At 37.3% G+C, this 144,179-nt stretch overlaps 3 protein-coding genes across 3 annotated transcripts; 1 reads left to right on the plus strand and 2 right to left on the minus strand.

The window, feature by feature from the left end:
- The first annotated feature begins 18,621 nt into the window (after positions 1–18,621).
- LOC140139022 (uncharacterized) lies at positions 18,622–60,128 on the plus strand. The gene is made up of 4 exons (XM_072160804.1): positions 18,622–18,848; positions 19,628–19,707; positions 40,341–41,378; positions 57,930–60,128. The coding sequence occupies exons 1-4, from the start codon at positions 18,840–18,842 to the stop codon at positions 59,341–59,343; spliced, it is 2,541 nt and encodes an 846-aa protein (XP_072016905.1). The 5' UTR covers positions 18,622–18,839; the 3' UTR covers positions 59,344–60,128.
- Positions 59,378–59,992, minus strand: LOC140139023 (uncharacterized). The gene has a single exon (XM_072160805.1). The coding sequence runs from the start codon at positions 59,990–59,992 to the stop codon at positions 59,378–59,380; it is 615 nt and encodes a 204-aa protein (XP_072016906.1).
- Positions 60,129–77,635: 17,507 nt separating the features above from the next.
- On the minus strand, positions 77,636–82,987 carry LOC140139404 (protein bark beetle-like). The gene is made up of 3 exons (XM_072161166.1): positions 82,091–82,987; positions 81,320–81,569; positions 77,636–80,426 (listed from the first exon to the last, which is right to left on the minus strand). The coding sequence occupies exons 1-3, from the start codon at positions 82,163–82,165 to the stop codon at positions 78,451–78,453; spliced, it is 2,301 nt and encodes a 766-aa protein (XP_072017267.1). The 5' UTR covers positions 82,166–82,987; the 3' UTR covers positions 77,636–78,450.
- Between the last annotated feature and the right edge of the window lie 61,192 nt (positions 82,988–144,179).

Genomic DNA, 144,179 nt, shown 5'->3' on the forward strand with positions numbered 1-144,179 from the left:
TTGACCCCAAATCTGTGAGGACCCCATAAACACTGGCTAATAACAATGCATGTGTGCAAGTGGTGTCACTCTCCTACGTAATCTGTGAGAGAAGAAGCATTTTGAGTTGAAATCACGTTTTTGACCCCTATGACCCCTGTTTGACCTTTGACCCCACGAGTTTCATGTGACATGTAGGGGCATGGTCAATGATCATTGTGACAAAGTTAGGCCAAAATCGGTGCAAGCATGTAAGTGCTAGAGCAAATGTAGTGGTCGGCAGAAGAAAGAAGAAGAAGAAGAAGAAACTAGACTTAGCTGTGGTCTAAGACCACGAACACAGCCGTGTTGTGGTGACCCCTTAATGACCTTTGACCCCAGAATATATGAAAACGCCCATAGACATTGGCTAATGTCAATGCATGGTGCACGTGGCACCACTTTGCTATGTTATTTGTGGCAGAAAGGGGCATTTTGAAGGTTTTTCGTCTCAGACCGGAAGTGACCCCTTAATGACCTTTGACCCCAATTGAAAAAATACCACATGTACAATAAGTAAACACAATTCACGTGTGAATATACCATCACTCTCCAATGTTTTTCTTAGCAAATAACAAATTTTGAAGGTTTTTCGTTTTATACCGGAAGTGACCCCTTAATGACCTTTGATTCCAAATTTGTGAGGACCCCATAGACACTGGGTAATAACAATGCATGTGTGCAAGTAGCGTCACTGTCATACGTAATTTGTGGGAGAAGAAGCATTTTAAAGGAATTTCGTTTTATACCTGAAGTAGGCCCCTTAATGACCTTTGACCCTAAATAAAAAAATACCACATATGCACAGAGTAACTACAATTTATTTGTAAATATACCGTTACTGTCCTATGTTTTTCTTAGCAAATAAAATTTTTGAAGGTTTTCGTTTTATACCGGAAGTGACTCCTTATTGACCTTTGACCCCAAATCTGTGAGGACCCCATAGACACTGGATAATAACAATGCATGTGTGCAAGTGGTGTCACTCTTCTACGTAATCTGTGAGAGAAGAAGCATTTTGAGTTGAAATCACGTTTTTAACCCCTATGACCCCTGCTTGACCTTTGACCCCACGAATTTCATATGACATATAGGGGCATGGTCAATGATGGTTGTGACCAAGTTAGGTCAAAATCGGTACAAGCATGTAAGTGCTAGAGCAAATGTAGTGGTCGGCAGAAGAAAGAAGAAAGAAAGAAAGAAGAAAGAACCTGTAAGAAAAAAGACACAGCCGTGACTAACGTCACGGCTGTGTAAGAACCTGTAAGAAAAAAGACACAGTCACGGCTGTGGTAAAGAACCTGTAAGAAAAAAGACACAGCCGTGACTAACGTCACGGCTGTGTAAGAAGAAGAAGAAGAACGCGGTAAAAAGAATGCACAGCGCTGATAGCGGCTGTGCAACGAGATCTGATTGCGTTCGCCTGCGACCGCGAGGATGCACAGCCAGCAGTGACAAATGAATCTGTGAGAACCGGAAGTGATCCCTTCATTACCTTTGACCCCGCAAAAATATTACATAGTGCTTAGGATGTCATAAGGAATATTCCTGGTGAATTTCAGCTTAATCGGAACATATACATGGATTTTGATTTTAAAAAAAAATTTATGATTGACCTTTTGACCCCCTTAATGACCTTTGACCTCAATGAAAAAAAAACCCTTATGTACACCGACAAAATGCATTGTTCCAAATTTAATTAAAAAATTCTACCATGTTTAGTTGTCGAGATAAAAATTCTTGAAGTTATTTAGCTAAAAACAAGAAGTGACCCCTTAATGACCTTTGACCCCCAAAATAAAAATACCATGCATACATCAGGTAACACTGATTCATGTATGATGAATATATTACTCTGGTCTGTTTACATTTTGATATAAAAATTTTAAAACATTTTTGATAATTTTGGTTTTTGACCGGAAGTAACCTCTTAATGACCTTTGACCCCAAAACTGTAGGCATCCTAAAGACCCTAGATAGTAGCGATGCATGTGTGCTAATGGCGACTCTCTGCTATGTAATTTGTAAAGACAGTGATTTTTTGAATATTTTTTACAAATTTTTCAGACTTTTACTGGAAGTGACCCCTTAATGACCTTTGATCCTAATTCTGTTAACAACTTTTAGACACTGGCTATAGGAGATGCATGTGTGTAAGTGACGTCACGGTGCTATGTAATATGTGGGAGGAGTAGCATTTTTGGTGAAAATTCAAGTTTTGGCCATTGACCGGAAGTGGATGACATTTGACCGGAAGTTGATCATGTGACATCTGTGGCACCACCAAACGGTTCTACTGACCAAGTATGGTCAACATGCCTGAAAGCATGTGGCTACGATGGCTGATTATGATGTTGACAGAAGAAGAAGAAGAAGAAGAAGAAGAAGAAAGAAAGAAAGAAAGAAGAACGCGGTAAAAACAATGCACAGCATCGATGGCGGCTGTGCAAGAAGAAGAAGAAGAAAGAAATCGCTGAGAAACAGGAGTCTAGCCGTCGCTCGGCTAGACTAAAGAAAGAAGAAGAAAGAAACCACTGAGAAACAGGAGTCTAGCCGCCGCTCGGCTAGACTAAGAAGATCCTGTAAGAAAAAAGACACAGCCGTATGTCACGGCTGTGTAAAGAACCTGTAAAAAAAAGACACAGCCGTGACTAACGCCACGGCTGTGTAAAGAAGATCCTGTAAGAAAAAAAAACACAGTGTAACTAGATATACGATCTGTTGCGGTCACCTGCGACCGCGAGCACTGACTGCCACCACGTATTTTGTTGAAAACCAGAAGTGATCCCTTAATTAACTTTGACCCCGCAAAAATATTACATAAACTGGGTAACCACAATTCTTGTGTGAACATACCGTTACTGTCCTGTGTTTTCTTTAGCGAATAAAAATGTTTGTAGGGATTTTGTTTTATACCGGAAGTGGCCCCTTAATGACCTTTGACCTCAAATAAAAAAATATCATATATTTACTATGTATGGGAGGGCGAGTTAGCGCAGCGGTAGTTCCCTCGCTTTGCACCACTGAGGTCCCGGGCTCAAGCCCCGGCGCGGCCCAAGGACTCATGTGCACTTGGTTTATCCCGATTCCATGCTCGCTCTCGCAGGTTTTCTCCGGGATCTCCGGTTTCCTCCTGTATCGCAAAAATCGGTGATTAGTTGTTTGGTTATCAAAACTTCCTTCACCCAATGGAATTTGGGGAGCTGCACAGATAATTGGTGGATGTTACAATCTAAATGCGGATAGGTGTGCGCCGTTCGGCAGCAACCTAGTTGGTGCGATCTGATTGTGATGATTCACCATTGCAGCGAAATTACAGCGCTTTGAGTCCTCTAAGATCTGGAGAAAGGCGCTTTATAAATCCAAAATGTATTTATTATTTCATGTAATAACAAGTCATGTGTGAACAAACCGTGACTCTGCTATGTTTTTTCTGGCTAATAAAAAATGTTGAACATTTTTGATTTTTGACCGGAAGTGACCCTTAATGACCTTTGATCCCCATTCTGTGAAGAACTTTTAGACACTGGCCATAGATGATGCATTTGCGCAAGTGACGTCACAGTGCTATGTAATATGTGGAAGAAGAAGCATTTTTAGTGAAAATCTAAATTTTTTGTTTCTAACCGGAAGTGGCCCCTTAATGACCTTTGAGCTCAAATGAAAAAATACCATATATTTAGTATGTAATAACAATTCATGTGTGTGTGTGTAACTCTGCTATGTTTTTTCTTGCTAATAAAAAATGTTGAACAAAGTTCTGGTTTTTGACCGGAAGTGACCCCTTAATGACCTTTGATCCCAATTCTGTGAAGAACTTTTAGACACTGGTCATAGGTGCTATGTAATATGTGGAAGGAGAAGCATTTTTAGTGAAAATCACGTTTTTGGCCACTGACCGGAAATGACAATGTGACATTTGTGGCACCACTCAGGGGTTCTACTATGATCAACATGGCTGAAAGCATGTGGCTACGATGGCTGATTATAATGTTGACAGAAGAAGAAAGAAAGAACTAGACTTAGCTGTGGTCTAACCCACGAACACAGCCATGTTGTGACCCCTAATGACCTTTGACCCCAAAATATATAAAACGCCCATAGACATTGGCTAATGTCAATGCATGGGTGCACGTGGCACCACTTTGCTATGTTACTTGTGACAGAAGGGGCATTTTGAAGGTTTTTCGTCTCAGACCGGAAGTGACCCCTTAATGACATTTGACAGAAAATAAAAAAAAATACCACATATGAATTGGGTAACCACAATTCATGTGTGAACATACCGTTACTGTCCTATGTTTTTCTTAGCAAATAAAACAAATTGAAGGTTTTTCGTTTTATGGGACCGTTCATTATTTCTACGGGGGGGGGGGAGCAGACAGAAAGTCACTGCCGAAAACTATATGACCCCCCTTCTTCGATAATAAAAACCATATGACCCCCCTCCGAACTACATGAAAATCATATGACCCCCCCCCATCAACCAAAAAAGAAAGGGTATTGCTGTGGAGTAGTGGGGTCTTTGTAATTTTGGTTTACAGGGATGTGCCACGCAGACCTTTGAATGCTGACTTTCTCTGTACCATTTTTCACCATGTAGCAGTGATTTCAGTGTGCATTTCATTAGGCACAGTAGCTAGTGGACGCTTAAAAATGCTGCCGTATACACACAAAGTCATGTAATTGCGCATGTCGGATCAGCTGTCTCAACGCATTACGTCACTGCCACATACCAGGCTGAAAAATTATGCCTTTACTTCTTGCTGTTTTGCTATCCGGCTATCAATTTTTCACAAAAAGCACCTAAATTTACCTTGCAGTAATTGGGAACTTTTCCCCAAATATTGGTCTCTACTGAATAGCCACCCATCAATATACCATTATCACTGAAAAGGACCCCAAAATCATGGCACATCCTCATATACCTTCAGTTAAAACTCTTCTATGGAGTATTCAGGAGGAAGCACTACCAAGTACCAAGTACCTTCAACCAGGTAGACAGGGGCGTAGCCAGCTTTTTTGGTCAGGGGAGGGCAAAATAAAAAAATTGGGGGGGCACAGACAAAAAAATTACAGTTGCATCATACAATACTTACAGACTGTATGTCTTCGAGCTTCAAAACAGGCTTTATTGGGACGATGTGCGCACGTAGCGCGCAGAAAATTTGGTATTTTACACTATTTTCGGCCGTTATCAGGATAGAAATGGTTTTATCTTTACACTATTTTGGCCCATGATTGGGCTGAATTTTGGTAGAAAAGGGGCTCCTTGCCCCTTTTCTTTTCCTTTGCCCTCCTGATTATCTCTTTCATTTTTTGTCAGAGGGACACTTTTTTCTATTTTTTTTTGTCACGATGGGGGGCATTCTGCACCCCCCTTCTGGCTACGCTACTGTAGGTAGAACCCCACAGGGTATTTTAACTTCAAAACTTTTTTTTTTTTTACAATATTATTATTTTATCTCACATGCATGTACACACAGTTTTTGGTTCAAACTGCCACCCTGTGCTCCAGCTAGTACATACATATACTTCAATACTACAGGTCCTGAACAAACCACAGTGATATTATCCATTAGACTGAGTGATTAAAGTTACAATTTTTCTGCCTCCGCAGGAGGTAGTTTGCTTTGAAATTGACACCTAAAATGCCGCACATTGCGCGACATGTAGGCCGATTGTACAAATTTATATTCCGACAAGTACTCTAATTTCCGCCCAATATCGAGAGCCCAATATATATCCCCCACCTCTCTGCGCCATACATAAATTCGCCTATCGCCATTTCCGAATGTTCAAAAAGGTAATCACGCTTCCTCAGCATGTGCAATAAATTAGCATTAAAATTAATCTTATTCTATAGGGATTCTAGAAACACCTAGCACGTGGCGCCAATGGCGCGGGTCTATCAAGTTAATGAATTATGCATTATAATTTTTCAAGCTCATATGTTGTATAATTGAAGACCGAATTAAAAAGACTAGCTTGCGTATGCCGTCCTGTCAACCAGACCAAAATGCCATACTGCGCAGGTCAGCAACCAATCACGGCGTGCCTTTGTCATGACGTCAGACGCAGCTTTATCGTAGAAGACAAATTGGAAAACCGTTATGCTGCCAATGGGAATACATGGGAAATTAATTAGGGCCACTTATTAGAAAAGTTGATTAGGGCCTAAATTAATTATGCAAATGGAAATTTGCCAAAGGCATCCATGTGTTTTATATCTTATTTTGTAGCCGATCTGAACATTTTACTTTTTATAATTCTTGCATATATAATTAGAAAATAAGGCCTACCTGACAACATTGCATAACAAAAATAAAAGAAATTTGTTGCCAACTTTTGGTTTCGCGCCATTTTCACAGGCCATATTTTGGTAACCGAATATCCGATTAAAATAAAATTGTCAGTCTTGTAATCAGGAGAGAATGGACTCACTTATGTCAATCAGACAAAGATCTATATCCGATAGCGTTACCTTAAAGCTAGCATTATAAGTATCTCCTTAACTAATAACAAAAGGTGCCCACTGGTATCTTGGAGGCATTATCTTTTTTAAAGACATTTCTTGTTTTGCACCAAGAACAATCTTTCAAGTGGCAGGTTTGGAAACTTGGGGTCAAAATTATTTATATAATTCATTAGTTTTATGTAATTAGGCTAAAATGGCTGTAAATTGATTGACAACTTAGAGTTGGATGAAATCATACAGAATTTATAAAAAAATATCAAATATTAAGTTAAATTTCTTCATTTATCAAACTATCAAGCTGATTTATTAATTTTCAGTCTCTTAAATTGTAAATATGCATCAACTTCTACGTATACATGTACAGGGTGCAGTATACATTGCCCCCTTTGGTGTATAATGAATGAGTTGCGAAAACATGCACACAGACATGTACACACCCTCCTCCTAAGGCTAGGGTGTCTGCGGACCGCGTGTGTGCACTACTCACTGGCAGTCACTGCACATTTGTCCCGAACATTTGTCTAATTTTAAAAGATGTTTTAGAATTAATATTATTATTATTATGACTATGATTATGATGATGATATTTTTCTATGCTGTATTTGAATACATTGCTCTTTGTGTACACTTTTCTAGTCCCTGGCCCTGGGCACAACTGTGAGTTAGGCCTACATGTAGTGTGTCACACACACACCCCCACACACCACCCACAAATACCCCACATGACTGCTGACATGTGATACATGTAGTTTTTACCTTCAGAGTTACCTGTTCAAGTTACTGTCATATCATGGTGGTTTGGGGGAGTCTTTATAGTGTAACTAGGGTATGGAAATGACACCTACTGTGGGGTTTGATAATGGATGTGTATAGGGGGAGCGGTGTGGGGTGGTGTAGCTGTCTCTTTTCATTGTAAAAGAACAGAGTCTGACCACAGCATTACTGTGCAGCAGCTTGATTATTCCTAATTCTCTATAACGAAAATGGCAGTATGTATATTTATGAAATATAGTTCAAAATTCTCTTATTTCAGCCAATTTGTATTGTAGATATGAAACTTGAATGACCCCCAACACCTCTCCTGGCATGGATCCCGGGCATGAACTCTGGTCTTATTTTTGTTGGACTCGGACTCTCTTATCATTTGCCATTTGCCATGTAATTATATAACTGCATGTAGGCCTAGTATTGAAATGTAATACAGCTTGGTCACATTTTGCAATTAAATTACAATAGGACCTACATTGTAGGCCTACATGTGTTGACAAAAATTGACATTTTATAATAGCTTACAATATTATGCCAAGTGGGTGTAACTGTGAACTTAACACAGAAATACATGCAAATCATGTAGTTTTGGTTTTTGGTGCAAATTTATGTGAATTCACACTGTGGCAGGTGAAAAGAAAGCAGATTCCTCCGAGGCCAGACTTAAGTCCGCACTAGGACCAAAGTGTCGGCCGACACGCAAAGCGCAAATCTAATGGTCAGGGATCCAGGGGCAATGTTCCAGTTGGGGGTCCAGGGGACGAAACCCCCGGAAGCTCCAGGATTTTTGAGGTGCAAAACCATCTGACCCCCCTTTCAATAACTAAAAAACCACCTGACCCCCCTTTTTGCCTGACCAAAACAAAGTCATGTAATTGCGCATGTCGGATCAGCTGTCTCAACGCATTACGTCACTGCCACATACCAGGCTGAAAAATTATGCCTTTACTTCTTGCTGTTTTGCTATCCGGCTATCAATTTTTCACAAAAAGCACCTAAATTTACCTTGCAGTAATTGGGAACTTTTCCCCAAATATTGGTCTCTACTGAATAGCCACCCATCAATATACCATTATCACTGAAAAGGACCCCAAAATCATGGCACATCCTCATATACCTTCAGTTAAAACTCTTCTATGGAGTATTCAGGAGGAAGCACTACCAAGTACCAAGTACCTTCAACCAGGTAGACAGGGGCGTAGCCAGCTTTTTTGGTCAGGGGAGGGCAAAATAAAAAAAAATTTCGGGGGGCACAGACAAAAAAATTACAGTTGCATCATACAATACTTACAGACTGTATGTCTTCGAGCTTCAAAACAGGCTTTATTGGGACGATGTGCGCACGTAGCGCGCAGAAAATTTGGTATTTTACACTATTTTCGGCCGTTATCAGGATAGAAATGGTTTTATCTTTACACTATTTTGGCCCATGATTGGGCTGAATTTTGGTAGAAAAGGGGCTCCTTGCCCCTTTTCTTTTCCTTTGCCCTCCTGATTATCTCTTTCATTTTTTTGTCAGAGGGACACTTTTTCTATCATTTTTTGTCACGATGGGGGGCATTCTGCACCCCCCTTCTGGCTACGCTACTGTAGGTAGAACCCCACAGGGTATTTTAACTTCAAAACTTTTTTTTTTTTACAATATTATTATTTTATCTCACATGCATGTACACACAGTTTTTGGTTCAAACTGCCACCCTGTGCTCCAGCTAGTACATACATATACTTCAATACTACAGGTCCTGAACAAACCACAGTGATATTATCCATTAGACTGAGTGATTAAAGTTACAATTTTTCTGCCTCCGCAGGAGGTAGTTTGCTTTGAAATTGACACCTAAAATGCCGCACATTGCGCGACATGTAGGCCGATTGTACAAATTTATATTCCGACAAGTACTCTAATTTCCGCCCAATATCGAGAGCCCAATATATATCCCCACCTCTCTGCGCCATACATAAATTCGCCTATCGCCATTTCCGAATGTTCAAAAAGGTAATCACGCTTCCTCAGCATGTGCAATAAATTAGCATTAAAATTAATCTTATTCTATAGGGATTCTAGAAACACCTAGCACGTGGCGCCAATGGCGCGGGTCTATCAAGTTAATGAATTATGCATTATAATTTTTCAAGCTCATATGTTGTATAATTGAAGACCGAATTAAAAAGACTAGCTTGCGTATGCCGTCCTGTCAACCAGACCAAAATGCCATACTGCGCAGGTCAGCAACCAATCACGGCGTGCCTTTGTCATGACGTCAGACGCAGCTTTATCGTAGAAGACAAATTGGAAAACCGTTATGCTGCCAATGGGAATACATGGGAAATTAATTAGGGCCACTTATTAGAAAAGTTGATTAGGGCCTAAATTAATTATGCAAATGGAAATTTGCCAAAGGCATCCATGTGTTTTATATCTTATTTTGTAGCCGATCTGAACATTTTACTTTTTATAATTCTTGCATATATAATTAGAAAATAAGGCCTACCTGACAACATTGCATAACAAAAATAAAAGAAAGTTGTTGCCAACTTTTTGGTTTCGCGCCATTTTCACAGGCCATATTTTGGTAACCGAATATCCGATTAAAATAAAATTGTCAGTCTTGTAATCAGGAGAGAATGGACTCACTTATTTCAATCAGACAAAAATCTATATCCAATAGCGTTACCTTAAAGCTAGCATTATAAGTATCTCCTTAACTAATAACAAAAGGTGCCCACTGGTATCTTGGAGGCATTATCTTTTTTAAAGACATTTCTTGTTTTGCACCAAGAACAATCTTTCAAGTGGCAGGTTTGGAAACTTGGGGTCAAAATTATTTATATAATTCATTAGTTTTATGTAATTAGGCTAAAATGGCTGTAAATTGATTGACAACTTAGAGTTGGATGAAATCATACAGAATTTATAAAAAAATATCAAATATTAAGTTAAATTTCTTCATTTATCAAACTATCAAGCTGATTTATTAATTTTCAGTCTCTTAAATTGTAAATATGCATCAACTTCTACGTATACATGTACAGGGTGCAGTATACATTGCCCCCTTTGGTGTATAATGAATGAGTTGCGAAAACATGCACACAGACATGTACACACCCCTCCTAAGGCTAGGGTGTCTGCGGTTCGTGTGTGTTCACTACTCACTGGCAGTCACTGCACATTTGTCCCGAACATTTGTCTAATTTTAAAAAGATGTTTTAGAATTAATATTATTATTATTATGACTATGATTATGATGATGATATTTTTCTATGCTGTATTTGAATACATTGCTCTTTGTGTACACTTTTCTAGTCCCTGGCCCTGGGCACAACTGTGAGTTAGGCCTACATGTAGTGTGTCACACACACACCCCCACACACCACCCACAAATACCCCCACATGACTGCTGACATGTGATACATGTAGTTTTTACCTTCAGAGTTACCTGTTCAAGTTACTGTCATATCATGGTGGTTTGGGGGAGTCTTTATAGTGTAACTAGGGTATGGAAATGACACCTACTGTGGGGTTTGATAATGGATGTGTATAGGGGAGCGGTGTGGGGTGGTGTAGCTGTCTCTTTTCATTGTAAAAGAACAGAGTCTGACCACAGCATTACTGTGCAGCAGCTTGATTATTCCTAATTCTCTATAACGAAAATGGCAGTATGTATATTTATGAAATATAGTTCAAAATTCTCTTATTTCAGCCAATTTGTATTGTAGATATGAAACTTGAATGACCCCCAACACCCTCCCCTGGCATGGATCCCGGGCATGAACTCTGGTCTTATTTTTGTTGGACTCGGACTCTCTTATCATTTGCCATTTGCCATGTAATTATATAACTGCATGTAGGCCTAGTATTGAAATGTAATACAGCTTGGTCACATTTTGCAATTAAATTACAATAGGACCTACATTGTAGGCCTACATGTGTTGACAAAAATTGACATTTTATAATAGCTTACAATATTATGCCAAGTGGGTGTAACTGTGAACTTAACACAGAAATACATGCAAATCATGTGGTTTTTGGTGCAAATTTATGTGAATTCACACTGTGGCAGGTGAAAAGAAAGCAGATTCCTCCGAGGCCAGACTTAAGTCCGCACTAGGACCAAAGTGTCGGCCGACACGCAAAGCGCAAATCTAATGGTCAGGGATCCAGGGGCAATGTTCCAGTTGGGGGTCCAGGGGACGAAGCCCCCGGAAGCTCCAGGATTTTTGAGGTGCAAAACCATCTGACCCCCCCTTTCAATAACTAAAAAACCATCTGCCCCCCCCCCCCCTTTTTGCCTGACCAAAACCATCTGACCCCCATGTATTCTCCCGGCCCCCTCCGGTGGAAATAATCAACGGTCCCTATACCGGAAGTGACCCCTTAATGACCTTTGACCCCAAATCTGTGAGGACCCCATAGACACTGGGTAATAACAATGCATGTGTGCAAGTGGTGTCACCGTCATACGTAATCTGTAGAAGAAGCGTTTTGAGTTGAAATCACGTTTTTGACCCCTTTGACCCCTGCTGCGTGACCTATGACCCCTCGAGTTTCATATGACATGTAGGGGCATGGTCAATGATGGTTGTGACCGAGTTAGGTCAAAATCGGTGTAAGCATGTAAGTGCTAGAGCAAATGTAGTGGTCGGCAGAAAGAAGAAGAAGAAGAAGAAGAAGAAGAAGAAGAAGAAAGAAAGAACCTGTAAGAAAAAGACGTCACGGCTGTGTAAAGAAAGAAAGCACTGCGCCTTGAAGGCGGCAGTGCACTAATAATGTACTATTTTAACAGGTGCATGTAAGTGTAATCAGTCATTCACACAATTCCGTGTTCGCATAGTATCCATCGTCGCAACCGGTGCGGCAGGTGCTGCACGATTTATGAACAAAACACAGCAACAATATAATGAACATGATGAACGGCCTCCAATTCATCATTCATGGCATACACCATGGATTTTTTAATTCTATGTTTTCTATTACAGTGCTGTGTTCTAAAAAATACAGCATGGATTTTTTCATTCTCATGTTTTCTAATATAGTGCTATGTTTTTGTGCTGTTTTGAAAATTAATACGACATAGATGTTTAATTCTTATGATTTATATCATAGTGTTGTATTTAATTCTTATGTCTTTATTCTAGTGCTGTGTTTATGTGCTGTGTTTTGCAAACGCACCATGATTTTTTCATTCTTATGTGTTCTACTATAGTGCCATGATCGAGGCACTGGACACATAAGATACATAAAAGTAGATATAACTAAATTCCTCCCTCCAATAAATGTATCGCAAGGTGATTATGATAAATATCCAAATCAGTTCGACATGTCCACAATACACTTCAAGTACAATCGTACATTTTTAATACTGTAATGAAAAATGACACTAAGTATATTACTGTGTTACGCGATCCAGTGAAACAGTTCGAATCCGCGTTTGTGTTTTTTGGATACGCTAAGAAAGGAAATGTATCTACGGAGGCGGGGATAAACAAATGGTTCAATGGATCGAAACGCTGATGTGCTGGAGTTTTGATGATATCTTATACATAAAACAAAACGCTAGAACAAATGCATCTCATTCACAGTCCCTATCACAACAAGTAAAAGACAAGATAAGACAGTGGAATGTTGCAGATAAAAATCTTTATGAACATTTTAATCAAACATTGTGGAAGTAAATTGCTGCATATGGACCATCTTTTCGTCGTGATTTACAGTACTTCAAAGAGAGACAAACTGCACTTTATAACCTCTGCGTGGGGGACACTACATCGCAAAAACTTAAGCACAGGCATGTAGTGCGAACAATGTATAGTTTGAAACCTAATGCTACGGATTACTGTACTTTATTGGTCAATAATCAGAGAGATGTTTTTGAACGTCTCTGGATAAAGCAAAAAACAGAAAACAAACAAACAAACAAAAAACAAAAACAACAAAACAAAACAAGAACAAAAAACAACAACAACAACAAAAAAAGCAAAAGAAAAATAATATACCACGGTAACAAAATGTACACATAATCTAACACCTTTGCTGCGTAACCTTGGTTTGGTCAAGATTTAGGAAACTGTTATTATTATTATTATTATTATTGCATGACGATATGCATGCGCGTATTTTTTTTGGGGGGGGGGGCTTTGGGGGCGCCAGCCCCCGGGGTAAAAGCAGGGGGCGGCAAAAAGACGAAGGGGCGGCAAACGAAGGGGCGGCAAAAGAAGAAGGGACGGCAAAAAGAATTAGTAAAGTAAAAAGGGCGGAAAATTAAAAAAAATATTTGCCCTTATATACTGCATACCAAATGGTCTGAACCCTATTGAATAGTTCAAGTGGTGGGCTACAAAGCATTGTATTTTGTCTAGGTATGTGTAACCAACAATTAACAATGAGAGGAAGAAGAAGGGACGGAAAAAAGAATTAGTAAAGTAAAAAGGGCGGAAAATTAAAAAAAATATTTGCCCTTATATACTGCATACCAAATGGTCTGAACCCTATTGAATAGTTCAAGTGGTGGGCTACAAAGCATTGTATTTTGTCTAGGTATGTGTAACCAACAATTAACAATGAGAGGAAATTCCTGAACCTCGTTGACGTGGGGATGATTTGAATTGACTTCCAATAAAAAAAATTGGAAAAAATTGCGCTGATAATCCTTTTTTTTTTGCTCTTCACTTTTTCAAACCACCGACAATTTTTTTGGGTCAACCTTTTCGGGCTGTTGAGGAAGGGGCGGCAAAATTGAGTTTTCTTCAGCCCCTCGGGGTAGGGGCGGCCACGGTACGCCACTGATATGTATTTAAGCGAAACTGAAGCACTTTTTACTATCTAGACCCAGTAAAATTCGAACACACAAAGGAAATTTCAGAGGTTTGTGCCATTTAAGGGTGCACGCCAGTAAATAGCCCCATTGACTTTTTGTACAAACAGGCTCCGGGAAAACGTCTATTCCAGAGCGACTCAGTTCTTCAAAGCTTACCCTTTCTGCAAGTCGAAGGTCAGATGAGACATCCATTGTAGAAATTATATATATAAAAAAAAGGAAGGTTTTTTTTTTATTACAAACTATTAAAATGAACATTTTAATCAAACATTGTGGAAGAAAATTGCTGCATATGGACCATCTTTTCGTCGTGATTTACAGTACTTCAAAGAGAGACAAACTGCACTTTATAACCTCTGCGTGGGGGACACTACATCGCAAAAACTTAAGCACAGGCATGTAGTGCGAACAATGTATAGTTTGAAACCTAATGCTACGGATTACTGTACTTTATTGGTCAATAATCAGAGAGATGTTTTTGAACGTCTCTGGATAAAGCAAAAAACAGAAAACAAACAAACAAACAAAAAACAAAAACAACAAAACAAAACAAGAACAAAAAACAACAACAACAACAAAAAAGCAAAAGAAAAATAATATACCACGGTAACAAAATGTACACATAATCTAACACCTTTGCTGCGTAACCTTGGTTTGGTCAAGATTTAGGAAACTGTTATTATTATTATTATTATTATTGCATGACGATATGCATGCGCGTATTTTTTGGGGGGGCTGTGGGGGCGCCCGCCCCCGGGGTAAAAGCAGGGGGCGGCAAAAAGACGAAGGGGCGGCAAACGAAGGGGCGGCAAAAGAAGAAGGGACGGCAAAAAGAATTAGTAAAGTAAAAAGGGCGGAAAATTAAAAAAAATATTTGCCCTTATATACTGCATACCAAATGGTCTGAACCCTATTGAATAGTTCAAGTGGTGGGCTACAAAGCATTGTATTTTGTCTAGGTATGTGTAACCAACAATTAACAATGAGAGGAAGAAGAAGGGACGGCAAAAAGAATTAGTAAAGTAAAAAGGGCGGAAAATTAAAAAAAATATTTGCCCTTATATACTGCATACCAAATGGTCTGAACCCTATTGAATAGTTCAAGTGGTGGGCTACAAAGCATTGTATTTTGTCTAGGTATGTGTAACCAACAATTAACAATGAGAGGAAATTCCTGAACCTCGTTGACGTGGGGATGATTTGAATTGACTTCCAATAAAAAAAATTGGAAAAAATTGCGCTGATAATCCTTTTTTTTTGCTCTTCACTTTTTCAAACCACCGACAATTTTTTTTTGTTAACCTTTTTTGTCTGTTGAGGAAGGGGCGGCAAAATTGAGTTTTCTTCAGCCCCTCGGGGTAGGGGCGGCCACGGTACGCCACTGATATGTATTTAAGCGAAACTGAAGCACTTTTTACTATCTAGACCCAGTAAAATTCGAACACACAAAGGAAATTTCAGAGGTTTGTGCCATTTAAGGGTGCACGCCAGTAAATAGCCCCATTGACTTTTTGTACAAACAGGCTCCGGGAAAACGTCTATTCCAGAGCGACTCAGTTCTTCAAAGCTTACCCTTTCTGCAAGTCGAAGGTCAGATGAGACATCCATTGTAGAAATTATATATATAAAAAAAAGGAAGGTTTTTTTTTTATTACAAACTCTAATGGTGACCCGCAGGTCAAATTGCAAGAATTGTACATTAAACACACCTAAACAGACACAATGCAATTTACAGGCAGCTAGCAGCTTAATCAGCGCCAATATTGCAACATTGAAACAAACAACTATACAAACAATCCAACCCAACCCCATCCCCCAGTTGGGTTGGAGTCCAGCATTTTTCCAGAAAAATGCCGACTAGATCACCCTATAGCCTATACAGCTTACGCCAGCTCACAGCTTGGTGTTACTGACATGTAACACATTTTGAAAGTTGAGGCAAATCGTCATAAAAAGTCTGATCCAGCTCATTTTACACAGACAATATATTTCCCAGGGATAAATGAGGATTAAATATGAATCAGGGCCTAATAGTTGGGTTTTAAGCCTTTTCTAATGTATCAAATTAAATCGTGTTGCACGTTTCCTCGTTTGAAACACTGTTTTTCCCTCCCAGGGTGTAGGAGACTTGTATTTACTGGTGTGCACTCTTAAAGGTCATTGTGTGAGCTTAAAACATATTTAAGATGTTTAAGATAAAGATTGTATCCTGAAAATTTCGCAAAAAAAAAAATGAAATTCCTGAAAAAATCGCACTAAGTACTGTACTATGTTGCTGCTGCTCTGAGCAGCTGTCATCGGTATGGTCAACGGGAAGAAGGAAATGACCGTAAGTTTGACCATTATAAATGCCATCGATTTTTATAAACAAAGTAAAAGAGACGGATGTTGGTGATTGCAATAAAGGTGGAAGATTAAGTGACCAGCGAAATACGTCTGAATAAAATTAACGATAAACTATATGTGACCGTACAGCACGAATGAGCCGTAAATGTCCTAAATTGTATTCTGAGTTACAGTGTAAAATGTGCATAAAGGCCGTAGTCGTCGGTACCTCAAGTTGGCGCAACATGTATCTCATTTTAAACGAATCAATAATCCTATTGAGGGTAATAAGCTTCCACCTTTAATGTCTATAGAATTCTTAATAGCTCTGATCTATGTTTGCTTTGGCTAAATCCTGTTCAAGTGGTGGGCTACAAAGCATTTTATTTTTGTCTAGGTATGTGTAACCAACAATTAACAATGAGAGGAAATTCCTGAACCTCGTTGACGTGGGGATGATTTGAATTGACCTCCAATTATGACGGTTTGATATTTATTACCAGTAATGTGGAAAAAGAGACACACGTAGAAACGAAAAAAGCTACCATTTTGTTGAAGGAGCAAAATTCAACAAACCATAACCCCGCTTCTGGATATCGTTTGAAGTCAAATGATATACCATTTTAAAGCTTATGATATATATATATATTTTCTAAACACGAAATAAAACAAAATTGACCAGGGGAGGAATTTACGTCTAGATGCTGAGAAGGCTTTGACGAGTAACCAAGTAGAAGTAGAAGTACGGCTCATTCGTCGTGTACGGTCACATATAGTGAATTTTAGTGACATGTGTAAAAATATTCAAATTTGCACCATAAGATTTTTTAAACTGTTTTCAGGTTTTGAAAGAGTATTATTTCATCACCTGTTCACATATCGGCAAGGTTTGTTGTTTATTTACAAAAACTGAAATTTGGATACTGATATAACACTGAAAACCATTTTCAGCCTTATCCTTTTTTTTATTATATTTTCAGTGTGACAGTGTGACTATTGTCTGCTCGTATTTAGCAATGGTTATAATAATTTCCATAAAAAATAGCATGATCCAAAAATGTCAGTGTGATTAGCACCAATTCAGTTGGATTAATAAATGTCCACTCATTTTCAGAAGTGTTTCGGTCCATTTGCAGTGCGATTGGACAGTTGCCAAAATAGTAAAAGAACTCTTTTTAGTAAAATGATGAATATTCAGATATTAAAAACACTAAGATCAGAATTGAGGTTAGCAACTATTTTTAAACTGTTGCGATTTGGTAGTTCACCGCATCTTGCGAATGGTAGTGAGCTTTGGCAAGTATTGAATTCATCATTTCATAGCGAGCGTGTAGACGAATCAACTATCACAGATACTTTTGTAGGTTCCGTGGTTATGTTGAAAAGATGGCTGAAACAACATTACTTTGGCAAAACGTACATAATTCATTAACAACAATAAATCAAGCACGTTTTCAAAGTATATACTTTGTTGAATCAACTTTTGCAAAACATCAAAGTGTTATTCTTCAATAATATATTGATTTAGTTAATAAAAATCGAGTTTTGGGCTGCTTCGACCAACAACTTACCGTGTACCCTTAAATCTATGTAATGCTAAATTATATACCTCAATCAAATATCCCAAATAATGAGAGGAAAGCTGTCGGAATTAAATAAGGATGAAAACACCGCCATAGTTCCAGCAGGCAAAGGCACATGTTTAGTGGTTGTGAACATGTGTACATGTTGCTATGATGACAAGTACACTGCTAAAGGATGAGAAAACATACAAACGCGGAGGTTATTATCTATATAAAAATTGTTACAGAAAAAAGCTAACTGTGTTTACTACAAAGATCTTTAACATCGATGATAAGTGACCTAGGCGGTCAAATCACCTATTTTCACCATATCCGAAGAGTCTTTCTATGTAAAATGCGCTTGCACGTCACTCTCTCTTCCCCCTTTTAAAGGAGGAGGACCGAGACCCCTAGCTCTGTCCGTGTACTTGGTCATTCTCTCTTTACCTAAATAGATACATCACGATGAGGAAAGCAAAATTTATTCCAGATTTTAATGAATATCATCAATGCGTGATTCGTTTCCCCTTCCATGCCTGCTAAAAGCTAGCTAACTGGCGAATCACTTGTTCACGCCCACTGCTTATTATGCATGTCATTCTTGGGAGCGCCTAGTATCACATCAAAACTCAGAGAAGTTCAGTAAGGCTTTCATTTGACAAGCATTTTCATCAAACCGAAAACAGATACAGATGTATACAGTATGACGAATAAGTTAATATAAACAAACGGCGAATTTTAAATAATGAAATGTTATAATTTCATGAACACAATTAAAGACGATTTCGTGACTTACATATGGAAAGCTAGATAAGAGGATTTAATTACATATTTCGTTTCTGAGGGTACAGGTCGTTGATCCCGTTTCCGAACATGGACAAGGTATGTGTCTTGTTTCAGTGTTTTTTGTTTGAAATTAAAATGTTACCAAGCGCCAATCTGAAGATGATAATGATGGACATGATAATGATGATGGTGATGATGATGATGATGATGATAATGATAATGATGATGATGATGATGATGATGATGATGATGGTTATAATGTTGATGATGATGATGATGATGATGATGATGATGGTGATGATGATGATGATGATGATGATGATGACGACAACGTTGTTGTTAATTTTAATATAAAATTAAATTCTTTAAACCAGTCAACTGGTTAGTCTGTCGGCAATTGGTCACTGATGGCGAGATGGTGTTACCAGAGGTCGTATATTTAGAGCCTAAATTCTTCGGAATTGTAGGCCCCGCCAAATTGTGACGCAGGCCGCCTCCCTGTTAAGTGTTGGCTTTCTTTCGCGAAACGACGACACGCCGGTTCAGCGTAAGAACGTTAACATCCCATACGTGTCAGACCTATCTGAAAAACTTCGTAGGATTTTCAACCAACATCAGATCACCGTCTCTTTCAAACATACCAACACTCAGACAAAAGCTGGTTCACCAAAAGACAAGCCACCCAAAGACAAGCAGAGCAATACTGTCTATATTATTGAATGCAAGGTCAACAGTTGCCAGGACTTGCAGACCTTGGCAAAGCGTATGTATCAGCACAGGCGTGCCAGGACCAGTTGATTGGTTTAAAGAATTTTCTATGTTAATATCTGGATGAAACGTGTTGTTAATTTTAGTTTAATTTCTTTCAATTTCAGCGATTTACAATTTTATTTGGTTTAATGGCGATATACTTTCTTTTTGCTACACTGTATCAATTATCACCATTACTACAAGTGTAAGTAAACAACAAATTAAATATTATTAAATGTTATTATCTGCTGCATGGGGGCCAAAAGACCTTTTCTTTAAAAAAAATCAGTTGCTACAATTATTACCTTATACAAACATTAGGCTACCATAAACTGAAAGCACCACAGGTCTAGCATACGTAGCTCTAAAGATTTGTATTGTCTATTTTCTTTTGTTGTATTTTATTGTTTTGTCTTTATACCAATTACAAAATAATTTGCCTCCTGTGGCCCCCATGAAGCAGATCGTGTCACATAATAAATAAAATAAATAAATAAATTTAGAGCAGCAGTGACTATTAATATTTTAATATATATATAGTTAACATTGGCTTAGAATCCATATTTTGTTTTGTTTAAAATCTATATTTTGTTCAAAATCTATATTTTGTTCAAAATCTATATTTTGTTCAAAATCTATATTTTGTTCAAAATCTATATTTTGTTCAAAATCTATATTTTGTTCAAAATCTATATTTTGTTCAAAATCTATATTTTGTTCAAAATCTATATTTTGTTTAAAATCTATATTTTGTTCAAAATCTATATTTTGTTCAAAATCTATATTTTGTTTAAAATCTATATTTTGTTTAAAATCTATATTTTGTTTAAAATCTATATTCTGTTATAGTTCAGTTCAGTTCATTTATTGTCATGTAATTCAAGGCCACTGGCCCACAATACAATATACATTGTATTTAGTACATAATACAAACAAAACATCAATAACATAATTTAATTAAATCGAATCTCTAATTTTCATTGCATAAAAACATATTTAGATAAACATTGTAAATCATGAGCACTTTCGGTGCTCATTAGTGAAATAAATTTGGCTTCATTTGGTGCATTTATAGAAGTATAGTCAAAAACCTTAATTCCGTGACCATTCTCTGGCTAGTAAGGTTTGACGATTGGATTGATTTGACTTCTATGGACTATTTAGAAAAAAAATTAGCTCCCATGTCCCTCGCGAAAATCCCGGCATTTTTCGCAAGAGGCCAAAATCCAAAATGGCCGCCGCCACCATTTTGAAAAATTAAGTTTTGAACCAGGGCACCTATAATCATGTAGAAAGACACTTTTTCGGGTATGTCGACCACAAGGATTCCGATTCTGACATTAGTTTGACATTACGGCATCATTTTCACCCTAGAAATCCACGATGGTGGCCAGCACCATCTTGAAAATTTTAGTTTTAGGACCTAAAATCATGTACAAAGACACTTTTTTGGATAAGTCGACCACAAGGATTTCAAATCTGACATTACGACCACATTACGACCACATTTGTACCCAGAAATCCAATATATATGGCGGCCGCCGGCGCCATCTTGAAGAAATAAGTTTAGAACCAGAGTACCTAAAATCGTGTACATAGACACTTTTTCGGGTAAGTCGACCCAAGAAATCCGGATCTGACATTAATTTGACGTTATAACATAATTTTTGCCCAGAAATTCAAGATGGCCCCATTTGGTAGAGCGTAAATGCAATTTTTGAGTGGGAGCACCTAGGATCATTAATTAACTCCCTTTTTTGGCTAATTATGAAATAGTAATGGATATGGAAGCATATGTATATCATTTCAGCTTTATCTGGGGTTAACGTCCCTTATCTGGGGTTTAGATTGCTCTATCTGCGGTTTACGTCCCTTATCTATGGATAACGCACCTTATCTGGGATTTAGATGCCTTATCTGGGGTTTACGCTCCTTATCTGATGGAAGGCGCCTTATCTGGGGGTTAGACTGCTTTATCTGGGGTTAAGGCGCCTTATATGGGGTTCAGATGCCTTATCTGGGGTTTAGACTGTGTTATCCTAGGTTTACGTCCCTTATCTGAAGTTAAGGCGCCTTATCTTGGGTTTAGATGCCTTATCTGGGGTTTACGTTCCTTGTCTGGGTTAAGGTAAAGCTTGCAAGGTGAAAACAGGAAATAGGGGTAAAAATAGCATTTTGAGGCTTTTTGATAATTTAAAAATGTACAATCTTAGCTATCGAATGCTTTTTATTTCATTTGAATCCGACGGTTTTGAAATGCTGCTTGATTAAAATGAAATACACGCAGACGAAATTGTTATTTTCCTATCCTTTTACATGCGTTGAATTTCATATGTATTTTATTGTTTTCAGGAGTTAATTTTGAACACTTTTCTAGAATTAAGCTAATTTAAGGTACAAATGACCTGATTTTTTCAGTTTTTAGTGATTAACAATTATTTAAAAAAAATGACAATTTTAAATTGATAAGTTAAAAATTTAACCCAATTTTCAAAATTCAGTGTTTCTAGACTTTAAACATCATTTTCAGCCATTTTGTCGTTTCGCGTTGTTTTAACCTTGCTCGTAGCTTTTTTTCAACTTCCGTATATCACAGCTCAATGAAATTTGGCATGTATGTAGAGGTTACATACCTTCAAACTCAAATGGAGAGCTTTTTTTAAATTTTGCTCATTTTTTGAAAAAAAAAGTGATTTTTTCTGAAATTTGGGCGCAAAAATGCGTAATTTTAATTTTAACGTCCTCGTTACCCTAATTAATTTTGATTTTTCAAAAAAAGCTTTCCATTTGAGTTTAAAGGTATACATACCCTGTAATTATACCAAATTTCATGAATTTCTGATAATTGGAAGTGAAGAAAAACTGCGCGCAATCTGATATCCTTAAAATCCAAGATGGCCGCCGTTTCCATGGCAACCGTATGCGCAGAATTTTTCTTTCACCCATTTTTCAAATTGGTTTCACCTGAGCATCATTGTGACCAAATATGAACTTAATAGGACTAATATTTCAAAAAATCACTTTCACCTTGCAAGCTTTACCTTAAAGCGCCTTATCTAGGGTTTAGACTGCCTTATTTGGCGTTTACTTCTCTTATCTTAGGTTTATGTTACTTATTTAGGGTTAAGGCGCCTTATTTGGGGTTGGGACTGCTTTATCTGAGGTCTACGTCCCTTATCTGAGGTTACGGCGCCTTATCTGGGGTTTAGACTGCCATATCTGAGTTTACGTCTCTTATCTGGGGTTAAGGCGCCTTACCTTGGGTTTAGATGCCTTATCTGAGGTTTACGACCCATATCTGGGGTTTACGACCCTTATCTGGGGTTTACGACCCTTTTCTAGAGTTAAGGCACCTTATGTGGGGTTTAGATGCCTTAGCTGGGGTTTATGTTCCTTATTTAGGGTTAAGGCGTCTTATTTGGGGTTTGGACTGCTTTATCTGGGGTCTATGTCCCATATCTGGGGTTACGGCGCATTATCTGGAGTTTAGATGCCTTATCTGGGTTTAGACTGCGATATGCCAGAGATAAGGCATCTTAGCCACAGGTAAGGAACGTAAACCCCGGATAAGGCTGTCTAAACCACAGATAAGGCGTCTTATCCCTAGATAAGGGATGTATACCCAAGATAAGGCAGTTTAACCCCCAGATAAGGAACATAAACACCAGATATGGCGGAAATGACACACTTATGCTTCTGCTCCCATTCAAAAGTTCTACCGAATGGGGGTCATATTGGATTTCTGGGCAAAAATAACGTCAAAATAACGTCAGAATCCTTGGGGTGGACTTGCCCAAAAATGTCTTTGTACTTTAGGTGCTCTGGCTCAAAACTTATTTCTTCAATATGGCGCCAGTAGCCGCCATCTTGGATTTCTGGCTAATATTGGTGTGGTAATGTCAAAGTAATGTCAGATTTGAAATCCTTGTTGTTGACTTATCCGAAAAAGTGTCTTTGTACACGATTGTAGGTGCTCTGGTTCAAAACTAAATTTTTCAAGATGTCGCCGGCGGCCATCTTAAATTTCTGGGTAATAATGATGCCGTAATGTCAAACTAATGTCAAAATCGGAATCCTTGTGCTCGATATACCTGAAAAAGTGTCTTTGTACATGATTATAGGTGCTCTGGCTCAAAACTTAATTTAACTGGCGGCGGCGGCCATTTTGGATTTTGACCTCTAGCGAAAAATGCCAGGATTTATGCGAGGGACATAGGGGCTAATTTTGTTCTAATCGTCAATCGTCAGAGAATGGTCACGGAATTCAGGTTTTGGGCTATACTATAGACCATGATGGTAACATTTCAGATCTTATATCTACAAAAAACGGGCATGGCATAATATAATGATACTCATTTCCAATGCGTAATAATCAATATTTTCCCTTCTAGTCCAGAAAGAGACTTACGATAACAATAATCACAAATTTCAAGCAAATATTTTTCTGGTGTCAACAATGTTTTAAAATTTCTATATGTTCTTAACTTGGGAGTGTTACACTCATCAGCAAAATATAGATTTAAAAAAAAAATATAGATTTTAAACAAAATATAGATTTTAAACAAAATATAGATTTTAAACAAAATATAGATTTTAAACAAAATATAGATTTTAAACAAAATATAGATTTTAAATAAAATATAGATTTTAAATAAATATTTTGTTTCAATTCTGTGGGTACAACGAAGTCTTGTGCGTGCAATATCTTGTGAGGGGTTTGGTGCTAGGGGACCTTAGTTATGCATTGTTTGGTGTAGCAGGATTTGACAAATTCAACGGCTGCAATTTTTCATCTCAGCAGTTTCTTATATCAGGCGGATTTATCCGCACTGATATACCATCGTCTTGTTTTCTTTAGTATTTTCTCTTGTATTTGGGCAGTCTTTGCTTTTTTCTTCTGTCAACCTTGACATAATTGGCTCTAGCTCCTTCATTTTTTGACCGATTATAACCATTATTATGCTTTGATGGATCCAAGTTGTGATAATATTGGATCCAAAACATAATAATGATAAAATTGGATGCTCGCTATGAGTTGTAAAATATTGGACTCGACTACGTCTCGTCCAATATTTTAAAACTCATAGCTCGTCCAATAAATATGGGCTCAACCGATCCAATTTTATATCAAACATGAGCAAAAGCTCCACTACCCCAGCCTTTACATTTGACATGATCCATTTGGGGTCAAACGTCACGCATGAGTAATTTGGGCTAAAAATGAGATTTTTACTATAGTTGGGGTCTATGGGGTCATCAAGGTTTTTTTGTCATAACCAAATACCTTCAAAATGCGTCCTTTCCTACAGATTACATGGTACACAGATACGACTGACACATATGCATTGTCACAAGCTAATGGATTTCAAGGTAATGCAGGGGTCAAATAGGGTTGATTACTGAAAATCACCTTAAACTTCACTATTTGGTGCTTGATCATCAGAATAATGCCAAAATGACTAGAGCATTGGGTGCATATTCAGATTTGGCTTGGCTGGAACATGGGGAGGGGTCTGTTTTGGGGTCAAAAGCGTTAAAATTCTAAAATGTGTCAAATTCAAATGTAATTTAGTATATGTGACCACGATATGATTCAAAATATGATGGAGGTTATTTCAAGGTCACCAGAGGTCAACCAAAGGTCAAAAATGGTAAAATTCTAAAATTTAAATCTAAATTAGAATATATAATATTGATATGATTTAAAACAAAATGGAGGTCATTTCAAGGTCACCAGAGGTCAAATTATTTTATTAGCTAGATTGTTATCAAATGTAATGCCTACATTTGTCAAAAAAAGCAATTGTGTTCCAAAGTGGAAGTATGTTTGCGTAATATACGCATTTTAACACAATACTTACATATTTTAGGCTGTGAATATGTTGCAATAATAATAATAATAATAATAATAATAATAATAATAATAATAATAATAATAATAATAATAATAATAATAATAATAATTAGACATGTACATAGCTGTGGTCTAAGACCACGAACACAGCCGTTGTGTGACCCTTAATGACATTTGACCCCAAAATCTCTGAACATCCCATTGACCTTTTCGGTAAATCCCATAACCCATTGCGAGTACACTTGAGAACTCGTCATTTTACGTAAAATGACGAGTTCTTAGGTGTACTCGCAAAGGGTTATGGGATTTACCGAAAAGGTCAATTGACATTGGCTAATGTCAATGCATGTGTGCACATGGCATCACTCTGCTATATGTTATTTGTGCCAGAAGAGGCATTTTGCAGGAATTTCGTTTTAGACAGGAAGTGACCCCTTAATAACCTTTGACCCCAAATAAAAGAATACCACGCATACACTGGGTAATATCAATGTATAAACACACCGTTACTGTACTATGTTTTTCTTGGTTAATAAAAATGTTTGAAGGTATTTTTAATCTTTAACCGCAAATCTATGTACATCCCATAGACACTGGGTAATAACAATGCATATGTGCAAGTGGCGTTACTGGCCTGCGTACTTTTTGGGAGAAGAAGCATTTTAAAGGTATTTCGTTTTATACTGGAAGTGACCCCTTAATGACCTTTGACCCAAAATCTGTGAGGAGCCTATAGACACTAAGTACTAACAATGCATGTATGCAAGTGGTATCACTCTCCTATGTAATTTGTGGGAGAAGAAGCATTTTAAAAGTTTTTCGTTTTATACCGGAAATGACCCCTTAATGACCTTTGACCCCAAATCTGTGAGGACCCCATAGACATTGGGTAATAGCAATGTATGTGTGCAAGTGGCGTCACTGTCCTACGTAATCTGCGGGAGAAGAAGCATTTTAGTTAAAATTAACTGGCCCATGTTTTTCTGAAGGTTTTTCGTTTTATACCGGTAATGACCCCTTAATGACCTTTGACCCCAAATCTGTGAGGATTCCATAGACACTGGGTAATACCAATGCATGTGTGCAAGTGGCGTCACTGTCCTACGTAATCTGTGAGAGAAGAAGCATTTTGAGTTGAAATCACGTTTTGACCCCTATGACCCCTACGTGACCTTTGACCTCACAAGTTTCATGTGACATGTAGGGTCATGGTCAATAATAGTTGTGACCAAGTTAGGTCAAAATCGGTGTAAGCATGTTAGTGCTAGAGCAAATATAAAGGTCGACAGAAGAAAGAAGAATAACTAGACTTAGCTGTGGTCTAACCCACGAACACAGCCGTGTTATGACCCCTAATGACCTTTGACCCCAAATAAAAAATACCACATATGAATTGGGTAACCACAATTCATGTGTGAACATAACGTTACTGCTCTACGTTTTTCTTAGCTAATAAATTTTTTTGAATGTATTTCGTTTTATACCGGAAGTGACCCCTTAATGACCTTTGACCCCGTAGACAATGGGTAATAACAATGCATGTGTGCAAGTGGCGTCACTGGCCTACGTAATTTGTGGGAGAAGAAGCATTTTAAAGGTATTTCGTTTTATACCGGAAGTGGCCCCTTAATGACCTTTCACCCTAAATAAAAAAATACCACATATGAACAGGGAAACTACAATTTATGTGTGAACATACTGGTACTGTCCTATGTTTTTCTTAGCAAATAAAAAAAAATAAAGGTTTTTCGTTTTATACCGGAAGTGACAGCTTAATGACCTTTGACCCCAAATCTGTGAGGCCCCATAAACACTGGATAATAGCAATGCATGTGTGCAAGTGGCGTCACTGTCCTACGTAATCTGTGAGAGAAGAAACATTTTGAGTTTGACTCCTGCGTGACCTTTGACCCCACGAGTTTCATATGACATGTAGGGGCTTGGTAACTGATGGTTGTGACCAAGTTAGGTCAAAACCGGTGTAAGCATGTAAGTGCTAGAGCTAATGTAGTGGTCGGTAGAAAGAGGAACTAGACTTAGCTGTGGTCTAAGACCACGAACACAGCCGTGTTGTGACCCCTTAATGACCTTTGACCCCAAATATATAAAACGCCCATAGACATTGGCTAATGTCAATATATGGGTGCACGTGGCACCACTTTGCTATGTTATTTGTGGCAGAAGGGGCATTTTGAAGGTTTTTCGTTTTATACCGGAAGTGACCCCTTAATGACCTTTGACCCCAAATCTGTGAGGACCCCATAGACACTGAGTAATAACAATGCATGTGTGAAAGTGCTGTCACTGTCCTGCGTAATTTGTGGGAGAAGAAGCATTTTAAAGGTATTTCGTTTTATACCGGAAGTGGCCCCTTAATGACCTTTGACCCTAAATAACAAAAAATACCACATATACACAGGGTAACTACAATTTATGTGTGAACATACCGTTACTGTCCTATGTTTTTCTTAGCAAATAAAAAAAATTGAAGGTTTTTCGTTTTATACCGGAAGTGACCCCTTAATGACCTTTGACCCCAAATCTGTGAGGACCCCATATACACTGGGTAATAGCAATGCATGTGTGCAAGTGGGATCACCGTCATACGTAATCTGTAGGAGAAGAAGCATTTTGAGTTGAAATCTCGTTTTTGACCCCTATGACCCCAACGTGACCTTTGACCCCACGAGTTTCATGTGACATATAGGAGCATGGTCAATGATGGTTTTGACCAAGTTAGGTCCAAATCGGTGTAAGCATGTGAGTGCCAAAGCAAATGTAATGGTCGGCAGAAAGAAAGAAGAAAGAAAGAAAGAAGATCCTGTAAGAAAAAAAGTGTGTAAGAAGAACTAGACTTAGCTGTGGTCTAACCCACGAACACAGCCGTGTTGTGACCCCTAATGACCTTTGACCCCCAAAAGGACATTGGCTAATGCATGGGTGCACGTTGCACCACTTTGCTATGTTACTTGTGGCAGAAGGGGCATTTTGACGGTTTTTCGTCTCAGACCGGAAGTGACCCCTTAATGACATTTGTCCCCAAATAAAAAAATACCATATATGAATTGGTGTGTGAACATACCGTTACTGTCCTATGTTTTTCTCAGCAAATAAGAAATTTTGAAGGTTTTTCGTTTTATACCGGAAGTGACCCCTTAATGACCTTTGACCCCAAATCTGCGATAACCCCATAGACACGTTGACACATTGGCTAATGTCAATGTATGGGTGCACGTGGCACAACTTTGCTATGTTATTTGTGGCAGAAGGGGTATTTTGAAGGTTTTTCGTCTCCAGAAGTGACCCCTTAATGACCTTTGACCCCAAATAAAACAATACCACATATGAATTGGGTAACCACAATTCATGTGTGAATATACCGTTACTGTCCCATGTTTTTCTTAGCAAATAAAATTTTTTGAAGGTTTTTAGTTTTATACCGGAAATGACCCCTTAATTACCATTGACCCCAAATCTGTGAGCACCCCATAGACACTGGGTAATAACAACGCATGTGTGCAATTGGTGTCACTGTCCCACGTAATTTGTGGGAGAAGATTTTAAAGGTATTTCGTTTTATACCGGAAGTGGACTCTTAATGACCTTTGACCCTGAATAAAAAATACCACATATACACAAGGTAACTACAATTTATGTGTGAACATACCGTTACTGTCCTATGTTTTTCTTAGCAAATAAATTTTTTGAAAGTAATCTGTGAGAGAAGAAGCATTTTGAGTTGAAATCACGTTTTTGACCCCTATGACCCATGCGTGACCTTTGACCCCACGAGTTTCATATGACATGTAGGGGCATGGTCAATGATAGTTGTGACCAAGTTAGGTCAAAATCGGTGTAAGCATGTAAGTGCTAGAGCAAATGTAGTGGTCGGCAGAAAGAAGAAACTAGATATATTGCATCCTTAAAAGGCTGGGAAGTCTAGCCGTGACCTTGAAATGACCTCTGATGACCTTAAAAACCATCACCACGTGTTGCATCATATCCACATGACATATACTAATTTTCATTCAAATTAAACAAACTTTGCAATTTGAGCACTTTTGACCTGGTTGACCTCTGGTGACCTTAAAATAACCTCCATTATATTTTGAATCATATCAAGATCACATATACTAATTTTCATTTAAATTGGACAATCTTTAGAATTAGACCCCTTTTGACCTTTGGTTGACCTCTGGTGACCTTGAAATGACCTCCACTATATTTTGAATCATATCAAGATCACATATACTAATTTTCATTTAAATTGGACAAACTTTAGAATTTTACCCTTTTTGACCCCAAAACAGACCCCTCCTCGTTGTTTAAGCCAAATCTTATTACAATCGTATATGTACATAATGCTAGAGCCCTTTTGGTATTATTCTTATGATCACAGCACTTAATATGCCGAAAATATTGAATTTTAAAATGATTTTCAGTAATCAACCATTTTGCCCCTGTATGACCTTGAACTCAAAATCTGTGAGGACCCCATAGACCCCTTTTGACCTTTGGTCCACCTCTGATGACCTTGAAATGACCTCCACAATATTTTGAATTATATCAAGATCACATATACTAATTTTCATTTAAATTGGACAAACTTTAGAATGTTACCCCTTTTGACCCCAAAACAGCCCCCTCCTCCATGTTAAAGCCAAATCTGATTACAATCGTATATGAACATAATGCTAGAGCCCTTTTGGCATTATTCTTATGATCACGACACTTAATATGCAGAAAATATTGAATTTTAAAGTGATTTTCAGTAATCAACCATTTTTGCCCTCTGTATGACCTTGAACTCAAAATCTGTGAGGACCCCATAGACACCAGCTAATGTCAATGAATATGTGTCAGTCGCATCTCCGTACCATATAATCTGTAGGAAAAGAAGCATTTTGAAGTTATTTGGTTATGTACCGGAAATACCCACTTAATGACCTTTGACCCCAAATCTTTGATGACCCCATAGGCCCCGGCTATAGCCAATGTCAATGTATAAATCTCATTACTGTACCACGTAATCTGTAGGAGAAGAAGCATTTTTGGTAAAAATCACATTTTTAGCCAAAATTACTCAGGCGTGACGTTTGACCCCAAATGGGTCATGTCATATGTAAAGGCTGGGCTAGTGGAGCTTGTGCCCAAGTTTGGTCATAATCGGTCAAATAATGAAGGAGCTAGAGCAAATTATGTTAAATGTTGACAGAAAGAAAGAACTAGATATATTGCATCCTTAGTAAGGCTGCGAAGTCTAGCCGTGACCTTGAAATGACATCTGATGACCTTGAAATGACCTTCACCACATTTTGCATCATATCCACATAACATATACTAATTTTCATTCAAATTGAATAAACTTTGTAATTTGACCCCTTTTGACCTTTAGTTGACTTCTGGTGACCTTGAAATGACCTCCAATATAATTTGAATCATATCAAGATCACATATACTAATTTTCATCTAAATTGGACAAATATTAGAATTTGACCCCTTTTGACCTTTCGTTGACCTCTGGTGACCTTGAAATGACCTCCAATATATTTTGAATCATATCAATTTTCATTTAAATTGGACAAACTTTAGAATGTTACCCCTTTTGACCCCAAAACAGACCCCTCCTCCATGTTTAAGCCAAATCTGATTACAATCGTATATGAACATAATGCTAGAGCCCTTTTGGCATTATTCTGATGATCACAGCACGTAATATGCAGAAAATATTGAATTTTAAAGTGATTTTCAGTAATCAACCATTTTTGTTTTTTTTTTGACCTTGAACTTAAAATCTGTGAGGACCCCATAGACACCAACTAATGTCAATGCATATGTGTCAGTCGCATCTCTGTACCATAGAATCTGTAGGAAAAGAAGCATTTTGAAGGTATTTGGTTATGTGCCGGAAATACCCCCTTAATGACCTTTGACCCCAAATCTGTGAGGACCAAATAGGTCAATGTATAAATCTCATTACTGTACCATGTAATCTGTAGGAGAAGAAGCATTTTTGGTAAAAATCACATTTTTAGCCAACATTACTCATGCATGACGTTTGACCCCAAATGGGTCATGTCAAATGTAAAGGCTGGGGTAGTGGAGCTTGTGCCCAAGTTTGGTCATAATCGGTCAAATAATAAAGGAGCTAGAGCAAATTATGTTAAATGTTGACAGAAGAAGAAGAAGAAAGAAATCGCCCAGAAACAGGAGTCTAGCCGCCGCTCGGCTAGACTAATGATTGCGTTCGCCTGCGACCGAGAGCATGCACAGCCAGCAGTGACAAATGAATCTGTGAGAACCGGAAGTGATCCCTTAATTACCTTTGACCCCGCAAAAATATTACATAGTGCTTAGGATGTCATAAGGAATATTCCTGGTGAATTTCAGCTTAATCGGAACTTATACATGGATTTTGATTTTTTTTAAATTTATGATTTTAAAACTTAATGACCTTTGACCTCAATGTAAAAAAACACCATTAACCCCAAATCTGTGAGCACCCCATAGACACTGGGTAATAACAACGCATGTGTGCAAGTGGTGTCACTGTCCCACGTAATTTGTGGGAGAAGAAGCATTTTAAAGGTATTTCGTTTTATACCGGAAGTGGCCCCTTAATGACCTTTGACCCTAAATAAAAAAAAACACATATACACAGGGTAACTACAATTTATGTGTGAACATACCGTTACTGTCCTATGTTTTTCTTAGCAAATAAAATTTTTGAAGTTTTTTCGTTTTATACCGGAAGTGACCCCTTAATGAACTTGCAAATATAGTGGTCGGCAGAAAAAAGAAGAAAAAAGAAAGAAGAACTAGACTTAGCTGTGGTCTAAGACCACGAACACAGCCGTGTTGTAACCCCCAATGACCTTTGACCCCAAAATATATGAAAACCCCTTAGACATTGGCTAATGTCAATGCATGGGTGCACGTGGCATCACTTTGCTATGTTATTTGTGGCAGAAGGGGCATTTTGAAGGTTTTTCGTCTCAGGCCGCAAGTGACCCCATAATGACCTTTAACCCGAAATAAACAAAAAATACCACATATGAATTGGGTAACCACAATTCATGTGTGAACATACCGTTACTGTCCTATGTTTTTCTAAGCAAATAAGAAATTTTGGAAGTGACCCCTTAATGACCTTTGACCCCAAATCTGTGAGGACCCCATAGACACTGGGTAATAACAATGCATGTGTGCAAGTGGTGTCACTGTCCTACGTAATTTGTGGGAGAAGAAGCATTTTAAAGGTATTTCGTTTTATACCGGAAGTGGCCCCTTAATGACCTTTGACCCTAAATAAAAAATTACCACATATACAAAGGGTAACTATAATTTATGTGTGAACATACCGTTACTCTCCTATGTTTTTCTTAGCAAATAAAACATTTTTGACGGTTTTTCGTTTTATACCGGAAGTGATCCCTTTATGACCTTTGACCCCAAATCTGTGAGGACCCCATAGACACTGGATAATAACAATGTATGTGTGCAAGTGGTGTCACTGTCCTACGTAATCTGTGAGAGAAGAAGCATTTTGAGTTGAAATCACGTTTTTGACCCCCTGCGTGACCTTTGACCCCACGGGTTTCATATGACATGTAGGGGCATGGTCAATGATGGTTGTGACCAAGTTAGGTCAAAATCGGTGTAAGCATGTAAGTGCTAGAGCAAATGTAGTGGTCGGCAGAAAGAAGAAGAAGAAAGAAGAAAGAAAGAAGAAAGAACCTGTAAGAAAAAAGACACAGCCGTGACGGCTGTGTAAAGAAGAAGAAGAAAGAAATCGCTGAGAAACAGGAGTCTAGCCGCCGCTCGGCTAGACTAAGAAGATCCTGTAAGAAAAAAGACACAGCCGTGACTAACGCCACGGCTGTGTAAAAGAAGATCCTGTAAGAAAAAAAACACAGTGTAACTAGATATACGATCTGTTGCGGTTACCTGCGACCGCTAGCACTGACTGCCACCACGTATTTTGTTGAAAACCGGAAGTGATTCCTTAATTACCTTTGACCCCGCAAAAATATTACATAAACTGGGTAACCACAATTCTTGTGTGAACATACCGTTACTATCCTGTGTTTTCCTTAGCTAATAACAATGTTTGTAGGGATTTTGTTTTATACCGGAAGTGGCCCCTTAATGACCTTTGACCTCAAATAAAAAATATCATATATTTACTATGTATGGGAGGGCGAGTTAGCGCAGCGGTAGTTCCCTCGCTTTGCACCACTGAGGTCCCTGGCTCAAGCCCCGGCGCGGCCCAAGGACTCATGTGCACTTGGTTTATCCCGATTCCATGCTCGCTCTCGCAGGTTTTCTCCGGGATCTCCTGTTTCCTCCTGTATCGCAAAAATCGGTGATTAGTTGTTTGGTTATCAAAAACTTCCTTCACCCAATGGAATTTGGGGAGCTGCACAGATAATTGGTGGATGTTACAATCTAAATGCGGATAGGTGTGCGCCGTTCGGCAGCAACCTAGTTGGTGCGATCTGATTGTGATGATTCACCATTGCAGCGAAATTACAGCGCTTTGAGTCCTCTAAGATCTGGAGAAAGGCGCTTTATAAATCCAAAATTTATTTATTATTTTATGTAATAACAAGTCATGTGTGAACATGACTCTGCTATGTTTTTTCTGGCTAATAAAAAATGTTGAACATTTTTGATTTTTGACCGGAAGTGACCCTTAATGACCTTTGATCCCCATTCTGTGAAGAACTTTTAGACACTGGCCATAGATGATGCATGTGTGCAAGTGACGTCACAGTGCTATGTAATATGTGGAAGAAGAAGCATTTTTAATGAAAATCTAATTTTTTTGTTTCTAACCGGAAGTGGCCCCTTAATGACCTTTGAGCTCAAATGAAAAAATACCATATTTAGTATGTAATAACAATTCATGTGTGTGTGTAACTCTGCTATGTTTTTTCTTGCTAATAAAAAATGTTGAACAAAGTTTTGGTTTTTGACCGGAAGTGACCCATTAATGACCTTTGATCCCAATTATGTGAAGAACTTTTAGACACTGATCATAGGTGCTATGTAATATGTGGAAGGAGAAGCATTTTTAGTGAAAATCACGTTTTTGGCCACTGACCGGAAATGACAATGTGACATTTGTGGCACCACTCAGGGGTTCTACTATGATCAACATGGCTGAAAGCATGTGGCTACGATGGCTGATTATAATGTTGACAGAAGAAGAAAGAAAGAACTAGACTTAGCTGTGGTCTAACCCACGAACACAGCCATGTTGTGACCCCTAATGACCTTTGACCCCAAAATATATAAAACGCCCACATACTTGTGGCAGAAGGGCATTTTGAAGGTTTTTCGTCTCAGACCGGAAGTGACCCCTTAATGACATTTGACCCAAAATAAAAAAATACCACATATGAATTGGGTAACCAAAAAACATGTGTGAACGTACCGTTACTGTCCTATTCTTAGCAAAAAAAAAAAAAAAAAATTGAAGGTTTTTCGTTTTATGAGACCGTTCATTATTTCTACGGGGGGGAGGGGGGCGGGAGCAGACAGAAAGTCACTGCCGAAAACTATATGACCCCCCTTCTTCGATAATAAAAACCATATGACCCCCCTCCGAGCTACATGAAAATCATATGACCCCCCCCCCCAACCAAAAAAGAAAGGGTATTGCTGTGGAGTAGTGGGGTCTTTGTAATTTTGGTTTAATGCTGACTTTCTCTGTACCATTTTTCACCATGTAGCAGTGATTTCAGTGTGCATTTCATTAGGCACAGTAGCTAGTGGACGCTTAAAAATGCTGCCGTATGCACACAAAGTCATGTAATTGCGCATGTCGGATCAGCTGTCTCAACGCATTACGTCACTGCCACATACCAGGCTGAAAAATTATGCTTTACTTCTTGCTGTTTTGCTATCCGGCTATCAATTTTTCACAAAAAGCACCTAAATTTACCTTGCACTTTTCCCCAAATATTGGTCTCTACTGAATAGCCATGCACCCATCAATATACCATTATCACTGAAAAGGACCCCAAAATCATGGCACATCCTCATATACCTTCAGTTAAAACTCTTCTATGGAGTATTCAGGAGGAAGCACTACCAAGTACCAAGTACCTTCAACCAGGTAGACAGGGGCGTAGCCAACTTTTTTGGTCAGGGGAGGGCAAAATAAAAAAAATCGGGGGGGGGGGCATAGACAAAAAAATTACAGTTGCATCATACAATACTTACACACTGTATGTCTTCGAGCTTCAAAACAGGCTTTACGATGTGCGCACGTAGCGCGCAGAAAATTTGGTATTTTACACTATTTTCGGCCATTATCAGGTTAGAAATGGTTTTATCTTTATAATGTGCGCGAATAGCACGCAAGAATTTTGTATTTTACACTATTTTGGCCCATGATTGGGCTGAATTTTCTTTTCCTTTGCCCTTCTGATTATCTCTTTCATTTTTGGTCAGAGGGACACTTTTTTCTATCATTTTTTGTCATGATGGGGGCATTCTGCACCCCCCTTCTGGCTACGCTACTGTAGGTAGAACCCCACAGGGTATTTTAACTTCAAAACTTTTTTTTATTTTTTACAATATTATTATTTTGTCTCACATGCATGTACACACAGTTTTTGGTTCAAACTGCCACCCTGTGCTCTAGCTAGTACATACATATACTTTAATACTACAGGTCCTGAACAAACCACAGTGATATTATCCATTAGACTGAGTGATTAAAGTTACAATTTGTCTGCCTCCGCAGGAGGTAGTTTGCTTTGAAGTTGACACCTAAAATCCCGCACATTGCGCGACATGTAGGCCGATTGTACAAATTTATATTCCGACAAGTACTCTAATTTCCGCCCAATATCGAGAGCCCAATATATATCCCCCACCTCTCTGCGCCATACATAAATTCGCCTATCGCCATTTCCGAATGTTCAAAAAGGTAATCACGCTTCCTCAGCATGTGCAATAAATTAGCATTAAAATTAGTCTTATTCTATAGGGATTCTAGAAACACCTAGCACGTGGCGCCAATGGCGCGGGTCTATCAAGTTAATGAATTATGCATTATAATTTTTCAAGCTCATATGTTGTATAATTGAAGACCGAATTAAAAAGACTAGCTTGCGTATGCCGTCCTGTCAACCAGACCAAAATGCCATACTGCGCAGGTCAGCAACCAATCACGGCGCGCCTTTGTCATGACGTCAGACGCAAACTAGTCTTTTTTAATTCGGTCTTTAATTATTATAGGTTGTAGCCTCAGCGCTCATCAGCAGCTTTATCGTAGAAGACAAGTTGGCAAACCGTTATGCTGCCAATGGGAATACATGGGAAATTAATTAGGGCCACTTATTAGAAAAGTTGATTAGGGCCTAAATTAATTATGCAAATGGAAATTTGCCAAAGGCATCCATGGGTTTTATATCTTATTTTGTAGCCGATCTGAACATTTTACTTTTTATAATTCTTGCATATATAATTAGAAAATAAGGCCTACCTGACAACATTGCATAACAAAATAAAAGAAAGTTGTTGCCAACTTTTTGGTTTCGCGCCATTTTCACAGGCCATATTTTGGTAACCGAATATCCGATTAAAATAAAATTTTCAGTCTTGTAATCAGGAGAGAATGGACTCACATATTTCAATCAGACAAAAATCTATATCCAATAGCGTTACCTTAAAGCTAGCATTATAAGTATCTCCTTAACTAATAACAAAAGGTGCCCACTGGTATCTTGGAGGCATTGTCTTTTTTAAAGACATTTCTTGTTTTGCACCAAGAACAATCTTTCAAGTGGCAGGTTTGGAAACTTGGGGTCAAAATCATTTATATAATTCATTAGTTTTATGTAATTAGGCTAAAATGGCTGTAAATTGATTGACAACTTAGAGTTGGATGAAATCATACAGAATTTATAAAAAATATCAAATATTAAGTTTAATTTCTTCATTTATCAAACTATCAAGCTGATTTATTAATTTTCAGTCTCTTAAATTGTAAATATGCATCAACTTCTACGTATACATGTACAGGGTGCAGTATACATTGCCCCCTTTGGTGTATAATGAATGAGTTGCGAAAACATGCACATAGACATGTACACACCCCTCCTAAGGCTATAGTGTCTGCGGTTTGTGTGTGTTCACTACTCACTGGCAGTCACTGCACATTTGTCCCGAACATTTGTCTAATTTTAAAAAGATGTTTTAGAATTAATATTATTATTATTATGATTATGATTATGATGATGATGATGATGATATTTTTCTATACTGTATTTGAATACATTGCTCTTTGTGTACACTTTTCTAGTCCCTGGCCCTGGGCACAACTGTGAGTTAGGCCTACATGTAGTGTGTCACACACCCACAAATACCCCCCACATGACTGCTGACATGTGATACATGTAGTTTTTACCTTCAGAGTTACCTGTTCAAGTTACTGTCATGTCATGGTGGTTTGGGGGAGTCTTTATAGTGTAACTAGGGTATGGAAATGACACCTACTGTGGGGTTTGATAGTGGATGTGTATAGGGGAGCGGTGTGGGGTGGTGTAGCTGTCTCTTTTCATTGTAAAAGAACAGAGTCTGACCACAGCATTACTGTGCAGCAGCTTGATTATTCCTAATTCTCTATAACGAAAATGGCAGTATGTATGTATGAAATATAGTTCAAAATTCTCTTATTTCAGCCAATTTGTATTGTAGATATGAAATTACTGCGGGCCCGATGATACGCTGATACGCAGGGCCCGTCATATTTTATCACCAACATCAGTATTACGACGGACTCAATGCTGACTTCAACACCAATCCGTGCATGAAGTGTCAGTCGGGACTAGTCCCGGGACAAGTGTACTATTTAAAATTTTGCAAATTGAGTTTGGGGCCTTTTTTGTTTTAGTTTTAAGCAATGATAAAAGTGTAAAAATCATGCACCATGTTTAAACAATATAATTAGGCCTACGAGTGGCTTCAATTCGTCGGTCGCAACACATAGTGGCGTAGAGCGAGTTTCCAAATTTTCCGTTTCACATAGTGGCGTATAGGTTTAGAGCTAGCTATTATCCAATAATAGTTCTTCCTTGTTAACTAGTAAAGATACAGCTTAATAGTTTGAACCTTAAACTTCAATTTCAAATGGAATCCGGCCACTGAGAGATAACAGTGGAGGAGTATTGACTCCTTTACTAGTAGCATATCCTTCAAAAATGTTTTGCTCGGAGCCGTATTTTGTCCTTCACGTACGCCACTATGTGTTGCGGCCGACGAATTGTGCCTTCATTTTCACACATTTTCTAACTTCTCGGAGCCCCCTTGCGTATGCATAAAGAAGTTACCATTTTTCACTTCTGCTTTGGACACCAGGCCCTTTATGTTTAAAGCAATAATTGACACAATAGTGACAATTTGTCGACGAATGACTTCAAATAACAGCGTTAAAATTTTCCACCAAATGGTTTCAATGACACAAGTTTCCAACTTCTCAGGAGGGAACACCCCTCTGCCTATGCATAATGAAGTTGCCATTTTCTATTCTGCTTTGGACACCAGACCCTTTCTCATGTTTATGTTTAAAGCAAACATTCATCGACGAATGACTTCAATTGGGCCGTCATTTCACAAATTTTCGGCTTTTTCAAATTAAAACTTTACACAATAATAGTGCCAAAATGGTCCACCAAATGGCTTCAATAGGTCTTCATTTTGCAAAAGTTTATTACTTCTCAGGGGGCACATCCCCCTCAGACACCCCCTGCGTATGCATAAAGAAGTTAACCTTTTCGCTTCTGTTTTGGACACCCGACCCTTTATGTTTAAAGCAATAATTTACACAATAATAGTGAAAGCTTGTCCACAAAATGGCTTCAATTGGGCCGTCATTTCCCAAAATTTCGGCTTTTTCAAATTAAAATTGTACACAATAATAGTGCCAAATTCATACACTCTTCGATAGCGAGAACCAATCAGAGCAAGCGTTAGAAAAATCCAAACCATGCATTGATTGTGTCTAATTGCACTCCGCGTACTACGCGCAGTGTTTCGTGCGCGTTCGCGTCGCGTAGGATCGATTCATTTTTCGGGCGGGTTGATGCATTTATATTTGGTTCTATTTTCCACTATTTTTAGTGATAATTTTGTTATAAAAAAAAGTAAAAATCACGTGTTGATGCATTTATATTTGGTTCTATTTTTTGGTTCTATTTTTTGGTTCTATGCGGCTAATGCACTCCCCCTTTCGGGGCTCGTGCATTAGACGCATCAACATCAGCGCGCGTGCATTATTTTGTCTAATTTCTCTCCCAACAAGTAATACGCGTTCATTAACCTATAAATGGTCCACCAAATGGCTTCAACTAGGTCTTCATTTTGCAAAAGTTCTCACTTCTGAGGTGGGCATATCCCCCTCAGACACACCCCCCTGCGTCGCGCAAGCGCGACGTACGCCGCTGCCGCGCCGATGATTCTAAGTTTGTGCCCCCCCTTCAAAAATCCTGGATCCGCCACTGGTTTTGGTGCAAATTTATGTGAATTCACACTGTGGCAGGTGAAAAACAAGCAGATTCCTCCGAGGCCAGACTTAAGTCCGCACTAGGACCAAAGTGTCGGCCGACACGCAAAGCGCAAATCTAATGGTCAGGGATCCAGGGACAATGTTCCAGTTGGGGGTCCAGGGGACGAAGCCCCAGAAGCTCCAGGATTTTGAGGTGCAAAACCATCTGACCCCCCCTTTCAATAACTAAAAAGCCATCTGACCCCCCCCCTTTTGCCTGACCAAAACCATCTGACCCCCCATGTATTCTCCCGGCCCCCGTTCTTTTGTTTTCTGTGATAGTGCTGTGTTTTCGTGTTATATTTTGGAAATACAGTATCTTTTAATTCATATGTTATAATATAGTGATTATCTTAAACATCTGCGTGTAGTTGCCGTTCATTACCCTTAATTGATCCTAAACAAAATGTTTTCATCATTTCAGAAATCAAGTGTTTATTCCACCACCACGCCAGGATTCCACGAATCGGACTATTGATCATCATTATCATAGAGACCAATGTAAACCACATGATCAACTGGTCTTCATAAAGACACATAAGACAGGGAGTACCACTTTGCAACTCATAGCTCAAATGTACGGGTATTACCGCAATTCTTCCTTCCTGTTCAACGCGAATGATCGAGGCACTGGACACATAAGATACATAAAAGTAGATATAACTAAAATCCTCCCTCCATTAAATGTATCGCAAGGTGATTATGATAAATATGCAAATCAGTTCGACATGTCCACAATACACTTCAAGTACAATCGTACATTTTTTAATACTGTAATGAAAAATGACACTAAGTATATTACTGTGTTACGCGATCCAGTGAAACAGTTCGAATCCGCGTTTGTGTTTTTTGGATACGCTAAGAAAGGAAATGTATCTACGGAGGCGTGGATAAACAAATGGTTCAATGGATCGAAACGCGGTAGATTCCTCAATAATAATCAAATGCTTGATTTAGGATTGCCAGTAAAAAGTTTTAGGAATAAATCTGCAGTGATGTTATATATTAAGAAGCTTTCTCGTGAATTTGATCTAATGCTTATAACCGAATATTTTGACGAATCTTTGCTGTTGCTCCGGAAGCTAATGTGCTGGAGTTTTGATGATATCTTATACATAAAACAAAACGCTAGAACAAATGCATCTCACTCACAGTCGCTATCACAACAAGTGAAAGACAAGATAAGAAAACGGAATTTTGCAGATACAGATCTTTATGAATATTTTAATCAAACATTGTGGAAGAAAATTGCTGCATATGGACCATCTTTTCGCCGCGATTTACAGTACTTCAAAAAGAGACAAAGTGCACTTTATAACCTCTGCGTGGGGAACACTGCATCCCAACAAATTAAGCAGAAGAATGTAGCGCGAACAACGTATAGTTTGACCCCTAATGCTACGGATTACTGTACTTTATTGGTCAATAAGCACAGAGATGTTTTTAAACGTCTCTGGAAAAAGCAAACAAAAAAAGTAAATAATAATAATAATAAAATAATAATAAAAAAAAAAAAAAAAAAAAAACAATAAATAAATAAATACTTGAAGAAAGACGACTATCTTCGTGCAGAGTGCCCTATGCATTAAGGGATCTGGAATGAGCGTTTTGACAGTATTTTTGTGGGACATGAAAGCACATCAGATCAGTCTTTCTGATATCAAATACTTTTCATTTTTTGAAATTCACGATATAATACAAATTTTATGACAAATTATTAAAATTTGATATTTTTCACATTTTTGATATATAACAATCCTCGAAGTAAATTTTATAAATATAATGATATATTCTTAACATGTATGTAGCTGGGAGGAAAAGCCAACGATCAATTCAAAATTTTGACCTTTCATATTGAAGATATGGATTCCCCCCCAGCCCCAAAGACCGAATTTATGTTGGCGTTTTGGGAAAAAATCCATATCTTCAATACTAAATTTCAAAATGTTCAATTGATCGTCGGCTTTTCATCCCACCTACATACACTTTAAAGCGCCAGGTAAAAATCTGGAAAATATCAAGTTTAGACTGCGCTTGCAGCTATCATGATGACAAGTGATATGTGTTTGAGTACATTTTGTGGTCACCTTGAGATAAATACTACCCATAGAAATGATTAATGTATTTCCATTAGCCAGTGTCAAGGGTTAGTAACTTTGTGGTGGATATGTGTCATCAGCTAGTTATAGAGGGTATCCGTGTTCTATAAGCTGCATATCCTATCAACGACTGCTATACCTTGTTTAGGACTTTCAAAAGAAGTACCTGCATGTGCAACCATGACTGTTTCAAACTAACCCACTAAAGTCATGCAGGTAACTCCGTCGTGCATTGAATTAGTTTTAATGAGGAATACTACGGGAACCAGCGCCTTTTGTTAGAAGTCACACATGAGTGAAGTGGATAAACTCTATTGTAACTGCATAAACCAGGCACACATTCCATTTGGGGCGCACAACGATCTAGCTCTTTTTGTATAAATCATCAGATTTGTAAAGTTTACTTCGAGTACTGTTAAATATCAAAAATATAAATTTTTAATCATTTGCCATAAAATGTGTATTACATTGCGAATTTCAAAAAAATCAAAATTATTTGATATCAGATTTGATATGTCTGATGTGTGATGTGCTCTAATGTCATACCCCATCCCTTAAAGCAGAGCTAAAACAAAAGTTGTAACTCTGAGTTTCACGCTAATGCGATCATCAGACAACTGAGCTGAGAGCTACAACTTTCGTGCCACAAGTTCTACTCTTAAATAAATAAATAAATAAATAAATAAATAAATAAATAAATAAATAAATAAATAAATAAACAAATAAACTAATAAAAATAGTGTTACATAGATTCCAATTACCATGGTAACAAAATGTACACATGACCTAAAACCTTTGCAGCGCAACCAATTTTCTATTATATGGGAAAAATATACGGGGTTAGAAACAGGGCTGTTAAAGAAAATCAATATAGGGAAAAATAATTTATTCCCGCTTAAATTTTAACGACATATCGTCCTCCAATTCTTGCGTTTTAAAATAGTGGGGTACACACCCTCATCTATACAGTCGTAATGAGGTAAAGTGAGGTCTGTAAAGGAAAATAATGATAATTGTTTTTTTTTTGGGGGGGGGGTCTATATATTTTATATTTTTCCAAAATGGTGCAAACATTTGGGCGAAATGGGGATTAAAAAAAATCGATACGGGAAATGTATATTATTCACTTGTAAGAGTTCTAAAACTCTTTTAAATTAAATTAAAATAAAATCAGGCAATAAGAACAATAATCATTAGATTGATCAGTAAATCGACCTAGAGGGCATTTTACCACTTCTCTCCTTTTAATGGAGTAGTATCATTATGTTATATAAAGCGTATTAAACGTTTTCGTAACATTCAAAAAACATTTTTTAGAAAACTTATTGCAAAAACATTGCGTTTGGCGCCAAACTGTTTGCAAGCAATATTTTACAATCACATTTTTAAAATGTTGTTATAGTGTGTTTTCATATAAAACGTTTACATGACATTTATATAACCGACATTTTACCAATTATACCTAAACCAAAACCTAAACCAAAACAAAAGGTATATTATGGTCTGGCGCTGAATTGTCGATCAACGAAAAGGTTAGAATGACGACATGGGAGAGTCGTTGACGGCTGAGTCGTAGGTCTTGTAAAGATTGTAGCATATATAGTCTCCCTCCTCCATTTAGAGAAGGTTCTTCCCACCGGATATGCATGGATAGCCTTTTTTGCACTCTGAAAAACAAATTGTGTTCTCTGTCGAGCACTAAGTACATGTATTTTCATGATTTGATTGCTCTCTGTATTCTGGTAGTAATGCCTGTCTTGGCTCAGGTGTGGAATAACATTTTAATGCTATTACTGTTAACATGATGATGACGATAATGATGATGATAATGATGATGATAATATTGATGGTGATGGTAGTGATGATGTGATGGCGATGGGGTTGACGATGATTACGATGATGATGGTGATGATGATAAAGATGATGATGATGAGGAGGAGGAAGATCATTGTTATCAATAACAACAACAAGAAGACAATAAGAATAGCGACGTAGTTTAATAGGCCAATCAAATTAAGGAAAATCAGGACTTAATCCACCACTAATTGCAACAGAAACCATTTGATCACCATTCTTTTCAGAAGAGTACAATAAGCAGTTATGTTTATCCCTGTATATCCTAAACATAGACAGATATATCATAGTTGGAACCAGCAGCCAATAGCTGCATTTTTAGCTCGAATTTAAGACCTTATTAGTTGAAATTGTTCAAGAAATAAAGACACACAGATACAAAAAGCCCAGGAAGATGCCAATAAAAAATTTACAGTTTGCACCATTGCATACCCTATTGATTTGTACACAAAGCGTTCGCGAACAGAGAACAAGCGCTGCGCTTCCATTGATTAGCACATTAAAGGTCGAATCCAACGAAAAGTGTACACGGCATGTTCAGGGCCATAACTTAAAAGTATTAATCAATTGGCATTTATTTTTGTATTGTGTTTATTCGCCTTGATCATACGCTTCGAGCCATATATAATAAGACCCCCTTCTGTGAAAAACTTAGACACAGAGACCCCAAAAGATGCTATTTTTACCCATTTTTTCAAAATATTTCTTAAAGTATTTTTAAAAACATCTAAATCAGTTATGAAAAGAAGTCATTGGATTGAATCTAAATTGATTTCCTGAAAGGCGTGTATTCAACGATATTTGTACATAATTATGAGTTTTTTGTGATCATTTTTTGAGTGGTATTTTTTTACATTACCTACGAATACAATTTTCATAGCACTAGATATATCTTTAAAAATGGAAATCACTAATAAATGCGCAATTGATACAAGCTTTGATATGTCCAATACTGAAATGCATTGCATTCGGGCATCTTTATTATTGTGTTTAACTGCCAGAAATTCTAAATGGCACAAAGGTAGGTTTGGTAAAAAATATGCATTACCTCCGAATACATGTTAAAAGCTGTGTCATTTCCACAAAGTGAGAGAATAGTAAACAATAGTTAAGCATTAGGTGCAGGGTAATGCACTCTTTATTTCTACCAAGTTTCAATAGCCTGCGTTTAAATATTTCTGAGATGTCAACAATAAAAGCAAGTATTCGTAGGTAAATTTCGGTAACCGAATGTTACCTACGAATACAATTTTTATCATGACAGTATTGTGAAACACCGCCATTCATGCCAATGCCCATATTGGTACATAACGAAGGCCTGTATGTTTGCTATCAAATCATATGTCAATGAAAGTTGCGAATTCACATACATGCCCACCATGCAAAAGTGAATACGGCTTAATTGTTGAAAAATATGTACTGAAATAGACGACGGTCTGCTCATTTGAAAGAAAAATCAGATTCAAAGAAGATTAGAAGGGGATAAATACTTGGATTTGTCAACTGTCATGTGTGCTTCATTTTAAATGTTTACCGACCTTCTGGTGTCTGAGTAATTTGTGTCCAAATTTATTTATTCGAAGGTAACTTTTGACGTTTTCGCTAAGGTTACCAACGAATACCATGGAAAAAACTACTGTTCTCATTGTCTCATGATCTAGACAACATAATGATGGACCCTGGTATAAAGCTAATTGTAGTTGCCCTCAAACGAAAGGCCACAAGACGTAACTGACTCCAAGATGGACTTCACAAGTCTGCAATAACGGTTTTAAGCGAGTTGTGTGCAATTAAGCAAATTAAAGTCACTTTAGTGCCTTTGTTTCTTACTTCAATACTCTTTCAACCGCTGTGAACCGACATTATTAATACATGATAGGGTCTAAAGTATCAATAAACGCACATAAAGAAAATGATACATTCAAAGTGCTTTATAAAATGAAGTTTTGATTGGGATATCCACCAAAAGTCTAATTCTTACCTACAAATACTGAAATGTTACTTACAAATACAGCATAATACATGACATGTGTAATGAAGTGTCGCTACCAATGGAAATTAATTGTCAAAAACTTCAAGCGGTACCCCAGGACACTATTATTACCCATATACGGATTCATTCAACAATTATTTATTATGTAAAATTGCTGATTAACTACTTGTATATCAAAATGAAGTGGTCAAAATCTTGCTAAAAGCATCAAAAAAAATTTGATCTAAGGTAATAGCATTTATTCATTTGGACGTACCATCTGAAAGAGATCTAAAACTACCATTTTATTAATTCATTACCATAATAGCAAACTTTAAACCTCTAAACTCAATATAGATATTGTTAAATCGCTCATGTTACCTACGAATACCCGGGTTTGTTCACCTTTTCATTGTATAAAGCGTTAGGTGTATGCTTATAATTCCTAATATTCTTGAAAACATATATCCTACTCGTTCTTATACAATGTTTAAATTGATTCATACTCATTTGATAAATAAAATACAGAAACTGACCTAAACTTCATTTTCAAAAATAAACTAGCATAAATTGACTAAGATCATATTGATCGCGTTATAAAAATAAAAACAAATATTTTCTGGTTGAGCTAGCATTTTCCTGACACCCTGTGGTCTACATTATCCCTAGACACTGAAATAAAGAAATGCCTCACACCAATTTTGGACACTTATCAGTCATTCAGAAAGAACGCATAATTTATTCATGCAATGCTTTGAGAAAATTCATTGGAATCAGCCAACTAATATTTATTGATTTATGGTCAACTTTTTCGCTCAGAGTAATTACCCGACCGAGCCTCCCAAACAATTACTTCGAAAGCCAGTTGCGCATATAAACCAAAAGTTCCCGTAACAGGGAATGCACTATCTAACGATAGAGAAAATATAAAGACTCGATTTAACAATGGATAGAATATAAAGACTGCATCTAACGATGACAATATAAAAAGCCGCGGACTTACATATATCAAAAGAAATTAAATGGCTGACCCTTTCTCATTTTCATATTATATTCATATTTAGATTACATGGTGGGCATCAGCATAAACCAACGCCAAATCTTCTAGTAGGCAAATACCCACGAAGATTGGAAAGACAAAATAGAATTTATTAATGTAATATATGTATAATTATGTACATTAAATTGATCATTTTAGAAAATGATCCAAAAACTATCCCAGGTTCCTTGACACACATCGCCATGCTTTGAAAGCTTATGATATCGTATGCACCACTAGGTTATGATGCCTACTCTAAATGCAATAGGACAGCCTACCCTAGAATTCAACGCGATAACTAGCCGGCTGCGCAACCTCATAAAAACTTGATCACAATATTTCCTTTTTACTTATATTTTGTTGAACAAGAAAAATCTGAGGGCATAGTACTTGGCCCCTGTCTAGCTACCCCATGCCAACCTGGTGTTGATTCCTTCCTTCCCGCTATACACAACATTCATCAACCAAAATACCGCCCAAGATTGAAATGGCATAAATTTTAACACTTTTACTTATGCTTCTGTAGAAGAAGCAACTTAACCACACTATTTTACAACGATATTTGAAAATTTATAACTGCGCCACAGCATAAAACGTGTTGCTGAATTAGACCTGAACCTGAAATGATCTACTCACGCACTCTCACCCTTAGTCATACTATTCCGCAGTATATTCTAACCCGAGGGCTCTCAACCAATTATGTTTTCCTTTCTCCTTCTGACTCAAAATGGCACAAATTAAAATCAATTTCACTAATGCTTCTGAGGCAGAAGCAAACTTCACCACACTATTTCACTGAGAATAAATATTACAGCTGCGCAACAGAATAGAACATGTTGCTGAGATAGAAACTGAAGCTGAAGTGAACTACTCACACACGTACACTCATATAGTCATACTATTATGCAACACAAAGAACCGTGACATCCAACATGTTCTGATTTCATTTCATTCTTAATTACATTTTGACTTAATAAAGATGAAACCTTCATGTGATTTGTCTCACTCTTGCGATACTCGTTTTCGACGTCCTGTCCTCTATTTTGATCAATTTTAATCAGATCAACCTTGACATAAAGGGAGTGGAGGGTGGGAAAAAATTTTACGTCCGATTCCGAATGCTTGACTGATATAGAATGAAAACCGGTACACATGTACCTAACGGCAACCAGGCGAAGCCTTGCCCGCGAAACTATCACGTGACTTCCTTACGGAAGGCTATTTCCGCCACCGGGAAAATAGTGAAACGTGACTTCACTACGGAAGGCAATTTCAGTCGCGAGATAATATTATGTTTCATTAGACGAGCTAATTAAACTGCATTATCCCTAGACACTGAAATAAAGAAATGCCTCACACCAATTTTGGACACTTATCAGTCATTCAGAAAGAACGCATAATTTATTCATGCAATGCTTTGAGAAAATTCATTGGAATCAGCCAACTAATATTTATTGATTTATGGTCAACTTTTTCGCTCAGAGTAATTACCCGACCGAGCCTCCCAAACAATTACTTCGAAAGCCAGTTGCGCATATAAACCAAAAGTTCCCGTAACAGGGAATGCACTATCTAACGATAGAGAAAATATAAAGACTCGATTTAACAATGGATAGAATAATAAAGACTGCATCTAACGATGACAATATAAAAAGCCGCGGACTTACATATATCAAAAGAAATTAAATGGCTGACCCCTTTCTCATTTTCATATTATATTCATATTTAGATTACATGGTGGGCATCAGCATAAACCAACGCCAAATCTTCTAGTAGGCAAATACCCACGAAGATTGGAAAGACAAAATAGAATTTATTAATGTAATATATGTATAATTATGTACATTAAATTGATCATTTTAGAAAAATGATCCAAAAACTGCCAACCAAGTTCCGTAGACAAGTCAAGGAACTTGCCTGACTCCCTCTGATTGCAGTTTATGTTTTACATGACATCTACCCTTCCGCCGAGCTTTGCGGTGAAATGTTTGGAATAACAAAAAGTCTGACGGGCAATAAATACTCCTACAATGTACTACTATCTTTTGGGTAGATTTACGTATGAGAAAAACCCAATGCCAAACAAAACAAACAAACCCAATGATTATTAGCCTGCTTTAATATTGGCGTTATTTGAATTTTCATCCCTCAAGGCCCACATGTGATGTTCAAATGTAGGCCCTATATGCCACTGTCGACTTCCCAAGTTTTGACAAATGCACCTACATGTTTTATGCCCACTTAGGTGAATTTCCTTTTGTCTCTGGGTGTATCAACTAGGTGAACCTATTTAACATTGTGACATACATACACCGTAAAAGAGAATACTGTAATTTGACTACTGGAGAACTAATAATAATAATAATAATAATAATAAAAATGATAATAATTTCTTTTATAGTGCAATCACATCAAAAGAACTCAAAGCGCTTTACAAAACATGGTATTAAAACCACATACATTGTAAAAAATGAGAACAATATTTGAGAAAACAATTTTTAGAAAATACAAAGAGTTCGAGCAAATATATTAAAACTAGTTTAAAAAGACAAACAATATATTGCACATCGTAAGCCTAAAAGGACACGATTGATCAAGATGCAATTAACTGTGAAATATATATACATTATAAAACACGCAAAATAGTAAACAATGCACACTGTACATATTGCACAACGTAAATGCAACAGTAATTTCGATCCAAAAAGCAAGAACCCATGCAATATGCATTATGCAAAAATTTAATTTGTCTTCATTTAATAGATACAATTTAAAACCACAACTTTGTCTTATCAACTTGCGGTGAAAATTTCTGTTCTTTGTTTGATAGGTACAATAAGAGCATAATTTACCATAACTGGATAATAAGGATGAATTCTGGACTTAATTTAATAGCTCCAACTCAGGAAACTATTTACCTTCCATTTGTCATGTTTGTTGCGTAATAATCGCTCTACTACATTTAGCCATTAACTATATATAATATTTTACTATGAATTTTATGCTGCCCTCTAAGTAAATACCCAAGTCTATATATAATAGCCCTTTTTGATAGTTACCATTAAGAAAGACCTGTAATACTATAAATTTGTTTAACTTAATGATCGTGAAGAGATCTGGTCTTCGTTTGATAGATACGCCTACAGGTAAGAAAATATGTGCCTTAAATTTGTTAAATTTCCCAAAAGGTAAACCTAATTCATCTTTTTGTTTTATTTATCTGAACCAAGTCAATAATATATAAATAATAACGAAACATTTATGAAGCGCTAAAACAGATGTCGTTAAGCGCTTTACCAAGCATGCCCTAAATACAAAATTATGCAACAAATTACAAGTACATCAAACATGATATAGCAATTTACAAAGCATAGGCCTTAAATACAAAATTATATATCAAATATCATAAACTATAGCAAGCATCAAACATGATTATGATATAGCGATTTACAACGCATAGGTCTTTTCAAAACAACATCAATCTACAGTAAGCATGATAAGCACATCAAAACTATAATCGTCATAAAATCAATGTACATTATGACATAGAGTTAAAAAAAAACCACCGGCGATTTCGATAAAAGCAGAAGAAACATCCGTGGGCCCGTCACAAAGAAACCACATTGCACGCTTATTGTTAAAAAATGAATGCGATAAAGAAGGGGAGAGGTTGCTAGTACATCACCCTTATGGATACACAGATCCAGAAATACATAAATGACAAGGCATCAAAAGGCAAGGCATCAATATTTGCGCACACTAACGTCTGATTTGATTAGTAATATTTCAATCCCATCTGATTTCTGCTATAACGCTTGTCGCTATTTGCCCAACTAGCCAAAGTCAAGTTGTCCGATGTGGAATGCCCTTGTTTGTACAAATATATCAAAGATAATTTATGCAATAACATATTTGGTTAGCTGCTACCGAGATAAAACTCGCTAATTTCAACTACTTGCTTTCGGATCAGTTCAGCGATTTATGTATGAACTTTTATTAATTGAATGATCCATTGATGACACCCAAGATTATTCTTTCATTCCATCAAACAGTATCCTTACTGTGCTTCCTGAATTGTTTAACCTGGATAGATTGCCAAAGAATTGTATAAGCTCCTTCCACTGATACCAAATATTAAAAGTGTTGACCTTTCCATCAAGCTGTGAACCGATATTCCTCAATTCCTCACTGCCTACCCATCCATAGACATGTTAGAATTCAGTTCCATAATTGCTGATGCTATTTTTACTCGCACGAAGCACTGTATAATATGTTAATATTCGAGATGCAACACTACTCAATTTGAGGGAAACACTGTATTTTAATGAAGATGTAGATCCTTTGTCTCTTTGTCTGCACTAAATGTAGTTAGCCGTTGTAGGCCCATAATTTTCCCCATATAGAAGTTCCCGTTCTTTCGTCTATCGTTCTTCCTTCTATCCCCATCTCGTAAAATCCATACGACCTGCAATTAAAAACAGAAGCAAAGGGAAGCAAATTCTGTCTGCAAAGCCTACACTAAATACTGTATGTCATATACATGTCTGTATATTATATTAGCCTCGTATATATTCTACACTCCAACTCCTTCATTAATTTATTCTAGTTGATGCCAAACTATCCAAAATATCCCTGCTTGAGTTGAAATTTCATTTATGAAAACCTATATATACCAATGGCCGCCAATCGCGTCAAATGCACAATTAAAATGGCCTTTTTCTTTGACGACAATATTCAAGTTATCATTATTACTGTTATTATTTTTTATTTTGTTTGCTTGTTACGATTCGTTTCGTCAAAATGGAACACGGAACACTATCCAATTCGACCATTACGTGTCCAGTGCACATATCCTTGCGTTAAAAATTGACAATAACTTTCCCTCATAGGCCTATGGCCATTTTATACCAAGAGAGATTTTTCCAATTCAGAACCAACAACAACAACAACAACAAAAAATTGAACCGAATTTTACTAATAAATGTAACTTTTAATTTATTTAACCAGAACAAAAACAATTTTCCTTCTTCCCGGTTTATGATGTGTTATAGAAATGGCCACCTGCTTGATTCATCGATCTTTAGCATTCATGAGTACCAATAATTGTATTACTTTCTGATGGGACATACACGCATCTATTCAATTCTCTTGTTACTTCAATGAACATGGTGAATAGAACTGAATCAACTGATGACCATTATGGTCATCTATGATAGAGGTCGCGCGTCCCTGAAGTCATGAATAGATTACGCAGGGTTGCCAAACCCGCGATTTGGGCGCCCAATTGGGCGATTTTCAACTTCAGTCCGCGACAAAGAAAGTGCTCACGCAATCTGATTACGTAGGCCTATTTGGATTGTTCTAAGAACATTAACCCAGATTTTCTACCCATGGCCCCTAGCTGAAATACAGCAAGATAACGTTAGATTGACATGTAAACCTGTATTTTAGAAGTAGGTATCCGTATCTGGAGCTATTCTCCATGGCTAATTTCTAAAGATGGGCTAGAACCCAGTTATTCACTGCTAATAAAACTGATTAACGGCAAGGTTTGACAAATTGTTGAAAACAAATATCTCACCGATTTATCCCCTGTTCTGCCCGTTGAAGCCGAATACAGAAATTGTGTTAGCCATCGGTCGTTGCCATTACATGTATGTTCAAGCATAAGCAACCCCGGAATATCAGCACACACTCTTGATTATCGTCATACAGCGAATTGCACTCGTAACGCCTGACTACCTCAGTATACTTGTATTATCGAGTAATTTACACAAAACTATGCAGACAACATCTTGATTTAATATCTGTTGCCGTCACAGTTTATTCCATGTGAAGAAAGCTGTATTGTATAAGCTTGCTGATTTAATTCGGCCTCTTCGTTGTACAATAGACATGATACATAGAGAGAAAAAATTTTACGTCCGATTCCGAATGCTTGACTGATATAGAATGAAAACCGGTACACATGTACCTAACGGCAACCCGGGCGAAGCCTTGCCCGCGAAACTATCACGTGACTTCCTTACGGAAGGCTATTTCCGCCACCGGGAAAATAGTGAAACGTGACTTCACTACGGAAGGCAATTTCAGTCGCGAGATAATATTATGTTTCATTAGACGAGCTAATTAAACTGCATTACACGAAAAAAGCGTTAAAGGGAATATTCCATTTGTTTTAGGTTGATTAGTATTGCGATAGTGAAAGCATCCTAGTGGTATTCGTAGGTAACATTGGGTTTTGATATCACATTTACTATCACACATCCTGGATTTATTTTTCAAGATTAGTAATGGCACTTTTGGTTCCTATAAGGCCAACATGTCATCAATCAATGGGCAAAAGGAAAAAATTGTGGAGACATTTTTATTTCGGACTTTTATTTTTGGCCCGTGGACACTTTTGGTTGGATTCGACCTATTAAAACTAGCGTCGTGCTTTCATTGGTTATAACATAGTGCAACTTTTAGTATCGTTTCTTTATTAGGTTTTAGATCATTGTTTCTTTAATTCTCAAACAATTTCAACAAATAAGGTATTAAATCAGAGATATTTGTCTTTATTAAAAAAAAAAGCATCAGCACACTTTACATGTTGTCGCTGACCACTACGGCCCATATATACGAGCATGCACGGGTGAAGACAACTGGTACCTTAATTCTTTGGCTTACTGTATATTAAAGAAAATATTAAAAGTCCCCAAAAGTCCAAGTAGTGGAACAACGCCTAATTTGCATAAATCCAAAATGGCCGCTTATGCAGGAGGTAAAATTTCAAAGTTGCCCAAATCTTTGTTAACAACCACACCAATGTCTTGCTTTAATCATAAGGATACCAAAAAAATTAATAGTTTGAACAGCCTCCGACATACAGTTTTTGAGTTACAGGCAAAAAGGTCAAATTTCAAATTTTGGGTCAACAGTCGTTTACAATGGAAATATGCTCCAATTTTAATCAAACTGGTCTCAAATTGTTCCTTTGGCAAATATAATTCAAAATGAGAAAAGTTGCATTGTTTTGGATGTTTTGTTAAAGAGGTAACATCACAATCAATGTCTATTACGGCTCTATGAATTTGATCTTCATTACCATGTTACCAAGGTAACCACATGAGATATAGCAAAGTATATTTTTTATTAAATGCTTTTGCAAGCGAAAAAAATGAGACAATTTTTTTATCAAAATCGGAGAATTTTTCAACTGTAGAGTCTAAATTTTGACATTTGACCTTTCCTATATAACTCAAGAAATATACATCGGAGATAGGTCAAACTATACTTTTCTGAATCCTTATGACGAGACGAATAACTAGCGCAGTGGTTTTCAGTTTCGGACTGGCAGAGTGTTTTTTAGATTATGACTAGCGCTGTGTCGGAGGAGTGTTTTCCAGATTCGGACTAGCACAGTGGTTTTCCATTTCGGACTGGCGCAGTGTTTTTCATTTTCGGACTAGCGCCGTGTCGGACTGGCAGAGTATATTGTAGATTTGGACTAGCGGCGTGTCGGACTGGTGCAGTGTATTTCAGATTCGGACTAGCGCAGTGGTTTTCAGTTTCGGACTAGCGCAGAGTTTTTCATTTTCGGAGTAGAGGCGTGTCGGACTGGCAGAGTGTATTTTAGATTTGTCGGACTAGCAGCGTGTCGGACTAACGCCCTGTACAGTGCATGGAACCGAGCTTGATGGAGCATGGAGGGTCATGGATTGAGTGTAGGCTTATCAAAAGGGACTCCCTCACGCTCATGTGTAATGGTATGATGGGAGTTCAGTACTGAAATTTATACTATAGGCCTATACTATAATAAAATAATAGGCAACGGTTTGTATGTGACGGTATGATGGGAAGTGACTGAAAAGAACAAAAAACGTATGGGGACACGTCCCCCCTGTTGTTTACATCCATGATGTATTGTATGTAGGGTTTAGCAGGCCTATAATCATGGTGGGAGTAGGCCCAATTTTAGGCTTTGGATTTTAGTCAGAGATTTACCTAACCCAAGTGCAGGTCAAACTGCCAACTGCCAAGGGCTATTAAAGGACTAGCCCCGGGCCTAGCCCTAGACTAGTCATGCTAGTATCGTGTACTCAGTCATGCACTACACATAATTTTGCGACATACAATGTAGATTTGACACGGGTTCTGTTTTGTATTTTAATTGAGGTCAAACTCATGAACTTACCATTTATATGTTGATATCAAGATGAACAGAAACAAATAATCCATTCTACTTTCTAGTCATGCATGCATGCTATTTCCCGGGGCTAGTCATGTAGTTCATGAATTGTGGTAGCAATTTGTTTGTACGTATAAATCGTAATTGTAAACCGGCACGGATCTCACTGTTTAGTGTTTACATGTATGGTCACTGATGTCCTGAGTTTGCAATATTGAAATTGTTATTGAAATCAGTTCCTTCCGAGTTCAAGATAAAAGTAACATGATTATACTGAAATGTAAGTTATAAACATTCTTCCTGTTGTCCAGCGTGTATGAACTATTATTATGATGTCGACACGATGATTGCGGCCTAGTCGAGCATATAAATTTGTAAACATCCGGCCAGGCCTGGCTAGGCCTGCATGCCAGTCGGTCTGTGGATCCACGGAAAATCCAGTTTCGTGGGCATACATCAGAATTCAGATGCTGACTCGCCGCGTATTAAACGGCACAAAAATACCTCCAATTTTGCACAAAACAATTCATGATGTCAAATTATCACATCCAAAGTATCGCCATGAACGTCAGCTTCAACTTCTCCAGCCAAAGTTTTTGCATTAATAATCAGGTTTTATGTAATCATGAAATTAAACCTTGTTTGATGTGTATTCCGATTGCCACAGCATACCGGTTGTCCGGCTTGTCTTTCTTGGCTTGCTCACGAAAAAAATCTTGTGTCATGAATATTAATTAGAGAAGTTATGTATCATCTCTTTCACAAGCCCTTACTGGCCATACAACAAGTATTACGATAAGCTGCTGATGAGGCTACAACCTATAATTAAAGTTTGCGTCTGACGTCATGACAAAGGCGCGCCGTGGTTGGTTGCTGACCTGCGCAGTAATTTGTGTATATTCAAAATGGCCGAAAATGCAGGGCGCAAATATAAAATTTGGACTAATATGGATAAAAAAATTAAAAATGCTCAGATTTTAATCAAAGTGGTCTCAAATTGTTCTGCTTGGAACACCATTTAAGCAAAGAATATTTTTTACTCTATCACAAATAGCTAAAGGTAACACGATTCGATGGGCTTTGATTTTTTTTGCCCTAATATACCGGCAACAAAACACATATGATATGACAAACTATTCTTGATACCACTTCTGAATTTTTTACCCATGTGGACAATGATTGAAACGAAAATTTGACATTTGACATTTGTGCCAATAATTCAAGAACTGTATATCGGCGATCGGTCAAACTATATACACCAATCCGACTAGGCCATTGCCACAGCATACCGGTTGTCCAGCTTGTCTTTCTTGTCTTGCTCACGAAAAAAATCTTGTGTCATGAATATATTAATTAGATAAGTTATGTATCATCTCTTTCACAAGCCCTTACAAGTATTACGACAAGCTGATGATGAGGCTACAACCTATAATTAAAGACCGAATTATAAAAGACTAGTTTGCGTCTGACGTCATGACAAAGGCGCGCCGTGATTGGTTGCTGACCTGCGCAGTATGGCATTTTTGGTCTTGTTGACAGGACGTCATACGCAAACTAGTCTTTTTAATTCGGTCTTCAATTATACAATGTATGAGCTTGAGAATATTCTAATGCATAATTCATGTACTTGAAAGACCCACGCCAGTGGCGCCACTTGCTAGGTGTTAATTTATTGCACATGCAAAGGAAGCGTGATTACCTTTTTAAACATTCAATTTAGGGAAATGGCCATAGGCGAATTTATGTATGGCGCAGAGAAGTGGGGACTTGCTACCCCTCTCAATATTGGGCGGAAATTAGAGTACTTGTCAGAATATAAATTTGTCACGCATATAGGACAATCGGCCTACATGCCGCGCAATAGTGCGGCGTTTTAGGTGTCAATTCAAAAACATACTGCCTCTTGGAGGCAGAAAAACAACAAATCACTGCTGCCTTATATTGGGATCATAGTATATAGTTTGGCCCATTTTTCTGTTTCAACACATTTATGTGGTGACCTCAATGCAAGGGCCGACTAAGAGTTAAGTGTGTAATATTCATAACCAATAGATAGCTTACCTCACTTTGTAGATGGCAAATCATTTTGTCATAGGTTTGCATTGCTAATAGAAAAGTGTATTTGGTATTTTGTGTGGACAATGATTGAAACGAAAATTTGACATTTGCCATTTGTGCCAATAATTCAAGAACTGTATATCGGCGATCGGTCAAACTATACACCAATCCGACTAGGCCATTGCTGCAGTATCCCCGACGTAAAACTGCGGTGTCCCAAGGTCGGGGGTTCCATCAATTACTTGTTAGTGTGGTATACGATCATGAATTGATTGAACAAATTACATCTATATACAAGACATCCGGTCATCGCAACCGGTGTGACAGGTGCACTTCACCTGCATAATTATTCCTATGTTGTCCATGAATCTTTTGCTTTATGTCTAGGCTACTATATACATCATAATTTGTATGTTGTCAACGAAATTCAGCATCATGACTTGCATGCATGCAGGCATGGATAGTGCAAATCCTCAACCTGACATGTCAATTAGTATATGTGATGTTGATATGATTCAAAACATGATGGTCATTTCAAGGTCATCAGAGGTCAACTAAAGGTCAAACTAGTTTATTAGATAAATTATTATTAAACATAGTACCGACATTATTCACGATGTTGACAATTTTGTCTATAGTAATGTCAAGGATATCAGAGGTCAATTCAAGGTCACGGCTAGACTTCGTGGCCTTATAAGGCTGCAACATATCTAGTTTCCTTTTCCGTTCAAAAACCACATCAAGCGTTAGGGTTGATTGTTTTATTGAAGAAAAAGTTATGCTTAATTGCTTATTTATTTTGTCTGGTATTCTTACAGATCACTGGTAGTAAAAAAGCCGCCACAACCAATTGGCAAAATATGTCACGTATTTCCGTCCGTTCATGAACATACAAATAAAACTTTTCCAAATCAAGATACCAAATGGACCGAGAATCATTTTCGGAACGGGACACCTATTTCTCTTCGGAGCAAATTATGCAAGGGAACTCATCGAAACGATAACAATCGAAGCCCAGCCACAACGAATTCATCCTCCCAATCATATGAGAATAGTGGGAACGGAGACGATGGTGGATATGATTTAATGAGTAATGAAACCTATAACAATGGATCCTACTTTAGAGAACAGATCAGTGATAAAGTACTCAATTTAGATTTTAATCCCGCAGTTGATATTAACAGTAATGCAACGGGTACATGTAACCCTAAAACCAGCATTGTTTTTATCAAAACTCATAAAACAGGCAGCAGTACCGCGGTATCTATATTCCAGCGTTTTGGTCATCATAGGAACTTGCTTTTTGCGCTCCCAAGACGTAATCATGTTTTTCAAAAGCAGCTCTTTTCGCGCAGGTTTATCCAACCATGGCCTGTGGAATTCGCCAAAAGTCATCCATATTATGACATGCTTGTTAACCACGCAATTTACTATCGTCCAGAGCTGGATAGAACTGTTCCTAATGCTAGCTACGTGACAATACTTCGAGACCCGGTATCGCAATTAGAGTCTGCGTTTGGTTATTTTGAGATGGCTAAAGGTATGCATTTATCCAAAGAGCGGAATGCATTTGAGATATTTATTAACAATCCGTTGCATTATTATACCACAAAAAAATATAACATGAAGTCGGGAAGTAAAAATGGTCAGCTTTTTGATTTGGGATTTGATGCAAAATTATTTAATGATACAGATGCCATTCGTGCTAAAATAGACGCAATTGACATCGAATTTGATTTGGTTATGATAACAGAATATTTCGACGAATCATTGATACTGCTTAAGAACCGTTTATGTTGGAGTTTTGATGACATTCTATACATATCCAAAGGAATTCGAAGTCAAAGTCACCGATATAATATTTCTGATGAAATGAAGAATAAAATTCGCCGCTGGAATGCAGGTGACGTTTTACTTTACAACCATTTCAATGAAACTTTTTGGCGTAAAGTCAAGGAATATGGTTCAGTTTTTCAGGTTGATTTAGAAAAATTTAGACGTCTGAAAATTAAAGTATCTGATAAATGTATAGACGCAGATAAACTTGATAATAGTGACAGACGGGTAACTAGATACAAGTTGAATCCAAAACATTTGGAAAAGTACTGCGAAGATTTGTTATGCCGAGATGTACCTTATACTAAATTACTAAAACAGAAAATGAAAATTGTCAGCACTCAAACCAAAACAAAACAAAAAGGAAACACAACAACAGCAAGCACAAATAAGTAAAAAGACAAATAAACTAGAACACTTACACTTAAACTTAGATTTGATGGGTTAAAATGATAGGTTTAAGCCTTTTAGTTCCCCATATCCATTCTTGATCCAAAACTTGTATGTACTTGAATGTTCTCTTGATGATTCTCAGACTCGGCATGGCCTTTTTGGCAGCCTTTGTACACTGCATTGATGCTTTGCAGTCATCTGTGATGTAAACACCCAGATCCTTCTCCTCTTTGGCCACCACAATTTCATCATCTCCAAGGACATAGGATCTATCAGGGTTGTCGTTTCCCAGGTGTATGCATTTACATTTTGATGCATTGAAACGAAGGAGCCATGTATCTGACCAGTCCTTGAGTTGGTTGAGATCATCCTGTATAGCATCACTTCCTTCAGAGCTGTCTTTCTTGACCCTGTTGTACAGCTTGGTGTCGTCAGCAAACATGTTAGTTGTTGACGTAACTACCTCTGGTAAATCATTGACGTACAATAATTGCGGTACGCCACTCATGACATCGGCCCAGTTTGACAATTCTTTTCTCACTCCAACCTGTTGTTTCCTATACTGAAGGAAATCCTTGATCCAGTCTAAGATCTTGCCAGAAATCCCATAAGCTCTCAGTTTGGAGATAAGCTGTAAATATATTGGAAACATCTTGTTTTGTATATTGACTAGATTTATATCAGTCGGTAATGTTACTTATATGAGAAGTAAACGTGTTTAAAATGCCTAGGTATACAGTTTCGACATTGACTACGATATCCGTGCACATTAATCTATTATCTATTACTCCGCCTAAGAACATGCCCTATTTCCCTTAGCAATGGGCATGAATTCGTGAATTTTTGATGGGTTATTCATACTCACAGATGAATATTCATGACCATAATCATGGGTAACTCATGGCCATTAATCGTGGTCAATGTCAAATGCTCTCTCTACTTCCATGCCCGTGATTTTCTTATTCCAGGGCGTAAATTATAATTTTTATGGATTCAAAAATCACCCCATAATTTCATATTTTGCCATGTTCATGGTATGTGCATGATTTGCATAGCAACCAGTAGTGAATTTTGGAAACGCCCATGATTTTTTGCTTGCGGACCGATGGTTTAACCAAGGGGTTACACTAAATTCACGGCCGCTCTATTAGCAACGCGACGCTAACCTATGACAGATCCCGCTGGTTTCCGAGACAAAAAATGAGGCCAGCCAAAGTTTTTGCATTAATAATCAGGTTTTATGTAATCATGAAATTAAATCTTGTTTGATGTGTATTCCGATTGCCACAGCATACCGGTTGTCCGTCTTGTCTTTCTTGGCTTGCTCACGAAAAAAATCTTGTGTCATGAATATTAATTAGAGAAGTTATGTATCATCTCTTTCACACGCCCTTACTGGCCATACAACAAGTATTACGATAAGCTGCTGATGAGGCTACAACCTATAATTAAAGACCGAATTAAAAAGACTAGTTTGCGTCTGACGTCATGACAAAGGCGCGCCGTGGTTGGTTGCTGACCTGCGCAGTAATTTGTGTATATTCAAAATGGCCGAAAATGCAGGGCGCAAATATAAAATTTGGACTAATATGGATAAAAAAAATTAAAAATGCTCAGATTTTAATCAAAGTGGTCTCAAATTGTTCTGCTTGGAACAACATTTAAGCAAAGAATAGTTTTTACTCTATCACAAATAGCTAAAGGTAACACGATTCGATGGGCTTTGATTTTTTTTTGCCCTAATATACCGGCAACAAAACACATATGATATGACAAACTATTCTTGATACCACTTTGATCAAAATCAGAGCATTTCTGAATTTTTTACCCATGTGGACAATGATTGAAACGAAAATTTGACATTTGACATTTGTGCCAATAATTCAAGAACTGTATATCGGCGATCGGTCAAACTATATACACCAATCCGACTAGGCCATTGCCACAGCATATCGGTTGTCCAGCTTGTCTTTCTTGTCTTGCTCACGAAAAAAATCTTGTGTCATGAATATTAATTAGATAAGTTATGTATCATCTCTTTCACAAGCCCTTACTTACCATACAACAAGTATTACGACAAGCTGCTGATGAGGCTACAACCTATAATTAAAGACCGAATTATAAAAGACTAGTTTGCGTCTGACGTCATGACAAAGGCGCGCTGTGATTGGTTGCTGACCTGCGCAGTATGGCATTTTTGGTCTTGTTGCAGGACGTCATACGCAAACTAGTCTTTTTAATTCGGTCTTCAATTATACAATGTATGAGCTTGAGAATATTCTAATGCATAATTCATGTACTTGAAAGACCCACGCCAGTGGCGCCACTTGCTAGGTGTTTCTAGAATCCCTATAGAATAAGATTAATTTTAATGCTAATTTATTGCACATGCAAAGGAAGCGTGATTACCTTTTTAAACATTCAATTTAGGGAAATGGCGATAGGCGAATTTATGTATGGCGCAGAGAAGTGGGGACTTGCTACCGCTCTCAATATTGGGCGGAAATTAGAGTACTTGTCAGAATATAAATTTGTCACGCATATAGGACAATCGGCCTACATGCCGCGCAATAGTGCGGCGTTTTAGGTGTCAATTCAAAAACATACTGCCTCTTGGAGGCAGAAAAACAACAAATCACTGCTGCCTTATATTGGGATCATAGTATATAGTTTGGCCCATTTTCCTGTTTCAACACATTTATGTGGTGACCTCAATGCAAGGGCCGACTAAGAGTTAAGTGTGTAATATTCATAACCAATAGATAGCTTACCTCACTTTGTAGATGGCAAACCATTTTGTCATAGGTTTGCATTGCTAATAGAAAAAAAGTGTATTTGGTGTCATCCTTCTGTCAGAAATTGAACTCATAGAGCTCAAAGGGTCACGGTTCGATACCCTCCTGAACAATATATCCAAAAGGACATAAGGGAAAATGGTAAATTGTGTATATTCAAAATGGCCGAAAATGCAGGGCGCTAATATATAATATAAAATTTGGACTAATATGGATAAAAAAAAATTAAAAATGCTCAGATTTTAATCCAAGTGGTCTCAAATTGTTCTGCTTGGAACAACATTTTAAGCAAAGAATAGTTTGCTCAATCACAAATAGCTAAAGGTAAAACGATTCGATGGGCTTTGACCCTTTTTGCCCTAATATACCAGTAACAAAACACCTAAGATATAACAAACTATTCTTGATACCACTTTGATCAAAATCAGAGCATTTTTGACCTTTTTTACCCATGTGGACAATGATTGAAACGAAAATTTGACATTTGACATTTGTGCCAATAATTCAAGAACTGTATATCGGCGATCGGACAAACTATACACCAATCCGACTAGGCCATTGCTGCAGTATCCCCGACGTAAAACTGCGGTGTCCCAAGGTCGGGGGTTCCATCAATTACTTGTTAGTGTGCTATACGATCATGAATTGATTGAACAAATTACATCTCCCGCATTGGTACAATTATGGTTCCGTCAATAGAGGGCCAAATACAGTAAACGCTTCCCGGATTGGTGTATATTTTTTTCTGAATCCCAATCATTAGCGGAATACAATGATTTGTTCAACCCCTGTTCGCCCAATTTTGACATTGAGCCCTGCATTAGCGGCAATTTTGGACATATGCAAATTACCATGTTTGCCCCGTGTCTCTTTTTTGTCCTGTTTAGATATTTATATATGTTGTTCAGGAGGGTGTTTAGAGTCACTGACAGGCAAAAACAACGGTGTCCCAATTTTGTCTAGGTGCACCTATTATTTTACTTAAATTGACTCGTTTATATGGACCCATCATATGTGTATATATTGTGATGTACCCTGAATAATTTAATTTACATGAGTGATGACATTTTGGGGGAATTCCCCTCTCAAATTGAGCAAAACAAGTTGAATCATTTCTAATTTTGGATTATATGGGAATACCCCTAGAGAATGTAAAGTAAAGATGATGTCACGGGATTCCCCTCAGGAAGTGATGTAATGAGAAAGGTTAATGCTATAATTAAGGCTTGGGAATTTCCACATTTGGCTATTAATATTTGGGATTTCCCCCTGCTTGATATATAAGAAAACGTAAACACAATTATTGTCACAGTTGATAGTGTTGATCTGGGCTAGCTAGCTAATATGCTTACAGTCCAATTCCTTCAAAGAAAGGAAATTGCAAACCAGAAATATTTTGTGTAGTCAAAGTACTACTATTTGCCAGTGTTGTCGGAGAAGATCTAGAATGCGTCAAAGAACGTACTTCTTCCAAGAAAGGAAATATATTCTTCTGTGGACTTGCTGAAGTCTGGTATTCTGATTCAACGCAACTGTCAAAATAAGTGGGGACAACTGCATCGCAGTCCTGCTTCCTGAAGATATTGTGTGAAAGGTGGAAATAGCACCAAGTTTGGAGAAAGCAGCGCAAGGAGTTTAATATTGGAGAACGGCGCAAGGAGTAAAGTGATTTGGAGAACTGCGCAAAGAGTTACGAATGTGTTTGGAGAACGACGCAAGGAGTACTTGGGAGAAAGTAACACCACTTTCGTATGAGGATTTTATACGCAAGGATTTATCAATGCAAGTGTACAAAGGACTTCGCTGATTTTTGCAGGACAAGTGAATAAGGATATATTACATCAGTCGTCCAGAACATTGCAAGAACTTTATGATCGCCAAGAAGAAGAATGCTGGCTAAGTACAAAATAGATAAAGAGTGATTATATTTGATTATTGTGTATGTGCATTTGTTGTCATATATTGTACCAATAATAACGTGCTTTCAATTAAAGATTTAGATTTTGTTAGCTTAATTAAACAGTGTATTTGTGTTTTGCATTCGTGTGAGTTCGGGTAAAAGGTGATTTTGGCCTTGAGTCAAATACGACTCGTAACAAAATTGGGGGCTCGTCGTCCGGGAAATACACTGTAAAAAAGTTGACATTAATATACTGAGTCTTGAAAGTGAAAGTACAGTATGGAAGAGTTCAAAGCAGAAGAGTTTCTTGAAACTATAGATTGGGAGAAGTTTGATAAGTTGAAGAAACCTGATTTATTAGCATTTGCAAAATACTATGAATTGGATGTAAAGCAAGCCAACAGAAAACAAATAATCAAAAATGCCTTAATTGATGTTTTGGTTGATGAAGAGTATTTTGAAGAATCCATTTTGGAGAAGAGAAAAGAGGTCAAAACTGAAATCGGGGATGCAGTAAAGTTGAAAGAACTAGAAGTTCAGGTGGAAATGGAAAAAATGAAAATGCAATTGCAGTTGGACATGCAAAAGCTAGATATGCAAAATAAAGAAAAGCAAGAAAGATTAGACATGGAAAACAAGAAATTAGAAATGGAAGAAAAAGCACGCTAAGAAAAGATGGCGCTTGAGCACCACAAATTAGAAACAGAAGAAAAGGAAAAGGTAGCAAAATTGGAACTTGAAAAACAAAAGTTGGAAATGGAAGAAAATTTGAAACAAAAAGAAATTGAAGAAAAGTACAAGTTTGAACAAGAGAAGTTGGCAAAGCTAGGTGACAAATACTCATCAAGTTTCTCTTTAAAGTCAGGGTTTGATGTTACAAAGTATGTAAAGCTGGTGCCTAAATTCAAAGAAAAAGATGTTGACGAGTATTTCCAACATTTTGAAAAGGTAGCTACAAATTTGAAATGGCCTCCAGAGCATTGGACCCTACTGTTACAAAGTAGTTTTGTGGGGAAGGCCAGGGAAACTTACTCAGCTCTACCAATAGAGAAGTGTAACAATAATGAAGAAGTCAAACAGGCAGTCCTTAAGGCCTATGAGCTGGTGCCTGAAGCATACAGACAAAAGTTCAGAGATTCAAGAAAGCAAGCAGATCAAACCCATGTAGAATTTGCTAGAGTAAAAGAACAAATGTTTGACAGGTGGCTTGGTTCAAAAGAAGTCAAAGATGATTTCGGCCAACTTAAGCAATTGGTTCTTATAGAAGAGTACAAAAAATGTGTCCACGCTGACATTAAAACCCACTTGGATGAAAGCGCTAGCAAAATTAAGACGCTAAGTGACGCGGCGACGATGGCAGACGACTATGGCTTAACTCACAAATTGAATGCGAGTAGTCATAACAGAAGTTATTCAAACAGGTTCAGCCATAACCAACCTAGAGCAAATCAGGGTGGTACACAAGAAGGGAGATCTCAGTCCAATCACAGATCCTGGTCTAATTCACAGCATAGTGCTGGTGGTAGAGGGACCCCATGGAGTTCAGGTACCAGACCAACAGGTGGGACTGAATTTAAATCCCAATTATTTTGCAATTTCTGTAAGAAACCAGGACATACAGTGACCATGTGTCGGACCTTAAAAGCCAAACAAGACGCACAAAAACAGCAGCAAACTGCTAGTAATACTGTAGGATGTGCAGTGTCACTTGAGTCAAAGAAACAAGTCAGTCAAATCAAGAAACAAGAATTCTCACAAAGGGAGGTGACACAGACAAGGTGTGTGAGAATTTGAACCATTTGTGTTAGAGGGAGTAGTATCACTAGGTGATAATGGTAGTCCAAAGCCCATTAAGATAGTGCGAGACACATGTTGTGCACGGTCTATGATTCTGGAAGGAACTTTGCCCTTTAATGAGGATAGTTCAGCTGGTAATGCTTTGATCCAGGGTATTGGGATGGAAATACTTAATGTACCTCTCCATAACGTTAACTTGACATCTGATTTAGTTTCTGGTCCTGTAACCATAGGAGTTAGACATGAATTGCCAGTCAAGGGAGTGTCCATGTTGCTAGGAAATGATCTGGCAGGGGGGAAGGTTTTTCCTGACCCAATAGTTACAGATAAGCCCTGTTTACAGGATGACAATAGTGAGGAAAAGGAGATATTTCCTGCATGTGCAGTGACACGGGCAATGAGTAAGAAGGCCTCTGTAGAAACAATTGAGGACAACCAAATTGATGACTTAGGCTACAATTTGGAAGACACATTTGTGTCAAAGTTGAATGAGAAAGAAGATAAACTTCCTTCTCCTGGGGATAAAAATACCCCTCAAAATGACACAGCCTCTGAGCATGAACAACTTGAGGAAACCATAAAAGACCCATTAAGTCATGACAAGCTAATTCTGGAGCAACAAAATGACCCAGAACTCAAAGAGATCAATCAAAGGGCATTGACCCTAGAAGAAGCAGAACAAAATTCTGTCTGTTTTTACAAACAAGACGATGTGCTAATGAGAAAATGGCGCCCCCCTGATGCACCTGCCGATGAAGAGTGGAAGGTAGTGCACCACATTGTGGTACCAAAAGTCTACCACACTGAAATTATTAACATAGCACATGATAGTCCCATGGCAGGGCATTTGGGTGTTAAGAAAACTCATGAAAGAATTCTGAGACATTTCTGGTGGCCCACTCTCAGAAAAGATGTTTCTGAATATTGCAAAACATGTCACATATGCCAAGTAGTAGGGAAGCCAAATCAGAAAATACCTCCTGCTCCATTAAAGCCAATTCCAGCCTTTGATGAACCATTTAGTAGGGTTATTATTGATTGTGTAGGCCCCTACCAAAGACTAAGTCAGGTAATCAATACCTTCTGACAATTATGTGCGCGTCAACACGCTTTCCTGAAGCCATACCCTTGAGAAATATTAAAGCAGTGACTATAGTGAAAGCTTTAACTAAGTTCTTCACATTTGTGGGGCTCCCCAAGTCCATACAGTCAGACCAATGATCAAACTTTACTTCTGGAGTATTTCAGCAGGTCATGTATCAATTAGGTATAGAACAGTATACCTCAAGTGCTTACCATCCAGAATCACAAGGTGCACTAGAAAGGTTCCATCAAACATTGACAAACATGATCAGGACATACTGTTTGGAATTTCAGAGGGACTGGGATGAGGGAGTCAACTTGTTGTTGTTTGCTGCTAGGGAAGCTGTTCAGGAAACTTTAGGATTTAGTCCTTTTGAGTTAGTGTTTGGACACACAGTGCGCGGGCCCTTAAAGTTGTTGAAAGAGAAGTGGCTCAATGAGAAATCAGATATCAATTTATTGGATTATGTCTCCAATTTTAAGCATAGGCTTAACAGAGCAACTGATATCGCCAAAGAAAACTTGAAACAGGGTCAGGCCAAAATGAAACAATGGTATGATAAACATGCCAAAGAGAGAGTGTTCAAACCAGGTGACAAAGTTCTAGTACTGTTTCCAATTCCAGGACACCCATTACAAGCCAGATACCATGGCCCATGTGAGGTAGAGTCAAAAGTGGGTGAAGTAGATTATATTATCAAGACTCCTGGTAGACGCAAGAGCAGGCAGTTATGCCACATAAATATGCTCAAAGAGTATGTTGAAACAAGTGACAGTGGCATTCCAAAACCTGTGTGTACAGTAAAACATACTGATAATGTAGACAAACATGCCGATGTATACAAAATCGCCAATGTAGACAAGAGTAAAGATGACAATTCTGATGTCACATTTGACCAGGATAAAGAGCTGGAGCACAAAGAGTATAATATAAAATTGAACAATTCTGATGTGCTCACTAATTTGGACTCAAAGTTAGGTCATCTTTCTCAAGATCAACAAATTTGACAATATATTTCCTGATATGCCAAGTAGAACAAATGCTGCATTTCATGATGTAGATGTTGGTGATACAAAACCAATCAAGCAGCATCCTTACAGAGTCAATCCATTGAAAATGGAACATCTCAAAAATGAGATCAATTATATGCTAGACAATGATATCATAGAACCAAGTAGTAGTGAGTGGAGTTCACCATGCATTCTTGTTCCCAAGCCTGATGGTTCATACAGATTAGTCGCAGACATGAGAGCTGCAAATGTTCATTCAAAGACAGACTCGTACCCAATTCCAAGAATTGATGATTGCATTGACAAAATTGGGAATGCAAAATTTGTTAGCAAATTTGATCTATTGAAAGGGTACTGGCAGGTTCCACTCACAGACCGTGCCAAAGAGATTTCTGCTTTTTGTACACCATTTGGTCTTTACCAATACAAAGTTATGCCATTCGGGTTGAAAAACGCGCCAGCGACATTTCAGAGAATGGTGAACCAAATTGTGGCAGGCATAGAGGGATGTGAAGCGTATGTAGATGATTTGATTGTTTACAGTCAAACTTGGGAACAACACATGGAACAACTCCATCAATTGTTTAAGAAGCTGTCTGAAGTACAATTGACAGTCAATCTGGTAAAAAGTGAGTTTTGCCATGCCACAGTCACATACTTGGGATATGTTGTAGGTCAAGGTCATGTGAAACCTATCAAAGCCAAAGTTGAAGCAATTGAGCAATACCCCACACCTGTAAACAAGAAGGCACTCATGAGATTTCTAGGAATGGTTGGCTATTATAGAAAGTTCTGTCCAAACTTTTCAGAGATAGCAAGTCCTTTGACTGATTTGTTGAAGAAAGATGCAAAATTCATTTGGTCAGAACAGTGTGAAAATGCTTTTCACAAACACAAATCAATACTCATGAGTTCACCAGTACTTACTGCACCTGATTTTCAGAAGCAGTTCAAGTTGACTGTTGATGCCAGTGACATAGGGTGTGGAGGTGTTGTGATGCAAGAGGGTGAAGATCAAATAGATCACCCTATTTGTTACTTTTCAAGGAAATTCAACAAGCACCAGAGAAATTACTCCACAATTGAGAAGGAGTGTCTAGCATTGCTATTAGCATTGCTGCATTTTGATGTGTATTTGAATACCACAGTATACCCTGTGCTTGTTTTCACAGATCACAATCCCCTCACCTTCATCAACAGGATGAAGAACAAAAATCAAACACTGGTGAGGTGGAGTTTGACCTTGCAAGAGTACAATCTGGACAGCAAACATATTAAGGGAAAAGACAATGTAATGGCTGATGCCTTGTCCAGAATTGCATAAAACTGACGAACAAAATTTTAAAAAGGAACTTGTGTGACAAGTAGTCACTGTGTATATGTTGAGTTAAGCACTCAAAGTTAATATTATGTTGAAGTTGATGTAAAAGAAGAAAACAATTAAGAAAGTTTTCATTACATTCAAACTTTCTTCTTTTAAGGGGGAGGGTGTGATGTACCCTGAATAATTTAATTTGATGATTTATCTTTGTTTACAAAATTACATGAGTGATGACATTTTGGGGGAATTCCCCTCTCAAATTGAGCAAAACAAGTTGAATCATATCTAATTTGGAATATTTGGAAACCCCCTGAGGATGTAAAGAGAAGATGATGTCACAGGATTCCCCTCAGGAAGTGATGTAATGAGAAAGGTTAATGCTATAATTAAGGCTTGGGAATTTCCACATTTGGCTATTAATATTTGGGATTTCCCCTGCTTGATATATAAGAAAATGTAAACACAATTATTGTCACAGTTGATAGTGTTGATCTGGGCTAGCTAGCTAATATGCTTACAGTCCAATTCCTTCAAAGAAAGGAAATTGCAAACCAGAAATATTTTGTGTAGTCAAAGTACTACTATTTGCCAGTGTTGTCGGAGAAGATCTAGAATGCGTCAAAGAACGTACTTCTTCCAAGAAAGGAAATATATTCTTCTGTCGACTTGCTGAAGTCTGGTATTCTGATTCAACGCAACTGTCAAAATAAGTGGGGACAACTGCATCGCAGTCCTGCTTCCTGAAGATATTGTGTGAAAGGTGGAAATAGCACCAAGTTTGGAGAAAGCAGCGCAAGGAGTTTAATATTGGAGAACGGCGCAAGGAGTAAAGTGATTTGGAGAACTGCGCAAAGAGTTACGAATGTGTTTGGAGAACGACGCAAGGAGTACTTGGGAGAAAGTAACACCACTTTCGTATGAGGATTTTATACGCAAGGATTTATCAATGCAAGTGTACAAAGGACTTCGCTGATTTTTGCAGGACAAGTGAATAAGGATATATTACATCAGTCGTCCAGAACATTGCAAGAACTTTATGATCGCCAAGAAGAAGAATGCTGGCTAAGTACAAAATAGATAAAGAGTGATTATATTTGATTATTGTGTATGTGCATTTGTTGTCATATATTGTACCAATAATAACGTGCTTTCAATTAAAGATTTAGATTTTGTTAGCTTAATTAAACGTTCGCTAGCCAACATTGGTGGACCCATATTTATATTTAGGGAGGGTGTTGGTGGCTATTCGGGGTGTGTGTGTGGGGGGCTTAAGTCTTTCTATGTACAACGCGCTTGTATCTCACCCCCCTATTTAGAGGAGAAAGGGACCGGACTGAGTCCCCCAGCCCTGGATCTGCCCATGCACTTCGTCATTCATTCTTCACCTAAATTAGAAATGCAACATGATGAGAAAAGCAAAATGCATTCCTGATTTGAATGAATATCATCAATGCGTGATTCATTGTCCCATCCATACCTGCTAAAAGCTAGCTAAATGATGAATTGCTTGTCCACGCCCGCCGCCTATTTTTTATGCATACTTATTATAATTGGGCGCGCCTAGTATGACGTAAAAAATTCAGGAAAGCGAAGTGAAGGCAATAATTTGATAAGGTTTTTCATCAAACCGAAAACAGATATGTCGAATAAATTAATATAAACAAACGGTGAATTTACACGAAATAATCAAAGACGATTTCGTGACTTAATTATGGATCCCTAGCAGATTTAATTATATATTTCGTTTGTGAGGGTACGGGCGTCGGTCCCGTTTCTGGACATGGATAAGGTACGGTGTGTTTTGTTTCAGTGTTTATTGTATGGAATATAATGTTCCCTAGCGGCAATATAAAGATAAAGGAGATGATGATGATGATGATGATGATGATGATGATGATGACCACGACGATGACGATTATAATGATCATGATAACGATGATGATGATAACAACGTTGTTCCGTGCGTTCCTTTAACTTCAGATAAATCTTCTCTCAATTTCAGCGATTTGCACTTTTATTCGGTTGTACATGTACATGTATGGCGGTATACTTCCTTCTTGCTGCTACACTGTATCGTTCAGCATCATTAGTGCAAGTGTAAGTAAACTTCGTTCAGGTGGATAGGTGTAATCGGTCATTCACACAATATTGCGTGTTAAGGTTAGCAACCATTTTAAACTGTTGCGATTTGGTAGTTCACAGCATCTTGCGAATGGTAGTGAGCTGTGATTTCATAGCGAGCGTGTAGAAGAATTCAAATATCACAAATATACTTTTGTAGTTCCTGTGGTTCTTTAGTTATGTTGTAAAGAGGACTGAAACAACAACACTTTTGTAAAACGTACATAACTCATTAGCAACAATAAATCAAGCACGTTTTCAAAGTAAATGATTTGTATAGTGAACTTTTGCATAACACCAAACTCATGTTATTTTTCAATAATATATTTATTCAAATAAAGAAAATTGATTTTCTTAACTCGTCTACCCTTAACTGTAATGGTAACTTACCATCAACATCCGGTCGTCGCAACCGGTGTGACAGGTGCACTTCACCTGCATAATTATTCCTATGTTGTCCATGCATCTTTTGCTTTATGTCTAGGCTACTAAACTCCTCAACGAAAGTTTGGAAAGTTTTTTCAAGCATCTGTATCTCCAATTATTTGTGACATATTCATATCGTGTTGCATATCACTGGATAGCTACAATACTCCCCTTTACAATGACACCCAATTTGAAACAACAACATTTTTCACGGCTGAGTACACGCCTTGTGAATGTAGTGGGGTCTCAAAATGAATTTGCCAAATTGACCATTATTCTGTGCTCAAACAAAGCTAGCCACTAACCTCAATAGCGGGTTTAAAAACCACAGGCAGCCACAATAGTTAGGCACCTTCTCCTCATGCTGCTCACCGACCTGGTTACACGTTACTGTGGGATGGAATTCCATTCTTCCACAAGGATTCGTCGCAGTTCATTCAATGTGGTTGCCTATGGGCTTCTTTGGCACGCACATCGCGATCAAGCTGGTCCCACAAGTGTTCAATCGGGTTGAGGTCTGGTCCCCGGGTCTGGCCTGATGGCAGGCCATTTTGACTCTACTCCCATATTCTGTAGGTAGTCGTTGACTACCGTGGCTATGTGGGCGAGCGGTGTCATCTTGGAGGATTGCATTAGGTCCCAGATTTTGAAGTTATGGGATTGCAGCTTGCTGCACAGAATAATGGTCAATTTGGCAAATTCATTTTGAGACCCCACTACAATCACAAGGCATGTACTCAGCCGTGAAAAATGTTATTGTTTCAAATGGGGTGTCATTGTAAAGGGGAGTATTGTAGCTATCCAGTGATATGCAACACGATATGAATATGTCACAAATAATTGGAGATACAGATGCTTGAACAAACTTTCCAAACTTTCGTTGAGGAGTTTATATACATCATAATTTGTATGTTGTCAACGAAATTCAGCATCATGACTTGCATGCATGCAGGCATGGATAGTGCAAATCCTCAACCTGACATGTCAATTAGTATATGTGATGTTGATATGATTCAAAACATGATGGTCATTTCAAGGTCATCAGAGGTCAACTAAAGGTCAAACTAGTTTATTAGATAAATTATTATTAAACATAGTACCGAAATTTTTCACGATGTTGACAATTTTGTCTATAGTAATGTCAAGGATATCAGAGGTCAATTCAAGGTCACGGCTAGACTTCGTGGCCTTAATAATGGCTGCAACATATCTAGTTTCCTTTTCCGTTCAAAAACCACATCAAGCGTTAGTGTTGATTGTTTTATTGAAGAAAAAGTTATGCTTAATTGCTTATTTATTTTGTCTGGGTATTCTTACAGATCACTGGTAGTAAAAAAGCCGCCACAACCAATTGGCAAAATATATCACGTATTTCAGTCCGTTCATGAACATACAAATAAAACTCTTCCAAATCAAGATACCAAATGGACCGAGAATCATTTTCGGAACGGGACACATATTTCTCTTCGGAGCAAATTATGCAAGGGAACTCATCGAAACGATAACAATCGAAGCCCAGCCACAACGAATTCATCCTCCCAATCATATGAGAATAGTGGGAACGGAGACGATGGTGGATATGATTTAATGAGTAATGAAACCTATAACAATGGATCCTACTTTAGAGAACAGATCAGTGATAAAGTACTCAATTTAGATTTTAATCCCGCAGTTGATATTAACAGTAATGCAACGGGTACATGTAACCCTAAAACCAGCATTGTTTTTATCAAAACTCATAAAACAGGCAGCAGTACCGCGGTATCTATATTCCAGCGTTTTGGTCATCATAGGAACTTGCTTTTTGTGCTCTCAAGACGTAATCATGTTTTTCAAAAGCAGCTCTTTTCGCGCAGATTTATCCAACCATGGCCTGTGGAATTCGCCAAAAGTCATCCATATTATGACATGCTTGTTAACCACGCAATTTACTATCGTCCAGAGCTGGATAGAACTGTTCCTAATGCTAGCTACGTGACAATAGTTCGAGACCCGGTATCGCAATTAGAGTCTGCGTTTGGTTATTTTGAGATGGCTAAAGGTATGCATTTATCCAAAGAGCGGAATGCATTTGAGATATTTATTAACAATCCGTTGCATTATTATACCACAAAAAATATAACATGAAGTCGGGAAGTAAAATGGTCAGCTTTTGATTTGGGATTTGATGCAAAATTATTTAATGATACAGATGCCATTCGTGCTAAAATAGACGCAATTGACATCGAATTTGATTTGGTTATGATAACAGAATATTTCGACGAATCATTGATACTGCTTAAGAACCGTTTATGTTGGAGTTTTGATGACATTCTATACATATCCAAAGGAATTCGAAGTCAAAGTCACCGATATAATATTTCTGATGAAATGAAGAATAAAATTCGCCGCTGGAATGCAGGTGACGTTTTACTTTACAACCATTTCAATGAAACTTTTTGGCGTAAAGTTAAGGAATATGGTTCAGTTTTTCAGGTTGATTTAGAAAAATTTAGACGTCTGAAAATTAAAGTATCTGATAAATGTATAGACGCAGATAAACTTGATAATAGTGACAGACGGGTAACTGGATACAAGTTGAATCCAAAACATTTGGAAAAGTACTGCGAAGATTTGTTACGCCGAGATGTACCTTATACTAAATTACTAAAACAGAAAATGAAAATTGTCAGCACTCAAACCAAAACAAAACAAAAAGGAAACACAACAACAGCAAGCACAAATAAGTAAAAAGACAAATAAACTAGAACACTTACACTTACACTTAGATTTGATGGGTTAAAATTATAGGTTTAAGCCTTTTAGTTCCCCATATCCAATGGATCCATTCTTGATCCAAAACTTGTATGTACTTGAATGTTCTCTTGATGATTCTCAGACTCGTCATGGCCTTGTTGGCAGCCTTTGTACACTGCATTGATGGTTTGCAGTCATCTGTGATGTAAACACCCAGATCCTTCTCCTCTTTGGCCACCACAATTTCATCATCTCCAAGGACATAGGATCTCTCAGGGTTGTCGTTTCCCAGGTGCATGCATTTACATTTTGATGCATTGAAACGAAGGAGCCATATATCTGACCAGTACTTGAGTTGGTTGAGATCATCCTGTATAGCATCACTTCCTTCAGAGCTGTCTTTCTTGACCCTGTTGTACAGCTTGGTGTCGTCAGCAAACATTTTAGTTGTTGACGTAACTACCTCTGGCAAATCATTGACGTACAATACAAAGAGTATTGGCCCTAACACTGACCCTTGCGGTACAAACTCGGGACCCTTTGAAAGTACAAACAAAATGGCAAGGAATCCAAATAGCACGGTAGATGTCTGAACAAAAAAAAACAGTTGTTGAGAAAACTGCCAAGTGCCAGTTTTGTCCGCCTACCTTAAATGCCCCAATCGATGAAAATGGCATATATTTTTAAAGAGTAAGGTCCTAATTCAAAAGTGTGGAATACATGGATTTGAACATTTAATTTTCATACAAAATGGCTGCTGGTCGCTGATGGATCGCCTGGGGTCGAAACTCGGGGTAAAAATCCAACTGCTTTGTTAAGATTTTCTCCTTTTTCGTTCCATCCTTCCTTTACGATAGCCAAAATTACAAACTACTTCGAGCGTTAGGGTTAATACATTATGCTTTATTTTATTTATTTTATTTATCTGGCAATTAGCAACAAAATTGAGTTACAAAACAACAAATTGGGTCTGCTTAGCTGCCAGGATTGGGTCTGCTTAGCTGCCAGGGAACACTGAAAGCACAAAAGAGCACTGTCACCACAAGGCGCAGCGCTCCCAGCTCAGCAGACCGCACACATACAAATCATTATTGGATAAAATACAAAAAGGCATCAATACAAATTAATCATCATGATCCACACAGTGAGATTTGTTTTGAGAGTTAAAAGCAGACTCGTGTTACAGGTGAGATATGAGTCTCTCATATCGGATAGAATTGAAGACCATAAAATTCGAAAATTAACTAAAGACAGTTTTTGTAAGCATCTGTTTTTGTTGCACATAATCTATTGCTCTCTGTACACGGGACCGATAGTTTAAGGAATCGGATAGAAACGTTTGCACATTATTTTTTGTGGGACATCAGAGCACATCAGACATCGAGTTACATTCTGAATACGAAGAATGTCCTTCTGATATCAAATAACATATCAATTTGTTATCATAGTTCGTTGAATTTACACTCGTATATGACAAAATATGCGAAAATAGTAACATTTTGCACACGATTTGCAATTTAAAGAGAATTGGCCATTGCTCATTGAAATGAAGTTAGTATATGGACAATATAAATGTGCTCTTTCATTTAATGACATAAAATTTGAAAAATATTGTTAGGAACACTCAGGGTTTTGACTTTTAAAACCTACATCTTGGTCAGAATTTGTGCTTGAATAGGTCGTGTTTTCAGTGGGAAGTGTTAGCTTTCGTTTGATATAAAACTTTTCTGATTGGATGAAGGAAACATTCGGGATTTTGACAAAAAACCAATCACAGATGCCGTATTTTCAACTAGACAGCATCTATATCTCACACAGCTCTTATGATGCTATGCACTCAACCGTGTAGTATAAACACTGACTGTGTAGAGAATAGACTCGCTGTGCTTGGATAAATCTGCGTACTTGGGTGTATTGCGGTGGAAACTGTGCGCAGATGCATTTATAAGAGAATCGTTTTGTAGCCAAACCTTTTCATATGTTTTGATTTATTGAGATTGGCGACATAATACAAATTTTATGACAAATTATTAATTAATGTTTTTTTATTTTTCATATTTAACAGTCCTCGAAGTAAAATTTATAAATCTAATGATACATACCGTCGGGTGCATCACATACTGGTCTATCTTGAATTTTTGACTTTTCTGAGAAAATTGGTATATAGTTCTTTTTTACGAAGCTCTTCTAATTCAACAAATTACAGACCTCAATTTTTCTAAAATAATTAGTTATAAAATATTAAATTTGAACTATCTATGATTTTTACAAAATACGGTTTTCACATACTGATCTATCTCGAAAAAACACGCATTTATAGAAAATCTCAATTGGACATCTGCGTATTAAGTTTACTTTTCTATAATTTAATTAGATTATGGATTTTCATGAATGTGGTTTTAAATTAAAGCATATACTTAACAGATTTATTTAAGTGGAATCTTTAATTATATTTACGTATGCAATATTGCTTAAAACTACACGTAAGTTGTAGTTCTGTATGTGAAATAGTTAATTTCCCGATATCGTATTTAAAGTGCATTACATACTGGTCTATCTCGATAAGCTTCAAGATAGACCAGTATGTGATGCGTCTAAAGTCACGTCACCGTTCGCGAACTCGAGATAGCCCACAAGATAGACCAGTATGTGATGCACTTTAAATACGATATAGGGAAATTAACTATTTCACATACAGAACTACAACTTTAGTGTAGTTTTAAGCAATATTGCATATGTAAATATAATTCAAGAGTCCACTTAAATAAATCTTTTAAGTATATGATTTAATTTAAAACCACTTTCATGAAAATCCATAGTCTTATTAAATAATAGAAAAGTAAACTTAATACGAAGATTTTCAATTGCGATTTTCTCGAAATGTGTGTTTTTCGAGATAGACCAGTATGTGATGCGTCCGACGATACTTAAAGTGTAGGAAAAACCGATGATCATTTGAAAATGTTGACCTTTCGTATTGTAGATATACATATACAAACATGTAGGCTATATCTTTAATACGAAATGTAAATGTAAATGATTAGATTTAACAATTTTTCTTCGATCACTGTTTTAACATTTACTTCGAGGACTGTTTTAACAGTTACTTCGAGGACTGTTTTAACATTTAAAAATGTCACAAATATCAATTTGTAATAATGTTAAGGTCACTGAAATGACCCAGGCCAAACTCACCTGCTTCCAATTTCACGCAACAGGAAACACTCAAACACTCAAACACACTGTTCATTATATAACAACATTGCAGTATGGCTGTCAATCAACTAACAATACAAAATCATACAATGATTAAACACTCAGCAACCTGGACAACCGATTCTTTTGTTATGCAAGGCTCACTCAGTCATTTAATGAGGCAATACAAACGATCGAATTTGGTGTTGAAATGAGCTAAATTTTGAGTTACACCTTTTCAATGTAAAATTAATTTTCTCGGCCAAATAAAAAGCAATCATTTTCATTTTTTCAGTAAATGTCAGGTCAAATTGTAGTGCTTGATACTGTATTTTTTTTCAAATCCTAGTGTTAAACTTAGGCGTGAAATTCAGTCATTTCGTGTAAGATTTTCGGTTTTGATAGGCTTAAACTCTGCCCGCGAGCCTTTTTTTTGATCAACCTTTTAGCTTTTCAAAGTAATATAGTTCGCTAATGAAGGATTTTTCCCAACTTTCTAACGCACATAACCGTGAGCGATATATCATAGTTTTGTCAGAATTTCCGTTTTGATTTCACCATTTTTTACTCCCGCCTGAAAAATTTTCAAAATCAAAGCGTGAAATCTAAGGCTAATATATTAGCAGTGTGGATCGATATCCCTGGGTTTAATAGGAATACCGGCATGGCTATAGTGTTGCCAGAACTTCAATATAGCAACGAAATTCCCAGGCCTAATAGCGCTCCTACTGATCACAGCGGCGTAGCTGGGATTTTTTCCAAGGTGATTGTACATGAACGTCTTCCAAGATATGGTGGTGCAAATGAATCAAGACTGCTTCACCTCTGATGAAATTATCCGTATTCGGCCAACTCAATTTGTAGCCTGCATCATGAATGTCTACATGTTTCAGTACACTCACGCTGCTATCCACGGGAAAGTATAGGCCGCCCCATCTCGGAGCATCACAGCGTATAGCTACATCCTGACTATGATATGAACATGATCCAGAATAGTCATCTCGAGGCTTACATTGTTGTAAGGAAAACTCGGAACCGACACAATCAAATGGCTGATTGAAAATAGGACCAGTTCCACCAGCAGGTGCCGAGTAGCGGCTCGTAGTGGCATGAACGAAGCCTAGCTGTCGACACACAACCTTGGCATTGTTCAATGACCAGTACCGATAACACATTGTGTGCCATACATCGCCAATCAAAAGTTCAAGTCTACCTTCCGTTGGTGCATTGCCATCAACTAGTCTTACTGTTGCGTTTGTCCGTGTGGCGCTAGGTTCGAGAGGCTTGAATGATATCTCATTCTCTGGTGTTCCAATTGCAATGAGTTTACCCCGTACAAACACCGATCTATAGTCTGTTAACTGAACATGTACGCCAGGTTCGATTATGAGCTTTCCTCCGCGAGCTATTGTGATATCTCTATCGACAATATAGTCAATGCCCGTATTAAGGAGGACCTCTCTTCCATGTAGTATACCGCCGATAGTATTGCCTCTTTTAAACATTGGAAACGATCGTGACAAGTCAAGTGGAACAACGTCAGTTATATCTTGCGAATTAAGAAATGGAAAAAAGTTTACCACACAAAATTGGTAGTCATCATTATAATCGTATATTCGCTCATGGATTTCCAGTTCATCATTTGTTGACCAATAATTAAACTTGGCGTTTATTATCTCCCCATGATGATCGCCAACTATGACAAGTTCGAAAGTGAATAACGGATTCTCAAAGATATTTTGTACTATCGATAACACAGGTCTGTCTGACTCGATTGTCGCGACTGGTAATGTATGAAGTAGATGCGACCGGTATGGTCTAGCTACATTATTGATGAACATGTTGCCTACTATGGACACTGCATCAGTCGCACTATATGACGTTGATTGTTCCCAATCGAATGATATCACACTGAAACATGTATTGTTGTCAAAGACGTTATCTGCAATATCGATCATGAAAGCTGACCCGTAATTGTAGTAAATATTATCAGATACCTTTACTACACTTTCGCCAGAATTGTCCGTGAACGTGTTGTTTTGAATCTTTGCAAAGCTGATAGCGCTTGATGTACGAGGCAACACCAACTGGCAGGAATACTCCCCAGTGTTGTTGACAAATCTGTTGTATTCGATGGCTAGTGAAGCTATATAATATAGATCCGCACCTCCATTATTGTTGTCTACAAAGGAATTTCTGGTAATATTTACATAACCGACGTTGTAGCAAGAATAATAACCGTCGATTGTCAGACCCTTCTGGCCGTTGCCTACAATAGCGGTATCTATGAGACAAAAGCTCCACGTATAACAAGAGGATGGTATGTAGGCGCCCTTAATGCCAGTTTGTCCGTTATACGATGCAGACGAATTCACTATTGTCAACTTGTATGAATGATATCGCAAAGATCGGAACTGAATGTCGACTCCGTGTAATCCATTTCTACAGAAATCAGACTGTAACACCGATGTTTCGCCAAAATCTGATGCAAATGAAAGTCCCGATTGCTCGTTATTGTTTACAACAGTATTGGTCAAATCTATCTTGCCATAGTTACCCACGAAACGAATTCCATTGTCACCGTTAAAACTCACTACCGAATCAGTTATGGCGAGATGACGATTCATTAGTGGTACGGTGATACCGTTACCAGCATTGCCTCTTATATTTGAACTGCCCAGATATAAATCGTAATCCAGGCCTGGGAAGCAAACAAAAAAAGAACTGAATATCATTTCATTGGTTAATATGAATAATGCTAATTATTGGAAAATTATAGAGTAGCTAGTAGTTTAAAGAGGATTGTCCGATTATCAATATCGTTTCCCTTTTCCCACCAAAATGCAGATTTTGGTATTAGTGGAAGGCCCATTAAAAGTATTTTTTTTTAAAATAATTTATCGGCCAATGTATGTCAGAAGTATGGGTCTCGGTTTTCAAATGAGCAGGAATTTGCATGATTTGGGCTACCATTTGGATTGGTCATGATTATAGCAGTGTTAAACCCTGCATGTAGCACACATGTGATAGATCAAGTATACTTCTAATGTTTTGAAGCACCCGTTTTCTGCCTAGAAACTTATGAATGATTGAACATAGAGAGTATGCGAATCCCAGACCATCATGGACTTCGAAAACCAGTCGTAAAAATAATGATGGTCGACCTATTGTCTTTCTATTTAGGGATGCTTTCAACCATCGTGTTTAGTACACTCATATTTTAAGCAATATCTGTTTAAAGGCACACATTTTCTTTTAAACAATTTGGTTTGACAGGTTTAAACAGAAAAGTTTAAGATCCATTAACTTTTCACAAGTTAAAGCATTTAAGCAATTGGGTTAGTTACGGAAAAATCCTAGTTGTGTAAAGGGACATTTACAGATTTTGTGGGCATGGTCAACGGAAATTTTTAGAATTTTAATATTTTGATCTCATGATGTGGTGCAAACAACTTGAAATAACAAAATGAAAATCATGATGCAGTCATGTCTACAGTAGAATTCACCACGACCGTTGCAGGACTTAAACCCCATTAAAAGCTATTAAACCAAGATAACACCTATGATTTACACAATGTATTCGTGGTCTCATACCTCTTTGTACCGTTATAAGTAACGAAAAGGCTACGGTATCGTAAACGTAGCGTCTAGTTACTTTAATGGTAATGGAATTGATAGAAGTTGATATCACATTTCCATACAATTCGTTACGTCGACGGACAGATAATACATCGGCATCATAAGTCGAGTTTCCATTCCAAAAGCTTAGGTAATCGTAATTGTACCTTGAAGTTCCAGATACAATGTAGGCTGTCAGTGTTGTCCCTGGTGGGGATGAAAACACCTGAAATATATGATAATAAGTTGAAAACAAACTGATGTACAAATCTTTGTTTTCGAGATTGTAAATGATCAAGCACCACCAGGATATCATTAATAATCATGGTTAAAGGTATGTGCTGACGTTATAGTTTGTTTGAAGGAATTATCCTAAAAACGAAAAAGGTGTCTAGTATTGAGTGAAAGTTTAAACATATGTGAGTCGTCACATCAAAACATACCTGTTAGCGGCTCTAATAGTTTCCAGATATGAAGTAAAATATTTATGACAATATAAAGGATATTAAAGACAATTTGAACCATGTCTTTATCACATCCTGTAGGGTATCACAGGTATTTTGAAGCTTTATTTAAACACCTTCTGAAGAAGTTCATATCTCACTTTTGAAAAAAGCCTCCAAGAGGTATGTTTTGATGTGATGGGTTACATATTTGGAAAAATATATCAACATTCTATTCATTTTAGAGACGACGGAAGATCATTAAGTAAATTCCTTTCAGAAAATATTTGAAAAAGGGCTTTACCTGTAAGCATTCCAGTGGATCTTCAATAAAATGAGCTTCAGTGTGATCCAAGTAGACATTGTCTTCAATATCCATAGAAAAGTTGCAAAAACGGTATCGAGAAAGTCCATGGTGTTGCTTGGTTGATTAAAAGTTGCAAAAATTCCATCTTCATCGTTACTGTCCAGAAAGCACCCGCTTAATGATAGCCTACCTAATCCATCGGACGTGAACATAAGTCCATTGCCAGTGTTGTTTGCGATGTCACTATCCTTTATGTCTGCAGTCATTGAAATATCTTGCCATTCAATTCCTGGTCCAAAATTGCCCGTAACGCGAATATTGTCAAGAAATGGAGCAATCGAAACAGCCGAAAGAGCAGTCGTTATCCCGGAAATCTCCAGCATCCCGGCATCACCGGTATCTTCAAAAACGGCGCCAGCAGCTGTGATGTCTACATAGCGTAGACTAGATGTTGATCGCACTGTTTTAATGAAATCACTGACGTCCGTTACAAATCCAGCATCTGGCATCCACTTGACACCTAACCATGAGTAAGGGTTATCGTCAGGTGATTGTACTGTAGCCGTGAATGTAATACGTTGAGTATCAGATCCGTTTGCTACTAATGATCCATGAACAAACATGCCAACTCCTGGATTAAACATGAGTTCCACGCCTGGTTCTATAGTAAGTGTCACACTAGGTTCAATAATGACGCTGGCATTTATAACATACGGACTGTCCATAACACCGAGTGTCATATCTTCAGTGACGTTACCTCCAGTAAAAGGTTGTGACGTTACCAGTGTTGTAATAAATATAGACCATATCAAGATCAATTGAATTCCCGTTAGCGAACACATTGTCTTGAGGGTTTGCAGGCACAGGCCTGCACACACCCACCGTTAAATCGTATTTTTTGCCAAATGCGTTATCTGTAATACAAAAAGAAGAATCGTTAAATTATTGTAAAGTTAATTAACGGCAACACCCTTTATTCGACTCGAGATGGGGAAATTACCTTTAACGGACCTTACGGGGACAAAATTACCACCCTTAAGGTATACGATGTATTGTTGGTCGAAGCAGCAAAATAAAATGTAGTTCACAGCATCTTGCGAATGGTAGTGAGCTTTAACAAAATTGCATTGCAAAATTCATAGCGAGCGTGTAGAAGAATTCAAATATCACAGATATACTTTTGTAGGTCATGTGATTCTTGCGTTATGTTGTAAAGAGGGCTGAAACAAGAACACTTTTGTAAAACGTACATAACTCATTAACAACAATAAATTAAGCAGGTTTTCAAAGTATATGATTTTTAGAATGAACTTTTGCAAAACACCAAAGTGTTATTTTTCAATAATATATTGATTCAGATTATGAGAATCGATTTTTTTGGCTGCTTCAACCAACAATATATCGTATAACCTTAAGCCACCTTTGTTCCATAACCATTAAGGTATAGGACATTTTTTGCTATAGCCCCCGAGTGAAATGTATATAATTATGTTTGTACTCACTCAGGTAGCATTGTGTGTGAATTTTACATCCGAACTAGGTGTTATTCTTTTTTAATGGGCATTTTAGTGTCTAAAATGGTCCAAAATGAGGGTTTTTTTAATATTGCCGTCCATTTCTAATCGTCACCCCCATAGACTTTACATGTAAAATAAAAAGGGCTCATTAAAATTTAATAGCACCTAGTTCGGATGTAAAATTCACATAAAATGCTTTTTGAGTGATTACTTTTTATGAGGGGGCTATGTGGAATATTTTTAATGTATTCCTTGTACAATGAAATTTCACAATAAAATGTCCATTGGAAACAAAGGTGAAGCAGGCTAATGAGGGGAAATTACAACAAGTTGTTTATTCTTTTTAAACTGATATTGAGGAAATCAAATGATTCCACCACATTATTGTCGATATAGGTAGGGATTCTAATGATATTGGCGGATCATCCATTTAATATAGAAAGAAGTGGGTCCCACTAACCCAAAAGAAAGATACTGTCATTTTCTTTTGCTCCTTTAACATTAATGAGAAAAAGAGGCGCTGACCGTATTACCCACTGTTGAATAGAAATTACATATAGTTTGGCTATACAAGTATAAATATATCCTACATCATAAAGTATTGAGAGTTCAATTGATCATCATAACAATAAATAAGCAACAGATATAAAATTATACTAGAGTAGTGGGTGATAAAGTAAGAAGTTGGGTAATTTGCTGTCAATAAATAAACGTGGTGTAAAAAAAAGGCCGAACATTTCTCCTTTTTTTCAAATATCCCATGTCCCACCCACAAATGAATTTGTTGCTGTAAATATACTTTATCATAGTTTTATGCGGCCGATACACGTTAAATTTTATTGATCAATAACAAAGACCCTAGACACGAGAGTGGATACCAAATCTACCATTGAACACGCACAATGGTAGATTTTGTATCCATTCCTGCATCTAGGGTCTCCAATATTGATCATTATTTTGATTGTGTATGGGCATAAGACGCTGCAAGTGCCATCAGTTCTTATGGCAGAGGCACATTCATAACACTAACGCAATGTAGGCCTACCAGTAAAACTATATTCTACTACACATCTGCAATGATCGCGTGGCTTATATAGTGTTGAATATGCATGTTTTTTGAGTTCGATTCCCAGGTCCGTATATGTTTGTTTAGATCCTTGTTTCGTATTCCATGTGAAACGGCTATGGCTTGACGTATTTTTGGCCTTTCTCCAAAAACAAAGCGCCTCTAATGATTTTATACTTGCATGTGGTAATTATTATAAATGATAATAGTGGAATGTTTTTCCCCAAAATGTAAGCTGGTTTACCCTCGGATCAATTTAAACGTAGGCCTACATGTAATGATATATGGTGAAATATGCCGATTTCCAGTCATTGCGCGTCAGAAAAACGGCAATTTCTTCGCACCTTCTACCTGAAACTTTTTTACATAGGTTGGCAAAATTGTCGCACACCTAAATATCATATTGGGAAGGTATGGCATAAGTGGATAATATTTGTCAGTCGTTACTATACTGTAAAAATCGACAGAAGGACAGAAACGAATATTTCGTTTAAAAGTTGATAATACATTTCATGTGACTTCTTCGCTAAATGAACGATTTTACGGGCTCATTTAATTGAACGATCTCCACACTTTATTGAATGGCAAGGTCGCCGGCTCCGTTCTGCCTGAATATTCCATCGTATTTCACCCTTAGGCTAAACAATGAGGTATTTGTAAAATAGAAAAGTGAAGAACAATAAGTTATTTGGCGGGAAATGGTGAGGGAATCCCCAGAAAAGTAACCTAAAACTACCTTTTATTATCTCTATCCAACAATATAATTCTAGTTTCAATCTTCCGTCAAGGGTCAAATAAGCACAATAATCTCTTTTGTTAGAATCCCTTTTGTTACTTAGAAGATAATGAATTTTATTGAGCACGTTAGCAAAGGGAAAGGGGCAATGGTTACGCTTGTGGTTATGGGCGACGATACAAAAAACCCTGTTCTACGGGCTCGACCGACCCAGAATTTGCGTTCTGGCAGCCTCCGGGGGCAGCCTCTTGTCACACTCTCACGATACCGGACGGGTACCTATTCAAGCGCTACGAAGCGTGCCTCTTCACACCTTACGAAATGCTTACTAGCGTTGCCTTTCGTTGCGCTCCGTTGTCGAGTTACTTAGGCTACTATTTCCTCTTACTTAAGGGATCTAAAATGAGCATTTATTGCGTTTCGACAGTATTTTTTGTGGGACATGAGAGCACCTCAGACCTATCGAGTTGCATTCTGAATACGAAGCATGTCTTTCTGATATCAAATAATTTTCATTTTTTGAAAATCACAATATAATACAAATTTTATGACAAATAATAAAAATTTGATATTTTTCAAATTTTTGATATATAACAGTCCTCGAAGTAAATTTTATAAATCTAATGACATATTCTTAAAGTGTATGTAGCAGGGAGGAAAAGCCGACGGTCAATTGAAACCCACATTCAATTGCCAATCCTACTGAAACAGAACTCAATCTTCACCTGATAGCCATATAACGACCAATAGATGACTCATATAAGACTGAGTATCGCAGTATATGTGTATGTTGTGTGATAAAGGTTAGCAAAGAACAGTCGCTTTTGATTGCAAAAAGATAAAACTTCTTTACAGACGTATATTTCTGAATGAAAATTATGGGAAATTAATTAACACAATAAGTAAGTATACATATCGTTTTATCAACTACAAAAATCCGTTTACAAATTAATTTGTCAAAAACTATAAAAATGTTTTTGTGATGTTTGGCATTAAATTCTACTTTGATCAATTGCTTCGCAGAAGTAGGCCTATATATCAATACATCATGAAAGACAGGGCGTAGCCAGCTTTCTTGGGGGGGGGGGGGGGCAAAATAAAATGTCAGGGGCACCGCTGAAAAAACGATATGCAAATATTTTGTATTTTACACTATTTTGGCCCATGATCGGGTGAAATTTTTCCCTTTCCTTTGCCCTTCAGATTTTGCAGAGGGGCACTTTTTTCTTTCATTCTGCCCCCTGCCCCCCCAACATATTCTTGATTATTTCACAGTATGTTATGGTGCTATTTACTAATAAAAATTTCCCACAGGTTAAATATTCAACTGCAAAAAAAAGTAAAACGTTCCAGGAACTATTATGAAACATGATCATCAGCCATAGCGTTGTCTTTTTTTAGCAACAGTTCTTGTTTGTGTGTATTATTATCATGTAAAATCTGCGCAAAAAACTAACGCAGCTGTTATATACGTCTAGCTTCAGAACTAATAATACTTTTCACCATATTTCAACACACGGAGAAGCATGATTTATTTACGCGCATTCTGATACCCCATTTGTCCAATGTCGTTCAATATTAACCACACCATGATGCAGTCATGTCTACAGTAGAATTCACCACGACCTTTACAGGACTTAAACCCCATTAAAAGCTATTAAACCAAGATAACACTCATTGGAAACAGCTCAACTGATTAAATCAGATCTTATCTGGTTAAAACCACACTACAAAAATGTACACATGTTTCTGTTTTACCTGTGCAATGAGCAATGAGCTGGTATTATAGTTTCAGTTGGGTGAACGATTATAAAGCAAACGCAAGGTAACAATACTGGTGGGCTTTTGCTTACGAAATGAGACAATATTGTGCTTATTGTTAACCAGCGTTCTTGAAAATGAGAAGCATAATGGTTTGCAGACTTAACACGGTTTGGAAATAATTTCTTCATATTTTTTGGTGTTATCTGTCGTTTACATATCCTTCCTAAAACACAAAAGTGCGAATATTTCCAAACACCTAAATTAGCTAAAAATTTAGGACATGTTACAAAACTATATTTTCTAGAATTTCAGAGAATACTTTAAATATTGGCCGGTTATTTTTCACACATGGACGTTCACTAGGCAATGTCCTATTACCTATAACATACACTAAAACACCAAAGTGCGAATATTTCCAAACACCTAAATTAGCTAAAAATTTAAGACATGTTACAAAACTATATTTTCTAGAATTTCAGAGAATACTTTAAATATTGGCCAGTTATTTTTTACACAGTGTCGTTAACTAGGCAATTGCCTATACTTCTAACATACACTACTTGTAGAGGTCACACGTCAATTGTGAGAGCTCTGTGTATTGTGTAGGCCTATAGGAAAACGGACAGTAACTGCAGTATGCAGTAGTGCTTTTAAAGAAAAGTGTACGAATTTAAAAGTTGTAGTTTACAGCCATCAATGGTTATTACGCAAGCATTGTGGCACTTAAACCCCGTAATTATCTTCGCGCTAAACTTCAAATCAATACAATCAGCTGCAACTTTTATATACGGGTATTTTGTTTTCAAAACACTACTGTGTTGTGAATATTGAACGAAATCGGACGAGTGGGGTATCAAAATGCGCGCAAATGAATCATACTTCTTTCTATATTGAAATATTGTGAAAACAATTATTAGTTCTGAAGCTTTAGGCGTATTTATAACAGCTGCGTTACTTTTCGTGCTGTCTTTATTTGTGACGACTTGACTCGAATCTTTACTGTGTGAATCCAATGCCATCGCAATTCAGCCTTAGGCTAAACTATTATGTAGATGTTTGTAAAATAAAATAGTGAAGAACAATAAGTTATCTGGCGGGAAATGGTGAGGGAATCCCTTAAAACTACCGTTTACTATCTCTTTACCAAAATCATCCGTCAAGTGTCAAAGAAACATAAGAAGCCTTTACAAATAGTGATGGTATTGAACCCGTTAGAAGAGTCAAAGGGTCAATTGTGTCATGGCTTATGGTTATATGGTTAATTTATTGTTTGTTAACTCATCGGGTGGAACAGTACCTTTTCAAATCAAAAGGGAATAGAAATGCTCTTCCGCGTCAGGCTTTTTGTAGAAAGCGTGCATGGATTAACCATAATCTCTACAAATTCTACATATTTAAACAAGAATATTACTAGGCCTACTACGTAAATTTAGCCAAAATATAATTGTAACTTAAACTTTATTTTTTTACTGAAAAACAACCGGCCCTTTGTTTTAACATTTGGGCCTCATTTACCAATTTTGAAAAAAAACACCAAAACGTTTCGTGTTGCCATTTTTTTTATGTTGGAAATTCTATATTATGATTTACCAGGCCAAATACCTTGCAGAAGTCCGTGAGGACTACCGTTCTTACATTGTTGCGTTTGTCCGAACCTTGAAAATGTGTATACACTAGATTGATTAGGTAATGAGATGTTGATATACCACTGGCACTCCCAAAAGGAACATTTACAGATTTTGTGGGTACGGTCAACGGAAATTTTAAGAATGTTAATATTTTGATCTCATGATGTGGTGCAATCAACTTGCAATGACAAATGAAAATTGCAACAACATTTATTTTGACAAAACAGCATGGATTGTGAAAGTTATGGATTTCTCATCACTAGGCCTATACTCAAAACTATATGTTTTTTTGAATATATCGTTTTGTTGTAAGCGTATTCTGATACAAGATAAAATAATTCTAAATTTTATAGTGGCAAATGCCTGCAATCCTAATAAAGGAATATTAATTTGATCCAGGCAGGACCTTGGAAGGCACTGGCATAACAGACATGATCACTTGACGTGCCAAAATACATGAAATAGTTTCTTCACATTTAACTTTTCTAGTTTGTACTTTTTGCAAACATTTAACAGAACATGCTATATGTCTCTTTAATGATACATCTCGCGCCGCTGAGTTTTAACCAATTATTGTTTAAAATGACGGCCACACGTATATGCAGGTCATGCCAAAACGAAGGGGCGGCAGAAGAAGAATGGGCGGCAAAACGAAGGGACGGCGGAAGAAGAAGGGGCGGCAAAAGTACATGAATTTTTTTTTTTTTGCTCTTCACTTTTTCAAACCACCGAAAAAAAAAAATGGGTCAAACTTTTTGAATTTTCTTCAGCCCCCCAACACCCCCCCCCCCACCACCACCACCAATTAGAAGTTAATTTGGCGAGGCGTTGCAAAACGAGAAGTGAAATGAACGATTTCTGTTTTGCTCTCATTTTGCTCTCCTTTAGCATTGTATTGTAATGCATGCGAAAAGAATAGTTTACTAGATTTTTTTTGTTTACTCGGTTACATAGCCCGGATACATAACGGGTTGAACTAATAAAAACGAAACGAAAACAAACCAAAATACGTTATGCATGAAATTGTATTTTTTGAACGAATCTCGCAGGCGATCAAGATCTGATGACGTATCTCCAAGATCTGATGATCTATCGTGAATTATGTTTTAGTATAAAATAAAAGAAAGAAAGAAAGAAAGAGAGAAAGAAAGTCCCAATCCTATTGACCCATTCATATATTTAAGCAATTATTATTTAAGATCGTTTAAACTCTTTAAACAATTGGTGTTTTTTTATTTTAAAGAGTGGCAGCGATTAAGGCTTTTAACCAATTATTAGAAGAGCAGGCCACGTAAATGATTTAAATATCACGAAAATAAGATTTTATATAGGCAGGGGTAAAGCAATAATAGCTATTATGCTTATGGTCGGCCGTGATTTTCATAATGTACTGATGTTGTAACTTGTAACACTCACCAATGCTAAGACAAATCCATGGATAGGCAAATGATAATTGCGATCGACATAAAAGCAGGTACTTGATATAGTATTCCGTTAAGAGAAACGCAGTAGTACAGCAAAACGAGAAAGTCAAAAGCAACTGACAGCGTGGAACCGCTAACAGTATGTTGGCTTATCGTGGTTACTGTGGTTAAGGGACGCACCATTAGATTCTCAGGGGGCATTTTCGGCGAAGTATTTATTTTTCAATTTTAATGTATATCCTTTATACAAAGTTAAGTTGGGGAAATTCTTTTTTTTTACACATCAGTGAGACAATTTTTTTTCGTCTCACTAGTTGGTGAAGTTTTTTTTCGTCTCACTAGTGAGCGAAGTTTTTTTAAAACTCCCATGCCCCCTGGAAATCTAATGGTGCGCCCCTAAGCTATTGAAATTATCAAATCGAATTTTTCCGCTTCATAAATCAAGGTCAAAAGTTATAAATGTCAGGTAATTTTTCTAATAGTGTGTTCTGACATTAACCTGTTGTGAAGTTACATTTTGTTTTGAAATAATACGAAACAACATTGATATGTCAAAAATAAAATAGGCCATGTGAATAGTTATAGCCTGTTAGAGACGTACTGAATATTTAGTCGAAAGGATTGATTTCCATTGTTTTTAAAAGTTAGGGACAAATTCTTACCCCTACAAATGAAAAAAAAAAAAAAAGAAGAAGAAGAAGAAGAAAAGAGTAAAAAAAGGTGATATTTACTCAAATAACTTAGAAATCTCATTCTAACCATATGCCGCACATGCAATTTAGAAGTAGCACTTGGTTGGATGGTGGAATCAGTCTACCAAAAGAGCAAATTTCAGTCCAATAACCCATTTAAATCTGTTTTTTTCCAAATCTAATTGAATGGATTATTATTGTCGACCGTTAAAAGATTTTAAGTATTTCAATCGGTCAGGTTAAAGTAGCATGAACACTAAAAGGCAGTAGTCATTGTCAAAGACCTCGCGTTCCTGGGGGGAGCGGAGCGCCGAAGCCGCGACAGCGAGCGCCGAAGGCCAAAGACCTCGCGATCCTAGGGGGGGGCAGCGGCGAAGCCGCGACAGATGGTACTCCCACTACGGTGCTCCAGGCAGAGCCTTGTTGAAAGGCTAAAAAGGCAGTGGTCTCAAACCTTCTATTGATTTCAAACAGGTGGTAAAAATTACCCAACCTCTCTCACCACCTAACCACCGCATACACCCACGCGACGTGAAATCACAATATTTTTATGATTTGAATAGCAGAACATCAATATCTGAATATTGGATATTTAAAAATTGAAGCATAACGGATATAATTTATTTCTTCTTAAACATAACAAAGTCTTATACTTGATGATTATTTTATCCACATGGCTTTGTAGCGCTTTGTTTATGTCTGCTTAATTGCTAAATAAAGTTATTGCGGCATGGACATCAGGCGGTATAGGACATGCGACACGTGACGTTCGAGGCTGGCGAAAATATAAGGCTGACAGCATCATTCATAGACGGTTAGCAGTTATAAATTGAAAAACAGCATACTTACAGTGGGGTACTTTGTCCAAACCAAACGGTTTTAGAGTAAGATAATTTGCGTTGACACCATATAACAAATTTAGAATTGTTTGTGAAGATTTCATGATTATGTGTTAATCCAATGGCGACGTCAAAAATGGCTAAATCACATCCGCAACCACCTGATGACATAATACTACGTGTACGCGCCATCATGCAAGCCAGCTGCATATTTTTTTCACCACGGTGTACCTGCTCAAAATATTACATAGCAGCGATGCTATAAAAGTGCACAATTTTATTGATGCAACTGTTCCATACTGCAGTTACTGTCCGTTTTCCTATACACAATACACAGTGCTCTTATGGGTAATTGGGTAATTGCCTAGTTAACGTCGCTGTGTGAAAAATAACCGGCCAATATTAAAAGTACTCTTCTAAAATTCTAGAAAATACAGTCTTGTAACATGTCCTAAATTTTTAGCTAATTTAGATGTTTGGAAATATTTGTACTTTTGTGTTTTAGTGTATGTTATAGGTAATAGTACATTGCCTAGTTAACGTCGCTGTGTGAAAAATAACCGGCCAATATTAAAAGTACTCTTCTGAAATTCTAGAAAATATAGTTTTGTAACATGTCCTAAATTTTTAGCTAATTTAGGTGTTTGGAAATATTCGTACTTTGGTGTTTTAGGAAGGATATGTAAACGACAGATAACACCAAAAAATATGAAGAAATTATTTCCAAATCGTGTTACGGCCCACAGCCATTATGTTTCTCATTTTCAAGAATGTGGTTAACAATATGCACAGTATTGTCTCATTTCGTGAACACACAGTAATTGTTACCTTGCGTTTGCTTTATAATCGTTCACCCAACTGAAACTATAATACCAGCCCATTGCTCAAAACAGACACATGTGTGTGTGGATTTAACCAGAGAAGATCTGATGTAACATAGTTGAGCTGTTTTCAATGAGTGTTATCTTGGTTTAATAGCTTTTAATAGGGTTTAAGTCCTGCAAAGGTCGTGGTGAATTCTACTGTAGACATGACTGCATCATGCATTTTAAATCAATTTCCCCAATGGAAATAAGCTTTTCTTTTGCTTTTTGGGCTATCCTTGGTGCTCTGCTGTTTTATAATGTTTTTATAATGTTTTATCAACTTAATGTGTTGTTTTAAAAAATGTGTACATCTTATTATTGTTAATTGTCTATATGTAAACATTGTAATTTCTGAGTACCGAATCAAATCAAATCAAATCAAATCAAATCCAAAGATATTAGTACCTTCTATCCAAACTCGACCCATGAACAATGAAATGTGTTAGAGATATATTGGCCTTTGTCAGTACGACTTGCTGTAGTAATCTTAGAGATAACATCGACATCGAAAAGCAGAAAAGGGATAACCGTTTCACCCAAGAAAGAACAAAATGTATTCACTGTCTTCCTAAGACTCTTTCACAGTGAATGTATAGCTTTTTTGACAGGATCTTAAGCATGACATATTGAAGTAATCACACATTGATGAACAAAATTGCGCCCTTTCACTGCAATAGTTTTGGCGTACAAATTGTATTATGAATCGGCAACGATGGCAACGATGGCAATGATGACAATTTTATGAAAAAAAAAGCAAGAAAAAAAAATCGCAATTTTATTTGCAAAGGGCACGAGATTAATTTGAATGGCGCTAAGAAACACTGGTTTCTATTATTCCCCTTACCATACGGTATCAGTGGCATACATGTTTATAAACGTATGACTAGTAGTGTACACCCAACTTTGTATCTCGTCTTCAGCTTGTCAGCACAGAAATTCGCTAACTTTATTCTATCTATTTCACGTCAACTTCAACGCATTAATGTCAATGGAGGCATGGGAGTGGATGAGAGCAACGCTGGAAGTTTTGCTCATCACTGTTGGCATACCGGGGAATCTGCTTATAGTCATTGTGTACGCATCAAAGCACACTAAAATCACCGCTCATATTTTCATAATCGGCCTTGCAGTTTCTGATTGTATGGAATGCCTTTCTCGTCCGTTCACGTTAATTGTGTTTTTGAATCCAAGCCTGAAAAACAATAGCGTTACGATTTGTAAATTGGAATATTTCCTTCCATTTTTATCTATTTTCATATCGGTATTATTCACCACTGCTATAGCGCTCGACAGATATTTGGCTGTGTGCAAGCCGCATTCGCACATAATGACTATTCGTCGTGCAAAATTAGCGGTACTGTTGTGTGTAATACTGTCGGTTATTCTCGCATCACCTCCGCTCTTCATATTTGGCCTCAAAATGTATCCATTCATTGGACCTGTCTGTAAGGTTATAACGCCCATGCATATGCTTCAGATACTGTTTATCAATTTCTACGTTGTAGGCTGTTTTGGAGTGTTGGTCATGATTGTGCTTTATGTCCGAATTTATTGGGTACTGCGTATGCGCAAACGAGTCGGAGTAGTAGTGAACTCTACGTCGCATGCAAGCGGATTGAGGACTCAAACTTCCCGCGTTGCACAAACGGGGTCCAGAGGTGATGGTGGATCGTCAGGTCAGGGTTCCCGTGAGCCAAATGTGCTTAATGAAAATGTTGAGCCTCCTGTGCAAGAAAACATATACGGTCGTGACAATCAACATCGTGCTGAAAACCAGAGAAATGTAAATCAACCATCATACGCTATCAAATCGAAAACCACGAAAATGCTTCTCATCACCACTTTTGTATTTATATTGACATGGATCCCTGTTATCGGAACATTTGCACTCGCACTGGACAAAGACGCAGTAACCGCGCTCAAATACAAGAACTATTTTGCTTATACCATGGTGAGATTTTTTAGAGTGCTTATGCTGATAAATCACATGGTTAACCCATTTATTTATGGAGCAGTTAATAGAAATTTCAGAGAAGATGTGGTTAATCTTGTTTTCAAACTCAAACGACGATGCTGTCCTCATATGTTTTAACAAACCTAATCCGGCGATGGGTCACACGTTCTTAATTGTCCCATCAGTAAAATTATAGGAGAAAGATAGTCTATATGACTAGTTAATGTGTTTATTTTTATTTACTTTATTAACCACTGTGTAAAACTTATTCAATGCGTAGTTCGTAAAGGCGAAGAAAAAAACCATGTTCTACAGGCGGACGGTTCTTTCAAGTACACTCGGTCGGTGGGGTTTTTTATTCTGGAGGCTAAAATTTCACCAAAATCTGACAAAGATTTTTCCAAATATATTTTCTAGAAGCGTTCAGCCAAAATTAAATTTGACCTAAAACAGCTGATTTTAAATACATGTAAATGAAGCGCTTTATGTTGTAAACAGCCTCAAAGCGCTTTACATTAATCCGCCGTCATTAGAATAATCGGAACCACGTTTGCATCCTACAAATGGCGCCGGGTTCATCAGTACAACGACTGTGACTACCCCTAACAGCTTCCCATTGCACCTGGGTGGGGTGAGGCAAGAGAGGCAAAGCGCCTTGCCCAAGGGCACAACACGGTGGTGGAACGGGGACTCGAACCCACGTACGTCGAGCAAGCTCTCAGATTATGAGTCCAAGGCCGTATCCACTGAGCCACCTTGCCGTAAAAGAACGACATTATCCAAATGAAGAAAACATGCACGGTCGCCACAATCAACATCGTACTGATAATCAAAGAAATGCGAATCAGCCATCATACGCTATCAAATCGAAAACCACAAAAATGCTTCTCATCACCACTTTTGTATTTATATTGACATGGATCCCTGTTATCGGAGCACTCGCACTCGACAAAGAAGCAGTAACCGCGCTCAAATACAAAAACTATTTTGCTTATACCATGGTGAGATTTTTTAGAGTGCTTATGCTGATAAATCACATGGTTAACCCATTTATTTATGGAGCAGTCAATAGAAATTTCAAAGAAGATACGGCTAATCTTGTTTTCAAACTCAAACGACGATGTTGTCCTAATTTTCAATAAACCTTATCACACGTTATCAATTGTTCCAAAGACAGTATGGTATGTTTTTTTTAAATTGTTCTATTAACCACTGTGTAGAACTCTACGTGTTGTAGTTTTGCTAATTCTATACGTCGTTTCGTTAACTGTCTCTTTTCTTTGAAATGTCATCATTTCAACGGGGTTATGATTAGTATGCTCTTCAATCTGAGACAGATGAAAGATCATAATAAAGTTTAATCATAAACCCAATAAAATGATGATATTTCAGACGAAAAGAGAGATCTGATCCCAGCAAACACAAAACGTTTTCGACATCATTCGCAAAAGGATATAAAAGGTTGTCAGAAAATGTTGATATGTCGGGTTATATAAAGGGTATATTAAGGGTATAAAACGTTTTCATAACATTAAAAAACGTTTTACAAAAAAGTCGGGTTATATAAAGGGTATAAAAACGTTTTAATAACATTCCAAAAACATTTTTGAAAATTTGATACAAAACATTCTAAATAGAATGTTATTTTGGAGTTGAAAAAATATTTTGCGAAAAATGTTTTCCCAAAATATTGGCAATAACGTTTTAAAAACGTTTTCATGACCTTTATATAACCCGACATTTAGGCGCTTTGAAAACAAAAACATCTTAAGAACATTTTTGTATTTGCTGGGTGCAAATATTTTAACATTATGTTATTTAAGTGTTGACAAAATATTTGACAAAAATGTTTAAACAAATAAGTTTACAAAATAAACATTTTGAAAATATTTCAAAAATATTGTTGTAATGTGTTTTCATACGAAACGTTTTAAAATGTTTTCATGACCTTTATATAACCCCGACATTTTAATGTTATGAAAACGTTTTTACCTAAACCAAAAGCCAAAATATAACTTTTTAAAACGTTTTTGTGTTTGCTGACATTAGTCACGTAATTGGTGATTGACCATTAAGTTGCAAGTTTTATTGCTGATCACTGTCTTGATACAAATAGTTCCCAATTATTACTCACAAAATAATTCGGTTTATTTAATCATTGACACACTTAGTAAAGAAATGAATAAGAAGACACATTGCCTCTTCGATATCATGAATGTCATAGAGTACATTATTTTAATCAGCTATTAGACTATGCCATAGTCGATTTTTGATAAATTAAAATAATGTTATTTATCATGATGAACACATTCAGTTGAACATGAAATTAGTTACCGTAAGTTAAGTTTTTCATAAAAATGCCTAATTAACGACAGTAAAAGAAAAGTATACGTACGTTTTCGAATACAATATATCTTGGCATGATTATAACGAGGGCTCACTTACTGAACAATTCTGATTTTGGAATCTACCATGTTTATTGATCGCGAAATCCCGAGTAAAAATCGACAAAAATGTACTATGGATTTTGAGCAGGACTGTGTAAGATTTTGTACGTAACATACCTTGCCAATCATACGCGCCATCTATTTGTTATCAATCCAATTTAATCGTTAAGGTAAGGCTTGCCAGGTGAAAGTGATTTTTGAAAATACTGGTCAGAAAATGTTCATATTCGGTCACAATGTGGGACAAGATAATAGAATTGGAAAAAATGGGTAAAATCAGTCATGCGTGACGGTTGTCATGGAAACGGCGGCCATATTGGATTTTTCAAATATTACGCTTGCGCGCAGTTTTATAGTATAAACTTCCTGAAGTCCAATTTCCATAAACTTTGGCACAGTTATTCAGACTAAATCAGTCTAACAAGCAATGAAGAGATTTTGCAAGAAAAGAAAAATTTGATATTTTCCCGCCAAAATTTGAAGAAAATTATCCATATTTGACGACCTGAACAATTTTTCAAAAAAATCTCTTCATTGTTTGTTGGAATGAATTATTGTGAATAACTGTGCCAAATTTTATCAAGATCTGATGACTAGAAGCGTTTCAAAAACTGCGCGCAAAGGTCAAAAAGCCGAAACTTAACATTTTGCGTAATTTGCATTTAAAGTCTAGAAACGCTGAATTTTAAAAATTTGGTAAAACTATTCAACTTATCAGATGTGAAAGTGTAAAATAACTTGTAAGAGTTGTTAATCTCTGCAAACTAGTCAAAATTTTCTACAAAATGTACCTTTAAATAACTTAATTCTACCAAAATGTTAAAAATTGCCACCCAAAAACAATAAAATACATAAGAAATTCAACGCATGTTAAAGTATAGGAAAACTGACTTTTTCGTCAAATTTTGCGTGCACGCATTTCACTTACTTGGGCGTCATTTCTAAACCCTAAATCGGATTTCAATGGAACAAAAAGCATTTGAAAACTAAAAGTGTAAATTTTTAAAATATATGAAATCCTTAAAATGCCACTTTTACCACTATTTCCTGATTTCACCTGGCAAGCCTTACCTTAAGTACAATCATGGAAGTGTACGAGACGCACTAGACGTACACCCATGCGTCAAGTGAGAGTTTAAATTTCGCGTCGACACAAAGCGCCACAAATTCCACAGATAACCATATGGTCGAATCCAACCAAAAGTGTCCACGGGCCAAAAATAAAAGTCCGAAATAAAAATGTCTCCACAATTTTTCCTTTTGCCCATTGATTGATGACATATTGGCCTTATAGGAACCAAAAGTGCCATTACTAATCTTGAAAAATAAATCCAGGACGTGTGATAGTAAATGTGATATCAAAACCCAATGTTACCTACGAATACCACTAGGATGCTTTCACTATCGCAATACTAATCAACCTAAAACAAATGGAATATTCCCATTAACGCTTTTTTTTCGTGTAATGTAGACCACAGGGTGTCAGGAAAATGCTAACTCAACCAGAAAATATTTGTTTTTATTTTTATAACGCGATCAATATGATCTTAGTCAATTTATGCTAGTTTATTTTTGAAAATGAAGTTTAGGTCAGTTTCTGTATTTTATTTATCAAATGAGTATGAATCAATTTACACATTGTATAAGAACGAGTATGATATATGTTTTCAAGAATATTAGGAATTATACGCATACACCTAACGCTTTATACAATGAAAAGGTGAAGAAACCCGGGTATTCGTAGGTAACATGAGCGATTTAACAACATCTATATTGAGTTTATAGGTTTAAATTTTGCTATTATGGTAATGAATTAATAAAATGGTAGTTTTTAGATCCCTTTCAGATGGTACGTCCAAATGAATAAATGCTATTACCTTAGATCAAAAATTTTTTGATGCTTTTAGCAAGATTTTGACCACTTCATTTTGATATACAAGTAGTTAATCAGCAATTTTACATAATAAATAATTGTTGAATGAATCCGTATATGGGTAATAATAGTGTCCTGGGGTACCGCTTAAAGTTTTTGACAATTAATTTCCATTGGTAGGGACACTTCATTACACATGTCATGTATTATGCTGTATTCGTAAGTAACATTTCAGTATTTGTAGGTAAGAATTAGACTTTTGGTGGATATCGCAATCAAAACTTCATTTTATAAAGCACTTTGAATGTATTATTTTCATTATGTGCGTTTATTGATACTTTAGACCCTATCATGTATTAATAATGTCGGTTCACAACGGTTGAAAGAGGATTGAAGTAAGAAACAAAGGCACTATATTGACTTTAATTTGCTTAATTGCACACAAATCGCTTAAAACCGTTATTGCAGACTTGTGAAGTCCATCTTGGAGTCAGTTACGTCTTGTGGTCTTTCGTTTGAGGGCAACTACAATTAGCTTTATACCAGGGTCCATCAATGTGTTGTCTAGATCATGAGACAATGAGAACAGTCGTTTTTCCATGGTATTCGTAGGTAACCTGAGCGAAAACGTCAAAAGTTACCTTCGAATAAATCAATTTGGACACAAATTACTAAGAAACCAGAAGGTCGGTAAACATTTAAAATGAAGCACACATGACAGTTGACAAATCCAAGTATTTATCCCTTCTAATCTTCTTTGAATCTGATTTTTCTTTCAAATGAGCAGACCGTCGTCTATTTCAGTACATATTTTTCACCAATTGAGCTGTATTCAGTTTTGCATGGTGGGCACATGTATGTGAATTCGCAACTTTCATTGACATATGATTTGATAGCAAACATACAGGCCTTCGTTATGTACCAATATGGGCATTGGCATGAATGGCGATGTTTCACAATACTGTCATGATGTCAAAGTGTATTCGTAGGTAACATTTGGTTACCGAAATTTACCTACGAATACTTGCTTTTATTGTTGACATCTCAGAAATATTTAAACGCAGGTTATTGAAACTTGGTAGAAATAAAGAGTGTATTACCCTGCACCTATTGCTTAACTATTGTTTACTATTCTCTCACTTTGTGGAAATGGCACAGCTTTTAACATGTATTCGGAGGTAATGCATATTTTTGACCAAACTAACCTTTGTGCCATTTAGAATTTCTGGCAGCTAAACACAATAATAAAGATGTCCGAATGCAATGCATTTCAGTATTGGACATATCAAAGCTTGTATCAATTGCGCATTTATTAGTGATTTCCATTTTTTAAAGATATATCTAGTGCTATGAAAAATTGTATTCGTAGGTAATGTAAAAAATACCTCTCAAAAAATTATCACAAAAAATTCATAATTATGTACAAATATGTGAAAAATTGAACAGGCAATCTTTGAATACACACCTTTCAGGAAATCAATTTAGATTCAATCCAATGACTTCTTTTCATAACTGATTTAGATGTTTTTAAAAATACTTTAAGAAATATTTTGAAAAAATGGGTAAAAATAGCATGTTTTGAGGTCTCTGTGTCTAAATTTTTCACAGAAGGGGTCTTATTATATATGGCGCGAAGCGTATGATCAAGGCGAATAAACACAATACAAAAACGAATGCCAATTGATTAATACTTTTAAGTTATGGCCCTGAACATGCCGTGTACACTTTTCGTTGGATTCGACCATATACTCTGTAGTTAGTGGTAATGTATTAACGTGTGTACAATGAAATGGCACATGCCAGAGGATTTAAATTATCATGAGATTTTGGCAACCAATTGCAAGACAGATCAATTTAAAGATGCATAACATCATGGCTAATTTTAGTAGGCCAAAACCTCGACATGCCTTCCATTATTATACACATTTTAACCGCAATCCAAAGTAAGTAGTCTACTTGGTGAGCTAGCAAACAGAGGGAGTACGGTGACTGAAACGATCAGATGTAAATATCTATCAATTGTACTCGTACACAAATTAATACAAATGCAGAGTTATTTGTATCAATTTAATAGCCAAAGTATGGCAGGTGGACTACGGAAAAGTATAATTAGTTATACAATTTAATTTAGTACAATTCATTTTTTGAATAAAATGCCCAATCATTTATTTTAGTTTTGATGGGATATATTGTTCATTTTGATTATGTATATTAATTTGAACCGACAATCTTATCAAAATGAATAGTTTCCGTTTTATTTTAACAAGTACCTATTCAAATTGACAAGATCGCCAACTAATTTTTTGACATGATTGTCCATTTCATTTTGACAAGATTCTGTTATGCCCCCTCGATCTCCTCTGGGCCATTATTGACAATACTCTGAGTATCCGTGTACCCAAACGGTACTGACTACAATACAGGCAGATTTCTATTGTTGCACAAGGCTCACTCAGTCATTTAATGAGGCATTGCAAACGATCGAATTTGGTGTTGAATTTTGAGTTGCACCTTTTCAACGTAAAATTAATTTTCTCGGCCACATAAAAAGCAATAATTATCATTTTTGCAGTAAATGTCATGAAAAACTATAATGCTTGATACTATATTTTTTTCAAATCCTAGTGTTAAACATATGTGTGAAATGCAGTCATTTCGTGAGAGATACTCGATTTTGATAGGCTTCAACTCGGCCCACGAGCCTTTTGTTGGATCAACCTTTAAATTTAAATTGATTGATATTATTTTATTGCAAATTCGTGGCCCGTGGGCCAAATTACATACAATAAATTACAATATAAAAATACACATATAAAAACAATCAGAATTAAATATTTAAGCAGAAAATTGCACATGATAAGACACACAAAAAAATATACAATTTGAATTACATTATTTAAGAAAATTGCATATATAAAAGTCACAGTAAAAACATTTATCATAATATTGCACTTTTTAACATTATAAAATGACATGAAAAGATTAGCATAGAAAAGTATAGCATGCAGAACAACTCTGGGTGGCAAAGAAAAAGCAAAACTTATTTATTAAGAATATCAACAAAAAAGGGAAGAGGACTATTTCTGAAACGATTAGTCCTAGTCCTAAACTGAGAACAATTATTACTGTTACGCAAAGAACGGCTATGACACTCCTTCTGGTAGGAGGGATGAGAAAACTTAAGACAGTGCTCCTCCCTCCTATCAGAAAGGGTGTCAAGCTTGCAAACTTTAAGCGCATCACTATAGGATAAATAGTGCCGACCCAGGATTGTTCTGCATGCACGTTTTTGAATGGCTTCTATTTCATTGCACTGTTTAGCTGAGATACCAGAATGCCACACCACATCAGCGTACTCAAGAATTGGCCTGACATATCCACTATATACGACACCAAGCTCTTGAGTGGAGAAACCAAAGCGTTTCAAGGTTCGTAGCATGAACAACCGGGAATTAGCCTTTTTTAACATCGCGTCCATCTGGACATTCCATTTAATGTTGTTCTGTAGCCACAAACCAAGAACTTTGGCTTCGGTGACGTATGATAGTGGTTCAGTACCTATTCTTAAGTCGCGATGTGGTTGCAATGGATTAGAAAAAGCAATTTGCATGGCTTGACACTTGCTGGGATTCAATTTCAGGTGGCTGTCACTAGCCCACTCTGAGAACTGATCAAGATCATCCTGAAGTGAACTAGCACAACCACCGGAAAAATTCTCAGCAAATGTCAAGTCGTCAACATATTTCCAACAGCGACTACCAGCTTCTTGGGCAGCTTAATTTTTTAGCTTTTCAAAGTAATATAGTTCGCTAATGAAGGATTTTTCCCAACTTTCTAACGCTTATTACCGTGATATATACATGTATATATATATTAGTTTTGTCAGAATTTCGGTTTTGATTATACCATTTTTTAATTCTGACCCGTATATGGATGATTTTCCAAGCCACAATAGAAATATCGATTAGTTCTGCTGGTTATATTAGAAATGAAATACTGAGTTGGACATTTTGGCAGTCGCACGTGAAAGAAGGTGAAATCAAAACGGATATTCTGACAAAACTATAATATATAGACCCTCGCGATGTGCCTTACAGAGGTGAGAAATATATTTCTAATAGCAAACTGTATTAGTTTGAAATGCTAAAAAATGAATTCTGAAAAAAGCTCGCGCGCGAAGTTGAGGCATCTAAAAATCAAACATCGTACACTAAAATACACAATTTAATGCCTAATTTTAACATCAGGATTTTGTTTTTAAATGTTTATGTAATCACTATGCTTTTAACTGACATTTCTGAAGGGAAAAAAGTGTCGCTTTATTTTTGACAGAAAAAACTAATTTCATAGCAGTCATTTTGAAGATAAATCTGTTATGCCCCCTTCTGGATAGTTCCCCTGGTCAAATTTGACAAGTTTCTATTCGAAATGAGTAAATCGTTTTAAGAATGTAGGTATTGTTTTACGTTTAACCGGAAGGGTGTTTTCAATAATTATTAGCAAAGTTTTAATTTAAATTATTTTTTTTAATCCTTCCGTTGTCTGAGCTGTGCGCCGAGCGTACACAAGCGTAAAGCACAGAAATATTAAAACAATCACGCTGATTGGCTAATTGACCGTCTTGGTACAATTACCGAATAGGGTGCAACTTGTTAGACTTAGGGTTTAGGGTTGGGGTAGGGCAGTATTGTAATAAGACAAGTAGAGTTGCACCCTATTCGTCAATCGCTTCCTCAAGTGCCGTAACCGCGCAATAAGGCTAATAAAAAATAATGCTATGCCTCAAAGCCCATGGCAGTTTAAAAAAAGATTTTTTTTTAAAGATTTTTTTAGACAAAATTTTGAACTAAGATGTCATTTTCGAGTGTTCAAAAGCACACAGTATGAAATTGTAGTTGATTTACACAAACATCAATAATGTTTTATACCTAAACAATGAGCGTATTGAATTAAGTAACTTTTCTTCCAAATGTGTCTCAAAATTTCATGATTTTACGGCAAATAAAAACCTTTTGAAAAAATAAATAATGAATATGCCGTTTCAGCTGACATGGACGCGCTAAGAAAAACGAACGCGCGCATGGGCTTTGAGACATAACTTTTTTTAGCATAAACGGTCGAGCTTTCAAGAATATTACTGTCGATATATTCATATGACCTGAAGTAGTTGGTAAAAGTAAGTGCGATAAATGGATATAAACACAAATAAATAAACCACGTTATCGTTTCACACTGATTTGTACTGAGTCTCATTTATATTAATACCCGAGGGAATAATAAACTCCACACTATAGGCAGTATATAGTTATATTATATTTTGCATATACGGATGAGAAAATGACACTTTGTTAATAATAATAATGATAATTGGATTTTATTAGGCAGCGATAGGATGGAGAATGCTCAAAGTCAAATGCTTTGTGTTTTCTTTTCCATGAGAATAGTTTGACAATTTGTGTGCGTTGATATGTACTTGTTGTTTATGCCGATATTGAATCTATAAACGGAATTTATATTATTTAAACACTTCAACTATCAGACAGATCCTTCGAAATGTCTTCTAACTTCACGCAATATTATCTTCAATAATGAACGATCTAACGCTACCAGGTACCATTGTATAGTATAAATTCTCATAAATAAGTCTCGGCCTCTCTGATGAAAATACGATGGCTCGTAATGTCATATCTATTATTACTTCATTAAAAAGCAAAGAGATTATTAAACAGGCAGCGTGGAATTAAAAACCTAAAGAAGAAAGAATAGTACAAATGAAAAGTTTGTTTCAATATGTGGTTAAATCCATTTTGTATAGTTCTGAGAAAATCATTTTTGCACTTCTTTGATTAAGTTTAATTTCTACCAAAGGAAAGATTGAAGCTTTTCTTTCAGAAAACCACTCTATCGGAAAACCTTCATCTTTTTTTTTCCAAACGTGCATCTAATCAAATCACACTGAAAATAGAAAGCCGTAAATCACCAACAATTGCGCATGTACCAATATGTGACATGATCAAGGGGAATGAGTCATATGTCGACCCTGGTCGAAAATGAGGTTTACATAATTATGTTTCTAAAGAGGACAATTAGAGCTTTCAGAAACTTTGCAAAGTTACGTTAATATATCAATCGCTGAAAACAATATAAAACAAAAGATTTTTAACACTTCCTTTGCCAATATTTCAAAATCAATATTCTAGCGACATACGACTCATTCCCTTGGTCGTGTCACATATTATTATAAATAGTAAGTTTCCGAAAATGGATAAAACCCTGCCTGGACCATTTTTGGGATGGTTCGTGGCTCGAAAGCGTACGTTGAGATGCTGATATATTCATACGTACACTTATAACCATGAAATTGGTATATATAACTACCTTACACTGCTGATTCCAAAGCTGTAGTCACAGTGCCTCATTTCAAATATATAGTTTTAGTTTTGGTTTTGGTTTTGGTCACGTGGTTTCCTACTGTCCTGCCTAACCACTTGAGTCACAAGATATCGAACTCATTGTTTCTACCTTTTGTTTAAAACTAAACATTTGTGGCAGGTAGTTTCGGTTTTGGTTTCAGTTTCTTATAAGTGGTGTGACGAATAAAATTACAGGATTTTCGAGTTACCTGATCTAAGTATACAAAAGAAAATATGTTTAAATTTCGCAGTGCAATATTCACGAGCAGAGAAGTCGAACAAAGCAGTCTACATTTGAAAGCATTGATTTAGTTTGAAAGCATTGACAAGAGACTACGAAATAGCCTAAGCTGATTTCACTGTGAAAATATATAGACCATCGAAATATTTCCACAGACATGACAATAGACACTTGACAGATTATGACTTCATTGATATAAACACTATTATACACAACTCTATTTATGTGCATGTCGCATGACGGAAGATCAATATCATAGAAAGCTGGTTTAAGGTTAGCCGAGAGTTTTTCATGCGCTTGATTTCAGAGGAACGGAAGTGCATAACAGAAACAGCCATGTAGAAAATGAACAAGCGTACCGGGACGTAGGCCTACTTACAATAGAATATTGATCCACGGTCAAGACATGAAAAGGCTATGAAACTTGGCTTAGCTCGTGCCCGGAGCTCGGATGCCGGGGGGGGGTGGCACAATCCGTTTTCGGCAATTTTCACAAGGATTTTATAAATTTTAAAATTGATTGGGGCATTTTGAATTTATAGCCTTGATATCTTTGATGAAATCAATGCTGCTATTCCCCTGATTACAATGTAAGGGTAGGCAACAACAACAATATCAAAAAGCAATTATTTGTAAATCGAATTTGGGATAAAAATCAACAACACAGACTTAGCAGGCCTACAAATTTCTGAATTATATAAAGTGAAAAACAATCAATCACGATTCACTGCACTCAGCGAATCAATCAAATAAAACTAAAAAGAAAGGAGCAAGAAAGAATAAAGAAATAGTGAAAAAGAGAAAGAAAGAGAGAAAGAAAATGAACGAAAAAGAAAGAAAGAAAGAAAGAAAGAAAAAAAAAAAGAAAAGAAAAAAGAAAGGAAGAAAGAAAAGAGGAAAGAAAGGAAGTAAAAATGAGAAAAGAGAAAAAAAAAGGAAATTCAGCCACACGGAGACTCGAACCCACAAAAATAGTTCATTTTAGATTCCCAGTCAAACGCTCTATCCACTCGGCCATAGATCAGCTTACGCAATTCACTGTTCTCAAAGCGGATGATTTAACTGTAATTGGATGCAATTACATGATTACAATCGCGTCCGCATTATGGCTCTTAGAATAAACACGCATGTCGGCGCTGAAATTTTGAACGAACTGATGGAGGAAAACCTCGTTTTTGCAAAACTAGCTTCAATTTGGAGTGAAAATCAAATGGAATAGCAATTGGCAGAATGTTGAGAAATAATGTAGGTATTCAGATGTCTAAATTAACGTCTCGTAATCAAGATATCGATAATTTCACAAACCAGCTTTTTCTCAAGCAAATTCTCCAAAATTTTCCCCCAAAACGGGCTTTTAAAATTTAATCGGTACTGTATTTGGTTCTTCCCCATGGCAACATTATTTCTTTGATCGATTTGTAATACAATACGAAAAAGAAGAAAACAATCCCTCGGTGTGGATTTATACGAAAAAAACCTCATGGAACGTGTTTTTGATCTTGTGAACATGGTGGGTAAAAATGCTTTAAACGAAGGATTTTAAAATGTATTCTAATAATTTGTATATAACACACACAAAAAATGTTAAGCTACATCCAATGCACCAACATTTCACTCGCTGCGATATTTGATTACTGAGAAAACTCTGTTTTAGAGAACAACTTTATACGTCTTTATACGTTTTTTATACGTCTCTTTGTGTAACCTTAAACTGACTTTTATTCAATTTATTTATTGGAGAAGGGAGAGAGAGAGAGAAAAGAGATCGCCAGGGAAAGAGTTTTGTGTGTGTGTGTTGGGGGGGGGGGGGGGGTAAGGAGAAAGAGAAACAGAGGGGAGAGCATTGGAAGTTGGAAGGGAAGGAGGGGAGAGGGAGCTCAAGAGTGGAGTGGTATACTAGGGAAGAGTCGATATCGAGTGTGGGGAGGGCGGAGGAGGAGGTTATATATAGGTGGCGGAGGAACATAGGTAAGAGGTATCGGTTGTGCTTTCCGGGAATAATCTAATTCATAATCAAATCATCTACATCATCATGCATCGTTTATATTTCAGACAAATAAACAAAACACCCCCCCCCACCCCTCAATATATGCACATGATTTCTACATGTAGGCATAGGCCTCGTATATATCCATCCTTTATGTCTCAACGATGTCTATGCAGTTAGGACGCTGGACTACCGATTGTTATTGTTCTGCAAGGCTCACTCAGTCATTTAATAAGGCAATACAAACGATCGAATTTGGTATTCAAATGAACACAATTTTGAGTTACACCTTTTCAGTGTAAATTTTTTTTTCTCGGCCAAATGAAAAGCAATAATTTTCATTTTTCAGTAAATGTCAGGAAAAACTGTAATGCTTGATACTGTATTTTTTTTTCAAATCTTAGTGTTAAACTTAGTCGTGAAATTCAGTCATTAAGTGTAAGATTTTCGATTTTGATAGGCTTCAACTCTGCCCGCGAGCCTTTTTTTTGGATCAACCTTTTAGCTTTTCAAAGTAATATAGTTCGCTAAAGAAGGATTTTTCCCAACTTTCTAACGCACATCACCGTGAGCGATATATCATAGTTTTGTCAGAATTTTTGTTTTGATTCCATAATTTTTGACTACCAGCTGAAAATTTTTCAAATCCACGCGTGAAATCTTAGGCTAATACTAGCATTGTGGATCGATATCTCTGGGTGCCCGGCCTGGATACAGTGTTGCTAGAACTTCAATATAGCAAAGAAATTACCTAGTGTTTCAATTGTCATGAAGGTGACTGGGTATAGTGCCTTTTGTTTGTGTTTGTTTGAAATTGCTTAAACCCACCGAAAGTCATAATGAAGCAGCCAAAACAATACAAGGTTAAACATGGAAGTTTATAACAACCTATTATAATGACCTAAAGGAAAAATCATTTATGGCAACAATGAGCCTTGCATTGTAAGTCATGGTTAAAATGTGTTGAGTACCCACCCCACCCCCATAGGCCTACATAATATTACATACCGGTACCTTATAATATTTATATAGCACGGCTTAGAAAGTAGGTCCTATAGCGCTAAATTATGACAAATAGGCCTACACAAACCCGAACGCAAGTCTGAAGGGTGTAATGAAAATGCCAACCCGCGATGGGGGGGGGGGGTCATTCAAAATTCACCTGGAGATAGGAGGGACAGATAATTAAAATCCCCTCTATTAACACGCGAATTTTTCTAGGTTTGGACAGTGGATTTTCCCAAGGACCTCATCCTAGGTAAATAAACAAACAAACAAACAGACAAAATGGTTTTCATAATCATGGAATCCATAGCCCCTATAAATTGAAATTGCAGGCTATCACGGGAGCAAATTTCCAAAATTCACCTCATTTACCAGAATTGGGGATTTGGGCTACCAAATCGCTGGTCAGGCAATCCTGGTTTTCAATGGAAAAGGGACCTGGTTGAAATATCGATTATTTCTGCTGTTTGTTCTCGAGATAAAGTACTGAGTTTGACATTTTCGGAGCATGAAGGAAAAAGGGTAAAATAAAACGGAAATTCTGACAAAACTATAATATATAGACCCACACGATGTGCTTTACAGAGGTGGGAAATATCTTTCTTTAGCAAACTATATTAGTTTGAGACGCTAAAAATGAATTCCGTAAAAAGCTCGCGGGCGAACTAAAGGCCTATAAAAATCAAAAATATCACACTAAAAGACAAAATATGATGCTTGAATTTTAACACCAGGAAAAAAAAAAATGTATATCCAAGCACTATGTCTTTAACTGACATTACTGAAGAAAAAAAAATATTGCTTTATATTTGACCGAGAAAATAAATTTCATAGCAAAAAGGTGTATCTCTGAATTGTGCTGATTTTAACATATATCGATCGACTTTTAGCGCGACTATGCATTTCTAAAGAATTTGTAGCCCAGCGTCCTAACTGTATGCATAACTCATCAAACGAATCTCGGAACTCGGGTGTAATTTTATGGTGTCATGGAAGTGTGCCACCTACGGCAGAGAGCATCACAAGTCGCCCGCGTTGACAGATATCGATAATGAAAATGTTAGCACAATAGGCTATTATATACGTATGGTTATAGGCCATTATACTTTTGATTATATATACCCTCTTGTGTCCTCCCAGCACAATAGTGTTATGATTGCATACCAGTTCATCTCCACATTTTAATCCCTTGATTTTTGGTTTCTGAACAATAGAGAAACCAAAACTATATATTTGAAATGAGGGAGTGTTGTATTTACCAATATTATAATTGAAAGCGCAAGTTGAAATGCTTTTATATATTCATAAGTACACCACATTAAGGGGTTACTACACCCTTGGTCAATTTTTTGCCTATTTTTGCATTTTTCTCAAAAATTATAGCTCATTGGTGACAAGTAAGGTATGTATATTATAGGGGCAAGGACTACAACTACTGTACTGAAAATTCAGCAACTTAAAGCAAGTAGTTATTGATTAATTGGTCAAATAATGGTTTTCCCTCATTTTTGACTGTAACTCCACAACTGTTGTCTGTGCTGAAATAACATTTCCAGTGCAGTAGTTGTAGTCCTTGCCCCTATAATATACATATCTTACTTGTCCCCAATGCGCTATAATTTTGAGAAAATGCAAAAAATAGGCAATAAAATTGGGCAGGGTGTAGTACCCCTTAACTATGAAATGTTGTCAATTTAGCTACCTTGTATTGCTAATTCCAAAGCTGTAAGCACAAACAGTGTAGCAAGTGTAGTGTCCGATAATTAATGAAAATACAGTAACACTGCCTGGACCAAACTATGTGGAATATATGGGTTGTACCGCAAAAACTGTAGTATGAAAGAAAAGTTTAAAACTAGTCAACGTTTTTGTCCGAATAATTTCAGAGTAACCATACTCCGTCATCAGCGGTGTAATACTGGTGAATGACTGATGTATGACCTTTACTTCCTGTTGACAATGTCCTTTTTTGAAATTTTGTCAGGTGTTTCTAGAAGCAAAGGGTCATAGATTTTGGAAAGTTCTCGGCCCCGTCCCTATTAAGGGTGGGGCTTAATGTCTCTATATTAATGAAAATTGCTTCTCTTACTTTTCTTGGCAATAGTTTTTCTTTACTGCAGAGCACTTCGACGTTGTCAGTGTCAGCATCAGTGGATGTGTGAGTCGGAAGCTAAATATTGGTCAGTGTATGTTGGGTTTCTATATACACTGACCTTTACTGTTCCCTTTATTTCGGGGTCGTTGGTAAATTTGATGAACTCGTTTTGTCTGTTGATGTGCTCCGTTAATTGATGAACCCTGTTTTTGTTGATGACCACGAAGGTATCACCAACGTAACGCAACCAAATTATTGGGGGTCAATGGCAGAAGCTATTGTTTTCTGCTCAAACCATTCCATGTACAGACTGGCAATGATCGGAACATCGATGATCTTGTTGGTAATTTTGTTCTCTAAATTTGAAATAGGTTGTGGTGAGACAAAATTCAAAAAGATTGACCACCTCCTTAGCGTTTAGATATGTCCGCTTGGTCCAGCTGTCGTATTTATCTAACAATCGTTAACAACTTCTAAGGCACCATTAACTGGGACGCTTGTAAACAAAGCGGTTACATCATAGGACGTAAGCACTTCGCTTCATCTAAGGTAAGATCTTGTAATTAGTCTGTAGTAATAACATGTATAACTCACAGATCACAGACCAATCACAGATCTCCGGTCACATTCGATAATGACCTCATGCATGATCCGTGAAGACGAGACACTGAGACTGGAATTTGCTCGTTATCCATGCCACACCCAGGCGGTTTAGAGACATATCAAACTAGTTACAGAAGCATCAGCATCGGTACTTTCAAAGGCGTTGTTTGTTTAGCCACGAACCATCTCAAAATGGTCGATATGGTCCAGGCCTGGCTAACAAAAACAGAGTTTGCTAACAACATAATAAGAACTGCCGGGCCAAGAAAATGGCATTCGATTGACAAATGCACCAAAACGGCTACATCAGTAAAACTCTTTAGGTCCAAAATTAAAACAAACCTTGTGGAAATGAACACTAAAATACCTCTTAGTTGTTTTTTACTTCTTAATAGTTTTTTTTCTCTCCCTTTAAAAAAACCGCTTAACTGATCTCCTAGCATTTATACTATATTCACAAAATGTCAGCATTCTTGCGCGACATACGAAAAGTAGGTCATGGTCAATAAATATTTCTGGTCACTGACCTCTTTTGCTTTGCTACCTAGCTAACGCTATATTCTTGATTTGGACTCAGAGGATGTATAAAGACATTCCCATAACCCAATGGGGTTTCTGACCTTAGTATGTCTGGCTTTTCTACACATGTGGCACAGTTGACCATACCTTGCATTGGAATTGTGTGCAAATATCTGGTGTTTTAATCCTTTTATTTAACATTCAAAACATTGAGACTTATGGATAAAATTAATGCAGTGAATGCAATATAGAATATTTTCTATACGAAAATCCAATTTAATTTGATAAGTCTCAATTATTAGCTCGTTGGCTGCAATTTCAAAATTACCATTGTGTGTGTGTGTGGTGGACTTTGCCTTTAAGGGAAGGGGTATGAACGTTTGGACAGTATTTATTGTGGGACATTAGAGCACATCAGACATATCGAATTGCATTCTAAATACGAAGAATGTCCTTCTGATATCAAATAATTTTGATTTTTTGAAATTCGCAATGTAATACACAATTTATGGCAAATCATTAAAAAATGATATTTTTGATATTTAACAGTACTTGAAGTAAACTTTATAAATCTGATGATTTATACTTTATTCTTAAAGTGTATGTAGGTGGGATGAAAAGCCGACGATCAATTGAAAATTTTGAAGATATTTTGTATTCCAAAAAAAAAAAAAAAAACAATAGGTCTTTTGGGGGAAAAATCCATATCTTCAATATAAAATGTCAAAATTTTCAATTGATCGTCGGCTTTTCCTCCCAGCTACATACATTTTAAGAATATATCATTAGATTTATAAAATTTATTTCGAGGACTGTTATATATCAACAATTTGAAAAATATCAAATTTTAATAATTTGTCATAAAATTTGTATTATATCGTAAATTTCAAAAAATTAAAATTATTTGATATCAGAAAGACATGCTTCGTATTCAGAATGCAATTCGATACGTCTGAGGTGCTCTCACGTCCCACAAAAAATACTGTCGAAACGTCATAAACGCTCATTCTAGATCCCTTAAGGCTCCTCTAATTTGGATTGTTTTTTAAGTACGAACAAATTGAGACCATAAAGAGATCGAAGCATTTTTGCAAGGTTGATCCATGCGGAACCCAAAATATGACCGTTAACCATTTTACTTATAACTTGAGAACGGTAGATCACAGATATAACAAACTATACTTTTTCTAAATCCTGATTGCTAGAGAAACACTGTGGTATAGTTTTAAAAAAGATTGAAGCAAATTTTTAAATTTGACGCCTGCTGTATGATCTTTTCCCTCAAAAAATACCTTTCCGCCAAGTATTTTAGTATACTTTTGGTATGATGTTCAGGGGACATAATGCATAACAGTAAAAAATAAATCTGTTGCAATTAGTGGCGGGATATAGCACTAATTTGTTTAGATTGATTGAACGATATGTTTCGGCAACTCCCATGTGTTATGTATTAACAATACAGTGGTACTGAAACGTCATGTCTAAAATGCCGATTTAGTAAATAAATAAGAAAAAAATTGCTTTTTTTAACTCGGGAAAGGCGGGTTTGTTCAAATCAGAAGTTTAAATTTAGTATCTGCTAGTAAACAACATAGCAGATATATGCTGCAGTTTTAAGTACGAGATGTGCATTTTCGTACTGGAAGTTGACATTGACATTCAATCAATATCCTACCGATTTCACATTACGAAGTAGATGGTAACATGCGTATTGTCCAGTGCTTACACGGGCGGAAGGATGCAAATCTTGAAGGACCTTTGTCATCTGAGGCTGTTTAATTTCTTTCACCATATACATCCGTGAGTCCTCACACCTTATGTTGCAGAAACCAATAACATTTGACCACCATTCGCAAGCTAGACATTGTGTACAAAAGTTTCTTCCTCTCTCGCAAACGGATTTCCGCCCTTCCTCCCTTGTAAAGACTGGGATAATCAGGCCCGTACGCATTTCATGAGGGGGGGGGCTGATTTTGAAAAAGTGGACTTTTTTCCAAGGGGGGGAAGGGACGATTTTGTGAAAAGTGGACCTTTTTTGTCCAAAATAGCGTAAAAAAACCGATTCTGAAATTGTGGGACTTTTTGTATATTTTTCCAAATACGCACCCCCTTCCTGCGTACGGGCCTGGGGATATTGCACATGATGTCACCATAGTGGATACCTTCCATCCCATTGGATAGCTTAATCTTAATTGTTTCATGTACAATGCTATCTAGTACGCCACGTGAATTCAACAGAATATTGGATGGATGTTCATCATCCAGTTTGTCGAATTCTTTCTTTTTTCAGCGTGTTGCAATACTCCTGGCCAGTGTTGTAGATATTGCGGTTGTTGTTGTTGTTTTTTTGTTTTTTTGGAGAGCCGAACAATAGCAAAAGACGTCGACGTTGGAGCAATTAATGGGCATTATATGTCGCACGCCACCAGTCTCGAAAGTCTTAAATATCAATGAATACTCGAATACTTGTTTGAGATTTCATCAATATGCGGCGCTGTTTGAGCATAAACGATATAGCGGTGCCACTGGATCCCGGGACACAAGACAGTAAACAGTTTGAAAAAAAATGCTCTAGAGTTGATAGCTGAATCAACATTTTGTCCTCCCACAACTGTTAAGATCACTAGCGTGTGGCCATTAATATTAAAGACTCAGTGGCTATTTTTGTGAGCCAAGTAAAAATGCAGTTGCGCAAAGTCAATTACATGTATATTAAAATCAAAACAACATGAAAATCGCATATTTTACCACTGCATACTTGGTCTTCTACATGTCCAGATCTCAGCTCTCCTCAACACGTCATGTACACCAAGTCTAATGAGAGTTCTGTCTTGCAGGAGCGCCTGCGGATGTAAACTTAATGCGCAATTATTCGCCTCCGGACTTCTGAAAAACTTTCATTTCAGATAGCCTTACAAGAAGAAATCCATCCGTGTAAGATTACGAGATCTTGGGGGTCATTCCACTTGGAGATTCAGAGCAATCACACGATTGCCAAACAATTCTGCATGGCATTCCGCCCGCTCCGTGCGGAGGAGTGCTATCTTGCTATCTTTATTGATGGTATAACACGTCCGTGCTTTTGTTGCAGTGGGAGGATAAAATATTGATTCAGCTATCAGCTAGAGCATTTTGAAAAATACCTCATACTGTTTTAATTTAGTGGTATAATCAAACTGTTTACTTTATTTTGATACGCACTATAGGTTAAATACCACTAATAGGTCTGGGCGATACATTGAAATACGACGAGTAACTATTTGTTTTCCTGAAAAGACTGCATTAAAATCGCTGAAATTGATCAAGTTATATAGCCAAAAAGTACTTTTTAGGGTTTGATGCTTCAAAATGGTACATTTTCTCTCATTATATGACATTTTTCTTGTAATAGTACCAAAATTCATTCGCACGGCTTCGGTTTTTAGAAAATATTCGCCCTACCATATTGTAACTTTCAGCTTCGAGGGCGCACTGTCATTTTAATGTGTTTACGGTTCAGTGCGTTAAAACAAGAAAAGTCTCAGGTCAACATATGTTGAATTTTTGATCATTTGGCATCTAAATCATAGTTTCACCTGATATTAGTGGCATTTAACTGTGAGAGTTCTGAATATGAGAAAATTTCACCCGAAATTAGCCATTTTCCCATTGAAACCCGTGTAAACATAGTTAGTGGTATTTAACCTGTATGGTAAGCATGCAAGCATCACAAGTAACTTATTCATAATAAAGACGCCTGTAACTTTAAAACTATACTATCCGTTGTTTACGAACTTGAGTAAAACCGTCATTTCTTTTGCCTTGGTTGAAGGATCATATATTTTACACAAACCTTTTGTCAAATTGCATTAAACGATCAACACTTATATTCAAGATATGCAAAATATATTATTTCTCTTTTATTAAACATGATCGCAAACATTAACTGTAAATGTCAATTGCTGCAGTGTCGACTGTTAACGTGTACGTACATATCGGATGACTATGGTTTATGAATTTGTTGGCATCATTGTACAGACGTACTTTCATACCAGATTGCTCACACACTTGCAGTTCGAAAATCTGCAAACATTTGAATTTGAATTATTCTTGTTCAACAAATGATTGTTATTCCCTTAGGGCATTAATATACGATTTCCGTCAAATTTTTATTTTGTTATTCTTTATTCAAAATATTGGCATAATGCTAGTAATAGCTGCCGGGAAGGGTTGGTGACCATTTTAAGCTGAAATAACAAGGTAAAGTGAAAGAAACCCACACTGGTTATATTGGGCATTTAACATGCAGTTCTATGGGACGACATAAAGTCATATATATGAACTTTGCTCTGTTGATCTACAAACACAACAAATTTTGACGATTCCATTTAGGTGGAAGTAGGGACATGTGTAAACATTACAAATAAAAAAAAACAGGTTAAAAAAATCATATTACAAGATCGTACATTATTGCTTTAAGATAAATATATAAACAATGCCTCTTGCATTTAATAGGATGCCACAAAATATCGTTAATCACAAAGCACGACAAAGCACGAACCCATATACGTATTATACGTATGTAATTTAGAAATAGTGACTGGTTTTATACAAGAGATGACATATGTTTAAGGGCGTACTACACCCATGTATTGGTTTGATTGGTCTAAAAAATATTTTTTCATTTATAGCTAGGCGATATATGCACGGATCATGTGAAATAAAGAAAAAAATTAAATAATAATAAAAAGGTGCTTTTAAACCATTGTATAGTAAGTCATTTTAGCCCTATAAATTTTTTGTTTACATGTATCCTGGTAACTCAGATGCATGTTTCATAACAAACCATAATTTATTCTTTTCAACATGTTCAAGTAGTGGGCATGAATAGAATACATTAAATCCTTTGTTATACCATCTATAGAAATGTACTCACTGATTATAACACTGAATAAATTAAATAGGCCTAATCTCTTCCACATAGACAATGTAATACTACACCATGTATTTATCTTCTATACTGTGGTGTTAGGAAAAGAGATTAAAAAAGGCTATAAGGTCATCAAAGGTCAGGTTATAGGTCAATTGGTTCAGGTCAAATTCAGGCATCAACATGTGGTAGTCTGTGATATCATACATGTCATAATGAGGCATCAATTTTGATATTTTGTCTGTTACTGGATATATAATGGAAATATGTGAGGTGGATATACTAAAATACCTTGGGATGTAAATGGTGAGTACAATTTAGATTGCCTAGTTGAGATGAATTGGGCAAATAAATATAAAATAGTTACCAAAATCACAAAAATGAAGCTTACGGAAAACTACCTAATATGGTGGTATGGGTGACAAAAAATACAATCTTTTTCAACATTGCTGTAGTGTGGTTGTGGTAACCTGTTACCTATGGCTTCATTAAGTTTCAGTGAAATAGTGTCGCAAGTTCAAAATACAAAATATAGCTCAACATTGAAAATAGAAGCATTTTAACCGGTTCGTTTTTTGATAGTTGTGGAGCAATAAGTTCATGAAGTCATAAAAGAAATCAGGGACCGCTTATTCCCATTTTACATATCAACATTATTTCCGTAATGTGTTAGCAACACATATCCAAAATTTTAACGAAATCCGTTGATAGCAAGCTTTCCAAAATGAAGTGAATTTAAAACATCAGTGATGTACCACATTTTGGCTTATATCATTAGAAGCATGTACGCTTCATTGATACTGATGCCACCAATTGAACGAGAAGATTTGCCCCTTCATTTTGCATACCACTTTGTCCAATTTCTTTTTCGCATTTCTTCACAAAATGCAAAAAAAAAAATGCAAAAAAATGCAATGGGTGTAGTACCCCCTTAATGGTGTCCGTGATTATCGATTTACAAATTGTTATCAAAAGTGAAGGTTTATTATGATCACTGCCAGACTATATTTAGGTATACACAGAAAACATTATATCGGTCAATTAAACACTGGACTAAGGTAAACGAGCTATATTAATTAGGTATTCTTAGTCAGTTGGAGTGGTCTTTACGTGGACACATACTCTGGTTGGACAATCGCATGATTTTGGGTGTCTTCTACCAGGCTGTAGACGACTGTAAGAGCCCACGTCATCATGAGTGTTGATAACGCGTAACACGCTCATAGAGGTGCGCGTATGTATCGCGATATATGCGTAGACGCAGTGCGGAATACTCGCACGCGCTAGCAGTACACACGCAACAAAAGCGGTGAAGTTGTAAACAAGTTTCGTTCATTTTAGAAAAAGGGGAGTTTTTATGACAGTAACTTAATTTTTGCTTTAAAAAATAGTTTACAGTTATTAAAATAATATTTAAGGTTATATAGGCTTATATATTGGTTTGATTAGTCTAAAAAATATTTTTCATTTTTTAGCTAGGCGATATGAGCATGGATCACGTGAAATAAAAAAATCAATGAAAACAAATCATTAAAGTGTCATTTTTCACCTATTTGTCTTAAAGTTGACGGGTTGTTAGGGACGCTTGTTAGCGATGTAAGTAGTCTCATCGATAAACACATTTTACAGTATTAGACTCGCTACCAGTCCTATATACGACGTGCCTATGTATATTTAGGACGAACACACGCCAATTTGTAATCAATAAAAAGTACACAGGTCGGACATTTGAAAACAACTCTTCACAATTTTGTATATAAAATCGGTACACATCTCATTGTGTTACCTAATCAAAACTCTATTCAAACAAAATTAAGGATCGAATGCCTTTTAGTGTCCAAACAGGCAAAATTACCGTCAAAGTTTTGTCGAATTCTGCACCCTTGCCAATGCTTGCGAAGCCCCGGACGTGCAGTCGTCGCAATCTAAAACACAAAATTACAACTTTGGATGTGCTCTGAATAAAAGACACTATTGCCAAATAATATAGAACAGAACATTTGACGTCAACTTGACAAAACATTGAAGAAAATGTGTTCCATAAAAAATTTTGTAAGTGCGCAAAACAATTCCTATTCAAATATAGATATTGAACTGAACAGCACACAAGGCAATATGTAAGTTGTTCCAGTCCCAGTCAGCTTGGTGCTCCTTCGTATTTTAGCACAAGCCGCCGCGCCAACTGGCTGGAACCAACCAAGACAAACCAACCAACTCGACCTAGTGCTAACTCGGCCCCAAACGCACAGCCCTCCCTATATCAAACTTAAATGCCAGAAAAAGATAAAAACTAGGCCAATAAATTTTTTTTATTATAATAGTTCGTGACTGGCAATCCTGACAAACATTTGCGTAATTACCCGGTACTATAGGGAATAGTGGCGTAGACAGGACATTTTTGAGACGGGGGTGGCAGGGCAACTGTCAAGGGGGGGGGGGGTAATCAAAAATGGGTTAAAAGGCACACAAAACTGGCTTACTAATTTTAAATTTCAGGGCGGTCAGCATCTGAACAAGACTTGGGGGGAGCTGAAATTCTACCGACCAGAATTGCCCTATGAATCTTCTTTTTAGCCTAGTATTCAGACTAAAACTCTGCCAATATACCGTAGAAACTAAAACACTTAGCTTCATGTAGAATATTTTTTCAGTTTTGCCTATTGACAACTGACCCCTGGTAGACGCACTATATTAGACTAAACAGTAAAAGGTCACCAGGTCACTTTAGTGCTAAAGGGTCTCAGGCTACTACATAATTATACCATGTGGCTGGACTCCTGTGCAATACCGGGGGTGGTAATTATCTGTCCGGTGGGAGGAGGGAATGGAAAAATGACCAGCCAAAAATCCTTCCCCTTGGCTTGCCAGAAATTGCACGGCCTGCTAAAAATTGCTTGCCCCTATATGCCCTCCTTCATGGACTGTCAAAATCTTTGCACCCCCTGCACACCGACATCGCCTGGCTAATAATTATTTGGTGCAGCAGATATACTAAAATAAATACACGGGATCGATACACGTGAATTGCTATGCACGATTTTGATATCAGACGAAAATCTTCGGATACCGGGGTGGAAAATAATGAATATCTCCCGTAAATGATTTCGTCTCAAGAAACCAGATCTGGTCTCATACACTTGAAAATACGTGTTGAACAGATATGATAGTCGTTAGTTTGCGTCTTGAGAAAAGGCCATGCGTCTTGAACTCAAAATCTGACCAAAATTCTAATTTTATATTGCGTTGGTCCTGTATGGACTGCAGCGCGCAGGCTATATACACTACAAGATTCCTGACGACGGAGTACCTCTGCTGCAATATTACTTCGCGGCTATTACCGCTGCTACTACCGAGTACACAAGCCCTTTGTGGCCGACGTTGGTACTATACACCAAAGTACCAGCGTCGGCCACCATACTGTATACCCCCGCACAGTGGAGGCAGTATGACCATTGACCGCAATGTCGTATACAACCCCGGCTATTGTCAGTAGCCTTAGTCAGGTCACTTGGCTACTGCGTCTCATATTAAAGATCGGAAGAAAATTGCCTACCATGGTGATTTCTACCATGAAGATATAGGGGCGATGACACTGTGCCCTGTAAATTCCAAATTGTTAGGAACACGTGCAATTTGTAAACCTAAAACTTACATGGTTTGGATTAGTCTTGTTGAACACTCTCTCTTATACTATGTCCAGCTAATTTCCTCAGGCCCCGCGGCTGCCTTTATACGACCAACAAAATCAATAAAAGTTTTATCTCCAATACTATGATGGTACGAACCGTGATCTGGTCTGCGACTATTTGAGCACCCCCGGTGCGGTAGAATTGATCACCGCGGTGCATCGTCGTCGCGTCGGTTGTATGCCAGTACTTACACGCGTAACATAAGCGTATCGTGCGTGGCCGCTCCAACCCCGGGGGCTATAAGAAAATGTCCGGGGAAAATGTAAATTTTGCCGCCCCTTGCAGCAACAGGCCGAGGTTGACCCAAATCTAAAAAGCCTGGGGGCGGGGGGAAGCTGGAGCAAAAAATTATTTAAAGAACTAGAGGTGTTACCCCTCCCCACACCTCAATTACCCCTACCACTTCGAGCTGTGGCCCTGTTGGCGACCAAAATTTAGGAATACCTATTAGTTACATTAGTTTCCATAAATCATCCGCCCTTTTTAATTAATAATTTTTTCTCCCACCCATTCTGTCCCGCCCTTTTGTCTTTAATAATTCCTGTTGCCACCCCTTCATCTTCCGCCGCCCTTCTTTTTGCCCTCAAAATACGCGCATGCGTAACATGAGAGTATGTGGCCCCGGACAAACAAGAAAAAATTCATAGCACAAAAGAGTTGGGGGCAGCATGCACCATTGGGCAAATGTGAAACGATTTTTGGAAGGGGCAGATATATTTGGCAAATCAAAAGAGGACACGACTTTTTTGACACCCATCATTTATGGGCTCCTTTTAAACAGTATGGAAAATATATACTCACTACACTCGTATTTATCTATCTATACCATTTTGGGTTTGCAAATTAGGTTCTCTGAAAACAAAGTAAATGGGAGCGTCATTTGTTGAGGGGATGTATCATATTGCAAAGGATACTGATCGAGAAGGGTGGTATTTTCTGTGTTTTGAGTTGCAAAATAGGACCAGGGATTTGTTTGCAGGCGGAGAGGGTGGGGGCAAGGTTTTTGGCATGCCTAGGGGGGCTGGGTGCAAGTATTTTTTGCCAGGCCATTTAAATTTGCCCCGAGGGCCATATTATTATTTCACTACCCATCTGCCCATTATGGAGTGAAATAATTAACTTATCTCGGAACTAATTATGATGAAATTTTGCACTTTTCTACATAAATGGTGAGTATTTAGTATTTAATAAATTCCAGGTTTATTAGTAATCATCATGTCCATTGCGCATTCAACAGATTGAAAGGTATAGTTAAAACGGGTGATTTTGTCATGTGTATTTCTGTCATTGGCTATAACTCGAGATATTGAAATCCTTAAAAATGACGGCATGGATGCGAATAAACGCACGGATATTTCGTTTTTGGCGAATCCTAGTAAAATAAGCATACCACATGCTGTTTGTAAAGGGATCATAGAAATAATGTAGCTAAGAATTATGTCGACAACATATTCCACGAAAACAATATTATTGTTGCAAAATGACAACAAAGTGGTACCAGATTCCATTGAATTTCTGTCAATACACTGAGCTATGAAAATTAAATCAACGCAAGCTGCATAGAAAATAAATAGCTACATTATTTTGTTGACCTGTTTATAATCAGTAGCCAAATCGAGAGTAAAATCGGGCTATGCGTCAGGAAATTATGGCCTCTGTCTTAAAAATCTTCATGCTCATGACACGTGAACAAAATTGAAACACTTGCAAAGTACATTTGTGTATGAGCTATGACGTTAAAAATATTATAATAATAATCTGTAGAGGGCCATCTTTAAGATGAAGTATAATTTTTGGGCGTACCATGTTTATTTTTTGAAAAAATAATTTTTTTAGGTGGCTACGTACAGCCAGTTTTTGAAAAAATGTTGTCAAAATTGTGTGTAACCGTAACTGACTAAGAATCGCCGGTATCCACTTACTGTAGAAATATTGGACCTGCCTGTCGTCTATCATAGTAGAGGATAGTCAAATTAAAAATTCCTATTGTTTATTCTCTAAATGAGGGTAATGAACCGATCATTAGACAAATAATAATAATGCGGGTAACGAGTCAAAGAATAAAAGACGTGCTGGCTTTCGGCGCTGTTGTGTCAGCGGAATCATGTAGACACAACATGTCGTGTTGTTGTACACAGGGCAGGAATTACGTATATATAGGTTCATCATGTTTGTCTCTTGTCATCTCTTTTACAACAACAGCCAATAAACAAACAAACAAAAAAAACCCAAAAAAACTGTGACATGTTGAGAAAATCATTGTGACTTTGACGTCGTATTCATCTACAGAAACAGTATACAGCATTCAATAGCCGTGGTTGTCTCTGTTCTCTCTCTTTTTATTTAATTTTTTTAGTTTACGTTAACTTTGATCCCGAAATGTGTATTAGGGAGAAGTTAATGTTTTTCTGTTGTATATTGATTTGGATGGAAAGCTGGTAAAAAGATTTTGTTGCATGTGAAAGTATCTCTACTGCACGCATGTTTTTGAGAGATTGACATTCAAAACTATTTAATATTGTGACTTGCTCTATAGTAATTTAAGAGACACCGTCGACATCCCTGTCTACCTAAGTCTCTTTCACACTGATCGTTAAGCATTTGCTTACTCTTGAGCATGATATTTTGAAGCAATCGCAGATTGTTTAACAAAGTCGACGCACTTTAATTGGAATATTTTTAGTTTTCACGTTGTAAAACGAGTATACAATGCTGATGTGTGAGAAAATTGAAGCTGATTACTTAGTATTTGGCATGCAGATGTCAGCAAATGTAATTATATTTGCAATGAACAAGAGTGTGATTGTTAATGACGAGTTTTTAGCGACATAGTGAAATACTGGCTGTTATAATTCACCTTTACATACGGTATCCGTCATGCTTAAGGCCGTATAAAATTAATGTTTTGGTTCTCGTCCAGAGTTTTTTCTTGAATTGATGAGGGAGGGAGGTGTTTTTTTTTTTTTTTCCAATGTAAAATTAGCATTGTCAGTAGTTTTCGGTCTTCTCCAACAGTGCTCGAGGAAACGATGAGGCCCTTTTTTTTTTTCAAATGTGAGATTCTGAGGATAAACCCCTAGAGTACCACAAAAAGACTTGGAAGTGATGCTTGTTCTCTAATAAACTTATTTATATGTATGAAGATTTCATAAATCATTCCAAAGTCTAAAAAAATTGAAAAATCTAAAAAAAAAAAAAAACATCTGACAAATCCCAGAAATTGAGGAGGGAGGGGACGAGAACCAACAAATTAATTTTACACGGCCTAATGTATATATGTACGCATGCGACTTGTAGTGTACACCAAACTTTGTATGTCAGCTAGTCAGCACTGCAGTGCCTTTCATCATACTGAAAATATCTTTAATTTTAAATCGGAATGTATACTGTTTCTATAGTAAATAGTAACATCACATTATAAATGTATTTAATCAAAAGAAGTGATTACTCACTACAATCCTCACTTTTAAACTGTATTTTTCTGACTGTGTTGATTGTTAGTCCGAAACTCCATTCTATAGTCTGCATTCTGTGTTTTCTCTTCAATCATTTTGTTGAATGTTAAAATGTATTTTTATGAATCAAATAAAAAAAGATAAAACGTGGAATCACAATAGGCACGTGTCATTTTATCTATAATTAATAAATATGTTATTAAATGAATAAAATGTGACAATAATATATTTATTCATCTATAAGGTACATTGTTCAATACGTGCTATAGGCCTACATGTATAAACTTATTTATTTATTTATTTATTTATTTATTTATTTATTTATTTATTTATTTATTTATTTATTTATTTATTTATTTATTTATTTATTTATTTATTTATTTATTTATTTATTTATTTTATGGAATTAAAAGACACTTAGGTACAGATAACAAATATTTATTAAAATAGCATTAAGATACAATTCTTTTAAAAGTTCCACGCTTGGCTGGAATTGGTGCTTTTAAAGCAGTTGGAAGGTTGTTAAGGGATGGGTTTGTATGTGTGTAAATGGAGGAGAAATGGGAGGATTTTGGCATGTTTGCTGTGATTGTTTGCCTAGCAATATTGATCACAAATACACAATTGATGGTGCATATCAAGGACCAAACTCTATAGTTTTATATTTGAGCACGATCACTTCTGTAAGGTCATGGGAAATTATGTAAATCGGCTTTTATATTTGATGTTGCATATCGGCTCACGCACTTTTTTTTTGTACCCAGTATTTCACAAAGTCCCTGTACTCTGATGACCCTATGACTTTTTGCTGGTATGTTGAGCACTTTAAACAATTAATTATAGTACTTACCTCCTACTTTAGGAACATGCGTATGCCTTAATGTATGTCGACCATGTCAACAACCCAGTGTAGTTTTACATGGTTGGAAAAGTCTATTTCCTTTCGCTATTTTGCCAATCATAATTCATAAATTGTTCAAACTTTTTTGACAAAAAAGAGTTTTGCAACTATTCCGCCAGCAAGGAAACACAAATTTAAGTGTATCCAGTGCGTCCTTTACGTTTAAATAGTTCAGTTTATTGTCAAGTTGTGCCTCTATACGCCATATTTACGGAATTGATGATACGAGCTGATACGGAATTTTTGAACCCAAATTTCTTGAAATATACATTACCTTTTTAAATTCTCGCCACGAAATTGGATTCATAAGAAGGTCAAATACAAGCCTACCATTATGGCTGGTATCATCATCTCGATTGGTGTCTTGTGTTAGTATTATTCCATATTTTGCTGGTAGAAGTTCAATGAAACCCTCCATAATTCACGACTACTGTCACTTGTGTTATAAACTCGATGTGTTTACTATATTGTCGCTCGGGTCCGCGACTAATCGCAGGGACCGGTCTATCATTAGCTATTATATACACTTTTCAATAGCCTTATTGTGATGTGTGGGAGTTTTAAAAGCCGAGCCATGAACAAAATATAATGCGAGCACCCGGGGGGCATCAACTTTAGAGGTGACGGTATGTGCCTGTCAATATATGCCCCTCTTTTGAAACCGACTATACCCGATGACCAGGCAGTGGCAGGCACCTTCAGTTTTCAAAATATTATACCCCCAGTGACCCCTTTTTCATTTTGATTGTACATAATGACCCTTTTTTTAAATAAAAAAACCCCCAACGTTTTGTACTGATATGCGCCTACTTCGCGACGCTTGTAGGCACATATACCCATAAATTCTAAAGTTGAGTGCCCCGGGGCGAGCGCATACTGCGGGCCAATGAACAATGAGATAGTGGCTTTTCTGATATCGCTTTGAGGAACTGTTGAAGTATAAATAAGCCAACGAGTAGGTGTGTCCAAATTGCACATCTTGAATTGAGACCAAGACATGCTGTTATTTCAATTGTTATACCGTTCCGGTTGGTTTATTACCTACCATTGCCTGCGAGATCCAGTTCTAAGGTGACAGAGGGACAGGTCTGCAATTCGATTCCACAACCATTCATACCTTTCATCTGTTTTATTGTATTATCGTGCGAATTGCTCGTGGTACCTTACGGGTACCTGAATTTTATTTGAATGAAGATGACTCTGTCATGCTCGACGTCATATTGCATAATTTCTATACAGTATATGCAATAAACCAACCAGAACAGTATAACAATTGAAATAATAGGCAGTTCTAAGATAGGTTAAGATGAATATAACGTCACAATTCTGTATTATTATTCAAGGTTGTAACGTGTGTCTATGCTGTCATGTAGGCCTACCTGGCAACAGACACGCCCCCGGTACAAACAGATGAAATTAGTAGAAAAGCGTGATTATGACAAAAAACATTAAAAAATGATACTTTGAGGTATTGTTTTTTTAATTTTTGTATGGCAGATCATACATACACATGTGCTGAGGTCAAAAAGGTAAAAATGTTGTTTTTGACCCCTGACTCACCTGTCATTCTAAACAACCCCTTAAATGATAAAGGCCCCTATGACTAAAATGTCTACTGTCAGATGTGTTGCGACAAAGAGGGCCAGCTCTTAAACTATGAATGTCAGAAACAGTATTAGAAATATTGCAGAGATATATTATGCCCATACAATAGATAGGCCCTATAAACTTTATTTTGCATCGGATTAAACTGATGTTTAAGGTTTTTATCCATAAAACGATACAGGATATATAGGATAGATAATTACTTCGACTTTAAGGGAAGGTGTGCACCAAAAACACTTATTTCTTATTAAACCTGCTAGACACTTCATATATGGTGTCAAGCAGAGTTGGTTTGAAAAAAAGCGAAAAATGAAAAAAAATACCTAATTTGCATATTTTATTGGCCGCCATCTTGGATTTTTGGGTGTCGGATTTCAAAAGAAACATGTAACAAATCTTATTCTTTTTTAAATGAAAGATAATAAACAAACCTAAAAAATGTAGGAGTTAGACTTTTTTAAAAACATTCCATTTTCTCAGGAAAAGATAAAAACAAATTATAGAGGGCACTATTGAGCGCAAAATATCCATGTTTTTCTTTATTTTAGATTTGTTTTTCATTTAATTAGAAAATGGAATACCGTATTTTATTAAAAATCTAATTCCTACATTTTTTAAGTTTGCTTTTTATCTTTCATTTAAAAAACGAATTAGGTTTCTAACATGTTTCGTTGTGTACCTGGACTCTTTTGAAATCCCACACCCAAAAATCCAAGTTGGCCGCCAATAAATATGCATTTTTTTAATTTTTCGCTTTTAATTAACCCAAGTGTCCTTGACACCATATATGAAGTGTCTAGCAGGTTTAGACAAAAGTGTTTTGGTGCACACCTTCCCTACGTTCCATAATGATGAAGATTTTGATTCTACAACATTATCAATGCACTGCATGCAACGAAACATATCATGCTCAGTTGTCAAGGATACCGTGCATGGCACTGATATTACGTCATTGGTGATATAATATCCTTCCGTTCACCATGTTGATATGCTGTAGAACTGTTATTGCTACATGATATTGGCTTAACCTGTAACTTTGGCAATACTCACTCGTTTTCATTCGTTGAAACGTCAAAACATATTTTCTTTTCTTTACAAAAAGTAAAATAAAATAATTCATACCAATACTAGTAGGCTATAAACGTTCGTGCAAACGAAGCCGATCTACGAAACAAGTGCCAGCCCACGGGCTGGCGAAAACTAGTTCAGTGAGACTGTTAAAACAAAAGGTAACCAATATTATGGCATAATGTGTGTAAATTTCGTTTGCCCGTTTGATGCAACATTTACTTTTTTATGCCAAGTGACTATTTTTTGTGCGTCTATTAACCACATTCATCCTATAGTTAGAGCAAGACTACAATGCAACTTTCACAGCAGACCTATACCAAGGATTCTCGGAGGAGGCTTCTCCTACAATGCACTATGATTGGGAAATTCAATCAATATAACCTAATCTTAAATGCAAAGTCCCAATTACCACACACACAAAATGGTAATTTTAAAATTGCAGCCAACAAGCTAAAATACCACTAATAGGCCTGGGTGATACATTGAAATACAACGAGTAACTATTTGTTTTCATGGCATTCGAAAAGACTGCATTAAAATCGCTGAATTATATGACATTTTTGTTGTAATAGTACCAAAATTCATACGCACGGCTTCGGTTTTTAGTAAATATTCGCCCTATCATATTGTAACTTTCAGCTTCGAGGGCGCACTGTCATTTTAAGGTGTTTACGGTTCAGTGCGTTAAAACAAGAAAAGTTTCAGGTCAACTTATGTTAAATTGTTGATCATTTGGCATCTAAATCATATAGTTTCACCTGATATTAGTGGCATTGAACTGTGAGAGTTCTGAATATGAGAAAATTCCACCCGAAATTAGGCAGTTTCCCATTGAAACCCGTGTAATATATAATTAGTGGTATTTAACCCTCAGTGTACCAAGGCGATGGTTTATTTATACGCATTTGTTATGTAATAAATGACACTCATTGTGTATATTAAATTCTTATTTTTCATTTTGCATATCATGTATTACTGTGTATTTAAAGTACACACGTACATGCACTTTTGTAGTCCTCCTGTGTATCCTGTTTCTACATTTGGTTTACATTCATATTGAATGTAAAAACATATTAGTTTGGTGTCAAAACATCATTATTATTGACAAAATTAACTAGAATCAATACTAATGCATGTCAGCTGTTCCCATTCTTCTCCTAACATCACCAGCAATAATTAGGATCTGTCATTTTTGCATATTAATTCGTTTCGCATTTTATTGATCTCCTCGGCACTGATTTAATTTCTCACTATATCATGACATAATTGAATGATAGATGCGGAACTCGCCAGGTAAGGGACATTCTTTAAATACAAATAATTATGATTTTATTTTGCAGTACTGTGTGATTGATATTGTGATCAATTTTGCATCACTCATGATAGTATTTAGCTTGTTATAAATATCCACCAAAAACGTTGACAACGTAAAGAAATCAGCAAGCTTAAAAAAGCTACACCTGGTCATCTTTTCCAACTATTTTATGTGCAGATGCGGACCACCGGAGAAGTTATTATTCGCTTACTTTTGCATGGCAGTCCTATATCTGTTACATGTTTTATAATTGTTAATGTCATGATTAATTATTGAAAATATCACGGTAGACCTAAATGTCAATGATGCCAACGGTAAAACGTTGTATCTTGCTGAAGACATTGTATTTTGTTGAAAATAAATTACTTATTTGCTGTTAGTGATTTTGAAACCGGGAACAGGTTTCAAATAGTGAGCAATGGTGGGGATATTATAAACTGCTTAATTTTATGATTTTTTTAAAATATTAAAATTGGGACAATAAATAACATTTGCATGGTTTTAGATATACAGTAAGCCAAAAAATGAATGTACCAGTTGTGTTTACCCCTGTATAACAGGGTTCGGCAAAAACCTGGCAAAAACTGTTTTTGCCAGTTTTTGCCTGGTTTAAACCGGCAAAACTGGCAAAAATTATAGTCACTCAAATATTAAAACGTGACACAGAAATCAATCAACATCTTTTTTGTCTCCTCAAGTCTTTAAAATGAAAATGTTTTGAATTTGATACATGCCACATTTCGATTTAATGCACTTGAGCAATGAAAACGCATGCCTTAATTCTTAATGCTTATAATTACAAAATCTGGCCTTGTTACACTCTGGAATTTATTTTTGTAACTTAATAACTTGTTTTGAGATGAAAAAACTGAACTATAAATCACTTTTTTTGCCAAGTGGTTAAACCCGTCGTTAAAACCGCGGTGTTTTCCACCTGCGGCAAAAACCTGCGAACCCTGCTGTATAACCTAAATAAAGTCGAGTATGTTAAAATTAAAACAATCAGCCAATACATGTACTCTTTAGCTCTGATTTAAGACCTTAGATGGTTGAGAAATAAAGAAACGGTGATCTAAAACAAAGAAAGGAAATGAACACTTGCACTTTTGTGTTCAAATCAATAAAAGCTGGTTTTAACTAGCCTTGATTTTAAGGCGTAAGTGCTTCTAGGATAGTGGTTTCTACACAGATACTAGGCCTACTCTGAGATCTTTGGTCATGCTGATAAACAATAGTCACAGTTAATCCATGGATTACTAGTGTTATCATGGTCTATGATATTAAAAATAATATAGCCACAAGTCATCTATGGTCAACCACTATGTCTATGACCATATGTCCAGATATGTCAACTGTCACTCTTTCCTTCAGTTTGCACAACAACAGCAAGAACACCCTGAAGGTCTGTCACTATATAGCTAGAGGGGAGGGAGAACATAATCACGCCTATTAATCTTCAGCACTTAAAAAGAGATTAGGGCAATTAGCAAAGATAGCTAAAGAGTATTGGCACACGTCAAGTATTATACAGGGTGTCCCAGAATGATTTGTACCGTGTTTGCAAAAATAAATAAAAATAGAAGACGGGCAGTGTATCTATTTTTGATATCTGCATTATAATGCTGGACATGTCTCCTACTTATTCTGTTAATTTCAGCACGCTACCTTTATTTGTTTTGGCGTGGCATGCAATAATGTAAAATCGTTGAAAAACCTGCTTTTCATTTTCAGCCCAAACGACTCGCATAGGCCTACCCTTGAAAATGGCACGATACGATTAAATAAAGAACGTGGGATGTTTGGCACAGCATTTCGACGACAACTACTGTTGGGGTTGCGCCTTAAAGCTTGCCGGACAGCTGCAATGTTCGCTCTAGTTCTTACAGTCTTACGAGCACCTGAAGCCTCACTCTGCCGATTCCTGACAGGAACTATCGCTCCTTTGACTGGAATGCGTGCTCACGGAAATCGTCTAATGAATCTTCTTTGCGTCTCAACATAGCTGCCGGTTTGCCAGTAAGTTTTTGAAAGAAATCCACGCTGCTGTACAATAAATTGAGGAGCCATCTTTTCTGTTCGACCTCTGCAAGCATTTCAAATGACATGGACCTCACACCACAATAACTAAAACTACCGCCAAAGAGAGAATGGGATTGGGCCGCAAATCCTTAATTCCATATAATGATTGCTTCGTAACGTCATAAATAATAGATAGATATCGACTATTTAGTGGAAATATGAACAGGGCACATATAAAATACCTGCATAACTTTTTCCAAATAACTTTGTGCTGAGTGGTTAGTAATGTTACAGATTTTCAAAATAGGTTGCGTTGTCAAAACTTAGAATTCACCATTTTACGCAATCTTCTATATATAACTTCTACTAGAAACGTCCAATTTTTAAAATCTAAAAAATCTGAGAAAGCTAAATATATCTAAAACTTAAAATGTAAAACAATATGACCATTTAATATGCCCTTCATACCTAAAAAATTCCATCTTTCCCGGTATAGATCATTCTGGGATACCCTGTAGTACAACCAGCATGATCAGGGGACTTTGGGCACTTGTACCAGTGGATAGAATACTAAGTAATTTGGTACGTATGCCTATTCTAGTATGCCTTAAGTTAAGTAGGCCTATTTTAAACATGTGTAAGAACTGTGGCTTGGTGATGCAGTGACCAGGGCCATATAACCGAAAAAAAACCACCCAAGATATCATATCACAGACCTCAGGTCCGAAAGGAATTGAGGAAGTATAGTTTTAATGTGCTAATCGATGGAAGCGCGGCGTTATTTCTCTTGTTCGCGAATGCTTTGTGTACAAATCAATAGGGCTTGCATTGGAGCAAACTGCAACTTTTAAATTGGCACCTTCCTTGGGTATTTGGATCGTCGGGGTCTTATTTCTTTAACAATTTCAACGTATGAGGTCTTATATGAGGCTGGTGGTTCCAATTATGACACATCTGTCTTTGTGTAGGATATACAGGGGAACATATCTGGTACCTTAATTTTTGGCTTACTGTATTTTGTGCATAGCGAAACTTATTATGGAATAATAGAACTCAAGTGCTTTATTGTTGGGTGTGCAGAAGAATTCAAGTATCACAGATTTAAAGCGGGCTGAAACAACAACACTTTAGTTAAACGTACATGACTCATTAAGAGCAGTAAATCAAGCACGTTTTCAAATATATAATTTGTCAGTTCGGACCGATCTTCTGATCAAGTGACTTCCCTGATCAGGGAAGTGGCTGTGTTGCTATTCCAAGCTAGTCCTAATGAAAGGAAAATATGTTTTTTCTACCGCATAATTTATTTTGTAGCATTTTGATGTACAATTCTAGAAAAAGAGGGTCATTGGGTAGCCGCACCTAAATAAAGGGGGGTAATCGGGTAACTTTTTAAAACAGGGGGATCATCGGAGAGGCACATATACCGTCACCCCTGAAGTTGAGTGCACCCAGGTATGTCATGTTATGATGATAATATTGATGAGCTTATTAAACTCTACGGTATGTCGTTTGTAGAAGAAGACAATATCTTTGCTAGACATGGATAAAAAGACCACGGCAACGGTATTCTCATCACGGACATATTAGAATGACCCCTCCCCCGGTAACCTGATGAAAATGGTAGTAAGAGGTCGCAAACTCTCCGGTAGTCTTGTGTCTTTGCACAAATGAGCCCCAATAGAAATACCCCCTATCCCCAAGTATAGCTAGTCTCGTGATAATGATATTAATAAGGGGCCAAATCTTCTGTAGTCTCATGTCGTTTGTAAAAGAAGCCTCCTATATACTAAGATATATCTCGGATATGATAGAAAGAACCCCGCCTGGTAGTATCATGTTAATCAAAATAAAAGTTCCAAAACGCCCCGATATCGCGGTAATCTCATGTCGGTTGTAGCCCTATATACCGAAAGACTGTGTGTTAGAAAGGCCCCTATCCCCCCTGTAATCTCATGTTAATGATGAAGAGAACTGTCAAACTCTGGTAGTCTCATGTCGTTTGCATAAGAAACCCCCTATATCAAAGACGTGTTTGATAGAAAAGCCCCCTACCCATGTACCCCCAGGTAGTCTCATGATAATGAGAACTCTGAGTCTCCGGTATTCTCATGTCGTTTGTAGCAAAATACAATATCTTAGCTGCCTTAGGCATGGTAAAAAGACCTGTTTCAAGATAATGTTTCATATTGTTTGTATAGAAGCACCCCCCATATACATATATAATCACAGTATGTTAGAAAGACCCCGGCCTATCCCCGGTAGTCTCAGTTATTGATAATGAAAGTCTCATGTTATCATGGTTATTGTCTGATTTTTTTTGTAGAAGAAGCCCCATATACCCCAAGATATATAATGGTCTAACAGAAACTATAGGTGGCGCTTCTCGACGTGCTTTTTTTAAAACTCGACGTGTTTTGGTTTTTTTTAACTCGAAGTCATTTTTAAACTCGACATGTGTTTTTAAACTCGACATGTGTTTTTAAAACTCGACGTGCATTTTTTAAACTTGATTTGTGTTTTTTAAACTCGATGCGTTTTTTTAAAACTCGATGTGTTTTTTAGAACTGCATGCAATAAGCAGGCTGTGTCGTGCCATATTCAACGACGTGCCTCCTGTTAATCATTGGGTCAAAGGATGGGAAATCAATCATATTGGAAATTTCTGAAACAACTCAATGGATCTTAACTACAGAAGGAAATATATCTGTTTTGCTGTACTTGTATATATTTGAAAATGTAACTCTTTTCATTTTATCAATTGGTCTGCATAAACCCACGTCATTCAGGAAACTCAGTGTTTAATGATAATATCACCCCCTAAACTAGCTGCTCCAAATTTACCATTGTTGTAAATATCCATCGCCTAAGGGCTGGTTTGTCAAGAATGGAATTTTGGCGAAAATCTGCTTTTTATGATGTTTTTGCAAAATTGACCAGTTTTGAATCAATTCAGCTACAGGTTCTAGATATCTATATCTAGTTTTTAAAATAATAATAAAAACAATCCTTGGTTACATTTCCAGTTATAAAGGGTTTCCACAATTCCATGGTTAAGACCAACTTTTTAAGAGGTGAAATGGGGGGGTCGTAAAAAGTCTTTCTAGGACTGCTTTATAAATGGTCGAAGTGAATTTCAAAATGGCAATTTCAGACCATTTGAAAAGAAAGAGCTGTTTGGAAGGTGATTTCCTCTTTTTGGCCGGTTTAAGATCAGTATCTATTTGTGCCTCCACTTTATATCCAATCAAGGCTATTTCCCCATTTCAGTTCGGGTCAAGGATGTTCTTGTATACCCCATCAGCAGTTGATAAATTTAATAATAACTTCACAATTCTCCATTTTATATTTACAGATACCAAATTTGGCAAAATTTACGATTTAAGGGTAGGTGTGTGCAGGTTTGTGCCTGCTGACCTTCAAAGACAATGGGTTCGCTAAAGGGAATCAAATTTGCCTTGGTATGGTCCATACTTATTACAACACTGGTTATGTCACAACCTTTCACTGGAGGGAACGTTACGGAAGATATGACACTAAGAATTAAGGGCAGTCCGTATATTATAAATGCGAGCGTTATTATTGAGCACAGTGTGACACTTACTATTGAAGCTGGCGTGGAACTCATGTTTAATCCAGGAGTTGGCATGTTTGTTCACGGATCATTAGTAGCAAACGGCTCTGATACTCAACGTATAACATTCACGGCTACAGTACAATCACCCTACGATATCCCTTACTCATGGTTAGGTGTTAAGTGGATGTCAGATGCTGGATTTGTAACGGACGTCAGTGATTTCATTAAAACAGTGCGATCAACATCTAGCCTACGCTTTGTAGACATCACCGCAGCTGGCACCTTTTTTGAAGATACCGATGATGGCGGGACACTGAAGATGTCTGGGACAACCACAGCTCTTTCGGCTGTTTTGATTGCTCCATTTCTTGACAATATTCGCGTTACCGGCAATTTTGGACCAGGGATTGAATGGCAAAATATTTCAATGACTGCGGAAATAAAGGATAGCGACATCTCAAACAACACTGGCAATGGACTTTTGTTCACGTCCGACGGAGTAGGTAGGCTATCATTAAGCGGGTGCTTTCTAGACAGTAACGATGGGGATGGAATTTTTGCAACTTTTAATCGACCAAGCAACACCATGGACTTTCCTCGATACAGTTTTTGCAACTTTTCTATGGATATAGATGACAATGTCTACTTGGATCACACCAAAGCTCATTATGGTGTAGATCCAGAATGCTTGCAGGTAAAGTTGATTTGTAATCGTTTGTCAGTGGACAGTGATATGATTCGTCCGTTTTGACACATATATGTCTATGTGGCACATTTTTAAGTGCACGTTGTTCATTATGTGCTAATGTGCATCGAAATTTAACGTTACTGCCAGTAAGAAATAAAAGCTATATAACACTAATTATAATCGACTCGCCGACATTGAGACATCCGTCAGTGCCGTCAGTGCCGAGCCACGCTTTTCCACAATGTTTATCCCTGTAGTAGCCGGTACTATTCTTTTTTTTTTTTTTAATGAGAGGGAAATGACACAACGTTGTGTTTTTTAAGCCGGGATATTAACTGCAAATGGGTGACGGTGATGTTTGACTACATTGACTTCTTAACGCCCTTTCATGCAATGACCTCTTTTTAAATAGTTCTGATTAGAAAATTGTTGTATGTCCTAACATCTTCTTAAATTTAATGTAGACCCCTTTTCTGACATTTTAGTGATCTTAATCCTGGAATTATGGAAACTTTCGGGCCCCATAAGTGCTAAATTGTGGGTCTAAAGTATATAAAAGTATATATATATATTTAGAATGACAAAGACTTGATAACTTCATCTGTGAGGTCACATTTGGGCCAAAATGCAAATTTTTAGAGAAAAAGAACCCCAAAACGAGCTACAAATTCATGGGTCAATTTATTTTCTTATTAATTTCTGAAAACCAGATAAAAAGAGTTTTTATTTTTGTTCACCAAAAACAATTGAAATTTGGAAGAAATTCAGGTTTTTTATGTTTTTTTCAAAATTGAACATTGGCTAATTCCTCAAACCCACAAATTAAAAGAGCTATATAGAAAGTCATGCGAGACATGACACACAAGCCGACCTGTTAATGGGTCAAGTTTGAGCAATTTAGAAATTTGACCTTTGACCCCTAAACTTTGACCTTTGGGGTCATAAATATTTTTAACATGTTTAGAATGTCGTAAGAATAATTCCTGTTGAATTTGAGCTCGATTGGACCAATTTCGAAATTTGACCTTTGACCCCTATAACTTGACCCTTTGGTCACGGATGGGGTCAACTGCTCTTGCATTGTGCTTAGGATGTCATAAGAAAGATTCCTGGTGAATTTTAGCTTAATCGGAACTTATACATGGATTTTGATTTTTGTAAATTTTTGATTGACCATTTGACACCCTTAATGACCTTTGACTTCAATGGAAAAAAAACCTTACGTACACCGACAAAATGCAATGTTCCAATTTTAATTTAAAAAACAGGAAGTGACCCTTAATGACCTTTGACCCCCAAAATAAAAATACCATGCATACATCAGGTAGCACTGATTCATGTATGATGGTTATATTACTCTGGTCTGTTTACATTTTTTGAACATTTTTGATAATTTTAGTTTTTGACCGGAAGTTACCCCTTAATGACCTTTGACCCCAAAACTGTAGGCATCCTAAAGACCCTGGCTACTAGCGATGCATGTGTGTTAATGGCGACTCTCTGCTATATAATTTGCAAAGACAGTGATTTTTTGAATATTTTTTACAAATTTTTCAGACTTTTACCGGAAATGATCCCTTAATGACCTTTGACCTCAATTCTTTTTAATAAGTTTTAAGCACTTCATATACATGAGTCACATGATCATTGCATGTAATTTGTGGAAGGAGTAGCATTTTTTGTGAAATCAACATTTTTGGCCATAAGGTCAAGGTCAAAGGTCACAGTCAGGTCAAAGTCAAATGTAAGGTTTGGCCTAGTCCAGTGGTCATTTGGCTCAAGTATGATTGAAATCTGTCGAAGCATAAGAGAGCTAGGGCGAAACGTGGCAAGTCACGCAAAATGTCACGTGTTAGAGGCATTTTGAAGGATATTTTGCTTATGCACCGGAAATGACCCCTTAATGACCTTTGACCTGAAATCTGTGAACACCTATACATGATATAGACGATGCATATCTGCAAGTGACGTCATTGTAGCGTGTAACATGCAAGAGAAGAAGCTGGTTGCCAGAAAGAAGAAGAAGAAGAAGAATTGGAAGAAGACAGAACAAGCCGACGTTCGTCGTCGGCTTGTAAAAAATGCTTAATTTTCAAACAAATCTATCTAGTTTTAAGCTTGTGGGATATTTATATTTCGCGGTTATTGGTTCTTTGTAGCCTTGCGGGCAAACTACTTGGATATCCACTTTTCGTGGTTAGTGGTTTTCTTTCTTCTTCTTCTGGCAACCGCAATCAACTGCATCTAGCTCCGCAAGGGATTGACAGATTTCAACTAAACTTGGCCCAAAAGACCGCTAGGCCAAACCTTCCATTTGACTTTGACTTTGCTGTGACCTTTGACCTAGCTATAATGGTCAAAAATGTGATTTCACAAAAAATGCTACTCCTTCCACAAATTTCATGCGATGAGAACATGGTTATATCATGTGACTCGACTTTAGTCGGTGTCTATAGGGTGTGCTCAGATAAGGGGTCAAAGGTCATTAAGGGGTCATTTCCGGTCAAAGTCTAAAAAATATTCAAAAAATCACTGTATTTACAAATTACATAGCAGAGAGTCGCCATTAGCACACATGCATTGTTACTAGCCAGGGTCTTTAGGATGTCTACCGTTTTGGGGTCAAAGGTCATTAACGGGTTATTTCCGGTCAAAAACCAAAATTATCAAAAATGTTCAAAAATGTTTTATCTCAAAATGTAAACAGGCCAGAATAATATAACCATCATACATGAATCAGTGTTCCCTGATGTATGCATGGTATTTTTATTTGGGGGGTCAAAGGTCATTAAGGGGTCACTTCCTGTTTTTTTAATTAAAATTGGAACAATGCATTTTGTCGGTGTACGTTAGGTTTTTTTTTCATTGAAGTCAAAGGTCATAAGGGGTCAAAAGGTCAATCAAACATTAAAAAAAAAAATCAAAATCCATGTATAAGTTCCGATTAAGCTGAAATTCACCAGGAATCTTTCTTACGACATCCTAAGTACAATGCAAGAGCAGTTGACCCCATCCGTGACCCAAGGGTCAAGTTATAGGGGTCAAAGGTCGAATATGTAAATTAAATGGAACAGCCGTCGGCTTACTGTCATTTTTTGCCAGCCACTTTTTCACGCGATTTCCAAAAATTTGGATCCATTTTTGCCAGTCACTTTTGTCACGAGATTTCCCCATAAATTAGGTGTCATTTTTTTGGCTAAAAGCATGTGATTTTTCAGTAAATTTGGTGTCATTTTGTACATGCTTTTACAGGGAATTTTCTGATACTGGCTTAAGTATCAGCTTGTTTTGAACGTACTCGATCGAGATGTGATACATCTGGGTTATGTTCAATTCCAATGAATCTCTGTGATCCACCTTTCTCGCATTGTTTAGTACAACGTAGCTTATTCCATCGTCATTCCAGGAGATGTTCAAATACATAAAAGTTCTTAGATTAGGTTGAAACGTCAACGAAATGACATTGTTTGCGTGAGGTCTTTGATCTTCAGGTTTGGCTACAAAGCTAAGATTCCACGGTTGACGTACCGCGAGAATTAAATTGAAGACAATTTCTAACTCTCGACTGAGTTGCATGATTTCGAGATCTTTTTCTTCGTTAGGCAAAGTCGTAGTAGGAATGCCATTAATACTTATTTGTTTCGAGTCAGCGTTGAAGGCTTCTCTGTTTTTGATCTCCACCAGCTTTTCTAAATCTAGATCTACTTTTGTCTTAGCCCTCACGGAAAAATATGTTACAGTTCCGTCTTCTTCGTTGGGTAATGCGATGTACCTTCCCACATTGTGCACGGCTATATCGTGTTCGTGCTGCACCAGAACGTCCACGTACTCTTTTACCAGCTGCACCTGAGCGTCCACGTATTCTTTTGGTGTGGCATCATTGTTTTCGGTAGGACTTCCAAGAGCCGTGATTATGTGCTCGCTCATCGCGAGCTCGCCCGTCAATGTTCCTCCGGATGTATTTAGTTTGATATCGTTGAGATGTGTCGCGTAGTTTGAAACGTACTGCGCAGTAGCTGCATCGTGTGGTTCAGTTGGATTAGCCAGACCCGTTATTTTTTTTCCTCCCATGTTAATCCTTCCGGTCATTCTCGTACCAGTTTTTTTGACGTACGCGGAAAGGCCAGCTGTTGGCGTCGATTCCGTTTCGATTATTGGCCCCAAGATAGACATTCTCTCTTTTATTCTATCGTATTTCAAATTCAACATTCAGCGGTTGATTGTAATTATCGAGCTTTCTCGAAGAATTTTCCAATTCTACTTTGAAGTCGAAGTCCAGCTCGTGGATGGTTCCATTTTGCATTTTTTTGAAACTCGGCTTTTCGTAGGTCGAAACGAAGTATTCTCCGAATGCGGCGTTTGAGAGATCTATCCACCCAAGAACTCGACCTACAGGCAGAACATCGTCCTTGTTTACGAGATTATTCGTCGTTGACAGCTGATTCAGGTACACGAGAATTCTTCGAGGTAAAAATTATATCGCTCGATCTCCCATGTATTCACCAGCCGATAGCCACCCTTCGTCGTCCAATCCGAACATTTCTTTAACGCGGTCTGGAAACCAAATCTCATACTGCGCGGGAATTGTCATGTCGAGTTTCCCATCGCGTTTGTCGACTTTGATTTCGAGATCATCAATTTGACTCGTGAATTCATTTACGACCAGGTCAAAATTAGACAGTCCTGGTTTTATTTTTTATCGCTTGTGAAGGTCCCTGTCCTTCTTGAGCGTACCTCCATTCGAGTTCTTCTTCGACGTTGTACCATCCTACTCGACCAGAAATCTTTGTGATCCCAATTTTTAAGTTCTTGTCGTTATTGTCTATACTTTGCATCAGGCGATAAGGTTTTCCTTTGCCGATGCCGCGAATTGTTATAAAACTCATTTTCTTTATTTTACAATAAATGGAGTACAATCAAGATTTTCAACCGTTAACTGGCGGTTCCTTCGAACCCACTCACGGGTTTAGTCTAGTAAACCAGGAGATTCGGGTGAACAAAAAGAGCAGTTTTCACGCGAGGTTTCCGAACATTTGGGCTAGCTACAAGCTTCCCAAAATTACTGACAAAACCGTGTACGACAACTGGCTGGCGGATCAATTAATCTTCTGGCAAATACAACTTAATTTTGCAGTTTGGTGCGCTACCAGCGGTTGTGGGGTGTCAAAGGAGCATCTTAACCACCAGGATCCTATGATCAGGTCGGTCTTCAGGTTTCACGCCTACTATCAAATCAGGAGAATTTTGTCGGAAATGAGCTGCCCAACGCCCGCTGAAGATTCGTGGAATCCTTTGAACAACGGTGTAGATAAAAATGCGTTTGAAAGAATCTGCGCGGAGTTTGGGATTTCTTCCAGAGCCAATTGGAGGCAGATGTTCGATCTTTCGAACGGGATGGGCAGTTATTTTTTTAACAAGAAATTTTACGATTGGAAGGTCGTCACGACTAAAAAATGGAGCGAGCTCACGAATGGAGGTGGCTATAGGCAGTCGATGAACTGGAAAGTGCATTTTGATGGGCAAGCATTTGGGGGAGTAGACGAGCAAATGGACGACGTCGAGTATATCGAGCAGTTATTCGATCACGATCCGGACATAACCGACGTGTCAATTCGAAGGGGTGATGCCATGGCCGTGATAGGATCTTTTGTTTTGGACCATTCGAACGGATTCACCAGGGCTGGTGTTTCAACGACAGCGTTCGAACTTTGGTTTGGGCTATCCTCGGAGCTCAAGCCCAAGCAAGATCAAGCATTCTTGGGGATGGGAGGGCATTTGACGCTCAAAAGCAATTTTTGGCGAACGTCGAAGACGCTATTAATTCAGTGGTAGACCTTCCCGATTCGATTGACCGGTACCAGAGAACTCCCCAGCACGCTAGGAGCAAGCTCGACTTTGTCGTTGGACACGGATTGTACATGCTTCCGAGCAACATGGAGGTTGAAGTTGGAACGTTGAACGGCTACAACAATTTTATTCAGATCGCGTCGGACGATACGTCCCTTGGATATAACTCGGAAGTAAATGACCAGCAATGCGTGACTAAAAGCCAGCAATCCGAGCCGGACGACTTTTAGCCCGAACCGCCACGGGAAGAGAAACCACCAGCCAATACAGAGCCGCTTGTTGAGGGCGCAGCCCTGGGGTATGGGGGCGCAGCCCCCCTGACGCACGACGAGAAAAAACTTTCATTGACTTTGGGAGCGGTTTTAATTGGAATAGCCATCGTATATTTTGGTTAATATAAATGGCTGATGAAAAAAAATAATGGGGAAACCCTTCAAAAGCAGTGCTGAACTATATGTGAGTGAAAGCGAGAAGCTCGAAAAAAAAAATCAAAGAAGAGCTCACAAAAAAGAGGAAGACCTTAGAATTGGAGCCCCTTGCTGCGAAACCCTTTCACATTGAAATGAAAAAGCTCGCAATAGAGAGAGAGAAAAAGCCGCGTACAATGCTGAAATAGCTGCGAGTGAAAGCGAGAAGCTCGAAAAAGAGAGAGAAAAAGCTGCGTACAATGCAAGAGTCCAACTTGCGTTCACTTTTGTGTGGATGGCTTGTATCGCGACAAAACTTTGGTGGTTGAAGTAGGAGTAATTTTTTGAGCTGGTTAAAAAAACAACAACCCACGACAGGGTTTATTTTTTTTGTCGTAAATTTCCTTCGCAGAAGTGTACAACATTCCAGTAACAACCAGGAACAAGCGCCATACATGCTCTGCAATAAATCCTACGGCAGATGAAACAGATTTGAGCACGAAATTGACCACGGCTCCAATAATTGCCGGAAGCGCGACCAAAGCTTTGTCTCCGAGTTTTGCAAGAAGATTCGCGATTTTTTGAAACTGAGCCTTGAGCCAATCTTTCCAAGTTTTCGGTTCTGGAGGCGGACTGGGGTCGGGCTTAGGTTTTGGACCAGGGTCTGGTTTTGGCTTTGGCGCAGGAGTGACGGCAGAAACCGTCGATTTGGTTGCCGCAACTATCCACGCGATAATCGTCGATATTGTCATGCCGATTGCGGTTATGATCGAAGCGATAGTAACTCCCTCTCGTCGAAACAACGTGCTGATTCGATCACGCCAAATACCATTGCTGTCGATGAAATTTTCGATAGACTGCGCAAACGCACGAGGGAATTTCTGACTTTGGTATCTTGGTCGGCTATGGCCTGGTCAAATGTTTTGATTTCCTCTTCCAGTTCTCTAGATTTCTCAGCATCTTCTTCGCTTACGGGCAAAAGGGGATTGGATTGGTTGGATTAACGAAGCTAACTGAACTGCGGCCTTGGGATTTCAGATCTGCTAGCTCTTCCGCTTTTTCGTCTCTCCTTTTCACCAAGTGCTCATAAACGTCGGACAGTCTCTTGAGATGTCCCTGCGCATCCAAAAAATTCCTGACTTCCTCTTGGTTAGCAACGGGATCGCTCGCAAGGTCTACTCCCAACCCCTCCATGTCAACATTCGCCATTTGAAGCCCTCGTAACGCTCGAGCCGTGGTTGGTCTCCTGTTGGAGTTGTCTGCACGTTTCTCACACTTATCGACGCCTTTTTTGCTTGTTGTTGCGTTTTCTTACTAGCGCTTTTGAAATCCACAACTCCTAGCGTATCCCGTAAAAACGAAGAAGCTCCCTCTCCATAGACTCCTTTAATAGTGTTAAGAGCTAGGAATTTTCGCGGATTTCCTTCTACGGTGAGTCTTGGTTTTTTTCCGTTGTATTCGACAAAAATAGTATCGCGCTCGAACGACGAGATTGTGTCATTGCGAAACGTATCGCCGAGAGAGCATTTTTGCATTTGATTCTCGACATACTCTTTCCAGCGTGTAGAAAGTTTCGTGTTAATATCTCTCACTGTTTCAATGTACTCTGGCGGTTCTGGAATTCCTCTTTCAATGACATCAGTGCGAAGAGCTTCGAGTCGGAGTGCCAAAGTTTCCAGGCTGTTGACGTCATCTTCAGTGAGATTATTTTCCCACTCGACGCTTCCTCTGCGTCTCTGGGGGGCTTGGGTTTTGATCCTCCCGCCTCCAGAGTACGCCTCTTCCGCTGTCAACCCACCAACTGCTCCAGTTGTTTCGTCGACCGTTGACTCAACGAGTCTTCGTCAAAGCGATCCATCGGTTATTCTTCACCGCGGCCCGCCATTTTAGTTTTCTTTTTTTATTGAAGTGATTATGAAATAAAGATGGCTACAAACTTCGGATATAAACTCGACCCGTTTCGCCAACTTCGCGAAACGCTAGGCGTCAAGGGAATTCGGAGAAACATTCGAAATACGCACGTTCCCAGCGAGATCGACGAGAACGACACTCTCACCGTGCGATTTCCCGATCTTGGGGGCAACGATGTTACCGTGCCCGGGACCAGCAAGCTCTCTTTCAAGGTGGACCTGTCTTCGACCGGCGGAAACGCGGACGCGAACAGGAAGATCGTAAATAACCTCGGAAGAGCGATCGTGAGCAAGATAGAAGTGAAGCTCGAGGGACAAAGCGTTTTTAGTCTGAACGACGCGGATATCTTCCTGTGCTACCAGGACCTATGAAAAACTTCCAAGGAGCGGGAGAATGCGGTTTACCAAGGCATCCAATCGGAGGCCGTGCGAAAATTCAGGATCGACGCGGGGGACAAAGGGACAAACGCCGCCGACGTCGCGATCGAAACCGCTCTGGGCAACATGTTCTTCATCCCTCTTGACTTCGAAATGCTCTCTTCACACAACCCCTTTTTTCAGTATGAATTGAAAGACCGGCTCTCCTACGAGCTCACTTTCAATCGCTGCGGACGGGTTGTCGTGAGCACCGACACAGAGGCTTCGTATTCGGTGAGCAACATCCATCTGGAGTTCGAGGTAGTGAGCTGTTCCGAGCTGGCAACGGCGATAAGAAACCGGTACAAAGGAAAAAGCGCCATCGTGTACGACAGAGTCGTTAGGCACAGCAAGGAAAGCCTGAACAAATCGGACACCATTTGGAATATCAGCATGGACCCGCGTGCCCTATCTATGAAGGGCATACTCATTCTTTTCGAGGATCCTGCCGACGGTGGAGCGAGCTACGCTCGAGACTCGGAGAAATTTTACAATCCGAAGATCAAAAAAGTTTCCGCGATGATTGCGGGAAACCCGAACCAGATCTTCGCCAGTGGGATGCTTCCTCATCAGCACTTTGTGGAAATTCAAAAGCATTTTGCCGACG

This window comes from Amphiura filiformis, chromosome 18 (genome assembly GCF_039555335.1).
Source record: "Amphiura filiformis chromosome 18, Afil_fr2py, whole genome shotgun sequence".
NCBI classification, from domain to species: Eukaryota; Metazoa; Echinodermata; class Ophiuroidea; order Amphilepidida; family Amphiuridae; genus Amphiura; species Amphiura filiformis.

Coding starts and splice junctions, on each gene's coding strand:
- LOC140139404 (XM_072161166.1), bottom strand. CDS start 82,165: ATGGATATTGAAGACAATGTCTACTTGGATCACACTGAAGCTCATTTT. Junction 81,570..82,090: donor ATCCACTGGAATGCTTACAG/GTAAAGCCCTTT, acceptor CATATATTTCAG/GTGTTTTCATCCCCACCAGG. Junction 80,427..81,319: donor ACTTATAACGGTACAAAGAG/GTATGAGACCAC, acceptor TTTGCTTCCCAG/GCCTGGATTACGATTTATAT.
- LOC140139023 (XM_072160805.1), bottom strand. CDS start 59,992: ATGTTTCCAATATATTTACAGCTTATCTCCAAACTGAGAGCTTATGGG.
- LOC140139022 (XM_072160804.1), top strand. Junction 19,708..40,340: donor TTATCACCATTACTACAAGT/GTAAGTAAACAA, acceptor TCATCATTTCAG/AAATCAAGTGTTTATTCCAC. Junction 41,379..57,929: donor TTTAAACGTCTCTGGAAAAA/GCAAACAAAAAA, acceptor GTATTCTTACAG/ATCACTGGTAGTAAAAAAGC.